The sequence below is a fragment of the Zosterops lateralis genome, assembly GCF_965231275.1.
Source record: "Zosterops lateralis genome assembly, chromosome: 3".
Lineage (NCBI taxonomy): Eukaryota > Metazoa > Chordata > Aves > Passeriformes > Zosteropidae > Zosterops > Zosterops lateralis.
Genome location: NC_139764.1, coordinates 59,138,524 through 59,282,702, shown reverse-complemented (window position 1 = coordinate 59,282,702; position 144,179 = coordinate 59,138,524). Strand labels below are relative to the sequence as shown.

General features: G+C 38.6%; 3 protein-coding genes across 8 annotated transcripts in view; 1 reads left to right on the top strand and 2 right to left on the bottom strand.

Annotated features, from left to right (window-relative positions):
- TMEM244 (transmembrane protein 244) overlaps positions 1 to 2,589 on the bottom strand; it is a gene marked incomplete at its 5' end in the record, with an annotated part of 7,976 nt that extends 5,387 nt beyond the window's left edge. Inside the window, 2 exons of the mRNA XM_083856111.1 lie at positions 323 to 408; positions 2,557 to 2,589. Of these exons, the coding sequence (XP_083712237.1) occupies positions 323 to 408; positions 2,557 to 2,589 (119 nt within the window). The remainder of the gene's footprint in view (positions 1 to 322; positions 409 to 2,556) is intronic.
- A 24,455-nt stretch (positions 2,590 to 27,044) lies between these two features.
- On the top strand, positions 27,045 to 106,137 carry L3MBTL3 (L3MBTL histone methyl-lysine binding protein 3). Of its 6 annotated transcripts, none has more exons than XM_083855997.1 (22): positions 27,045 to 27,195; positions 37,085 to 37,196; positions 49,848 to 49,959; positions 52,128 to 52,287; positions 53,279 to 53,417; positions 54,753 to 54,837; positions 57,001 to 57,092; positions 59,586 to 59,690; positions 61,030 to 61,165; positions 64,656 to 64,747; positions 65,283 to 65,434; positions 74,209 to 74,285; positions 75,704 to 75,789; positions 77,952 to 78,062; positions 79,717 to 79,831; positions 83,019 to 83,121; positions 90,793 to 90,939; positions 92,333 to 92,497; positions 96,127 to 96,218; positions 100,825 to 100,988; positions 101,725 to 101,787; positions 104,281 to 106,137. In XM_083855997.1, exons 2-22 carry the CDS (start codon positions 37,095 to 37,097, stop codon positions 104,422 to 104,424), a joined length of 2,442 nt encoding a protein of 813 aa, XP_083712123.1. In that variant the 5' UTR covers positions 27,045 to 27,195; positions 37,085 to 37,094; the 3' UTR covers positions 104,425 to 106,137. The 6 variants fall into 6 exon arrangements, with proteins under 6 accessions (XP_083712123.1, XP_083712121.1, XP_083712120.1 ...); XM_083855995.1 differs by lacking the exon at positions 27,045 to 27,195 and adding an exon at positions 27,197 to 27,286; XM_083855994.1 differs by lacking the exon at positions 27,045 to 27,195 and adding an exon at positions 27,522 to 27,534.
- Positions 106,138 to 108,081: 1,944 nt separating this feature from the next.
- On the bottom strand, positions 108,082 to 143,212 carry SAMD3 (sterile alpha motif domain containing 3; the record flags this gene model as incomplete). Its single annotated transcript, XM_083858075.1, has 10 exons — positions 108,082 to 108,360; positions 108,604 to 108,686; positions 110,327 to 110,498; positions 110,874 to 111,077; positions 123,309 to 123,476; positions 130,057 to 130,141; positions 130,449 to 130,634; positions 138,255 to 138,365; positions 142,209 to 142,398; positions 143,134 to 143,212. The coding sequence occupies 10 exons, from the start codon at positions 143,210 to 143,212 to the stop codon at positions 108,082 to 108,084; spliced, it is 1,557 nt and encodes a 518-aa protein (XP_083714201.1).
- Positions 143,213 to 144,179: the final 967 nt, after the last annotated feature.

The window sequence follows — 144,179 nt, the reverse complement described above, 5'->3', positions numbered from 1 at the left end:
TGTCTTTTTCATTGACTATAAAATCTTTATTTTCCTTTTTTTCATGCCATCTTTTCTCTTACATTCAATAATTTACATAGTACAACTGCAAGAGAGAATATTAGAACCAACATCTTATAGTGGTTTTGGGTCTCCAATTGCCAGTTTGTCCATTTGAAAGAAGGTTAAGGTGCAACAATTTAACTGAATTTGAAAAATTATGTTCACAGAATAACCAGGCCAGGATGCCTCCAGTTTGGAGGCTTCCTTTAAATAGGCATATCTCCTCCACCCATGAGTTCCAATGTGCCAGCACATCAGACTCAAGACAGGGAAATCTTACCTGAATACTGCAAAGCACACAGAGAGGACCACATAGTACACAGTGTAGAAAACTATTATGCATATCAACAGGTTCACCAGGACAACCTGCAAAAGGGCACAAAGCAGTAAAACCTAAAGCCATTTTAACATCAGGCATTCTCGGAAAATAATTCTAGGTTTCTATCAAACATAATGTGAAAAAAGTTCGTAAAAAATATTTAGGCAGAATTTTTGCTGTTGCTGATTACATAAATGTGCTAAAAGCACTTTGGCACATTTCAGCTCCTAATGTGAGGCTATAATGTAAGGCTTTGTTTCTATCATATATTGTTTTGTACCTACTATATAAACAATTTAAGTGTTCTTAAAAGGTGAAGGACATTTCTTGACAGTTATTAAGAAATCGAGACAGTACAGAGAAGAGACTCGAAAGGGAGCTGTAGCTAGAAAAGTTTGGGGTTTTTCTTCATTAGGGCTACAGTTCTAAAGAGGTCAATCTGTTTAGCTCCAAGGGATGATTTGATTATGATGGATAAGTACCTTCACAGAAAATACCAGGTACTTAAGGGGTCTTTAATCTATCAAAAAAGACACAATAAGTAAACACTACAAGTTCTAGCTAGGCAAATTCGAAAGAAGCAGGAAGGACATCTTGATTGTAAAGGTAATTACCCAGAAGAACAAACTCCCTTTGGAAATAAGAGATCCTACTAAGCAGCAGTAGATGCTTCTGAGGATAAAACTTCAACTCAAACATTCATTTCTGGCCTTAGTTCTTTGAGTGGTTGTGTGGTAAGTAATGTATTTACAGAAGCATCCAACATTGACAGAAGTGGGAACATTGTGAATATATCAAACCACCTATTTTTATATTGCTAAATGTTGTGAAGTGTTAAATATTGAATACTGCATCTATCACCCACAAGAAGAGAGACTAAAGAGCTTTAGTTTCTAATGCAACAGGAGATAAACCCATCATGCCTGTAGAAACTGATATTTGTCAACAAGAAAAAGTCCAGAACCGTCTTATTCTTTCTTTTTTCCTCTACATCAAAAAAAAAAAAAAAAAAAAAAAAGCCAAGCAAAAACTGAGAACTAATAATCTCTTCATCCACATTGATTTTGGGGCTAAATACAGCTCCTTTGTACTGTCCTTATTCTAAATGAAAATTGGCCAAATAACCAGTTTGATCCCTTCCTTTGCACAGTGTGCACCATCACCTAAAATGTCACGTGTAATCAACTACAATGTCACGTGTAAGTTTGGCAGCCATACTGACTCTAACTCCCCTGAACATAACTTCAAGCATTGGAAGTTTAATTTTTGGTACATTTTTGGTAGGAATCTTTTTTGTTTAATTGCTCTGGGCAGCTGAATCCTGTTATTATCCTTTATCCATTGCCCCTCCTCTTGCAACTATCTCTGTGAAGCATTATCTGCCCTAGATGGAGATTGGTACAGTAATAAAAGTGGTGAGAGAGGATTGAAGGGAGAGTCACACAGCTGAAGGATGGCTGTGAGACGATGACCTGTTGACCTGTAATTACAGTAGGCAAATTCCGAGCCTTGAAGCCAGTGACAAACTTTCATTGGCATCAAAGGCACAGTATCTTTCTCTTTGTACCTGGAATATTCTTAGTCCTTGCTTTAGGGATGAAGTGAGACATTAGGTATAGTATGCTTTGTTCACTTGAGTAAGCCAAGAAAATGCACACAACATGAAAACGAAAACACTGAAAATTTTCCAGTTTTATCACATTCTACCTCATTTTTTTTTTAATTTGACCTTGCCATAGAAATTTAAACATACTTATTTTTTTTTAATCTGAGAACACTGTTTAGTTTCAAACTATTTTTCCCTTCTGGCATTTCAAAGCAAAAAACCCACAAGTTAAAATCTACAGGATTGTTCATTATATGTCAAAACAACTCTAAGGATGAATCTTAGGAAATCACTGGTGACATCAAATGTAAAATTTTCTGACAAATCCAAGAATTTTATCTCATAAGTGGAACAACATCACTTACGAAAGTATTTTGAAGTACTTTATATAAGATGTACTTTGCAGTACTTGCTGCCAGCACTATAGGATAAAGTATCCTTTTAATTTTGGGGGCTTTTAAGAAGAGAACATTGAAGAACAGTCTGTAAGAATGAAAGCAACAGCTCATTCCAGCCCCGCAGCAGTTGTCTAATTCTCTAATACTATTTGGTGATATATATAACACTAAATAAACTCAATTCCCTTTACCTTGGTTTCAGCAGTTTTGACCTTGAGAGCCATGGACACATGGTAAGTGAAAGGAAGTGCTGTTGCTATATTCCGTATGCCAACTTTAGCAGGAGGAAGCAGCTGGTTTTCACCCCAAAAAGCATTCTAATGGGTAAGTACAGCACAGGGTGGGGTGAGGTGAGTTGATTGGATTAAACTGACTTGAGACAGAAGACATCTGTGAGCTAAATGTAAGCTGCTGAAGAGCAAAGAGAAAATCCTGCTTGCTCATGCAGTGTTTGTACTTTTGTAGCTGCAGTCAGCCAAAGCATATCTAAAATATAACTTGGCTATTTAGACACAACATTATTATTCTTTTCTACCTTTTAAATGCTTTTTTTCCCCAGCATTCATGTGATCACAGTTCCGTGGGATTATAATAACTTCCTACTTTTAATTATCTTTTACATTTTCTAGCATTAATTCTATTGACTATAGATATGGAGTGGTACATTCTTCACAATGTTCTTTGCTAACATTTCTCTTCTATCACTTTATTACATCAAGCATAATTCACTTTAAATTAGGTATAATTAAGTTAAGAAATTCCAGGCTTATGTTATGACTCTTTTTTTCCTGAACCAAATTTTGTTCCTTCAGTAGAATGAAATTTAGTGTGCTTTAGAGCACATCCAACTTCTAGTGAGCAATTCCTTAATGGATTCAAATTTGACTTTTTACAGACACATTATGATTCAGTATGCTGTGTTATTTGGAAAAAGAAGATGCTTCTGAAACTGAACCAAGAAAGAACTTTTTTTTTTTCTGCTGACACTAACATAATATGTGCAAATTTCATTAGGGTTTTTTATGCCTTTTTAGTCATACAAAATAAATGTTATCTGCTCTAAAATGCAGTCTGCACTCGGCAAACAAGAGCTTTCACTCATAGATTTGATAGCTCCAGATTGTGAATACTGTCAGGGAAATTACTGGTAATATTGTGTGAAATTCCTTCCTGTGCAAAAATACTAGCACAAAAATCTGTACATCAAGAAAGTCCTATTTTGAGGGCTGAAGTAATGACAAAGGAATATACTGAATCAAAGTTTAAAAACCTAAACTAAGTTGCTTAAACAGTTGCAATAATCAGAGATAGCAAATAAATGAAGAAATATTTGCTTTAATAATTAAACAAAATTTGAAAAGGACCAAAGGGATTCATTCAAAGAGCACACTATCTACCCTGAAGAATCAGCTGAAAACAGCCATGACCTAAAATTTATTTGCAGAAACTTTTTCAGTAGCTATAACTAGCAAGGTAATTGAAAAGTAGCAGGTTGCATTAATCTCAGATAACTATTAAACATAACAAGAGTTTACATTCACTGACATCTTCACAAAGGGTCAATCTGATCAAAGGCTGATAATAGAAATAAAGTCAAGTTTGACAGAAATTTAATTGAAGCTGTAGGCATGGATTTATTGGGCAGACTAAGACGTTCTTCCCATTCCTATGCCATAAGTGAAAACTTTGAATACTCTGAGAGAAATGATAATATTTCTTATTGCACCCTTGCCTCAAGATTGTAAACACTTAAATTGTGGTAACCCAGTGAACAGGAGCAAATCAAACTTGGAAGTGGCAGAAAGTGTGTATGACCCAAAATACTAACTAAGTCACTCAATAGTGAATGTTAATTATATTCACAATAGTGAATGTTAACTGTATAAAGATTATGCTGTCAGCTACGTTGAGATAATGGAATGATGACGTTTTGTATTTTTTTATTTTCTTAAAATTTACTGGAACAGCTGCTGGAAAAATGACAACTCCTATTCAGCAGAGAGACAAAACATAAATTTTAATGGAAGTTAAAATAAATTATCCAATCCGGTTTCAACAAGCCTTACTTTTAAATGCTTACCTTTTTTTTTTTTTTTTTTTTTTTTTTTTTTTTTTTTTTTTTTTTTTTTTTCTGGTAGTTCCACTACAGTATTTTATTAGGACTGTGAGGAAAAATAATCCTACATCAATTTGTGATGCTGTCAAATAATATTGCAAAAATAATTAACAACAATTTGAAGAAGTGTATAATATAGCAATATTAAAGGAATAGCTCATGGAAAAGAACAGGTAATTCGTGTTACTGTTAGGATGATTTTTTGCACTACATCTCTGTGCCTCAAAAAATAATGCTAGACCACGAGTCACATTTCTTAGGTAATTCCAAAAGCTGAAAAACGTTTTAAAATCAGAGGAATTGATGCCAAGTTTTAGATTAGTTTAGATTTATTGTCCTGAAATCTTTAAAAAAATAGAGAGCTCAACCAAATGGATGCAGACTGGATTGTGTGGTGAGAAATTTTTAGTTTACTGGAGGAGGACATCAAAACATGTGTACTCTGTCTCCATCTGCTGATAGGGAAGAACTACACTTACATTGTGCGTGAGGATAGAAGAGCTTGGAAAAATAAATGGTGGCCACTGTTTTTGTGGCTGGAAGTGATTGGCAGAATCTGTCAATGCAGTGAAGGAACCTAACACTTCCTCACTTGGAATGCGTCAGGGCTAAATACAGCTCAGTTGTGTCCTGTGAAATCAGCCCCTACAGTTTGGTGTTGGTCACATATGCATTGTACAGCCTCAATATGACAGCTTGACTCCCACATGGGAGGAGAGAATCGTGTGAGGTCTAGACTCTACCACCACGAGCACAAAAGCAATTAGATTCTTCCCTTCTTCAACCTTGGTTGTAGATGGATACATTTTAAGGGATGAGAACTCAGAATTAGGTGGAAGCAGGAATGTTCTTTGAATGTATCAGTCTATCATTACTTTCAAAATGTGTTGAATTGCTCTTAACAACTTCCTGGTAATAGTATCTGAAAGAACTTACAATATAATTGATTAAATAAGAGATGAATTTTAGGAACTTTCAGCTTCTGAAAAGTTGTCTCCTTGAATTTCTGTGTTAAAGTTTGCAAATTCTAAAATGTTCATAGCACCAAAGGAATTAAACTCAAAAATTGGTATAATTCTTTCTGACTAGCAAAATGAAAATCACTTGGATTCTTTTTAGAAATAATTAACCCCAATGAGCTACTTGTATCTAAGGAGTTGACTTAATTAATAGCAAAAATAGTAAACAACATCTTCTGTTTTGCTAACTGACACTGTTGTCTTTGTGAACAAGTTCAATATAAAGCTTGAAAGTACTGGCAAAGAAACCAATTTAGTAGGCTTTATTTATTCAAACTAGAAATTAATTTTATTGTTTGTGAATGGTGAGGGATAGATAGAACTGAAAATTAAGTCTTATGTTTATCCAGAGAGAAGCTATGACAAAATTGCAGCAATGTAAACTTTCCACTCTGGCCCCACTGTATGTCTAAGAAGAAAGTTTAATTGTCTGAATTTAAAAAATATATAAAAATCAATATTTGGCCTTCCTGCTGAGAAGCTAAATGTGCTGACAAGCCTATATTTTGAAGATATTCTGGCATTTCCACTGGTGTTAGCGGGAATTTTTGGTAAGTACAGCGAAGCACTGAAAAATCCCTTTAGGACAAAGCTCACAAAAACTGAGGAGCTGTGAAATTGCTACTACAGTTAGAGGAAAATACATCACAAGGGATCAAACACTTGGAGATAGAAAAAGCTGCTGCACCTCCATGTTCCCAAGACCAAAGTGAAGCCAGGCTGTATGCAAGAGCACACATACATAGCATGATGCAAATATATGCCCACACATCACATATATACATATGTGTACATGGATACCACATGGCTCACAGGCCACTTACACACACACAGACAACACCAGCAGTCTCATTCTGCTCCCGTCCTTGTCTGAGCAGGTTGGAAGACCGTTAGTGAGAAGAGACATTAATACACATAGAAAGGTAACTGTGACCCAGCTCCAGAGGCTGGATCAGCACACTGTCTCCCCAGTAGTTGGCATCTGGATCCCAGTTTGTCCAGTTGCTGAGACGAGGACATACTCATCCCTGTGACTGCAGCCACACACCAGTTTCTAGCCCAGACTCTCACACTCAAACATACTTTGCCACACTTGCTCCTTCACCAGTCACTTCACCCCTCTTTTTCTAGCCTTTGGTTCCACCCTTAAACATCTCATTATAAATACTGGACAGACCCAAAAAGCACTCCCCCCCTGCATCCCATACTGTGTTCCACCCCTTTAGCCTGAAAGGTGATTCAGAGAAAAGCTCCAAGTGACTCATCTTGATGGGTTTCACACCTGGGCTAAGGGGCTAAGGTTCTCCTGACAAAAACTTAGAAGGTGTTTGCTCCTCACAGGCTGTAATTTGTGTTCCTGCCTGCCACTGAATGTCGGAGTTCCCCTGGGCTTGCAGAGATGGATCAGTGGTTCTCCTCGGTGGGCCTGGGATTAGCCCACCATGGTACTGTTTGAACTTCCTCTCTAGCATTGTCTCTCACTGCTCTCTCTCATGGATAGGCCAACAGGCTGTTCCCACATCACCTAACAGATGCCAACCCTGGTTTTCCACCATTAAAAAAGCCAAAATCTAGCTGACAGGATATGACAGGTGATTTTGGAATGGTTGAGCAGTTAATGGGATTATCTGTCGTGCAACTGATTCAACTATGATTTGTCTCCTTCACCCAAAGTCTTAGCAAGCAACCACCCACTCTGTGTATACTGGTAAAATACCTGTGCCATGGATGCTCCTGGGCCATGGCATGGCATGAGTGGTGTGGCCCCACTACGTCAGACTGAATGGCTGCCCACAAGCCATATGGGAAGCATGACCAGTGCCTGTGCCATCCTCCCTGGCTGTGCTAGCCAGCATGGACAAGAACCTTTCCTGCTACCATTTGATTCTATATGCCATCCCATTTCTATGCCCAGGAAAGTTCCCAGTCACTGTTTTAATTTACTGGGATGGATATAACTGTCACAGATATCACTGTGTTAATTTACTGGGATATATGGAACTGTAGAGCCTCTACAACATGAACCGTCTCATTTTCATTTGTTGTAGGAAGGTGTCCCCAGCATAGCAATATGTGGCACTAAATAATGAACCCTTTTTGGTGCTCTTAGGAGACATACTGGGATTGATTTGGCATGGAAACTGAACTCCTTTCTCATTTGCAGAAGTGTACCTTCTGATTGAAGGGCTGGTTCCAGAAAGGTATGGGCAAGGTAGCAGAAAGAAATTTGCACTACCAATAGCTATCATAAACCTGTTAATATACAGCTGGGGGATTGCTGGGGAAAGACTATTAGGACACTCACATGTTCACAAGTTTCCCTTAAATACACCTGCCTCGGTGCTTTTGCACCGAGTTCTTAGGATTATGCAGTAAATTATTCTGCATGCACTTTGTCCTGTTCATGGAGTGTGCTTTTTCTGTTTATCAGTACCTGGGGAAAGGGATAGCTTTAGAAGGAGCAAGCTTGTGAGAAAGAGATATCTGTATAGTGGAGTCAAGATAAATGATGTATTTTCTTATTAGATTGAAAAGTGCCACAAATTCATGATTTCTGTTATTTGCCATCTTTAGTTTGAACTCATCCTTCTAAAATGAGAAAATAGAGGAATTCTGAAACTGATCTGATGTGGAATAAACCACATCCAGGGTGAATTTCCATCTGCAAATTTTTCTCATTTATCTTGATTTTTCTGCAGTCATATTTACACTGCATTTGCCTAGAAAATAAAAATGTGTGCTTTTGAAACAGTTGCATTACTCACATGCTTGAGTTCAGCAGGTTTGAAAATGAGAGTGGAGATGGTGCTGGGGCATTGTCTCATTTTAGAGAGAAATTTCTTCCATTTACAAGTAAAAAGATACTTTTCCCAACCTTTTACTCCAAAAGCAATTTTGAATCTTCAGGTCAAGCACTTTAATATATCAGACAGCTTCTGCTCTCAGTTACACCTGTTGCATTTCATTATCTTCTGTTCAGCCCTAATTACATATAGACAAACTCATTCACTTGACCTTGTTGACCCTGCCATTAGAACTTTAATTAACTCTTGTGACCATGATCCATGGCCCAGAACAGAAAGCAAGTCACTTTATCACAACTAGATTGGTAAATGGAGCTAAAGTATATTTTCAATGAATTGAGCATTTGTCTGTGATCACTGAATAGGAGATTGAGTACAGATGCATTCAGTAACCCAATGAAACATCCATGTATATTTATAGTTTTGACGACTACAGTGTAGGCAGACATATCATTAAGCTCTGAAACATGATAAATGTTGTCATCTAAAGAATTTTTACTCAATTTTAGTGCTCCTCCGACACTGAAATCCAGCTGATATTTGTCAGAAAACAAACAAAATTGTATTTATGGCATCTCCAAAATGCATGTCAACAGCTCTCTACTACAACTCCAGTTTAATAGAATTCATTATTAAATTATTTTCTGCATGATAATAGCTAATGACATCCTAATATAAATTTCAGCAGCCTAAAATCTCCCCTAAATCCAATTTTTTTACACCATATTGCTCAAGTTTCCAGCATTCAGGGGATTCCCCTGCCTATTCAGGATACTCTAAAACTGGAGGACCTGTGTTCATAGCTGACCTTTTGTCACTCTTTGGTCCCTGTCACTCAGTGAGGCTACGTCCTGCTAGCTATTGGCATGTCTTCTAGACAGACTGATTTCTGTTGGCTTTTAAGTATTAAATCTCCATCATTATGCAATATGGTCTCACTAGAATTCAGACATGCAGGACTCGTATCTTTTTACTGTCTTAAAATCAGGTCTAGGAACATTGTATTCTGACACCAGTTTTAATGTTTTTTTTAAAATTCCTTATTAAATTTATGGAAATCCTTGTGCAGAAGGAAGGGCAGAAGTCTTTGGCACTTTGAGTTTGAAGCAATTATAAAAGGATAACAGCATTTTTCTATGTCAGGTACATTTCCATGTCACAAAACATATGGTATTAATAGTCAAGGAATAGTAAAGTAACAAAGATCATTTAAGTACTACAAGCAGATAAATGTCCAGTCACTTTTAAGAACAACTGAATTAACATTAAAAGTAGGGAAAATAAACCCACTCAAATAAATTAATAAGTACTACCAGGCCACCCACCACCAAAAGGTACATCTTTTTTGCATTTCCTGAGCAGACGCTGGTAGCTACTTTGGGTAAGGAGGTATGGCATTTGATCTGTAGCTGTGACTAGTCTTTTTATTAGTAACTCATAACCTTAATACAAACAGTCTGACTTGGCCATGTCATTGCTTTTCCCACATAAGCAGCTGCAGTTGCAGTCATTGAGACTACTGAGGTAGGGCCAGTTTGACTGTGTGAAAATTTTCAGCAACAGCATTTTTTTAATTCCAGAGAAAGACTGACAGGAGAGGCAGATGGGTGAATTAGAAGGTGTCTGATCATCAGTATGTTCTTCCATCTTCTTTTATGTAAAATGCTACAGGTGATCTATATCCAGTCACACTGTGCAGAAAGTATTAGCACGATTGGAAATGTTTTTATTAGACAGCTTGAGTCAGGACATTTTTCCTGTCTGAATGCACAATGCTGGGTATACATACCCTTTGAGGCTGCAAAATAGCTTTACCTGAAAATGTGTGTTTTCATTCACCTCAGTTGATTTAACACATCCCGTTATTTAAAATAATCACATACCGGTTTAAATTGCTGTCTGTGTTCAAAATAGTTGCCACTAGATGGCAAACTGATTGTGTGCAGCCTTCCACACAAAGGGAACGTCTCTGCTGTGTGCTAGGTGACCAGGTGAACGTATTGCATCAAATTTATCCTGCCCTGATTCCGTTGAAACCAGTGGAATTACACCAGAGAAACAGATGGCTCTTTAACCTTAGGTACTGAAATCGCCTACAGTAAGTAAATATCATATTTGTTTCTGTTTGCTTGTTTAAATCAAGTCTGCTGTATTAAGCCTTTTAACTTCACATCACACAGGAAAAATGCCAGAGTTCAGGCCCATCATTCAGTTTTAGGTACTAGATATGTTCCACGGCACTGAAGAAATAGTGAGTGGCACATGCCAACAGAGACAAAAGAGACTTGAAAACCAAAATCCCTTTTCAAATGTGCCCCGCTATACAGGACCCTCGTGAATGCTCACATTTTGCAGTACCCAATCCATCATGTGCCACAAATCTCTGATTTGGAGAGTTTTGCATCCATCAGTTCACACAGAGCCTCAGCTAGGGGCAGGACCTCTTATGATGTTATCCTTTCCTTTTCCCTCGTAATTTTGCAGTAGTGGATGGCTTTTCTAAGCAGCTGCTGCACATTTCCATACACAAGTGCTATTTGTGGTCACTTATAAAAACTCATTAACACATTAACATACTCAAGATCTTGTTTTTATCCATTTCACACCAGCGACACTTCACTGTTGCTATCATAATGCAAGGAAACATTTTGTGATCTTACATTAGAGACAATTGGCATAGGCCTTGTGTCTGTTAGTATTCTTCTCTATTGTTCATTGGTCCGACATCAACTGTCAGAGACAGAGATCCCTTTTAAAAGCAGGAGTTAGACAAAAACTATCTTGCTTGCCTGTTTTACTTTCCTGTAATTCAGATGTGTATATATAAATGTACATCTAAATATTATCTTCTTGCAGTGCCATTAACTGATGTTGGTATGCCTCCTTGATAAGTTTTTATTTGAAATCTGAGTTTTCAGAGGTTATTTTGTAGATTAGCTTATTTGAGATTTAGTGGTTCTTAAGGACAAAGGATCAGCAGCAGTACTGTAATTTTCTTATGGAAATAGGCTTGCAATTGTGACCTGGGATATTTTTTAAATCCTAGTGAAGCTTCCTGGTGCCACAATATCACAAATAAAATTCGTGTTCTAATTTAATTTTTATTGGTGTGGCAAATTGGCGTTTTTTATAAATATGCAGAGGGGTTAGGACATGTCAGAACATCAAGCAAGATTCATTCTAAAAAGATTTGCTTTAATGAAGTTCCTGAGAAAAAGTGTAGGAGGTCCACTGGGCTGACTGAATAGGTGTTCAGTTCCCTCTGGCTTTGCTAAGTCTGTGTCCAGTGAAGTGATGTTTATCGCCACCCTCCACAGGCCTCAGGGATATTGTAGGCATTGCCCTCAGCGTGCCTGTTAAATTTCAACTGTGCTGTAAAGCAATCATTGCAATGGGATCTCTTGCACAGGGCCATTAGTTATTCACCAGAAAGAATCAGTATGGCATTTTTCTGCCTCATGAACAATTAGCAATGTGTAAGCAAGTTATCCCAAATTTCTTGACAGTCCTCTGAAATAGCAGAGGTCAACCACACCTGGAGATGGGGCCTTGGGCAGAACAAATTCATGCTTTGAGGCCTTGTGCAGGATCTCCACTTTTCTTGTCCTCCTTAATGTCTCCTCCTTATACATGCTGATCTTACCAGACTTGGAGGTGGAAAAGAATAACCACCAAAGTAAATTTGCCAAATACTGCAGAGGACTTTTTCTTCCTCTTTTGTGCAAAGTGTGGTTCATCTTCTGAGGTCACATCACCTATTGGGCTGTCAGCTCTTGCCACAGCCTTGGGCAGAAGTGTTACCTTCCGTGTCCTGTTTTCTGACTGGCCAACAAATCTCTTAATCTTTTGGGCACTGCAACTTTATTCATCTAACTTAAGAGCTTAATTTTGAAGGTAATGCAGTAACAGGTCTGGCTTAAACCTAATTGTATCCTACAGGAGCTAAAACTACAGGGTCTAATGGCTCCTTCTGGCTGTAGGCTGTGAAAACAAAAGATCATACCTGCTGGAACTTGCAACGTCACCTTATTGCAATGCCAAAAAAAATGTTTTCAGAGTTTTTAGCCAAAATGCCAGACCATTGACCTGAATATACAGTAATGAGTTTTTCCCTTGCAAAAGAACTACTCTTGAAAATTTAGCCCCTTCATAGGCTTTTCTTTCATGTAGAAGGTAAAGGAATCCAGTTCTTACATTAAATCATCCCTTTTATTGTTTGAAGGGGCTCTTTTAAATAAAATTTAATTAATGTTTTTGAATCTATTTAGTGTCCCAGATTTATTTTTTTTTAATTTCATGAACTTGTTTTCAGTACAAAACATTGTCTTGCTCAAAGGAAAATTGCTTAGAGTAAACTCCTGCAATATTTCAGATCTGTAATCCAAATGCAGTGGCATTCTCACATCCTAGACATCTGAAGTTATTTTTCTCTGACAGATTGTTAACTTTTCTGATGAAACAGAAATTTTATTTTTGAGATTGTAAGGATACATCCTCATACACTTCTAAAATAAAAAAGTTCCTTATTTTTGAGTGACCTTTGTAACAGGGGAAGGATTGTCTCTGTTATGATAACAGTTGTATTAAGAAACAGAGCAGAGTCTAAGGAGTTTTCATATTTCTCACTTAAACTTTCTCCAGGGAATTTAGGAGGCCTTAGATTTCCTATCATCTGCCATCAGTCTATAGTTATGCGAGAGAATAATATTTCCTGTAGTGTGAAGTTTTTGAGATGTTTGGGTCAGAGGAAGGTGATATGAGACCTGTTAATGCAAGGTATCACATTACATATGTTTACAATGGGGGAAAAAAAAGGAAAAAAAATTAGACAGACTTAGCAAATGACAGGTTCTAGGTTAAGTTTCCACCATTTAATACTCTGAGTGAGTATTAAATTTAAATTCTTCTTTGTTATCTGCAGTTCTGATGCGCTTAGTGAATTTCTTTTTTGTTTTTCTTTTTTTGTGTGTCTGTGTTTGTTTTTTTCTAATCGCAGCATCATGAGCTGTAAACATCCCTTTAGGATTTGAGTTTGATTTCAGCTGATCTGGGCACACTTATGATTTCCGTTATGTAACCCTTTGCCTTCAGTCCTCTAGCCTGAGAATTTGCGCTTCAAACAGTTGTGCTGTTAGGCACTCATCTGAGTGTGTAGTACCTGAGTCACTAAATGATACAAAAGGCTCTTCTGATTTTCATCTTCCCATACTACTAGAAAAAATATTCCTTTTCTAACCCACGTTTTTTGGCTCTATATCTTCCTACATTATGTGTCATTTAATGAACTCTGCTTGGGTATGAAAGAATCACAGTCTGTGTCTCTTGAGTTTGAAAATAAAATGAATACAATGCTTCAAACATTTGTTCCATTGAAATTAATTGGTCTACATGATATTCTACTGTAATTCCAAGCTGTACTCTGGTTTCTGTCCAAAAGTGGAGGTTCTGTTTTAGTTACAAAGCTTACATAGGTTTTTATTCAGTAAATCCAAGCTACTGTGATACTCTCATTCCAAAACTGTTTATTTTTTCTCCTTATGTATTTGATTCAAGAGCACAGTTGACCCTTTGCATGAGATGAATCACAAGCTAATCAAAAAAATCACAAACTAATCAAAAGCCCTGTAGAATTGGACTAGATGTTCAAGTTGAAGCAAGCAAATCCATGTAGTTTTGCATAAATAATATTTATGAGAGAGTTGTTTATTAAAATATTCAATTTGAAATATCTTGGAATACACAAATTAAATTGTGTTTCTCTATTTGGAGAAACTGAAGAATAGTTTGAGGTGAGAGGCATTAACTGTAGAATGGGAAAACCAAAACTTAAACTCAAAATTATTCTGTAATACCCAATGTCCAATGTGCTAAGGACACACCTTCTCAATCCATTATGTCTGAAGCATTATTCCAGTAGAATTCAGCTATGACTAACCAACACTATTTGAAACTAGATCTCAGATCTTTGGGTGGCTTTCTGAAAATGAGCAATTAGTGACCATCTGGAAATTACTTGTTTAGTACTATATGAAAAGTGTCAGAGGCAAAGAAAGAACCTAATTTTCAGCATCTCCATGCAGGTGGCTTTCCTTCTAGCAATCCACTGTTTAATGCATTTCACACCTTCTGACTGCCAGAGTCAATGAAGCAGGAGCTTTGTAACCTTCAGCATATAACCTTGTGGAAACCCAGAGGAGATTTCTTATAATGGGGTTCCCCAAGTAAGGCTGGGTTTCAGTAGAAGAAATAGTCCATCATCATGCCATAAGAGTGTATAATTTTGCTTGTGCCCAAGGGTTCAAATTAAAGTTTCAAAAGCAGTGTCAATGCCCACATTTCCTATGTGTTAAAAGTTTACATTTAACCTTGCACCGAAGCTTTAAAATGCTGTTTTGTTTGAATTTTATTCTTTATGCCATTTACAATCCCATCTTCTTACCTAACCAATAGTTCAGCTTGACCATTGACCAACTTCCAAACCACATGTTAGCCCTCTTGCACTATTTAATCCCTGGTAGAACTGGTGTTAATTTTTGACCTCTTCCCTTGAAACCTTCATCTAATTCCCTTCATATATTTGTCCTGGCCCTTTATTCAGCTAACCTCATTTCTCTTCCTTTGTGCACCATGGTTGTTTGTCATCCTCTAAACCTCATCTTCCACATAAACTCCTAGTCCCAGTCTCCTGCATATATACTTGGCAATTCATTGACCCACTCTCTCGCTCATCACACTCCTTCCATTTTTTTCTCCACATATATAGTCACTAAGTCCTAAATTTCACTTTTTTCTACACTGCATTCAAATTAATCTGTTTTCTCCTCTGTACCTTGTCAACAGAAAGGTCCCTGGGAGACACACATTTTGTGGAGTTTGGCTGTAATCATAGGAAGAATTAAGTCCCTGCAGTCTTGAGTGGGTCCATAACAGACAGACTTTTCAGAATTTTCAGCTAAAAATCTAGCTAGTATTTTCTGAACACTTGCATAATGAAATTTTTCAAACATGAATAGATTTAAAGAGGAGCAGCATGAATAATTCTCCAGCATAAAGTCCTCTATTCCTGTCAAATTTAATATTTTTATCTCAATAACTGGGTGGAGTAAAACTTTTAATGTAAAAACCCAGAACATTTTCACATGGGCAACATGACGCACTTTTTGTCTACCCCTTACCTTATAAAAGCTTACATTATTATATCTGTAAATTGATAAACAAACAAGAAAATAATAAAGCAAAAGAAAAGCAAATAGTAAGAAATTTTTCAGTCTAAAACTCATTTGACAAAGTAACTCTAAGAGCTGTTTTGAAGTGAAAAATGTTGGGACATCTTCACTACAGACTGTGCTATCTGATTCAGTAATGCTATATACAATTTGAAGCACAGTGTATTAATTGTCTCCAGTGGAATAACTTCCAAGGTACCAAACCTCAAAGCAATGTCAACGTTTTCTGTTTAAAAAGATGAATAATATTAAAACAAAAATGTATGCATAAAAAGTGCCTTCCAATTACCTTTTTACCATCCTCACAGAATTACTCAAGGCTAAGGCACACCTTTCCAGCAGTTCACAAAAATTACAGTGTTTATGCTATATAAGAAAACTGTTACCTTTTATGTAATACTTATATGCATAATAATGATGAGGTCATACTGAGGTCATACTCCTATCTGTTTTAATTTAGATTGCTTCTCACTCACCTAGATCCAGGTTTCTTGGTAGCTATTCCAGAAAGGTCAAAGTGGACTTTTTTTTTCATTATTTCATTCAATAATTTCTATTCATAGGAATGAACAATTATCTTATTAAAAAAGCGAAATGTTTTCTCACCTTGAAGATCAGAACTGCAGATTTTTAAGCTACTTGACAAGACTCAGTATGACTTCTATTTTTTTACCTCAAGATATCTGAATGATATAATCCAAATTTTCAAAGAATCTAATGACTTGCTATCCAGTGGATGTTACCACAAAATGCCCTGTGTGACTCCTTTGATGTATTTTCTTATCACAGCAGTGAAGGGCTGGCTGGAAGGGCTCACTGCTCAGACTCTGCTGAGTCCAAGAGCACCAATACTACTTCCTGCATTAGATCTGTGGGTATCAAGACTTCACTCTTCTTTTTTTGCTTGTAAAAGACGAGGTGGTTCATATTGTACCCTCACAGTCAAGGCAGAATGTGTTTGGACTGCCAGAGGGGTATGGGAGACGTTCAGTTTTGCCAGGAAGCAGTGATTCCCACCAACTGGGTTATCAAAAACTACTTTTGTCTTTGCTTGCTGGGAATAGTTACTAAGCAGATGAACTGCAGGCAAAAGCTGAGTTCAGAAGTCAAAAAGGGAAATCTTAGAAAAAGCTACTTATTTACCCATGCCCAGTGAGCTATCGGTGGCCCACAGTGGATGACAGAGACATTTTAGATTTGCCATCGGAGTCTACAGGATCTCTTCAGTTACATGTGATTGGAGTGGCTGGCGTGGATGAGTGGGGATGGGAGCATTACTGGAGCTGGGGAAATCTCCCAGCTGTGCATTCCAGACCTGAGTGATATTCAGCTGCTCTCTTACAAGCTCCACAGTTGTGCAATGTCTCTGTGAGTTGCCTGGGCTGACATGCTGCATCACACTGGGTGAGCTTTGAGGAATGACCAACAAAGGAACATTTGAGCTGACATGGAGCCCCAGAACATTTGGAAGTGAGAACAGAAAAAGTCAAGGAAATTAAATTTTTGTTATGTGATCTGCAGCTTAATACCTCTGCTGTTAAATGGCCATCCTTACATTAAAAAAAAAGTTGAACACCTATTGAGACTTTGATTCAGATTTGGGCAATTGATTTCTTCCTTTCTGGAATCTGAAAACTATGTTTTAAACTATATTTCCTATGTTTTCCAGTTGCCAGGTATGGGTTTAATTGCAGGTAAATTTTAAATCAGTGCAGTGAATGGCATGCCCTGGAAAGGTGAATCTGTCAATAGGATTCTTACTTTGCTTATGAGTCAGTTCTTGAAATGTTTCCTTTTAGGAAGTTGTTAAGGTTTCACAAGGCTATTGATAGATAGAAAGTCTAATAGGAAAGATCTGTGTAAGATCAGATGAATCTCTATTGCTTTCTGTGGAGAGGGCTACACTCAACAGTTTTGTATAAACACTACTTTGTTTAATTGCTTCAATTCCCATAGCTTATATTTGGTCTCAGAGATCAGTCTTTCCTGATGCCAAGCATATGTAAAACACAATGACTTTTACTTTTCTTAACATTCACAATGTCAGAGATATTTTCACATCTTGAAGTTCCAGGATGATCCACTAAGCACGTGACATTTTGGCTCCAGAAAAAAATCGATTTCTTTTAGACTTGGGCAAAATTTTCAAAATGATTTAAAGGTTTTTGAGCCCAGTTCCCATTGCAAATTACTGCCATATTGATCTCTGTAGGCTTTTGACTGACCAGTCACTGAGTGGCGTTAGAAGTCCATTTTATCTTACAAATCTTATTTTAATTGTAAATGCATATATAAACCCCACACTGTTGCAATCTTCTACAGATACAGAGAATATGGCAGTCATATTGTTTGATGGACCAGTGCCCTACTGACTGTAGTGTTGCACTTATTTTAAAACATCAGCATTGCTATCTAACCCACTAAGCACCTGCAATACTGGCATGGTTTCCAATATCTGATCGTATGTACTGGAAGGACTACTCACCAGTTGTTATGCAGAATTGATCTGCTAAATATCTTACTGATCTTGAACTACTGCAAACTTCTCATGAAAAATTCTTTTTTAATTTGGTCCACTTTGGAACAGAGGCAAAAAAAAATGTTTGGATGGCTCTTCAATAACCAGTGCAAGATTACCTTGTGCTCTTGGTTAGTTTTAAGACAACTGGGTTCTACATCATGAAAAATTCTTGGGTTTTGCTGATATTAACCATCAGCTGAAATAAGTTTGAATCAATGCGCACTGAAATGAAACTCCACTAAGCTCAGGTAGCAACTGGAGCCTAAGTTTGCCTCAAGTGGCTACTTTTACATCTGTGTTAATGCAGAGAAGCTAAGCAGTGTAAAAACCCCCCAGGTTTTACTCTTTCTATGCTGTACTTGGCTGGTTAGATTTATGTGTTATTGGTTAAGCAACCAGGTCTAGGCTGCAGACACATACACACACACCCCCTTCATGTTGTGAACTCTGTATTTGAGCTACAAGGAAGCAAATGCAACAAGGTTAGAAACTATTTTCATTCTAATTCCCTATTTTCAGTGACTCATTACCTAAAGAAGTATTTTAGGCTGGAATTTTCCACACTGATCTTCTACCAACATTTTTTTTTTTCACCTATTAGAATATTAGGGAGCAGCTATGAAAAAATAGTGGGGAAAAATTCTCTGTTGTGAAAGAATTCTTGTGACATTAAAAAATAAATAAATAAATGCTATAGACAATAAAACTAAGAATTTAAAATAGAAATTGGCATGGAAATATTCATTACTTTTGAGTACATCATGCTCTTACTGTGAAGAAAACTAATTCTGAGTTAACTACTGTTAAGGATTTGTAAGTTGGCTTTGAGCACCAGTAATGCCAGCTATAGTTAACAAAAAGTGTTCTTGTACACAGTCTATTGGTTTAGGAACAGATATTGCTTGATAAAACTAGTCTGTGAGAATTGTAAAGTATTAAATATTCACAATTACCATGTTATGCTTCCATCTTGTAGCTTTGAAGAGAACAACAACGTGAAATATTTGGAATATACCATGTCAGCTTGTGAATTTGCAAGCTGTGCAAGAGAGCACAGCAGTTGTAAATACACATTGGTTTGAATTCCAGCCGAGCACCTACCTTGTCTGCCATGCACATATGCATGTGTCTGTTTCTGTAAGCATGTCTTGACATATTAGCTACTACAACAGGAGAAGCAGCATGTGCAGTAAGTTTATATAATGTTTCTTATCCTATTTAAATCTGCAGCTGCTGATTCCCTGATGTGTGCAGAACTGTGCTCAGTAGAGCCTTATTCTGATGGGTCGTAGTAACCTAAACAAAACTGCACAGCACTATGGCCTGTTCCAGAAATTTAAAAAAAAAATTCTTTGCATAGTATTTTTCCATGCAGCTTCTTCTTCTTCTCAGACCAAGTCATCTTATATGAATCTTCTGATACTAATGCAAATCATAAACTCAGGCCTAAACACCCATATTCACTACAGAACAAACTTGTACCAAAAGAGAAACTGTTCATGTTTCAGCTCATGTGAATGTAAAGCAGCATATAGACCAAATATAATATGGCCTTCCTTATACAAGTCCATTTATATAGGTGCTTTCTGCCTTCAGGAAATTGTACAAGAAATAGCATTTTATTATAATATGATCCTGTTGTTATAGATGTGGGTCAGTCTATTTTTATGTGTGCTTATATAATCCAATTATTTGTTCCCAGCTGAAACTTGGCTTACATTCCATAGAAAAGAACAATCCTACTAGTTACCAAAAGATTAAGTTGTTTAATACAAATAAATAAATAAATAAATAAATAGAGTATATACTATTCTTGATCATTAAGATCTATTTAGGTGGTATCTCCTTTTCATTGGATTGATGAACTATCTCCTCCAAAACGGAAGAAGTCAGAAACGTTCTAATGGAAAGATATCATCATAATGTAGGAGACAGTTTTTGACAAAAATTTCTGAACTGAGAATTGCAATGCAGATATTCACATAGGCTGTAATGTAAGGTGCATATCTGAATTCATTATACATTTAATAAAAGCAATAAACCTTTCACGTACATGTTTGAATCCCACTCTAAAGGACATTCTTCACTCCACTGGCTTTCTATAAAGCCTTAGCCCCAAACTCAGCATGTAAGAGAGGTGCCATAAGTTAGCCATTGATAACAGCCCCAGGGGAGATTTGTGCCTAGCAGTACACTTACACAACACCGTCACTGTAATTATTTCTGTAAGGTGAGGAATATGCATGGTGCTTTCAGGATGAACAAATATATTTATGGAACTGCTGCTTACATCCATGACTCCCTGGATGAGTGGTGAGAGGGCAAGAGACTTACTTTCTCTTTGGAGACAGAAAGGTCCATCATCCATTTTTAGCCAATGATCCTAAAGTCCTTCTGTGTTTTCTTGGAACTTTTAAGTGTTCCCTGAGAATTCATCAACACCCCCAAATGCAGTATTTGTGCACTGCAAATCTAAAAGTCCTTCAGTTTTAACTTAATTTGTCCAGTTTAAATATTTGGAAGTTATTTAAAGAAGGGTATATATGCTTCCCAGTACAGCACTATAATGATATTAATGATTATACAGTTGATGTTCCCATGCTGCATCATTTTCTTCCTAAAATGAAAGGCACAGAGGATTTCAATTTGCAAGAATTCCCTGGGGGGTAAGAAGCTAGGAGGGCTTGATGTGAAGTGTCACGTGAAGCTTATCTTGGAACATGTGAAAATGAACTAGTTTCAGCAAAAGTATCTTTTCTGAAGTTCAGTTCCTCTTGAACGCTTTAGAGCATACATCAGTTCTGTTATCAGTGGATATTGAAATCAAATCATGTTGTGGGAAACTGCAAATGTAAACCAACATGAGTTGGTTCTTCCACAAATAGGCATCAGCCTGCACAGACTACTAACGTATACAGTTCTGTGCTCAAAGCACGGAGAATATCCTGCCTGCTTTGTTGTGGTAGCCAGGAGACTGAGTTTTCCATTGAAACGTGTTTGTCGAACCTTGAATTCTACAGCAAACAGGTACTCCCACCTCTTACTATTGTGTGTAATTATTTTACTAAGAATAGTGGTTTGCACTTGTCATTGTTTGCTGGATAATAAATGAGATTTTGGCAGATTGATTTCCTAGCACGAGGGGTTAGCATGTAGCTTAAAAGTCCAGAACAAAAACTCCCTTTTACTGACTGAAGCTACTATTTACATTTACATTTACATTTACATATTCACTTACATATATAGATCAATGAGAGCACAATGCCCACTATGCCAGAACAGGAAATGTATGAGTTGACTCCACAAAGCCTGATGACTCAGGATCATTGGCAATGGAATATAAATTTCTCAGATTCTGAATAATCCATTCGTTGTCAGTCGCAGAAACAGGCCCCATTAATATTCTCTGTTGCTCGTCAAAGAGGGGAATGCTATTGCTGTGTGTCCACATGACACAACATCACTGGAAAAATGTTATAAAGGACTCACTTCTTTTTGTCCTACACGGGTTGTTGGACCTAACAGCAAACAGGAGATGCTTTGTCTGTTGCTTTAATTGCAGTCATGTTTGGCAGGCCTAGTGGATACCTGTTCTGCTGCAATCCTAATTCTGAATTCTTAGGTAAGGAAAACCTCTTATCAATGTCCAAAAACACTTTGTTCAATGTTTGCTGCATTTCTGGATTCCTTCTACTGCCTTTAACTGTTGGTATCAGGTTTTTGCATTAGCCTATACAAGGAGAGATCTGTTTGCTCAGAGAAAACCTCTGCATTATCACACATATATCAAGCATGTATTGCCTGGTAAATGCAATCTGACACCACCAGTATTAAAAGATAAAGGAAAAAAGGGTGTTATTTACTTGTTTGAACACACTAATCGATAAAAAGATTTGAAAATAAAGAAAGAAGAGTCTGCATGCACACTTTAAGTCATTTACTCTTATGTCTAATACAAGCAATATTTGGGATTCTTTCCTCTTCATCTACTGCTGGACCAATTTATATTTTACTAGGAATGTCCACATGTGGCTGTGAGTCACTGGGTCTGACACATGTTGCTCTGAAAACTGTTCTATTGCTCTCCAGGGAGAGCAAGTTAGAGCAAGTTCTCACCCTGCCATTGTGTTTTAAGGACCTTGGATGGGACTTCCTCCTCTTTTCCCCATGCTGTCAGGCTTTGCCATCTGAGCAGATTCACAGGATAAGCTATTTATTCACTTCCAGATATTTTTCAGCAGCAGTTACGGATCTAAAAATTCTATAAGCAATTATTAAAATAACCCCTGCTTTTGTTGCCTATTTCAACAGAACTGTTTTCCACCTAAGAAGTGAAGACTGCAACCCTTTCTCATTCAGCTTCTGTTCCCGAGAGTGATGTTTATTCTGTGCTGCCTCATCAACTTGCCTTCTTTGTGCATATTAAAAACACAGCCTTAGCTCTCGGAGTGACTACTAGCTTTTGGATGACAGGTCTGGAGTATCCAGCCTGAACACAATGTCCAATGTAATGCTCTGCTGCAAGGCTGTTATAATCTCACAGAGTCAAAGCCGCCTACTATGGGAAATGATAATGGCCCTCATATGCAGAGTGTGCCCACATACCTTAGGAAAGAGCACGTATGAATACAGTTCTGTGCCAAAAAGAGCTGTGTGGTGGTTACCCTCTTACCCACTCATAACCACAATATTGCTCATTATTATCCCTTAAAACTACATCTAGGAAACTCCGTTTTAAAAGATGGAGTTAACAGCAAATCTCCTGTTACATCCAGGATTGCCTGACACAGGCTCCTTCCCTTCTTCCCCCTTTTCCTTCTTGACCCACTTATACTCTGTTTGCCCCTTTCCACACCAGCTGTCTTCCCCTGTGGTGTGTCTCTTTTCCTACTACCTGCTCCTTTCCTCTCCCTCAGGACCTTTATTCTTACCTGTTTCTTTTGGCCTATCATCCATTCCAGACCGCATAATCTCTGCTGTATCTTCATACCTCTTGTCTCTGGAGCCACATCCTGCTTCCTTCAACTCATCAAGATTTGCCAGTGCTCCAAGCCCTTCCCTAATGTCCAACTCACATGTCCAAGCTTCTAACTTTGGCCGCCTTCTGGTTCCAGAGTCCTCATCAATATTCCTAATTTGCATTTGACTCAGTCTTACAAATTACTTTTTCTGCTTTTACAACTCATTATTCTGGTCCAATGCTCCCCAAACTCTTTAGATGCAACATAGCTCTGTATTCACTCCTGATCTGACAATCCCATAACTTCCCTATCTGCCTTAGAATTTGTTTGGGATGAAGACCAACTCTGGAAAGCTCTGTAGTCTTGCCACTTTGTGAAAGCAGGAATTTTCAAAGGCTTCATCAATGTCTCCAGAAACAAGCTCTCTCAGTCTCCACCTACAGTGGATCCAGGGCACGTTAGGCCAAAACTTCTCTGGAAAACATTGCAGCTTCTTTTAACTACTCATGCTCAAGCCTCCTTCCCAGAAAAAAGGACTGTTCCCCACCCAAGTCTCACTCTGGTAGGGAGTTGGGATGCAGCCAGGCAGCCACACAGATCTGAAAGCTAGGAAGTATTACTGGCTCTCCATGACACTTGAATCAACTTTGATAATTATTCTGAGATTAGTTGATTCTTATGATAGTAAGTCAATCATTATTTCTTAACATCAGTGTGTACATCAAGATCTCTGGAGAGGGAGACAGTACTGTTGAGAGGAACTGGAATCACCATGGACTGCAATTTGCTTGCTTCAACTGGTAAATGAGCACACGCACCTTCTCTCTTCCTTCCCAACTTCTTAAGGCTTTCACATTTCAATTTTCCTGGCTTACATAACTTCTTCTTTTTTCTTTTTCTTTTTTTTTTTCCAGTTATTGCCCTCAAACTCTCCTCCCTGTTCTCCAGGTTGGGGAAGAATCACATGACAGACTGATGACTGTTGCTGGTGAGAAAGGTCATACAATGAGCTGCACAGGTTACTAGAAGTGTAATAAAAAGTCTCATGCAGGTTTTTTTTTTTTTTTTTTTTTTTTTTTTTTATTAACAAGGCCTTCTTTAAGGCATGTTCATCTGTAGCGTAGAAATCAAGATCCTGGAAATGTCAAATTATTTGGTAAAATATTCTGATTCCTTTTTTCTTGGTTTAGGTAGATACTTGCTGAGGAACCATTGGATCACACAAACCCAATATGCAAACTGAACGGATAATATACATTATTTTGCTCTCACCCCCCTAAATGGTACTCAAGATTTGGATTTTGGAAGCCATGTATATGGATGTTCATGCACACGCTCTTAGAAAAATAATCACTATTTGGCTACAGCACAAACACCTATTCAACGAGTTACAAGAATACTCAGAGAGAGACCAAATTTAGCTACTCCAAAATCTGTCATTAAACATACTGCCAAAATCATATTAAATGCCATACTTACATATAGAAAACAAGTGTTAGAAATTCTCTGCCTTTGGAATACAGATGGAATTCTAGTATTAAATAAAATGGCAACAGAACTAATGTTTAAAGAGCATATGTGAATAATGTTTAATCTATTTTTACTCAATGAATTTTTATTGACAAAATAATGGGTTTATTACACATCATGAGCTGACACACTGTGATTAGGGCAAGGATTGAAGAAGAGACAGAGAACAGAAGGTCCCTTTATTAATTTCGTAGGTCCTTTTATTTTAATCAAAGTTATCAATTTGATCCAATAAAGCAGCTATGTGCTGTTTCAAAACCTTGGTTTCAATTACTACTTCCAATATACATCCTTCAAGGAGCTTTTCCACCTGTGTCATCTTTCTCTGTAAAGGGCTACACTCCTATATCATTGTCACATATATTACTATTTTTCCTTTAAATTTTTCAGAGGAAAGAGACAAAGTCTTTCTAGCATAAATAAAATAATGGCAGATAACTAGTTCAGTTGTACTCTTAGAAATGTATTTTCTTAACAGGGTATGTTATACCATCCCCCAAAACGTCAATATCATCTGGAGAATAATCAGTACAGGTCAAGCATCCTAAAGAGTTTGAAATAACACCAAATTGCACCATTCTTTGAGTATCTTCTGCAGAGCCCAGCTAATTTAATGCTACAATAGAATAATCTAGTTCTTTGGCAACTGTCTGACTTAAAACATTTCAACAACATTGAACACTGAGAACATTGAGAAATAATTTTTTTAAAAGTGCCGAATTACTTCAGTTACAGTTTATTCTTTGTTTCTAACACATAAATTTCCTCAACTAAAAGTTCACTGGTAGAAAGTAGGAATTTTCTTTTTTGCATCTGTGTTTTAGAAGAGTTAAAATATATGTTATCACTAATTATTACAATTAGGTTAATACTGTTTTCTGTAATTAGTTTCTAATGAACATATGTTTATTGATGAAAACTGCAGCTTATATGCAATGCCATTTGAGCTGAAGGGGTGTGAGAAGCCTCATCATTGCTCATCATAAAACAACTACAATGTATTTTGCTTAGGCATCAATCCTGCAAATACTTATTTGTGAGCCCCATTTTACTGCTGTGAAAAAAAAAATCATTTAAATAGACAGAAACTGTCAAGATAGTATGGTAAAAGCCTGATTGAACTGTCTAAACATGGGCATAGTTTAAGGGAGCAGAGTTGTCAAGTTTGGTTCTTAAATATTTTAACACACATTCTGAAGTAAATACTCTAGTGAACAGAAGCTGAGGCTAGGAAGTCCTGTCAGAAATGGACCATCTCTATCCTGTGTCCAGTGCAATGCCATTCCCATCATGGGGATCCTACGGTAATAAAGGATGCCTCCATATCTAAAAGGTTGTACTTAGTCTTGTCATTTGTATTTATTTCTATTGATATTCAGCTGATACTTATTACTGGCTGCCTATTAGTATTTATTATTATTTCTGTTCTAGTAATTTGGGCCAAAGTTGGAAGTAGACTTGTAGAAGAGAGGGAGCATATATAAAAGCAAGACAAAGCTTGGTCATTGATCATTACTGGGATTAACAAAAAATGTATTGAGATTTTAGAGTTGTTTCAAGAGATAGATAATAATATGCCAAACTATCAAAAATTCAGAATTTACTTTGTCAGTCTTTACCTTTAGGACAGAATGACTTTAGAGAGATGCTGCGTGGTCTGAAAAAATTTAGGATTAGTATAATTAAGATTGTATTCTCTGTTGTTTTATACTTTGCCTCAAACTACATATATATATATGTATAGACAGTTTTTAAAGTATCATATTTGCATCTGATCACAATCCTCCATCCTCCCCTTTCCCAGTACCCTTAGGCCTCATACAGGTCTATGCTGTCTAATGTTCTTTTGCTGGCAGATGTCCTTGCAGGTGAAGTCCATCCTGGGCAAACCCATGGAATAACATGGAATAACAAGTTTTCAGTGTTTTCTGAACCAGGGACAGAAAATAAATGGCGATGACATTTGTCTTTGGGAATACAGGGCACCGATGGCGGGTATTCAAGCAGGTGGCACATCTGAGGCTACTTTTACTTTGTGAGCTGGCTGGGTTGTAACCGAGGTGAGGCCCACCGCAGGGATGTGTCCATAGCGAACGAGCCCGTGTTCCGGGAGCGCACAGGAGCCCTCGGCCCATCACCCGGGGGATGCCCGGCCGGTCCCGCAGGACCCGCACTTTCCCCACTGCTGCCCAGCCGTTCTGCCCCTGCCCCAGGTCTGCTCTGCGCGGAGATGGGGCCAGGAGCCGCAGCCGGGCTCTCCCCGGTCCCACCCCGCCACCTCAGCGGCACCTGGCGGGACCCCGCGGCCGGCCCTGCCCCTCCCCGAAAAGCGGCGGGGCGTTATTTTTGAAAGCGCCCAAAAATAGCGCGCGGCTGCCGCACAAGTCTCCTTATTATTCCTCCGGCGTCGGCAGTAAATCGGGGGAGGATGCGGCCCGGCGGAGCCCCCGGCGGCGGGCGCTCGGGGCAGGGCGATGCCCGGGGCTGCGGGCGGCGGGAGCGGGCCGGAGGAAGAGGAGCCGCGGCGGCGGCGGCGGCGGCAGTTTCCCCTTTCCCCAGCCCTGGCTCCGCGGGCGCATGCTCACTGTGCCCGCAGCCTGGACCATATTTGTCAGGACTACTCGAGAGACGGAGAAAGAGAGAATTTGGGGGGGTAAGGAGCGGCGGGTTCCGAGCTGATCCGCAAGCCTGGTTAGGGAGCCGCGATGGCAAAGGCCGGTGGCGGGTTTTAATTTCCCCCCTAGGTGAGGATGAAAGTTAGAGAGAGCGCGAGAGATAAAGGCAGAGACGCACCTCCTCTCCCTCCCTTACGAAACGTATCTGGGGAAGGGGAGGGGGCTTCTCCCCGACCACCTCGAGCAGAAAGGATGGAAGTTAATGCCGGGTAAAGTGGGCAAGTGACTCGCAAGTGGCTGGGGAGCGGCCGGGGCACCGGGGATCTCACTAAATCACAAGTGTACGAGTGTGAAAGAGGAACAAAAGAAAGAGAGAGGTGCCTGGTATTTCTTTTTCTCTTCCCAAACACATGAAGGGAGTACATGTATATATATATGCGCTGTGTATTTATATACATACACAGGCACGCACGCACGTATGTGTATGTACATATATATATACACGGGGGAGGCAGCCGGGGAAATGTCTTTGGGGGGGCCTTTTTTTTTGGGGGGGGGGGGGGGGGAGTGTGTTCCGACGGGAGGGGGAAGGGAAGGGGAGAGACATTTTGCAGACTTGCCCCACCAATGAGCTTGTCAGTTGGCTCCATTTAATGACACTTACGGGGCACCGCCGCGCTGTTGGAACAATGTGATGCGGGTGCCGCGGCCGGGCGATGGGGGGGCCGGGGGTGTGTGAGCGCCGGGCGGGAGCGAGCGGAGCCGGGAGGGGAGAGGAGGGAGAGAGGAGAGAGGGAGGGGGCTCGCTGCCACCCGAGCCCCCCCGCCGCAGCCCCGGCTCTTTGTTCGCACAGCCTGAAGGACGGGGAGAAGTGCGGGCTGCCGGGGGGCAATGCGCAGCCGAGAGGGGTGCGGAAAAGGGTTTTTCGGTGGGAAAGAAGCGGCGAGCGGCGGCGGCTGCCGGGATATACCGGTTGAATGTGCCGTGGGTGCCCGTGTGCGAAGGCCTCTGCCGGCGCGCAGCGGAGAGTTTGTATTTTCCGTCGCTCCTGCACTTTGTGTGATTGTGTGCGAGAGATATTTAAAATATAATCATCTCCCAATTTCCGCCATTTTGGGGAAAGTTTGCACACACACACACATACACATACAAAAAAAAAAAAAAAGGCAAGCTCGTAGCAAATTTTTTTTTTTTTTTAAGAGACGAAAAAAAAAAAAAAAAAAAGTCTTTTGCTCGAGTGCTCAGTTCCTGCCTCTGTGCGGTGCGTGCGCCGCGCTCGCTGCGGCAGCAGACATGTGAGGCGGCGGGGATCGGCCCCTGCCCGCTCCGGGCGGCGTGCGGCGGCGGGGCCGGCTCCTGTCACCGCCCGGGGGTGCCCGGGGGCTGCGAGCGCACACACACGTGAGTGCGCGTTCTGCGGGCGGGGGGGGCCGGCGGGGAATAGGACGCGGCTTTTCTGTGATAAGTTGCGCGCTCTCGCCTCAAGTGCGGCCGGGGTGGGGGAGCGGCCCCCGCGCACACGCCCGTCTCTCCCTCCCCGTCTCCGCGGCAGCCGGTGCATACAACAACAGGATATAGGCACACTTGTTCTCGCTAGCGCCTGTGGGGCGGTGTTTTTTTCGGGGGGGTGGGGGGGGGGCGGCGGAAAGCGATTTTTTTTTTTTTTCGGGGGGGTTGGGAGCGGCGGCCGACGGGAAGGCGCTCTCTCTCTCTCCCGCGGAGCGGCCGGGGCTGCCCAGGGGCTGCCGAGGGGCTGCGGGCCCGGGGCGGGCGGGGGGCGCCGTGTCGGGCCCGCTCCCCACCCCCGTGCTCTCCCCCCTCCCCGTCGGAGCGGGCGCACGCCAGAGCGTGAGAGAAAAAGTTGCAGCGCGGGGCCGGGCGGGGGCGAGCCCTCCGGGGAGGCGGCGTGTGCCGGCCCCTCCCGCGGCACGGCCAGGGGGGACCGCTCCGCTCCGCTCCGCCCAGGGATGCCCGGAGAGCCGCTGTGCCAGAGCCCGGCAGAGAGCCCCCGCAGACCCCAGGGAAAATAGAGAGCGAGCCCCCCTCCTCCCCCTCCGTCTCCTCCGCGCTGGGGGAGGGGAGGAGGGAGGAGAAGGTAACATTTTTTTAATTTTTTTTTTTTTCCTTTCCACTCCGAGGCAACCTCCTTTTCCCGGATCCCGGTCCCGGGGAGGGGAGGGGGGAGGCGAAAGAGGGGGGTGGGAAGAAAAAAAAAAAAAAAAAAGCGAGGGACCCGGTAAACAAGCAGAGTCCCTCTCTCGTTGTGCAACTTCCTCAGGAACACTTAACACCCAGTTCCTCTCCCAGCCCCGCTCGCACCGCGCTCGCCCCCGCGGCCGCCCCCTCGCCGGGCCAGGGGGGCACTCTTCCCCCGCTCGCTTTAATTGCCCGGGGCGGGGGCGAAGGGAAAAAAAGGCAAATTCGGGAGGGGAACGGCGAGACTCGAGAGCCGCTTTCCCCGAGCGCTCCTCCCGAGCAGCCGGGCGGCCGCTTTTGTCTCGGCGCCTCTGCCCGAGCCTGGGGAAGACGCGGACCTGAGCCCGGGTTTTCTCTCCAGAAAGTTTCAAGTGCAGCAAAAAACACGGCGCAAAAACTGGCCAAGGAGGGACCTCTGCTGGTAGGCCGCGGGCTGCCGGCGCCGGGGAGCGGCGGCCGCGCCCGCCGGGCCTCCCTCGCCCTCTCCCTCCCCGCAGCGTTCCGGCCGCGCCGCGCCGGGAACAGGGATGAGCGGGCGGGAGCGGTACGGGAGGGAACAGGGATGGAGCACGGGATGAGCGGGCGGGAGCGGCGGGGGGCGCGCCCTTGTCCCACGCCAGAGCGCGGCCGGAGCCCCCCGGGGTTTGGGGCTTGGGGAGCGCTGCCTGCCTTAGGGGGGCCTGGAGGAGATGCGGCGGCATCCCCCGGGGCGTGGGGCTCACGGCCTCTTTCATGTGTATTTTAATTACCTGCGCTTCAGCAGCGCGGTGTGAAAGCTTCACAGAGAAAGGCAGCGGGAGTTGCGTTTTTAGTTTTGTTCTATTTTCCGTATTTCTTCCCTGTAGTTGAGTGGCACCGGACCGATTTTTTTTTTTTTTTTTTTTTTTTTTTTTTTTTTTTTTTTTTGCTGTTTCTACTCATGAATGGATGCTCAGTCGTGGGTGCTAAAAATCAGGTGGTGAGCATAAATAAAGCTCATGATATATAAAAAGTTCGGCCTGTGTCGTTTTAGGAAATAGTCTGTGCTCAGAATTGTGACACAGTTTTCTTAGTGCGAATCTTAAAGCTCTTCAGGAACCGGTGTTTTTTACAAAGAAAGTTATCTCGTTCTCAGAAGTCTATACAATGAACATCTGTAAGAGAGAAACTCCCTGAAAGCAGTGGCTGAAGGCAGCAGAGCTTTCCCCTTTTATCTGGGTGGTGCTGGGTAGGTGTTATTTCCCAGTGAGACCTCAGCAGTTTCGGCTGGGCTCCAGTTGGTCCCATGAACTGGTGCTCACTATAGTGGAGGTGGCTGGAGCAATTGTCTTGGATGGTGCTTGTTGTTAGTTGGGCAATTGTAATAAACTCTGGTTTAGTTTGTGGTGTATGTTTCACCTTCAGTTTACTGACTTTTTTTTTAGATTATTATTTTAAAAGTTTCAATAACTTTTGTGGTGACTTCTTTTCCTCTAACTTGTTGAGTTTTATTTGGCATCACCTGTGAAGAGAGATGGTTGAGTTTTTTGTGGGCTGTTCAATTTGCTCTCATCTGTTTTTTAATACTAATGGTAAAGAGTGTGATGGATTGTGGGTGATGGGTGTGAGGAATCAGTGATGAGCTGGCGTGAGGCTTTCTGAAGAAAGTGATAGCATGTCTGTAGTCATAGCTTATTAATGCTCCAGTTGTAGGACTGCTCATCACAATGGGAGATGTAGCAGCTCTTTATGAATGGGGGAGGAAAGAAAGTCTATAAATGCAGTAACCTGCTGCGTGTGTTTAGGAGCTAGAAAAGGTGAACTAATGGTTCATGAACAGCAGAGCTTATGGGAGCTGGTAATAACTGGCAGATGAGGAAGAGGAGGGCATGAGTCACACAAAAGGGATGCTCAGATGTATACTGACTTAACTTTGGGTAGGAAATAACAATTTGAAAGAGGAGGTGTGAAGATTAGGTGCTGGTGGTGTCTGCATAGGGGAAGGAAGAAGGAACAAATAAACAGAGAAGTTTTTTGTAACTTGCTGTGATTGGTTTTTGCTTGAACCTGAGCAATTAAGGGAATTTAAATGACAGGATTTCAAAGTTGTTGTGTGCAACTCTTACTATCTGAGTAGGTTAAATCTTTCCTCAGGCCTCCACAGACAATAACAGAAATAAGAGGACCATAAAAGCTTTGCAGAGGAAGTACTTCTCTAGTGTGAGGTACAGGCTGTTATAAACAAGGAAAGGCTGTCGGTGGTAAGTTTCATTAGATGACAAAATAGCTTTGGCATTGGGTAACTATTGTTGCAGTGTTTTGTGGATATTTGAAAATGAGGCTGTAGATGAAGGCTGTGTGTAATTGTTACCCAGTCTCTAGCAATGGTACAGCAATAACTCTGTTACCTTGCTGGCAGAGACCAGATTCGGATCAGGAACAAACCTCCTTTAAGCACTGCTACAGACCCAGGCTCCATAGTATTTTAATGCTTTTGTGGCTAGATTCTTCTGTAGGGGGAAAAGGTAGAAAGCCAAAATATTGAGAAGCAGGAACAAACATACACAGTAGCCGTGGAGCATCTAGTAGTCAGAAGAATAGCAACAGATAAAAGTAAATAATGCTTAAGGGGACATCATCAATAGGAACTCTGGTCCTTTTTCTCTTGCAACCTTTGGATGGCAAAGAATTTTAAGCTGTGTCCCTTTTGTGAGTACATAAAAAAAAACTATGTATCTTATCATTAAAATACCTTGCTTGTAATAAACTTCATGAGCAACAGGCAAAGTAGTGAAATTTACTCGAACAACTTTTCAACGCAGAGAATAGAAACATGGCAGAGCTAGTAGTTTCCAAGGAATGAAAAATGAAATTTTTGAGGAAAATGTGTGCCTGAAAATACTTATTTTAATGAAATATTAAAATAATTTAACCTTTAAACAGGTACAAGGAAAAAACACATTAAAATGTGGTGGGTAGCATCAAAGAATTTTACCATTTCCTGCACTGTTCCTGTTGTGGTTGTTTTTCTGTAAGTGAAGAGTCTGGTGCAAAAATATGAAGGCTGAGTAAGAGTCAAGTGTGAGGTGTGCTCAACTCAAAGAGAGGACTGTGAAGAGAGAAGCAGGGCTCACCCCAGTGGGTTTACAGTCAATCCGCTTTGCTTTTGCTGTCATGAAGCTCAAACTTAGTACTGGTGTCAAATATCAGACAGATTACACTGCGAGGGGTAATTCTGCTTCATGTGGCTGTGGGAGTGTAACAAGTCAGTGCTGGTAATATTCACATTCTTACATGTTAAATGAAACTAAACTGAGTATCCACTTGTCCCTGCTGTCTAGAAGTTGGTGTATTTGCAGTTCTGGCACACTGAGTTCTTCCTTTCAGATCCACTTTATTTTCTGTATTTACTGGGAAACTGTGTCCTTTGAACTTGTGGATGCTGCACCAGGCAGCCTTGGAGATGTCCAAAGTAAAAGTATACAATATTAGGACAAAAACTCTAACCTGTTGCCTTTGCTTCTGAATGCCCATCAAATGCTGGTGTCACCCAGTCCAGTGGGGAAGAGGGACCATGGCTTGCCTGCAGAAGAATATTTTCTCTCTTGGGATTTCTTTTTCGCTTGGAACTATTCCTTAGTGTCACTTGCTGTGACCTCCCCTGGGTCTGTGTTCCCAGTTTTAGGTCTCCTCATAGGAGCTGTCAGCTGGAGAGTGGATCAGTATGGGGGCAAATCTGCTAGGCTGTCTTCTCATGGCAGCTACAGAAGTCCTCAAAAGTACACACAAAAATACACAGAGATGCGTAAGAAGAAATTACAAACTACTGCAGACATGTTGTGCCAGTCTGGCAATGATGACTGGTGGCTTTACTGCTGAACTCTGTCTCTGCTGCCCAGTACTGAGTTGACCCCCCTGGTTGGAAATCATACAGGCATTTCACAGACAGCATCTTAGATGTTAAAAATTTGGGTAGGGGTCGGGTGGTTTTTCAAAGCACTGACTGGAAGAAAGACACCTTTTACTACTTTCTGATGTATTCACTATGTAAGTGAATTTGAATTTGTAAGTCTATTTGGCATATTCTGTCGTGCTTCTTTGCTTTATATCTTTAGACAGTCTCTCACCAGATGAAACTATCTAATTTTTAGTGCTGTTATTCTCAGTAAGTATCTCCTCTGTGAGGTACTCATTTATTGTTGAACCTGTTGGTAAAAATGAAGGTTTTCCTAAAGGATGTCTCTTAATCTTATTTAATATGCTTGTTTATTTTAATGACTTTATTGCATTTGTCTGAAACAAAGATAATGTTGAAATATTAATATGCAGCACGCTTCTCTTATGACCATGAGGACTGAGACAGTACATCCCTAAAGGTAGATTTTGGAGATGCTTTTGGAAGATGACTGCTCCAAGTTCTTACTATTATGTACTTTCCTTCACATCAGATGGCATTCACTGACAGGCCCCTTATTCATCTAGTATTTTTACTACTTCTGTGGCAGTAGAGCAGCAGAAATGATACTAGATGAAATCATTATAGAAGGAGTTAAACTAGTTCAAAGAAGTACATCAGAGCTTTAGAGGAGTAGATAAGACATTCTTTAGTTTTCTTTGTTCTGAGATTTAGATGTAACCATTGCAATGAGTTCTTCCTTTTTTAGTACCTCAGTGCTATAACAATTTTATTTGTCTGTATCTTGTTTCTTACTGTCATTAGGAGAGGGATATAAGCCTATCTTTCATCTGTTCAAACTCAGCAAAGCTGGAAACAGATATTTTGTTAAAAGTGATTCCTTTTTGTAAGTTAATTTCTATCCTCATTGCCCTGTGACCTTTTCATTCCCAACAAGAACACTTCTGAAGGCTGCAGAATGTGAAAGGTATACGGATTGTGCCTTTGACTTTGAGTTAATTGCAAAAGAAAAGCAATAATGAACGTCTTTAGACATCTTCAGAGTGTATCATTATTGCTGTTTGTTACCTGAGGAAAGTTTTTTACTTGCAATTAAGTCAGAATTTGTATGTTTTCTTGAGACAAGTATGCCCTGAACATTTCTGTTACCAATTTTTCATCACCTTTCATGGTTTACTCCTTGCCCAAGTAGGCTAGACTCTTAGTGTCCCACCCTCCATATAATTTTTGTGTCTGTAATGAAAGTGGCACTATGGGAGATGACTGCATCTGATGGAGCAGCTGTGCTGTCCGATCCTCCTTGCTCTGTGGTACAGCAGCTGCTGAGAGGAAGAATTTCTCCACAGCCTTCCAGGTCTTTTGCTGACTTCTGTCATACCTTCTGCAGAAATCGTTGGAGCATGTTTCCTGTAATAAAGCACAGGGGGGCTGAGTGAAGTGTCCTCTAAATAGAATGATAATTTAAGATTACTTAGAGACTTCAGTTAATGCAGAACACAGCTTTGTGTTTGCTTAGCCAGGCTAATCCTGGGGAGCTTGTTCCACCAATGTGCTTGAACCAGCATGTTTTGTGTCCTTAAAACTTCACAGGTGCCTGGAGAGGTCCCATTTTTTTCTAAGCGACTTCTTAGAAGCTTGGGTCCTCTGTTTTTGAGGGAAGGCCTGTGCTTCTGCCGCTGTGCTGCAGTTCAGTTTGGTCAAGCCTGCTTGAACTGGTTTACAGTGGTACTTGGTACTCAGATCAAGCAGAGATCTCAAGTTGTGTTGCAGGAGCTTGCCCTGAGGTAGGATGGTGGATTTTGCTTGGGAGTGATTTTAAAAGATGAAATCTATGGCTCTGGGGAATTTCTCAGTCTGCAATGAATTTGTTTAGATTTATTGATGTTTTGTAAAATGAATTTTTGTACATTGTTTGTTATGGTTTTCAATACTTTCTCGCAGAGAGTTACCTAAAGATGAGGAAGACACATTGAATCATTTGGTTCTTCTTACTTAAAACTTGTCATGTGAAAAACATGAAGTTTTCTCAAAGAGCTCTCTGTGAACCCTGCATACCATATGAAATCAAGGGGAATGCAAAAGCTTTACTCTTACAAGTGGACACTGACTGAGGTCCAGCTCCTGTTATCTTTTTGATAACTGTGTAGTTGCTGTAGTGTAATGAAAGAGCTCATGGAGTAAGCTGTTGCTCAGGATTTTAAAGACTTCTGCAGAAATGAAGAGAAAACCAAGAAGAAATGAAAGGGACATTGTGTACCCCAAACCAGACTAGTATGTGTCTGTAGTGATGATATTACAGCGATTGAGACTATTTTTCTGATGAATGCAATGTAAATTCTATTGTTTTTCATGCATCTAAGTTAACTAAGTGTTTTTCTCCTGAACCTTTGAATAAAAAGCTTCTAGATGACCTGAGTTTACTTCTGCTTGGTTTGCATCTTTTTCTGTTATTGGAGTGAACAAATAACACCTTTTGGGTTGTTTGTTGTTTTTATTTTGTTTTGTTGGGGTGGGTTTTTTTGTGAAAAGTCAAGATCTCCAGAGATTATTTGCAGATTCAGAGTGGGACCTAAGTTAGAAATTAGATTTTAGAAAACAAGGTTAAACTTTGAGGAAATTCTTTGTCTATTTGAATTTCAAATACTGATAGTTTCAGCAAAAGTTTGCAGTCTCCAGATGGGGGTACGAGCCTTAGAAAGTGTTCATTTAAAAGTTCAGAGTTTACATTCCAAAAAGTTCAGAAAGTGCAAATTTCAAAAGTGGTGAGGTTTTGCTAATAGTTCACAAACAATGACAGCTAGTTTTTGCCACAGATTATTTCAGCTGCTAGAAATAGTGCAGCCGTTCTTCAGGAACAAAATTAATAAGTCAGATTCCACATTGAACAAATAGTAAGTTAGGTGCCAGGCCACAGATTTAAGGATTGCTGGGTTTGTGAGAAGTGGAAAGGAAAAAGTTGGTGGCCCTCACAACTGACTGCTAGAAACACTTGCAGTTCAGTGCCACTGATGGTGTGTTTGTGGCACTGACAAGTGGTGAGCTGAAGCCAGGGGTCAAGTGCAATGTACTGCTGTTGCTCGTTCAAATTTTTTATCACATAAAGGGATGTCCAGATGCACTATTTCTGAAGATAAATATTATCTGCTCTGCATTCACTGTTCTGAAACAGAGGAATCCAGTAAAGTCAAGTCTTGCAAAGCAGTCCGTTTCTCTGGTGTGTATATATATATATATATATATATATATATATATATATATATATATGTACATGGAAATAAGTTTTAACAAATGCAATTCAAAATTTACTGAAACTGTAGGGAAACAGATAAAGAATATTCAAGTGTCCCGAGTTGGACAGGAAACTGACAGTTTCAAATTAATTTTGAAATTTTAATTTGGACTTGGGTAAAGCATTCGCATCAGCATGCTATCCAATATTAAGGAAATGCAGTTCTGTTAATCAGTGCTTAATGTATTTATTAAAGGCATGCATTTATGCCTTGCCTTTCTTAAAACAGATGTTTTTAAGTGTACTTGACATGTTTTCCTCATGTCAATTTATTTGCAGTTTGAAATTTTTCTTTTCTCTCCTGTACAGCCCCATTGCCTCCTAGTGTGTGAAACAGGTATTATTTTCAAAGTTTTAGAAAGATTTTCCCCTACTTTTATTACATCACATATATTACGTACATCACGTATAGTATCCTTGTCATCAGTTGTCCACGTTGCCAGTGTGCAGAGGGAAGCATTTGATACAAATCTGTAAAATGCATTAGAAGAAGTATCTGGTGATATAAGCATTAATCCACTTACAGAATTTTCAGGTAACTTTTTTTTGATTTGTTTTTTTTTGTAGTACATGCATCATGAATGAATCTGCCTCTAGTGGAAATGGTCAGGAGTTTGATGTATTTAGTGCAATGGACTGGAAGGATGGCATAGGTACTTTGCCAGGAAGTGACCTAAAGGTAAGATATGTACTTTTTTCAATAACTGAAATAAAAATGTTAAATGACAAAAGAAAGCATTTGAAAAGCTGGTGTGTAGGTATCTGCTTTTATGAATAAAACATGAATCTGCAGTTCTGAGTTAAGAGACTGTAGCCTGTTAGGTTTTAGTTCTGGAGTTTCTTGATTCAGTTTATGGTGCTGGCTCAGACAGCCGTCATCCCCGTAGGAAGGCATAAATTAGCACTGCCTCACTATACAGACAGAATTAATCAAATGCACAAAATCCTGAAGAAATCTCAAAAGTGTGAAAATGCAGTCCACTTAGAGCATTATATTACTGTATCACTAAGAATTTTCATGCTGTCATTGACTCTCACGATCTTACATTCTTAGGTCTTTTTATTTCTAAAAGTAGTTTATTTTTGCTGTGCTTTTGTCATGTGGGTGCCTAGAAAGATGAAAAAAGTGTGTGCTTCTGAGCGGGTTGCAGTTTAGAAATTTGAATTATATTGGAGTAGTAATTTTGCTTACATTTTTCACACCGGTTTTGTTTTCTGAAGTAAATCATAACTCTTTTGTTTTCAGTTTCTTTTTATTTATCTCATACTTTTTACTGTCACCAGAAGGTATCCTTTGCTGTGCTTGCAATTTTGATATTAGACACTGTCTTGTACCTATTTCCTCTTGATTAAAGTCAGTATTTTCATATAATTCAAACTAATGTATTTTGTTCATGGTTTATTTTTTGAAAGGAATCTCACAAGAAAATGTGTGACATTTAAAGCAACTTTTTATCTTTTGGTGCCTAATAGGATTTCTGTTGTTGAGGTGGAAATTTAAAAAATGTTTGAAATTTGGGACATGCATGTTGTGAATGTGTTTTTGTGTTGGTGTTTAGGTTGTTTGCTTGTTTGTTTGTTTGAATTTTTGCTTTTAGTCACAGAACAGTAAAATAAATTTGCAGAATAATTTTCTTTGCCACCCAGACTGAGTACCCCAGACCTCAGGGCGGCTTAGATCAGGTTGCTCAGGATTTGGTTATCTGCAGGGCTGGAGATACCACAGTCTCTCTGGGCAGCTTGTTCCAGCTTTTGTCTACACTCATAGTATTTTTTTCCTTTTATGGCTACTTTGTGGGAATTTGTGCTTTTGTAGCTTATGCTTGCTGCCTCTTGTCCTTCTTCTGTGCACATCTGAGAAGAACCTGGCGCCATCCCCTCTATATCCTCCCATTAACTGCTGGAAGACAGCAGTAAAATCTTAAGACTGAGCAAATGGATTCACTCAGCTTATTTCATGTCATCTGCCACAGCCCTACCTGCTTTGGTGGACTTGCTGCAGTATGTGAGTAGTAGAAGAAAGGCTGGTTTCTACAGTGGCCTGCATATGGCCTCATCAGTATTCACTGGAGGAGAATGATGTCTTCCCCTGTGCTGCTGGCTGCGCTCTTGCTCAGGCAGCCTGGGGTGCTCCTGCCACCTTTGCTGCCGGGGCAGGTTGCTGCCTCATGTTCAGCTCACAGGTGTTCTGCTCTCAGTCAGTCAGCCCCTGGTGTGAACTAGTGTGTGTAGATACTCTGTGACAGGTGCAGGGCCTAGGACCTGCCTTGGTGGGCCTTCATAGCATCTTGTTAGCCCATCTTGTTCAGCTTATTAAGGTTTGTCTGAACAGCAAGCCTGCCCTTCAGTTCATCAGCCATTCCCTTCAGTTTCATAGTTTGCTTTTCCTGCCTGTACTCATAGAGAAGCCTTTCTTGTTGCCTTTGGTAGTTTATTCTCTGGCTGAGTTTTGGATTTCTTAATGCCATGGCTATACACTATAGCAATATCACTATATACCTTGTCTATGAAGTTTTCTTTTCTGCATTCTGCTTACCTCCTTTTCCTTTTTAAACTAAGTCAGGAGTCCCTGGTTAATTCATGTTGGCCTTCATCCACATTTGCTTAATTTCTTGCACATTGACATGCCTCATTCTCCTGATGTGAAGTCCTTGGAGAGAGAGACAGATTTCCTGGACCTGTTTACCCTTTAAAACAGTCTCCTGTATGATCCTGCCAAGCACATCTCTGAACAAGCCAACATGCCTCTTCTGAAGTCCAGTGCTTCATTATTTGTTTCTCTGGCTTCTTTCAGGACTTCAAACTTCATAATCTCATGTTAGTGATGAAAACCAAGGCTGTGATGAGCTTCTTCATTCCTGAGCAGTTCTGTGTTTTTAAGTCCAGGCTTTTAAAATTTCTTTCCATTTTAATATGGAACATTGTGTTGAAGGGAACCGTAATACTGCAATACTTGGGCAATACAAAAGGGAACAGTGCAGGAAAATATAATAATCTCATATAAATCGCTGGTTTGTGCTTTTTTTCAGTTATGGTTACCCTGTATTGAACAAAACTAAAGCAAAGTTTGAGTCACTAATGAGTAGAAGAATGGGAAAGTTTCCATGTAAAGTGAGGGAAAGGAACTGGGAGGTAGCTTAGGGTAACCTCCAAGAAATCATGTAGAAGACTCTTAGCTATGTCCTTTTCAGGAAAACATGAGCTTAATTTTAGGGCTGCACTTTGGATTTTTTAAAATTTATTTATTTTAATATGGAAACAAACATATTTGATTTTTTGGACAGAGATTCTTTCTTTGGTCCAAGCATTAGGGGAGGTGGATTCAGAGATGGAATAGTAGTCTACCCAGAATGGTGAAATATACAGAGTATTGGTCAGGCAGCTCCTTTTTGGGTTATTTGGTTATTATAACCTTTTTGGATTTTGGGTTATTATTTTAACCCCTCTTTGGTTATTATTTGTTTGCTTGTTTGCATTTTGTTAAATACAAAAGCAAGGGCTGAAAGGATGAAATTGAGCCATTTTAAATCTGGCTGAAGGAAGAATATTTTTTAACAATGCAAAATTAGCCCAAGAAGGTCACTGTACTGGGGGACATCAGGATTCAGTGAGAGACTAGGTGTTCACACAGATACAAAAACAATTTGAGCTGTTAAAATAGTAAGGACTTTTAAGCTTTTATAATAATTGTGACAACTCATTTCAGGACTGCTTCTAAACAGTGATTGTTAAAAGGGTGACTAATCATTTGAAATTGTAAATGTGATCATGGAAGATGTTTTATACTCTTTGTGGAATTCTCAGAATAGGTTAATGAGGATTATTTACCTGAACTCTCTTGATCAGAGTATTTTACTACTGTGTCCTGAACCTAAAGAAAATGACCTTACATAGCAGTTACTTATTGTAAGCCTGTGTGTGTCTTTTAAAAATTGTAATAGACTTGTTCCATTAAAGGTATGAAGCCATTGTCAGGTATTTACATTGAAATGCACTTGAAAAATCTGGTGAAAACACCGTAGTAGTAGGATACTTAAACACAAATGTTCTATTTTTACATCTTGATAATAGATTAGAATGTCTGAGGCATTTTATAACAAATAATAAGCAATAACTTAAATATCCATTGTAGACAATGTGTTGTTTAAATTCTCACATTTAGTTTTTTCTCTTGCTAAAATGATAGGGGAAATTGAACAGTCAGATTTGGTAAACTGTATTGTATCCGCATATTAACATTAAGTTAGGCCTATAACAAAATATTGTAATGCTGCTTTTTAATATAGACATTTTAGGGAGTTACCGAATTGAAGTCTTTATTTTTAGTTGTATAAATCATGTAACATTTGCTTGTCTTTACTTCTTGCATGATAAAGTGTCATGCTTATTTTAACGTATGCATGTTTTAAGAAATCTCTTTTCTTGTGTGCTTTATTAAAATCCAGCCTGGGGTTGTCAGGCAAATACATATGACCAACCATTCTTTTTAGAACCACTTCATTTTTGTCAGTATGAGTTCCTGAATAACAAAAAGTTGGTAAACACTATTGTAAGTAGAGCAAAATGTTTTTGAAACATTTAAAAATAACTTTTCTCAGTGTTTTCTTATAATTTCTTAAATCTAGCTTTTCTTATGGCACAGAAAGACATGTAAATCAGGAATAGATACTTGGATTAATTGTTTTTGTTAGGAAGTCTTGTAGGCAGTTTCATGCCTGCCAGACTTCAGTGAGATGGGCTGCACCAGGGGGCACTCACTTCCTGGTCTAATCAAAATAAGGGAGCCAAATCAGATACCAAGCTTCCATTCTCAGCCATGCCACAGTCTCTTATTCTGCATCTGTTTCTATACTAGTAAAATGCTGAAAATGTTCTTTTCCTATGACTTTGGGCACTGTTAATTGTTAGGGTTTTGTCAGTAGGAGAAGGCTGTGCAAATACTTTCTTACACAAATTTTGTTAAAAAAATCTTCGGCAAAAATAGTTAACACTCCTCAAACACTGCTTTGAGCATGCTGTATGACAGATAAGTAGTGAGTAGTTGTGGAAAATGCTAGAATTTCAAATTACACAGGGAACAGGGAGAATTAAAAATTGTACAGTATGATGCACTGAAGACTGTGAACAAAAATTTTAGCATTGTATATTAGTTCTTTCAAGATGTTTAAGTAAAACAGAAAACTTGAATTCCAGTAGAATTTAAAATAGTTTACAAATTACAGAATGCCTTCATGTGGCAGGCAAAGTAATGTATGCTCATCTGAAAAACATCAATGCTTACCAGTTACTCTGCATGGTGTGAATGTAAATGCGAAATGCTTCTCTTTTTTTCTCTTTTTTTTCTTTTTTTTTTTAAATCTCTGTGCTGAGTGCACACAGTAGCACCATGGCTTCAAGATTTAAATATACTCATTAAATTGGAAAAGCTGTAATAATTTACAGTCACTTCCTACTGCAAGTGACAGAAGTTTATGAAGTACTTCTTAATGCCTTTTCTAGCGCTGTGTTTGGAAAGTGAGCAGTTATAAACTGCGTGGACAGAATTTTGGTTATTTCCAGCTTGCAAATTGTACTTGAGCATAAAGAAAAAAAAAGTAAAATTTGATGATGAAGAAATTAACCTGTAAATAAAGTTGGGTAGCAAATATTGTAGGAAACCAAACAGAGTAGTGGCACTGAATGGTGGAATAATGGCCAGTGGTGTTTGGTATTTCCTGCAGTGCTGTAAAGAAGGTAAGAGTGATTTGAATTGCTGTGTTTCTGAAGGCAGGGGTGCAGCACCTCAAGGCAGTAAAGTACATCCTTCCACCTGCCTGTTCTGCAATTGTGTTCAAGCTTGCCTGAGATAATGAATCGATTTTAGAACAACTCATTTTCTCACATTGTTATGGAAACATCGGTAGTGTCTCAGGCAATAACTTCGCCCAGTGCTTTTTCAGTGCGAAGCTGTTTCTGTTCTCTCATGGTGGCGTGTGCTGCCCTTTGGATCTGGAGAGACAGGGAGAGTCCATGAGAGTGGTGTCCGTGGGAAACATCAATTACTGGTGCCTGGTTAAATCACTGCTGGCACTGGGAAGGTGCTGCTCCAGAGAGAAGACGGATTCCCTTCAGGGAAAGCATAAGGAGGAGAAAGCAAAATAGATGGGAACTTTCTCTGACCATGTGTGAGCCCCAGCAGATCTACCTAGTGGCCTGGTCCTTTGCACATGAAATTAGCTTCATTCCATTGCAATCTAATGTAATTAATTAGCTCTTGCTCTGCTTCATTGCCATAGATTTCTGGTTAAAACTTTGCAACGTCATAAAATGAGTGAATCTTATGGAAAGAAAAAAAAAAGACAAAAAAGGAAATTTCATTATTGAAATTATTAAAGCTGCAAAGGCAAGAAATTCTAGATTTAGGTTTACCTTTGGATCTTTATTTGGGTTCCCTTGTGTGTATTCATAGTAGTCCTCCCTTAAGTGATCACATGGTATTTTACCACCAAATCTCCTGTGCTATTTGCTGTAGATGCTGTTAAACTTGCAAGCAACTGGGCAGAGGGTTTCAGGAAGGAGAAGGAATAGTTTTGTGATAGCTGCAGGTAAATCCCACACAGGAACCCTTAGCACCTCACTTGTTTCTGCTGCAGCCTTTCTGTGCAGTGCTAAACAACTCACTGGGACCAAATTTTTAGCAGGTAGCCATTTATTATTTTTTTTTTTTTAATTTGTTTGCTAGCTTGGGCTTCCCATGAGATACTAGTATTTTGAATTTAGAAATATTCTGGCCGAAATAATTCGGAGCCAGGGTTGCCTTGTAGGTCAACTTCTGGATCAATAAGCGTCATCTTGGCAGGCCTTGACTTCTGGCTCTGTTGCTGATTTATGTGTCACCTTAAGAAAGTCTGTTTAGCTGCAATTTCCTACTCAAGTGGAGATAATAAGGCAGACTGAGTTTGCAGTGTAGAGAAATCAGTGGGAAGCCCTCTGGTACTGAGATAATTCTTGAGCACTTGAAGTGGGTTGGGGGGGTTTGGAAGAGCCTGAGGAGTGTCTAAGAATAAAGTAGATAAACATAACTGCAGACAAGACTGAGGTATTGGTATATACTGGGGAAATGTCAGTCTCTCTTGCTAAAGGGATATGTTTTCTGATGGTACCTTAGCTTTTTGTTCAGCAATGATGAGAGAATGCTGCTATTATTTTTATTTTTGGAAGGATATAATTTGATAGCAATTCCTTCCTGCTTGTGCCTGCCCAGATAGGAAAAAAACCCCTTTCTTTTTGGATGCAAATTGTTCTCTCTTCTTTGTTACTTCAGGATTAGTCTATTGCAGTGTCACTGAAGCATCTTAAAATCAATCCAAGATTGGTGGAAGTGCTTGACTTTCTTGCTGACAGCATCATTCTAGGGAGAGTGAGTCTGGCCTTACCCCTTGTTCGTGGTGAGGAATTTAATTTCTGCTGATTATGATTTAGGGAGCCCTAGATACCCTGTGATCCCACTTAAGTTTGTCTTTTGCCATACTTGCAGAGTAGCAGTGTGCAGGCAGGATCCTTTCTCATCATTGAAGAGGCAGAATTGGCAGGTGCAGGAACACATTTCCCCAATATTCTCTGTTCTTAAAAGAGTCAAAATTTTGTGACGAGGAAAGTGTAAGGGGCCACGTGCTTACTGAGTGCTTTAAAATAAGTTGGGAGCAGAGTACTCAGAAGGATGAAGAACGACTAAGGAGAGGCTTTATTTTTTTTTTTTTTTCCCTTTTATAAGAGGCTGAGAACAGAGATTTTGTTTCAGGAGTTACTTTACACTGCATTGTAACAGTAATTGCTGGAGTGCCTAAAGCTTTTTTAGATACGTGTTCTTTGTTGTACATTGGGGTTTTTTTAAAAAGAAAATAAACAATCATTCTGCTTTCAAACCATGTAGAGTAAATAAGACTGGCTTTAGTGCTTGAAGAAAGAGTATAAAAATACCAACAGCTGCCTCATTTTTCTGAATGCTATTCAGCCCTTGCCTGGGGCAGGGGTTCTGTGGAAAAAGTAGTATGTGATTGGGCATGTAAAGAGTGTATCACACACACAGGGAAGAGGGGTCTGGTTGAATGGACAAGCTCTGGCATTTAATAACTTATTCAACAAGTAATATGTAAAAATAGTTTGGCGTGTAGCAGGATGTGGTTGGACAATTCAATGGTGACAGATAATTCCTTCACTTTAAAAAGGCTGTAAAATGCCAGAAAACTCTGATTTATTTGAGAGTCCCGCTGAAACCACTGTGACTAAATGTTGATTAACATCAAGAATGATGATAACATTCTGCTAGTGAGAGATCAGAGCGTAGTTCTCGTATCACAAAAGTCCCAGGTGTCAGCCCTCTTGACAAACTGCTGAGGAATTCTGCAACTTTAAGCTTAGCTACTTCATAAGCATAAAGACTATTGAGCATTTACTCAATTTACTTTTGTTTTGGATAATAAAATTTTTGCAGATTTCTTCTGAGCATGTCCACAATCACTGTTGTGCTGTCAAGATTTGTTTTGTTGCTGAAGTTACTGTCAGAATGCAGCAACAATTGTCTTTATTGCAATGAACTTTTTGTCCTTGTCTTGCCCAGTAGATGGTGGTGTTGGCTGATTTTTCTAATTTATTTTAAAGCTGTGCATTAACATATGTGAGGGTTTCGTTCTTTTTTTTTCCTTTGCACTTCAGTTGTTTTTCCTTTTCTTTTTGTCCTCCCAAATAATAATTTTACCATCTATCAAACAACAGAAACTTTTATTCTGATTTGATACCTGTGAGAACAGAGGAGATCTTTTACATTCTTAAGAGGGCACAAGTAACAGCAAATATTTATAGTCTTATCTGTGTTGATCTGAATTGGACACATGGAACAGTGGGGACTTAATTTGAAACTAGATTGTCTGCATTTGTTCCCAACAGGTTTGAGTTTTTAAGAATTAATCTACAATATGATAGACATTTTGCATTGTTAGCAGTTTTTGTTCATCCCACATAAGAGACAAATGCTCAAGAGTACTTTTATGAAATGCGGAAAAGAGAACCAAAAGCCCTTTTAACATTCAGTTAGCCCTACATAAAACTACAGTGTCTTCCAGACAGCAGGATAAGGCAAAGAACTTCCATTAGAAATGGAAACTCTCTAAACCCACTGGAGTTATGTTTTCTCATGTTCCCTGGGATTTTCATGGTTCAGCAGAGCACATGGTGGGCAAAGAATGACAGGCTGAACAGGAAGGTGGAGAATATTTTCATAAGAACAGAAGGACCTTGTGCTTAGCACAATAAAATGGAGATTGAGGAGGTACATAATTCCTTGCTCTATCATATACCAAGAGAGTAAGTGTTAGGGTACTACAGCTACGTAATCCATAGGGTAATGTGGCTTAAGAAAAAATGGTTACAAACTGACCATGAATATGTGGAAGTTAAAATAAAAAAATTAAGCTTTTCAAGAAAGAAATTCAGGAATGGACTTTCAGTTCACTGGTAACAGAAAACCTCTTTGCTTCTGAAACATCTCTGAAATACTTTGTGTGATACTATTGCTTGCAATAGATAAAGGCTTTGTATCAGTGGCTCATGATACTTGTTTCAGTCCTGTGTAGATTTTCATACAATTTTGATTTTTTTGAAAATGTTTATTGAAAGTAATTTTAGTCCCTCTAAAAAAACTTAGCATGTGGACAGACAGAAATGGTTCAGAAAGTATTGATAATGCTTGATTATTATTTATTTAAGCCTTGGCTTCCCTCAGTATGTTCACTATCTGTTGAATGAATATTAAAGTTTTCCTGGGGATAAAATTAACGGTCATAAAAGATGAAGTTTTAGTATATTAGGGCATCATTTCCCAAGAATGTGAAAATGTATCTCAGCTCTTAGTGGAAGGAATTTCTAATGAGGTTTAAAGGGAAGCTGCTGTTCTTGATCCTTGTGGAAACTGCAGTCAAGGCAGCTGAGTAAGTTCTGTGTTGTATACTTACCTATTAGCAGCTGGACTCTTCCTGCCCACTCAGTTACAAAATGTTTGCATTAAAAGAATTTCAGTCACTTGAACACGTGTATTTTTGCCCTTGTTGCTTGCTTGTACATGAAACTTTGGAAGTTAAGTTTCCTATCCAGATGTTATATTTATTCCTGTTTATCTTCATGTGAATTTGTTCAGGAAAGCTGTTGAGGTTTCTTTCTCTTCCCTTTTGCTGTCTGATCTTTTAAGACAATTGGCTTCATAGTGTGGGACAGAGAATAACCTTAAGAGATTACTTAAAATTTGCCAACAGGCATTTGACAAAAATCAAGTGGATTGAATTTATACCCAAGAAGCCTTATAATTTATTCTCTTTAAAACATTGAAGTGACAAAAGTCAGTCTTTTTTTGTGAGTTTATTTATTAAGTACTTGGTTACAGCCTAACTTTGTTTCTGTCAAGAGGAGTTTCACTGTTTGATGCAATGAAGGCAGATCAAAGGTAAATCCCTTTATCCAATGTCATTTTCTGTATTTACTTAAGGAGTTTAGTGACTTGAAAACAAATTTTTACTTCTCAGAAAGCTATGGATCCGTCCTCAGAAGCTGGCTCAATGGCGCTGTTTCTGTCCCTCTATAGCACCTGCTGTGACATTTCAAAATGTCAGGACACCTAGGGAAGTGCCTGGGAGGACTGCTCTTACTGTATTTTGGCTTGGAGGAAATATTATGATGAAACCTTTACTTCTGGGTTTTCTGTTGCCTACATTCTAAATAGAAGAGACTTACAAATGTGTTGAATTTTTTCACAGGCACATAAACTACCATTACTCTAGATCCCTTTTTGTCATGCTTCCAGCAGTATACGCTACTTGGCATGTCGCTCTGGCAGCTCTTATCCTGTGATGACTTTGTTCACCATGCTGCTTTGTACATCGATTTATCCTGCTTTTAAGAAGTTAACCTTCGTCACAAGCTGTTCTTGTCTTGTCCTTCCCAGCTAAAACCAGAGTATGACTTCCCAGGTCTGAGATGGTGTTCTGGTTGGGCACAAAGAGCTTGGTGTGTACATTTAGTGCTGTCGCTGGGGAAATAGCGAGTGAGAGCAGACATGAATTCAAGTTTGCCTCCAAACAGGGGCTGGAAGCCTCTGACACCAGTAAAGGCAAGGCTGCAGGCAAAACCAGGAGTTACAGTGATCAGTGAGGCAGTGCCCAGTCGGACTGTTGTGCCCTCCTGCCTGCTAAGGCACTGGCAAGTTGTCACTCCCTGTCACTGGGACCATCTTAGATCTTAGCTAGCTGTTGAGGAGCTTTTTCTTAATGGTTCAGCTCTTGCTGCTGTTATCAGCCTCAAGGGAAAGAGTGGCTGGGAGTGGCCTTCTCTGCAGTTATCTGTCTTGCATTGTTTGGTGCCTGTCAGTCAGCAGTTAGCCCCCTGGAGCCAGAAGGGCTGGCAGGTCACTGCATTACCTGCAGTGATGTCCTTGCATTCCACAGGAGGCCCCGGTGGAGGAGGAACATGTGTGTGGTGCCAGGTTGGCCATTAATTGAATCATGCAGAAATATCCTAGGTATTTAGCCATCTCTGGACTGTTCAGAAATATCTTTGGTACATGGATGTTCCAGCTGATAGTGTATGAAGGGAGAGTGGGAGAGAGTTTTGAAGAGCTGCTCAGTAACCTCTCTGTGCCCAGTCTGCTGGTAGGCTGCAGTGACCTGCAGGTGTCTTGGCTCATGTTCACAGCTTGCCTGCTGTGAGACAGCTCTTGCAGAGTTGGAGCTCTTGAAAGCAAGGAAGGTTTTCTCTCTAACATCCACCTGTTGCAGAGGCAGCAAAGCACCAATTGCAAAAATGAGCTTAACAAAAATAGGAACAAGATTGAGTGCGTAAGTCAGCTGTAAGACTCTTCTGAATAGTAACTCTACTGCTTTTCTTTGGGTGGAACAGCATGAATGTCTCTCTGCAAACTGAAGTATCAGCAGGTGGTGTTTAGTGCGTTTGGTTGCCTTTCAAAGTTGAACTCATGGTGTTTCAGTCCAGATGGATTTATCAGCAGTTTGTCCATGCTTTCATATCTGTTGTGAGCACAGCTGATTGCAAGCAAAAATCTTAGCTCCAGCCATCATATGATTGTGTGATGGCCTCTTCTTCCTTTCCATCTCCCCAGCTTATTATTTCTTAGCTGTTCACATTCTTTAGGACCTGTTGGCTCTTGGCAAATGTTAAGGCTGGAAGGACTGTATTAGTGAAAGCACACTGCTCTGGTGTCACATTTGCTTGCAGCCAGAATGGCTTATTTTCAGTACTGTGCCATGGCAGGGTCCAAAGTGAGGGGGTGTGATGTGTTCAACAGCCTCTGGAAGCACAGAAAGGGTCAATGTAGTGCTGGGCAATTGTTCCTGTTCTCATTTTTCCAAAGTAAAGTTTCCTGACCAGAGAAACAGAAATAGGCTCCATGCTATGGCCTTGAAGGAATATCCTCTCTGGTGGATGCTGGGGAGCTTTGAGGGACTCTCTGGGATATAATTTTCCCTGTTGAAAGCTGTTGGTAAGAGCACCACACTGATAATGACCTGTTCTGTGTGGCAAAGGCACCCCTTCGCTGTTCAGAGCAGACGATTAGGAAAAGAACACTGCTTTGAGCTAAACCTATGTAACCAGCTGGGCCTGCAGACCATGCAGTGACTGAGAAGCAGAAGTTATTTTCATGTGGTAGTGCTGTAATCACCACAGCATTGGGAAGAAACTTTTCTTCTGGCAGCAGGATGGCCGTAACTCGCGGTGCTCCAGTGTAAGCACAGCAGGTGGGGCATTGTTGAGCCTTGCGTCTGGCTGACAGTAATATCACATTCAGTGTGTAATTAAACACCTCATAAACTGCCTTGAGATGTTTGTTTATGTGAGCTTTATAGTGGAGAAGTACTGTGTTTTCAGGGATGCTGAATTTTCTGTACTTTGTGAAGCATTTGGTATGTGATGTTCATTCAGCTCCCCTGTCTTCAGAAAGACTACTCGGAGTCTGGAGTGTGTATTTTGCTGGCAGTGAAAAACATATGGTATGGGGATGTTCCCATGAATTTCTGTTACTGGTTTTTTTATATGTGTGTGTAAGTTAGATATTGGAGGCATCTGTATCAGTATCTATTATAAATTAATATTTATAGATACCAAAATGAATTTGCAATTGGCTTGGTAGAAACAAGAATTGTTTTTAACTCCATGAAGATAAGCAGAAACACAGAGAAAATAGCGATGTGGTGAGGACACTATGTAATAACTATATTGAATAGAAGATTCTTCAGGAGACTTCTAGTAAATTTTTACTATGCTGTATGCCATTTGTTTTGTTTTACAGTTTAGAGTCAATGAATTTGGGGCCCTGGAAGTAATTACAGATGAAACTGAGATGGAAAGTGTTAAAAAGGCAACTGCTACCACAACCTGGATGGTACCAACTGCTCAAGAAGGTCAGTTAGAAGCAGTAAACATTTTCTGTGGTAGACTGTGGTTTCTTTAATGTATCAGCTTTCCTTAAAGCTTGCCTTCAAAATAAAAAACAGCTTACTTGGTTTAATGGACAGAGTATATCTGATGAAGTAACCTGTTTCTTGGGATGTAGATTAGCATGAAAATAAATCTGTTTCAAGTTCAAAGGAAATAATTCCACTGTTAAACATCTGAAGTTCAATTACAGCCACAGTTTTTTTTCCTTACAGTAATTTTCTCTAAATTTAGAATTGCTATTTTCCCTCCTTAACTTGCAAAATAATAAATTTCTTTTAATTATTGAGAAATTTTAATTTTAAATTATTGAAACTTTTGTTGAGCTGGTTCTCCAGGCTGCCCACAGATTTTGCTAACTGCCTGGAGTTCATCTGTGCACTGCAAACTGCCTTGGTATGGTCAGCACAACTGCCAGCACCAATGTCAGTATTAGATGTGCAGTGTGTACCCCCACAGATGCCTCACTCCTGCTGACTGTGCTTTTTTTTGCAGCATTAAAAGCAGTGTGTAGTAACAGTTAATGTTTATCTTGAATGGTAAAATTCTAAGAGTTATAGTATCTATCTACCAGATAAAGTGTTTCCTGGATTTAAAATACTGAAGTAAGAAACACCTGTTTTGTTCAAGGGAAGTTGGTTTACACGGTCATAAATTACTGCAATCTTTTTACACTGACTCCAGAAATGATGGAGTAGCATGAAAGAGAATATCACAACTGGTTTTGTGATTATTTACAACTGCCTAGTTTTTTTCCTTGTTGGTATTACATTTTATCAACTTTCTTTTAAAATATGCTTTCTGTAAGTCCTTTGAAAAGCTGACTTCACAATTTTTGTTTCATAATCATCCCTATAAGCACAAGGAAGAGAAGTCAGTGAGAGCTTTCCTTTGCTTCTTCCTTGCCATCATAATTGTCGTGTGGGACATTATCACTGAGATGTGGAGAGTGGTTTGGGCCCCCCCAGGTCTGAAGCTTCAGACCACAGTTAATTTATTCTGTAGTAAGGCATGATAGTTAATTCAAGTTTCAAATCTGTGATGACAGTGGCAACATTATGACAGTGCAGTAGCACAAGGGGTTCTGTGCTTAGACTGAGAGGTGAGTTAGGGACAGCAAAGTACACAACTGCATCCCCTCCAGTGTGGCAAACCTAAACAAAAAATTGTGTTGCTACTGAATTGAACTTTGTTTATGGACATATAAGCATATTGAGTAAGCATTCTGCTGCTACCTTACACTGTCCTTGATTATTTTATTGCTCTCTAAAAGTAAAAACACTGCTAAAATTTTCCATTGTGAGAATAAATAGTTGTTTTGAACTACTTATGATGCTGGTGTGTAAATATAACATACATTATATATTCTTCTGGGGGAGATAGCCTGCATGCAAGAGTTCATTTGACTCTGCTTTCAAAGACAGTACAGTGCTTAAACAACATAAATAGTCTGTGACTTGAAATTTGCCTTTTGGGGAGGTACAATGTCAACAACCTGCTCTAGAGGCTGGAGTACTTGACAGTGCTTCATACTTGCTTGTGAGGGAAAGTAACTGCATTTTCTCCCAGATACAGCCCTCCCAGGGTCTGTGCCTGTTGTGGGGAAATTGCAGCCTAGGATCAGTGAGTAACTTTGTATTTGAAGATCACTTTGTTACAAGTTGAGTGATGTTTTACTTCTGGTGGACCTCCGGCAGATTGAGCAATAGCTGCTGCTGGAGACTGCAGACTGTAGTCAGTGATTTGCTTCCAGAAATAATTTCACCTAATGAGGGATAACTCCCCCCCCAACCCTTTTCTCCCAAATTTAGGTCTAGGCATATCAACAAGAGATGAGGTCATGGATGATGACTCTGTGGGCAGTCAGTGCCTGTGACAAATTCAGTCCTCCCACAAGTAGCCACATCAAGCTGTGACAGAGCCATAGGATAGGAGGTTCCTCTCTCCTGTTGCCATGTGAAAACCCCGCTTGTTTGTCAGCAATATGGACCTTGTACAAACACTAACTCCTAGCTCTTCATTCTTACAAGAGTGGTGTGGCTGATGTTTTTCTCTTTGCTTGGCAAGGCCTGCTAAGGATGTTTGGGAATGTATCAATTCTGCTTAAGTGAAGTTAACCTTTGTCATTGTGCAGCCTTTTCAGAAAAGACAGGGATCCCCACAAGGTTGAAGGAAACTGCAAAAGTGGATGGACTTGTTTTCTGTGAAAACTGTTATCGTTATGGTACCATAGAAGAATTTGTTCCTGAAGGGAAATTTTGCAGCCAGAAATGTGCTCAGCAAGTAAAAAACAAGTAGGTGCTATAATAAAGCATAGAAACAAAGAATTTGGCATAAATGCAGCCCATGAGTGAAGTGGTGGGATAAAATGTTCGTGGTGGGGCAGAGGGAGGTATTAAACAGACAAGTTTCAGTGTCACCGTTGGTTTATTATGTTCTTTTACTGTTTTTTTGTGTAAATGCCTTAGCAACATTTGGTTTTGTCTAACACTGACATTGAAGGCAGTCTTTTTCACTCAGTGTGCTGTGTTCTGCTGTCAGATGCAAGCAGTAAAACAGTCTATGGGAAGCATGAATCAGTGTCAGACTCCCACCCTGTTTCAGTCATTGGAATTAAGATAATCAGTAATGAGATGGTTGGGGTGGTAAGTTAATTATAATTAAGTGCAAGAGCTGTTTTATAGCTGACAGTGAGGGAAAACATGAGCATACTGCAGTTTCTCAGTTCCTTTTTTTCAGCTAGTGCATTTCATCTCTTGAAAGCATGTTTGTGTTAGTGTGTCCATTCTGTATTGCATATTGCTAGATTATGGCAGCCTTAAACATTTATGATTTTGTACATTTTCCTTCATTTTTAGCTAATTGCTTCAAAGTTTTCTGTTCTGATTTCTTGTTTAGCAATTTGTACAGTCACATACCAGCTTTCTCCAATTGGATTTGTCAGACTTAACAATTACCTTTGCCTTCCTCTCTCTAAACTGCCCTGCAGTCCTAAACATTTCACAGTTTGCTTCTTTGGGAGACTTGATAGTACATGAGAAAAGACACACTGTTTAAAACATGTAAAACTTGTTCAGCATAAGTTGACAGCTTTCCTTTTACAGTTGCTATTGTGTGTCTCTCAGATTAATTCTTTTGACAGACTTTATTTTTCAGTAGTATTTCTAAGAATATATTCGGTATAATACTATGCGACCCACACATTTACTTGCTTTTTTGCTTGTTTTATGAATATGATAAGTGAAATCATATTGGCTTTGTGTCACTGTGTTACTCCCGTGATAGAGAACCAAAGGAGGAAAACCCCAGCATGGAATGCAATGGGGAAGATGATTCTAAAGGCATTCGGAAAAGAAAAGCAAAAGTACCTCTCAAAGAAGAGTCCCGGGATAATGGGGAGAAGAAGGAGAATCCTGATGAAATTGTTAGTATGCATCATAAACCCATTCCTACAAGTATTTGGGTGGGAGTTTTGCCTTGTATTGCACTGTCAGTAGCTCCATCCATCCACAAAGAGACTTCATCACTCTGTCAGAGCCAGTTGGCTCGTTTGCCAATTTAATTATGCCTCAGCAGTAAACTGTAATTATTGACAATGAATTGATAAAAGTTGTTTTTTGTCTCTTTTCCCTGTTTTTTAAGAACAGAACAAAAAGAATTTAAAGGAAAAATGATGCTAATGTAGACTTGCCATGTCTTCAGCATGGAAAACCAGGAATACATATTTCCCAACAACCCTGTTACTTTGTATTTCTGCACATGAATAAATAACTATAGACCAATAATTTATTTACAGAGAAAGCTACACTACAGTCAAGAAGCAAATACTTTGGATTTTCTTAGTATAATTTGTCTTTGAAAATCATAGCCAAAAATTTGTTTTGCTTTTGTGTTGCAGTGTAATTTGCTTTGGGACGCCTTTTTTTTTTTTTTTCTTTTGGATTTAGTCTTCATTTTAGAAAAAGCTTACCACAGTACCTTCCCATAATGTTTGCTTTCTAGTAGCATGTGTTTTTTTCCGAATAGCTGTGACACTGCTGGGGGTAGCACAGTTTTCAGGGAGAAGGGTAGAGTTCTGCAACCACCAAATTGTCAAAAGGTTGAAGACATAAGAGTTGTCAGGAGAGAATTTGCAGCTCTCTGTATAGCAGTATCTTAGGCAAAAGTTAGGGGACACCTTCTTTGTCTCCATGCATCTGCCCTCTCAGATGAGTACTTACTCTGCTCATTTGCTCAGGTGCTTGTAAAACTGTAAATACAAAAGCAGTGAAAAAAATCAAAAGGATCAGCGCTATTTTGTATTTAATAAAGCAATTGTACATTTGAAAAATAAAAAAACAACAGAGTAAAGCTGTGAGGGGTTTCCCTTAAATTATTTTGGAAGGAAGAGGTTTTTCTTTAAATTATTTTGGAAGCATGAACATACCAAAGATACTGTTATTTATCAGCGAGGTCTGCTCAAGGCATCATGATCTGTCCCCGGGTCAGGCAAGGCTGGCTGGCTGAATGCCAAGTGGGGGGAGTCCTTCTGCCTGCCATTTTTACTGTGTTTGCTGGGGTTTGTCACTGATGGCTCACTTTGCTTCTATTAGACATCTGCACGTTTGTTTGAGATAGGAGAGAGCCATTGGGTCAATAGCCATTTAAATGAAGTCACAGTTTGAACTTCAGTATCTCAACTTTTATCATACTAGACTTCAAACATAATGAGGTCACTTTGCTCTTCTTTTTTTTTTATTATTTTCTCTTTCTAATTTAGGAGGACAAACCTGAAGGAAGGATCTTGAGAGTCTCGCAGAGAGCCAGGAGAAAAAGAAAAGGGGAGATAACAGTTTTGAAACAAAGTAAGTTAGTTTATGAAACAAAAATCTCAACCATCAATTCTTCAGGTAATATCCATATCTTATTGTGCCTTGCCAGCATTGCTTCACAGAATTTGTATTCCCTATTGAATTTTTTTCAGCACTGTAAAAAGACAGTGGAAGTGTTATTTACAGCAATTAAATTTTAAGGGAGCATAGGGGAGGATATTGTGAATGTAAATGCAACTAATGTGCATTTTAGGTTTTTTCCTTTTCATCTCTCTAAATAGTGCCAGTATTAGAGGGAATCAACTCCATTGAGTTCCCAGATGTTGAAAGACATGTATCAAGCAGAAGTGAAAGTTTACTTTTGCTTCCTTGGGGATCAATTTTGCATCTTCATTATGTGCTGGAAATAGACACGTTTATGGAACTGTTTAGGAATAATTGCTATAATCAATCCAAAGGGACATATACTGCATCAAGCAACATCATAAAACATATTTTAAATGAGTGCTGTTCTTTCAAGCTATTTGTATGATAGATAGTTTTAGGAAGAATTGGAGAATCAGCTGCTATTACACCTCAGTGGTACACCAACCACAGACCTACATCTTGCTCTCCAGAGTGCTTCTTAGGCTAGATGGGGAGACATTAACAGAGGTTGCCAGGCCACTAATCAACACAGAACTCCAATTAGCTCTGATGTACACCAGGTAGATGAACTACTGGTTGAAGATGCAACAATAAAAGTTATGAAAGATCTCCTTTCCAAGACAGAATTACTCCGGAAATTTTCTATACAGTTGCTTCAAAAGCTGAAAAGATAAGAAGCTGTGAGACACAAGCACAAAGCTGGTGCTCTGTGCAAATCACTGCTGCCCACTGACAGAATGATTTACAAATTTCTTCAGTTGGGGTTTTTTATTTTTATTTGGGAAAACATCAGTATAAAAGTATAAACTGGTATAAAAGACCAATTTATATTCAGAATCAAGCACAATTAATTTCTTTAATGGAATAGATAAAAACTGTGTAAATCCCATATAAAATGAATGTTGTCTAATACTGTTGAGTGATCACTATCACTCTGAAATTTACTGTCTTTTGGTTACATTATCAGCTTTCTTCAGGAGAGTTTGGCATCACTATTGTTATGGTTCATGTTTTAATCATAAAAATGCTAAACCAGACTGTTACTTAAAGGATTTATTTTTCCTGTGAGTAGCCCACAGTCTGGATCAAGCCAGAATCACAGTGTGGACTGTGATGAATCCTTCTGACAGTGTGAGCTTATGGTCTGAAATGCTAAGCTGCTTGTGCAGAGGAGGCATTTTAGATGGAGATGAGTAGAGCAGAGTAGAGGTATATGGAAGTAGATATGTGGCCAGCCTCCAGGCCATCTGTTCTTGAAGTTCCTGGCTATTGCTAGTGCAGGTAGTGCCTTATTTTAAAGGCCTGAAAACTGTGTGACTGTAGCCATTATAAAGATAGACTATAAGCAATATTGCAGTTACTATGCAAGCGTTCATACGGTGTGAACAAACCTGAAACTGCAGGTTTCTGTCATATGCTAATGACATCCTGAAGGAAAAAAGCACTGGTGACAGTTCTGAAGGCTTGCAGAAAATACTGTTAAATCACTGCCTTTCTACCCAAAACCATCAAACTACAAAGTGATGGAGTAGGTGAGAAACATTCTGAATACTGTTAAAGAATAGGGTATTTCAGCCATGATTAAAAAAAAAACTTACTATAAGCAGTATCCAGTTGAAAATGCTTTCCACTAAAAGAAGGACATGAGGGAAAAAGAAACCCCTTAAAACACTGAGCTATTCTGTGATTTGAACTCATCTTTTTACACATATGCAAATTGTATATCTTAGTGCTTCTTAGGAGCAATAAGAAAAAAACACATTGGAGCAAGACTTTGTAAGTTGTTCTTGTCACTTGAAGGAGCTTTTTTCTGTTACTAACCAAGATTTGAACTGGAAATGTTTTTGGACAAACCAGGAACCTTCATGTTTCTGGTGCCTTTCAGCCCACAGAACTTTTTCTGAAATAAGTTCTTTCTGAAATAAGAGCACCATGAATGCATTTCATAAAATGTGAATTTAAGAATATTACAAACTTGTGTTGTGGATTTTTTTTTCTTGAAATGTTAACAGTTACAGAATTATTTCACTGTTTTATGCTTCTTTATAGCTGTACCCTCTAAAGGAAGGCAAGCATGGTGTTGGGCATCCTATCTGGAGGAAGAAAGGGCCACTGCAGTACCTACTAAGCTTTTTAAAGAGGTATAACCTTCAGAAATTTAAATCAGTCAACCACCTAAGATCATGAAGTTCCTAGGAAATCAATAAAAAAATAATTTGAAGATTTTATGCTTTTCTTGGGAAAACCTGCATGATGAACGTAATGCGCTGTGTGTCAGCAATTATGAAAGCAATTATCTCTGGTTTTTTTCTGAGAATTCTGTTGTTGTACATGAATGGTATCAAATCAGACTGCAGAAAGCAGATGTTCTTCCAAAATCTGCAGTTTTAGCCATTCTTTCTAGTCTCTGAAGCTAAAAAATATGATACGTACCCACACTTTTTCATGCCATATAATTTTCTTTAAATATATTTAGAAAGGTAGTACAAAGGTCATCTTTTGTCTTGTTGCTTTGATTATATTACCTGTCTTCAGCTTCTGCTGGCATTATATTTTGTTACTACATCAGATACTACTTTGTTTTGTGCTCCTTTTGCCTGTCATCTGATTGGATCATCATGTCCTGCTTGTCCTTTGCCTGCTATGGTAGTTCTTGTCATTTCAGTGCTTTCATTAGTGCCACCTCTCTTGCCTGGAAGAGAGGTCTGTATCCAAATCCTCAAGATTTCCCTGCTGTTATCTTCCCTTGCAAAACTGGTGGAACATGTGAACGTTTCTCAGCTGCTGTACCCCTGCTATGTGTTACTTTTTCTTCGATAATTCTGTTCTTACTTGTAGTCTGTTTCTTGCATCCATTTCTTTCTGTATGCTTCATACTTCAGCTATTAAATCTTCTCTAAAGCATGAATTAGCTTTTCAGCTTACACATGCATGTGATGCTGATCTTTAATTGGTGATTTAGTCGCTATTGAGGTAGAAAGTGGAGAACGGGGATTTAGGTGTGCAGAATCCATAGATTTGTAGGTCCAAGAATAACAGTCCCCTGACTATGTTCAGTTGTGTCCCCTTGGGCTATATACTGATTCAAAAATTAGCAAGAAAACAATCAGGATAGAGAGCGTCCTAGTGGGAAGGTAGATTCACAAAGCATTGCTCTGCCTTTCTGAAGGTCCATGAAATGCTATAGCAGTACAAAGGCTTTCCAGGGCACAGCACATGGTGCTAAAGTCTGGAGTTATGCAAAGTTTCCTCCACATTGTGCCTTTCTCATCAAGTGCATCATAATTTAGTATTTTCTTTCAAAGTCTTTAGCCCCTGGGTAAAGTTTGATTTGGTGCACAATGTTTAAAGCCTGTAGCAGAAAGAGAATTCTTATTAACCCCCAATTAAGAATTGGCCAGGTAATATTTCTCTATTTTACAGATGAACACGCAAGCCACATAAATAGATTTAAAAAAAGCCCAAACCAAACATCACCACCGATTATGAATCCTTGATTTCTGTTCACATTTTGAGATTTACCATTTCAGAAGCAGTACTTTTCACTGGGTTGTTTCATACTCTTAGTTAGGAATGGTCAGGATGATGGAGGGTCCTTTCCTGGTACTTAGACCTTAGAGTGGTTTCAAACCTGTGTCTCACAAGGTTTCCTTTCCTTCCAAGTAGGTGATACCTCTCTGAGTATCTCCCTTGGTACCTTTCTCTTCCCTTTGGCTGCAGAGGTATTGCACTTGACTCAGGAGCATTTGTCTCTTAGACAGAAACAGAAGGAAAAGGGAACATTTAAGATTCTTTTCCTGTGTTTTTTTCTGTAACCATTTGGGACATAAAAACTGTCTGGCTGCGAATTTGTTAACCTGTGGAAAACTGTCTTCAGTTTTGGTTACTTATTTTTCTGGTCTTTCCTCCAATTTAACTTTAATATCTGCTACCTTCCTTCCTCTTTAACGGAGGCATGATGATGCCTGCTGGTTGAAAAGATGGTTGGTCCATCCTGCTTAGCCTCGTTTTCACTTTCTGTATTTTGAAAGATATTCTTCTGGGTTCATTGTAATGCGATGTAAGGATAGTCATGTTCCTGTGATGTAGAAATTCTCCTGGAAGACTACATAGTCTGGATTCAGAATATAAAGGACAGCAAATAGGCCATCTCTACATACAAACAATGTTCAACATTTTTGCCTTCCAGTTCATCTTTCATGGCCTGAGATGTAGAACTGAAAAGGCAAAACAGAGTCATTGCTGTGATTATTATAGGAATTATGTCCACTAGAAGGTGTCAGTGTCATTGTACAGGCTGAAAACTAAATAAATTGCTAAGATGTTTTATTGACAATTAATGAAAAAAGTTCAAGATAAATTATGTAATCTTCTTTCCCTTGACTCTTTTGCTAATTTTTCCTAATTTTCTTACATACTCTCAAGTTTCAAGTCATTCTTATATCAATGTGTTTTTCAAACAATCATCAATTTCTCTTTTCCTCTCTACATTTTTGAAAATGTGAAACTTAAAATGATTTATTAGTTCCTTCAGAAACATGAATAATAAATAATCATTGTTCTATTCCTTATAAAGATGTTGTCTTTCTCTGGTATACTTTCAGAAGTGTTGAAACTGTTCTTTCCCATTGCAGTATCAGTCTTTTCCATACAACAAGAATGGATTCAAGGCAGGGATGAAGCTGGAGGGTGTGGATCCTGAGCACCAGTCCATCTACTGTGTTCTCACAGTGGCTGAGGTAAGCAGGCAGCCACAGTGTGGGGTTATAGCAGAGACTATGAATGAAACAGCAGCAGCTGAAAACCCTCACTCTTACCTAACAGGCAGACAGAAATTATATGTAGGAAGATGGTTTTTAAATTAATAATGCTGTATTATTTTTGCCTGATAGACATGTAAAGAGTATATCCAGTGTCAATGCAGCAATACATATATTTAACATACACAGCTACAGATAACGGTATTAGACTAGCTGGATGATGTGTGGTTTTATCTGTAATTCCATAGTTTATATTTAAAATAAAAAACAAATAGAAAAGAAACATGATAACTGATACAAAGCAGTTTTATAGAAGTTTGATAGTATTTGCAGTTGCTCCATTTACTGATACAAATACCTGAAAGTTTCTTGTGTCGCTGCTGTGCTACAATGTTTTCAGGCTGATGGTCACAGAAATTGCCTCTATTGGCAACCTGTGCAAGTTAACATAAAATATAAACACAGATTTTCTTTTTGTTGTGGTTCATGAGATAGTTTTTCTGATGAACAGCTGCTTTGCTTTCAATAGAGAACCTGCTTCTCAGACATATTTTGTATTTTTTTTAAATATAACTTACTTTAACTTTTGCGTAGTTTTAATAACATTTTGGATTTCATTTGTGAATTAAAATGAGGAAATTGGAAGTTATGTCAGAGTACAAATTAAATATAAAATAGAGTTGATGTTGAAATTTTCACTGATGGCTACAGTAAATTTATGGTATTTGGCACTCAACGAGATGTGGAAACTTTCTGTACAGAGAGAGTATTGTGTCCTGTTTTTCTCTTCCTCGCAGTGGCTGACTTATTACTTCATGGAATAATGAAGTTCTGGAGAATACCTCCACTGACTTCTCATCTTTACTTAAACAGTTTTCAATATCTCTCCGGAGAGCCTTTTGAACATTCTTATTGTTCACTGCTCCCTTGCATATCAGTTAATCAGGATAGCTTGAGAACCTCATTATCTGCACTTTGTCCTCAGTTTTTTCAGATGTATTCATGCTCTTCTGTAGGGCTTACATTTTACTCTGATGCTGGGTTGAACCATTTTCAGGGTTTTGAACACTGCTGGCAGTAGCCAGCTTTTAGTTAAATTCTTTTGACCAGAAGAGGAGGCACTCAGACTGTGAATAGCTTTGCCTTTTAATTCTCTCCTTTTTATCAAATGAATTTATTCATCCAATACTGGATTGGGCAGAAGTAAAAAGCTGCCTGAAAACATACAGTTATTATACATAATATTGAATGGAAGTGGTTATGTGTAGGGCAAAGATCTTAAAACATAGTGTTGTATGTTGTCAATTCTTGCTTTTAGGTTTGTGGCTACAGAATAAGACTACATTTTGATGGATACCCAGATTGTTATGATTTCTGGGTGAATGCTGATTCTTCAGACATTCATCCTGTTGGATGGTGTGAAAAAACAGGTCACAAGCTTCATCCACCTAAAGGTATTGTTTAGTTTAAATCTGTGTGTCTTACACAGTTCGGAAATTGAGAGTACCTGTGTAATGCTGTAATATTTTTTCTTGGCAGAAATGTTTTACTTCATTTAGTCAGGAGTATTTGAAAATGGCAAATTAAACACTATGCCTTGCCTAAAATTATAACTTTGAAAGCATGCCCCTTATATTCAGTGGAAATTCAGAGAAACCAAGAAAACAAAATGGGTCATAAGAGTAATTCATAAAGCATTAGGAAAAAAAAAAACACAAAAAACTGAGCAGCAAACCTAGACCCCAGCTTATTGCAAGAAAAATGGCAGCATACTGGTGACATATATGCTTAAACTGAGGTCTCACAGGCAGGTGAGGATCCTTTAGTGGGGAAGGTCTTAGGGCATTTTTGTTACTGCCTAGTGATCACTATGGATAATGGCCACAACATAGTGTACATATGTTGATATAGACTAGTAAAGACTGTGCTCTTTCCACAAAGATTAAGTCTGAAATAGAGACAAAAAGAGGAATGAACAGATCAATAGGGAGAAAAAAAGGTAAGATTGCAAGCCTGAAAGTGTAATTTGTACGTGGATTAGGTAAATGGTATACAGATATTGAAACGTGTGTAATTTACTTGCATAATTAATTTCATTTCACATTGTGTAACTTCTTTTGGCAATTGGAGGGCATCTGCACTGAACTTTACTATGAAAAATAGATAAATGTGGTCCTTTTGGAATATGGAGGGAGTATGTGAGGATGACAGGAGCAAGTCCTGAAGTCTGGAAAGTGAGAAATAAATGGATGTGCCATTTTGGCATACAGAGTGAGGGTAGTATAATGTGATTCAAAAGGGCTAGAAAATGAGGAGTGCACAGATTCAAGAGGATGTGCTTGCAGAGAATTATAAAACTGTGGATGTACGGGCTCAGCTGTGGAAGGTGAGGGTAAAGCCACGGGAAAGGAAGGGGCAGGGGGCCTGGCAGTGTGTGAGAGGATGGCATTTCTTTGGGTGAGCCTTGAGAAGTGTGAGCTGCTCTTCTGAGTGCTCTGCAAGCTCCACTCAGGTTTCAGGGCAGGAATGCTCTATGTTGCCACTCACCTTGGGACACAGTTCTGCTTAACTGGCTGTGTAGAAATAGCAATTTCTTGAACAGAAATAAGAATTTCTTAGAAGGTTGGCCTTCACTGATGTAATAACTTGTATGTAGCAAATGGGTAGTTCCCAGTTACAGCATTCCTGGTGTTATTACAGTGTGCTTGGTAAGTTTGGTATCTATGACGAGGATTTGTCGCCTTTTACATCTTACATGCCTGGTTTAGAAAGCTTTTGTTAACCATGAATGATTCCTTCTGAAAGAATGTTGGGTTCTTCTTTTCCAAGGAGAAGGATATTATGCCAGTTGTAGGTTGTTGGATTTCTATTTTAATTGGGTTTGACAGATTGGTTATATTTTGCTGTGGTGTGATATTTTAATGATGATTTCTATAGTGCCCATTGCAAATTTTACAATTGCTAAAGCCAATGAGAGTTATGACATAGGACACAATATTTAAATAAAATAATATATTTTTGAGATATTCAATATATTGAGTTCTTCAACCCAGAGAAGAACTCAAAGGTTTGCTTTAGTACCCTTTAATTTTCCAGGTAAAAAATGCAAATTTATCACCTTCATGGTATAAACTCTAAGCAATTTGGAACCTAGTGGTCTGACTTGAGGAGGGGGGTAGGGGGTGGGGAATGAAGGACATGAGATAGAAAGAAAGAATATTATTCTAGATGTTTCCTGAAAAATATTTCTATCCATATATATTAAAATGGAAAGGGTGGGTAACTCTTAGTGCTGCTGGGCAGGACAGGTCTTGTGGTGGGATGTCTCCCGCCCCCACAGCAGCAGAGGCAACAGGCAGCTGCTACTGGACTTCCAGCAGGCATAGGAGAGGCATAGAAGAGGCAAAATCAAGCTGGGCTTTACAGAAATGAAAAAAGATGGCTTTCAGGACACTATTCATTTTGTGTAGAGGAGGCCCTGTGTTTTATCTCACACAGGGAAAATCTGCAGCAAGAGAATGGATGTATATGCATCTAAAAATTGCATTGACTGATCTATATCTGCAGTGAAAAAATCAAATTGTTCTTTGGTCTTGTTATGAGAGATGAGTTAGGAGCTTAAGATCTCCCTTTCTCAGTTGACAGAAAGATCCACACTGCCCAGGAACTGTTTCACAGTCTACTGAAACCAATTTTTTCCCTGTGGGCTTTGTCCTAGTCCTAGTAACTGATCCCATCACTCATGCAGTAGGTGGGAGATTTTATTGTCTTCTGTGAGCTTTGACTTAAGTTTGAGTACTCTCTAGAATTACAAAGCAAAAATGAAAAGCCAAAATACTGTATTGCTTTAAACATAGTTTCAAATGATCTACAGCTGTAGTGTATGAAGAGAAGAGGCAATCAGAGTATAAGGAAAGTATTTTTGTTTGGACTTGTAGGTTAATTTATGTTGACTGCTATTTAAAATGAAAAGTGAGAAAGCTGTCTGCAGAGAAAGTGAAGGTAAAGGGTTTTAAACTTGCAGTCCCTGAGATAATATGAGAATCTCAAGTTAAACAAAGCAATTGTGTCTGGCATATTTGAGTAATACTTCAAGTAGTTAAGAGATGACACATTTCAGTAAAGGCAGTCACTCACTGAAATTTGTTGTGATTTTGGTCTTGCTTTGCTGGGTTTTAACACATTGACTAAAAGAGATCTTTCTACAATGGTTACAGAAGAATGGAGGAGGAAATCTATTTGCTTCCAACTCCTAGCCTTGTGTTTTAGATTAGAACTACAAATGTTTTCTTGTAGATTATTTTATGCAGTTCAATATATTATGAATTATTTGTATTTTTTCCCCCTAAGAAACTAAACATTAACAGAAATACAGATTTCTTTTCAAGTGTTGTATGCACATAATAAAAAATGTATAAAGTCCATGCAGGGGACAGTTTACACTGTGAATTGAGAAGGACTCCTGAGGCATTGACTGTGTAAGCAGCTGTTTTGATATAACCTAGAGGGATTGTTTTAGAGCTAGTAGTGATGATGCTGTATTAGTGATGGCCTGATGATGTGATAAGGTGAAGTCTGGAGGAGGAGGGATTTTTATTTTTTTTCTTGGACTGACTGGCATAGTGGGAAGAGCTTTGGGATCTTCAGGTCTGATTCTGAAGTAGAAGCAACAGACTGAAAAGCAGCTGGAGAATGCTTGTTGGCAGTGTGTGTGTGTCAGTGAGACCAACAAAGGGAAGTTAGGTGGTACCTGTGAGGCAGGTAGGTGGTGGTAAAGTGAGGTTTTATTGGGGAAAGGCAAAGAGGTGACTTGTAGCCTGTGCTGCCTGGAGATGTTCATTCAAAGGGAAGAAGATAGAAGTATAAAATTGGTCTCTTACTGATACGTGCACCTTGTGTCTCATACCTATAATTTCTTGCTGTTCTTTTACAACCCTCATTTAGGATATAAGGAAGAAGAATTCAGCTGGCCCTCCTACTTAAAGGCATGCAAGGCTCAAGCTGCTCCTAAATCACTGTTTGAAAACCAGAATGCAGTAAGTACTCACTTGTTACTCATGGTGTAGTTGTGATTATGTTCATGTGTGTGGTAGAGACTTAGAGGACATTTCAGTGATGGCAGACTTGAGTCTTGAATTTTAAAACAAAAGTGTTTACAGAAAAATTACTAGCATTCTAACATTCTCCACTGCAGTTCCAATTCATTACTTTTTACTTTCTACTTAACTGTTTAAACTTCCAATGCATTCTTAAATTAAAGATTTATTATTTGTACGGTGTCTTTCACCATACATAATCTTGTGGAACAAGGATGGTCTTTCAGGGAGAGTATCTAAGACAGCTAAAAGTAACACATTGAATGTTAGCAGCCTATTTAGGACTTCTTTTCTTTCATAAACTACAAGTCTCTGTGTTTGAGCATCTCTCATGTCAGCTAATTAGGCTGCTGCCATGATGTGGGGACAGTTAATTGGGAAACTTGGAAATGACATGAATGTATTGATTGTGGATGACGGGGAGATTTCTGGATTTATAGTATTTATCTTCAGTTAAATGTCTTCCTCTATTTAGACAGTGATTCCATCGGGATTTCGAGTGGGGATGAAGCTGGAAGCTGTAGACAAGAAGAACCCGACTTTCATTTGTGTTGCCACGGTAACAGACATGGTGGACAATCGTTTTCTGGTTCATTTTGACAACTGGGATGAGAGTTATGACTACTGGTATGATGTTTTTGTTTTGTATCCTAGTGAGATGTATCAGAAATGTGTTAGCTTTAAGCATTGTTTTCAGTGATACTTTCCAGACTGGTGATACAGTTACCATACCGACTTGTGCTAGATTTTTAAGTATGGCCACCAAAGTAGGTCTCAGAGGCAGACTGGAGGAATTAATTTTCCCATGTTAAGTTGCATGTAAAAAATGCTGAGGTTGTGCTAAATAAGTGTTCGTGTGTGCTGCTGCATCTGGAGTTGTGGATTGATTTCAATTACATATTAGCTCGGAGGCTGATCTCTTCAGTAGAGAATATATACACTATGATAATGAGACTAAGTGTACTTGGAATTAGTTTTACTTATAATTGTAAATTGAAGGAAAGTCTACACGCATTCATAAGGTTCTTGATCCACTTATGTTGAAACAAACTGTAGTCGTGTTCTATAAAAAATTAGGATAGTGGCAAAACCTGGTTTTAGTCCTCTGTGCTCTACGTTCCAGTGGAAACTGAGATCCTGCTATCCTGACCTGTGTTAGAGGTGACCTGTCTGCATGTTGTATGGTGGAGGGGCTGTGTGCATCTATATAGGAAAGTCAGTGGATGGAGCAGGATGGACTAGGAGCATAAAGATAGTGAAAGAGATTTAGGCTGTTACGGTGCAGGTTTGTATTTGCACTTGGCACTTCATTTGATAGATCATGTGGAGCAATATAGTTTACCTTACAGTCTTTGGAGAGTAAGTTACTACAGAACAGGCAAAGCATTGTTATGGATCCCCTTTATGGCCAAGGTTCAGCAGTGGCAACTTAATTGTATATCTGAGCCTATAAAAATAAATGAAGAAAATTTTCTTCATCTGTATTTGATGACTTTGCACTACATCAATGAGAATGTCACAAAACTATAAAAATAACTTCAAAACTTTGTGAGTCCATTTCTTGAAATAATAACTTTGTGACCAACATGGCAAATAAACTGAAGTAGGGCTGAATTATTGAAGCAGCAGTGAACAGTCAGTAAAGTGAAGTCAAGAAATGAATATCAAGATAATAGACCATAGGAGTCAAAGACCAGAAATATTAGCAATTATTTCCGTGAAGAAGTAACACAAACCATACATTTTCTTTACAAAGCATCAGGAAACTGGGGACTGAGAAAAGAAACTCTGAGTATCTTGGTATTTGAATGTTCATTTATGATAGCTATGACATTAATTAGTAATTAAAATGGCAGGCAAAGTCTCTAGTGAAAACACAGTACAATATAACCTGTAGTTTCTTCAGAGGTAGCACAGGCATCTTTCTAAAATACTGCACTCTATATAGCAGACATATACTGAATTTCAGACTTTTTAATACTCCAATGTCAAAGGAACTTCATCCACCAATCTTTTCAGAGGAGGGAGAAGCAGTTTTCAAGTACATAACCAAGCTTTACATTTATAGTATTAGTTGTAGTTATAGTATGCTGAAGTGGGTTTTCTGAATTTTATATGTAGAATATATGACATAAAACCCTCTTAAAGGATAAAGAAAATTTGAAGTGGAAAGTTTATAGGTTTTCCTATAGGTATTGAGAAATCATTGGAGCTGTGTTTACACTGAAATCAAGCTTAAGTTTTGTTCTTTGGGTGAAATTGTGAAATACCTTTCTGGGAGTAGCAAGAAGATGCTTCTGGAAGTACTGGACATAGAAATTAAATTCTGTGTAACATGGCCCACCTCTCAGCATTGCAATGAGAAAAGTGAATAAAGAAAGAGGAAAAGAAAATGGGAGAAAAGAGCAGCACATGGAAATAGCAGTGGAGTGTCCGACCAAAAGAGAGCTTGAAAATGTAACCTGAATGCATCCCACTTACATTTTTAATTTTAGATACCAGGTTTGTAAGGGCCTTAAAATAACTTAGGTGCATAAATTTCATGTCTACCAACTGCTGTCTCTAACTAAAAAGGTTTTTTGAGATTACCTAGAATTGAATCTCAGTTTCCTTGTGGCTGCATGTAAGTTTCAATCTCAGAATTATAATGAAGGTGAAATGACTTATTTTGTACATGTTGGTTATTTTCAAACAAGTATCTATTTTTTCTGTATACCTTTTGTGTTTTATTTGGAGTAGACCGAACTTTCTCATTGAGATTAAAATAACCTTTCCTATTTTTGGATACCTAAAAGAGAGTTGACTGATATTACTGACTTCAGGCAACAGAAATCCATTACCATCACCTAAGGGTTTTTAGGCTCCAGGCTTTCAGCCTGAAGATACTCTTCCTTACTTTCTTTCTGAGCATTAGAAAATACATTTTTTGTTGAAAGTAAGTACCCTGGCTAGAATTAGTCATTACAGCAGCTCTTTAATGCATGGTCATGCTACTGTCAGTGTATTATAAATCCTATTAAATTTTCCTTTGATAGTGGCTTTTAGATGGAACAAAAGGGAACAAAATTGTCAAATTCAAGATTTTACTTAATGAAGGAGAATTTTGACCTATACAACATAAGCCTTCAGGCCCTTTCCATCTGTTCCATCTCTTTTGATGAAACATAATACTGCTTTGAAAGCTGAAGGCATTCTCGTTCAGTGGAATTTCTCAATTTTCTTACCATTGTCTGAACCTGGAAATAGCATTGGGAATCTTTGGGTATGTCAGAAGTATGAATTAACCATAGGTCAATCCTGTATTCCTCTATTCCCTTACATGAGTTTTGCTTAAACACACAGATGGATGTTGCCTCATCTTCCTAAATTTTTTATGACCAAATGGAAACACAGCCAGAGCTCATAAAACAGTTGAAGCTGTGCCAGTTTGTTGCTGTTTGCCCACAGGAGAAGTGGTGCAATGCCTGTGCTGGACGTACTGCATCAGAGGGCTCTGGATGCCCTCACTTATCCTTGGCTCGGTCTGAAGTTCTCCTGCAGAGAAGGTTGTACAGGCAGCTTTTGGGATCAGCTTACCAGGAGTGTGTTAAAATACAATGGCCCATGCATCGCTCACTGCTCTGTTCCTGTCTGTCTTGCATAGAAAAATGATTTCTGAAGCCTCCTGTGAAAATAAAGTAGCTTTTGATTTTTGGAACCAATTTTTGATTTGTATGACTTTTGGAACAGACTGAAGTTTGTTGAGAGACTAAGTAAGAGGCCAGCCCTGTTCTCCATCTGTATTTACTGCTTTCCTAGCAGCCAAGTTCTTAAAAGTTGCGCTCTACTTGTTTCATTTTTGAGATAAGTAACTTTCCTCCACTCTCTCTTTGGAAGGAACCATCTTTTTAGAGGGGTTATATTACGTCAAAAAGAAGACCAAACAATCTTAAAGAACCATGAGTCACTGTGCATGCTTTTAACTATTTAAATGGATAATGAACTATTATCTGACCCTATATTTCATGTGAATCATCATGCAGCTTTCTTATCAGACTTTAAATAGAAAATATGGTAATGTTTTATGGTAATGCTATACCACCTCTAGATGCATGCCATAACCTCCTGGATTATGTTTTGTGAAGCCCTGACCTAAAATTATACCAGCTATATACTTGTCAGTGATGAAGTATTCTCAATTATGCACTAGATGGGGCTGCAGGATAGTTTTTATGGTTTTCTTTCTTTTTTTTTTGCTCTGTTGGATGACTGACATGTCACAATCAAGAACTTGTATAAGTAGCATTCTCGAGGGCACGTTATTATTTATGGGTGTATGGAGCATGAGTGTATGAGTGGTTTTTGATAGATAACATTTTGTTACAGACTGTATCTATACTTACTAAAGTGAATATCAAAATATCAAAAGGTTTATTTCCCAAAAGGGAAAATCAGAAATAATTTCAAAACAGAAAGTTGTTATAACACATGCATGTATTGTAAAGACAATACTGACTATTTAATTAAAAAATCTGTCCAGAACTTCATGTGGAGACCTATTTAAGAAAATATTTTCCTTAAATAATTGAGCATTAACTTTTTCAGCAGCAAGCATTATCATCCATCTCTCTTGAACAAGTTAGGATGAGCTCTGTGTGTGAAACAGATTTTTGAGAAGAATTAGCAGGACAGGTGAAAGTGATTAGTAGAAGAATATTAAGTTGTCTTCCATGTGTGAGTTTCCCACTGGGATGTGCCCTCCTGCCGTGAGTTAAGGACTGTTGAACCTTACACGTGTTCCTTTCACAGAAAGTGGTGCACACACCAGGAAATCATGTTGTCAGCTGCCCTTGGTTTTCCTTATTGCAGAACTATTTCCTGGCCATTTACATCATGTAGCTCTTCCCTGCTTTGATGGCTTTTTTCTGTAGTTAAGATGTCCATAACTCAGCAAGCTGTCACTTTTTCTGTCCCCCTGCGTGGCTCTCTTACAGGTTTAGCTGATGCACTCTGCTGCTTTTGGCTCCACTTCAGCTTTCTGGATTAGCTTTAGTTTCTAGTATGGATATTAGATTTCTTTTTCTATCTACATGTTCTCACACAGCAGAAAGAATGGTTCACAAGTGACATGAATTGTGTGGACGTTGTAATCTTGTTTTTATTAGTCGAGTGTGCATTTGTGACATCTCTACTGCTCGGCAGAAGGTGGTGTTGGTGCTCTGCTGTGGTCCAGGGGTAGGTAGATTTGGAGGCAAAATCCCTCAGCTCCTCCTAGTGTTGGTAACCTTTTTTGGCCTAGCAAGCATCCTCTCAATTCATGGATCATCGTGTTTTATGAAGCGTGTGAGCTGGGTGATCTGCCTTCTGTTTTGGAACAAAGGAGATAAAAAGCTGTGGGATGTGGCAAATTGATTGTGAAAGGTCAGCATAGCCTTTAACATTCCAGTTGACAACTCTTGGGCTTAGTCTAATAGACTATTGTTGTTCTTCCAAACTGGATGTATGTCCATTAAATAACACACATTAAAGCATAATAGTTTTACTTTAAATTGTGTGTGACTTTTACTTATCTCTACTTTCTTTTGTTAAATGAACTGTTAGAGGCTAAAAGTGGGTGAAGATGGACTGTGTGATCTGATTTTGCTGGAACAGGGATCTTTCTTTTTCCTGAGTCCGCTGTGGTTACAGAAGCTACTTATAGGCTTATCTGTAAGGACTGGGTTATTCTTTTAGAGCAAATCAAAGTTTGTAGATGTTTCATAGTGCTATTTTGTAGTGCTGCTGAATCACAGGTTGCTTTGTGTTCCATGCTCACTGTTATGTCAAAGCATCTTCCAGGAATCCATCTTTCATTGCAACATTCCTTGCTTCTTGAATCTTCAAGGCAAGTCATTTGCTTCTTGAATCTTCAAGGCAGGAAGTGGTGCAGTGGCATTCACTTTTCAGTTTTATTAAAATGTATGCTGAGACTGTGCTTGAGAAATCAAACCAAACCAAATGAATTTAGAAGGTTTGTCGTAAAAAGTGTTTTTACACATCTACTTGATTATTTTAAGGATAATACTGATAGTATGATAGTGATCCTGGGCCTGGGACTTGTTCCCAAATTTAACTTGGGAGAGTTCTGAAAATAATTTGTGAACTTCAAACCATTTTAAGAAGTAAGAGGATATGTCTTTTCAGAAATATACCTCACACATGTAAAGTCCCCAGTTGTGAGAGGGATCAAAGAGAGGAGTGCTGCCCCACATTCTTGTTAGCTTCACTTCAGAGTTACTGTAAAGACAAAAGAAGAGGCCAGAGGAAGCATGACAAACTTATCTTTTTTTCTTATTTTGAGAGGGAAAAACATTTCTAGGAGTCAGGTGCTAAGTTTTAACAGTGCTAAATTATCATGAAAGGTGTCTTGCTTCCTTTGCTTCCTTTTATTGATGGCAACTTCAGTGATTTAGAGAGTACCCGGTGTGATACTATAAATACTAAATGCGCACAGTATAGCTTTATATCTTGTGGAAGGATAAAATGTTGGTATTCATGAACTGAGTTAAATCCTTGGCTCTTGTCAGAGCCATTACATAGTCTAAGGTAGGTTTTATCTGCTGGGAATTATCTGATTGGCATCATTACAAAGAAATACTGGTAGAACTGTCTGATATATATAGCCACAAGATAATGATATTATGTTGGCCAGTATTTCTCATCATTAGTGCTTCACTCTGTTTAGGTAGAAAGCTTGAGGAGTGCTTGTTGTGAGACAATGTTCTGAGGCACCCAGCCTGTGTTTCTGTTGTTGAAGTTTATCCATACTGAGTTTTAGACATCATGTAAAATACTTCTCATATTTTATTTTTTAAAAAATTTATTACATGTATTTCAAGTATCGTGTGCTCCTTCATTTCTCTTTTATGTAGTGAAAGTTCAAAACTGCAATGTGGTACAGCCCAGGGTCCAGTCTCCAGTCTTTTCTGTGCTGTGTTTCCTTTTGCAGTCCCTAAAGTATGTTTGTGCTCCAGATCTACACACCTGGCATTTTGAATCTTAAGACTATGGAGTGCCTGCCTAATTTACCTTTAGCTTCTTCTCTCATGCACAGTTCATTGCACCCTTTTAGGTATTGCACATTATCAGCATGTGATATTTTAGAAGTATATAAATGAGTATTGCTAATTAAGGGGACTTAATTGATTTGAACTTCCAGCATGCTAATTCTTTCTGGGTAGATACAGATAACGATTATTTTATAACACTCAGAGAGAGCAGCCCCACACTGTTCAGTATTTTGCATTAGTAACTCGAGTTGAGAGAAAGTGGAGAGAATACCTATTATTCTTCAGCCTAATGATGGAGACACAGATTTCAGAGAGGGATTAAATATAAACAGGATCACGAGTGGTTTGGTATTTTGCTCAGTGATTATTATATGAAGTATGTGTCTTTGTGCATGGTTGCTCTCTGCTTGTCTTCTTTCCTCATTAAATATTTGAGAAGTGTTTGGAAAACACAGGAGGTGTTTGAATCTAGAGTATTACTTCTGCTTAAGGTTTCTTGATCTCTCCCTGGGGAACTGGGAATGAAGGCCTTAGGTACTTCAGCTTATTTGTGCTTCACATTTTGGCCTCACTGGGTCCTTGGAGTGAGTGGGACACTGAGTTCATAGCCACTGGAGAGATGGAAATGCTGGTGGGGCTCTCCAGAAGAGAGCAGGGTGTAGCTGGAAATATTTAATGTCAGCTACTGAAGCACCTTTAGAGATAGGAAATAGTGGAGGTGAGAGGTAGTGCATTGTAACACTGAATTTATCTAACTAAAGAAAACATTAGGTGAGGCAGGCTCCTACAAGAAGCAAGGCCCTTAAGGGCAGATCTGCATGGGTATTACATGGTTATAATATATGAGTTTTCAGCTAGAGGCAAACTGTGTTTGCACAGTGTAGTGCAGTGCCATGCAGAGTGATGCTGGCTTTTTGTGTCAGCAGCATGTTTTGTAATCATCCTGGCTAAATAAATACAATGTACTTCATTTAGAAAGCACTTTGTTTGGCCAACTGAAAACCCATCAGTAAGTATCAATGCACACACAGGGATGGTGCATGTTTCACGGCAGAGCCTGATAGCTTTTTACTTTTCCTGTAGATCAGTCTTCTTTTTGCCCTTACTAATAATATTGAGTACTAATATAATAATTATAGCATATACATTATATATTATATATACTGTGTTTTATTGTGCAAAATGTGTTATGTTATGAAATAATATCCTAATATGTATATATTAGGATATAGAGTGCTAAATATAATAATTTAATGTTACAGAAGGTTTAAACAGTTTTTTTCTTGTGTGCTTCTAGATCAGTTTTTTTACAGCATGTGTCTCTTTTGTTTGTTTTTGTAAGAGGGCTTGATAGCCAGCACTCACTGCTGCTTTCTCTGTGCACAATGAAACTGGCCCAGGGAGCACAGTGAGAGCACCTCTCGCTGCTGCAGACAGATGCCAGTACATGTAGCTCACCCTGTCTCTGTTAGTCTTCTGTGGTTCCTGTGGCATGCCACAGGCAACAGCAGTAGTGCAAAATAAGATGCACTTGACAGCAAATATAGGAAGTTGTTAACCCTTTGAGTAAGAGAGTTTGATCTGTTTTTTAAGAGCAGCTTGCAGTCTTGGATCACTAATTCTTTCCTGTAGTTTGGGGCCTAAAATGCTTGTTTTGTTGTTTTTTGGGGGGTTTTGGGTAGGTTGGGTTTTTTTTTTGGTTTGAGGTGGGTTTTTTTGTTGTTGGTGGTGGTGGTGGTGGTTTTTTTGTTTGTTTGTTTGTTTTGTTTTGTTTTTTTGGTTTTTTTGGTTTTGCTTTTGTTTTCCAGAGTTTCTCAGACTTACTTTGCTTATGTGCTGCTGGGTTACTGTAACATGTTTATAGCTCCATTTAAGCCATTCAGAATCTAGTTTTGAATTTTTGCTTGCTATTGGTAGTGCATTGCAGTTATATGTGATTTTCTCCTCTGCCTCTGAGTGCAACCTGGACCATTAATCAAAATCTTTAAGCTTTTGGTTTCAAATGTTGGTCTTGGCATTGCAAGACTCCAACTGTCTTTGGTGGGATTATGGTATTCTTGCAACTAGCCAACATGATTCTACCAAGACACTCTGCTTGTGAATTTTTCAGATCCAGCATCATAGCTTCTCTAAACTACTAATTTAAAGGACTTGATTTTCTTGATCTTCCAGCAAAATTGTAAATAAAGCCTTATGCTTGTATAGGTGGTAACAAGTCTGTGTTAGATGTGTTTGTGTCTTCAGGTTATGTTTACAGTTTAAGTTGAAGGTGTTGTGGGTTGTTTGGAATTTAAGGCCCTCTTGTAGGTCTTGGTTTGTAAGCACGTCTGAAGAGCTGCATTTTCAGACGTTTTTTTTCTCCCCTTCCTCCAGGTGTGAGGCAGCTAGCCCACATATTCATCCTGTTGGATGGTGTAAAGAACATAAAAGAACTCTCATCACCCCACCAGGTTTGTTTCTTGTTACATGTCTGAAAGATTTAAGATGGCTGTAGTCAGCTAGCATTGTTAAAATTTACAATAAGCTGTTACCTCTCCTGAATCTTTTTCTTTCTGTAATCAGGAATTGATATTTGCAGAGTTGTAAATTTTTTTACAGGACTTAATATATTGAAAATAGAAGTATAATAGACGTTAGGTATTAAGTATGCAAATATATGCTGATTTAGTAAAGAGACATCTACTCACAAAAGATATCCCTTGAAATCTGAACAAGCTTGTATTTTTGGATGAATGGCTTACAAGTACTCACATTCTGAAAATGCTGATACTGATAAAGCAAATTCCAGGTGTGTGAGATCCTTGCATAAGAGAAACATCTTCATGTGAACTGAGTGTGCAAGGTAATGGATTGATGAGAAAATTGCCTTACATGATCAAGGAATCAAACTTGTAAGGGATCTTTGAAATGAAGGAAAATGCCATGAGAGATGATAAAGAAGGAAGGAAGTGTATTCATTGGTGTGAAACTTGAGACTCTTTTTCAGAACTGTTGTATTTGGCTGGATGACCTAAATGCCCTGTTGTGGAAACTGGCATCTGGGGTCTGAGAACGTGGAAAGTTTTAATTGGTTAAAACCGACTTCAGCAAAAATTCTAATAGCCAGCAGTCTTGAAAAGTTGTAAGCAGTCTGTCTGTCAGGAGATTAATTGCAGCCTATTATTCAGTGAATCCCTTGTAAAACAAATTGGAATTGGCTTTGTTCTCTTCTAGCTTATGAATACTAATGTTTAAACTTTAAGTTAAACTTCTGGTGCAGAGTAAAGGTGAAGGACAGGCACTGTCTTTTCTTTAACAGCCAAGCTGTCTTTGTATTTCTTCCCTAGAGTGTTTATAAACATGACATTTTCTGAGAAAGGTAACATTTTCTTTGATCATGTCTGTAGATTATTCATAAATGTCCAGGGTATTTTGATAGAAATTTAGTTAAAAATTCCTCACTAAAAGAGTAACAAGTAGTCATGTGTGCTCCACTGTGGTACAAACTGTGGTACAAAGCTATCACTGATTAGATTGTTTACCAGTGAATGACTGTTTACTACTTGAGTTAATTTCCTCAGTTAAGAGGACAGATTTTTCCAGTCCACATTATTTATATTGAAGAGGGAATCACAGAATATTCTCATATCCAAAGCAATTGTGTACAATAGCTACTAAGTAGTGTGTATGAGAGGATTGTTGACTCTTTTAACCTGTACGGTGAATTTATCAGAGACAATTTAGAAGAGCCTTTCTTGCAGTTATTTCATAAGTCCAATGTATAAATCAAAACAGTATTATAAAAGTGCTAGACACTCTGTAAATTAGACATTAACTTCATTTTTTTGCACTGCTGTGTTTAATTTTGCTCATATTTCTTCTGTGCCAGATTATCCGCATGCAAAGCATTTTTCTTGGGAGAAGTATTTGGAAGAAACCAGTTCATTACCTGCACCTGCAAGGGCTTTTAAAGTGGTAAGAAAATGCTTAAATTTCTTTCATGCTTTTGATTTCATGTAATTAATTTGTTTAAGAAGATAATACATATGTGGTGTTCCTATGTTTCCAAATGTATCCAGTTAATTAGTTGCTTAAGTGGTGGTTTATTTTTATGCAAGTTTGCAGTTCACTGTTAGAAATCAGATTATTATAAATACCTATTAATGTATTATTTTAATTATTATAAATAGGATTAAATGCTACAAATATATTACTAATGAGTGTAATTTGCTCTGGAAAATTACTGCCTACTTATTACAAATAATGAGATAGCTACTGAGTCATGATAACATATTTTGAAGATTTCTATTTCTGTACATTTTATATGGAGCAATAGATACAGTGTAAAAATGAATGTAAGAGGTTAGTCTCCTTGTCCATCTAGTCCATTGTGTTGGGCTTATTTTCAATGCCCTTTAGCAGACTTTTTCTTCTGCAAGCTTGCAACTAGGGCATCTGGGCAGCATCCACAGTCAGCTCCCCAGCTTAACTATGGTGTTTATAGGCAACATCCTTTGCTTTTATCTTTGCACTTGCTAGTTTCTTTCAGTGATGCATCTTTTTGAGTTCTTAAGATTTCAGTGATGGTCACTACTGCAGAAAAGAATCACGCAATGGCTTGAGCTGGAAGGGACCTTAAATATAATGTGGTTCCAACCCCCCTGCCATGGACAGGGACACCTTACTCTAGACCAGGTTGCTCAGAGCTCCATCCAGCCTGGCCTGGAACTCTTCAAAAGGTTGGGCATACACAGTTCTAGGTAACCTGTTCAAGTGCCCCATCATCTTCACGGTACAATATTATTTCCTAATATCTAATCTAGACCTGCTCTCTTTTAGTTTGAAATAATTTCCCCTAGTCTTGTTACTACATAGCCTTGTAAAAAGGCCCCTCTCCATCTTTTTTGTAGGCTCCCTTCAGGTACTAGAAGGCTGCAATTAGATCACCCATAAGCCATCTCTTTTCCAGGCTGAACAAACTCAATTCTCTCTGGCTTTCCTCACAGGAGAGGTGTTCCATCCCTCTAATCATCTGGGATTTCTGAAATGTTTGGAACCAGCAGTGGGTGGCTGGTAGCTCCCAGTCCTTGTCTCACAGCACACTGAAGCCTGTTTGCCTCAGTTTTTCATATTAGGGACACTAATTATCAACTTTGCTAAGAGCTAGATTAGCAAAAGGCAAAATGTGGTGTTTATAGCAGTTCCTGAGGTCAGTAGATTATCAGAGGTTATTAATGACCTGCAGTTTACCACCTCAAGGTGTGTCTGTCTTAGTAATGTTTTTCAATCTTACATTTGCAGCACAATACCCTGAGCAAGGATTAGGAAATTATTTGGTTATATCTGAAACAGTAACAGTGTTTTGTGTTGTATTATGGGAGAAAATTGAGTTCTTAACCTGCAGCTGAAGGAAAAACACTAATACTCTGGAAAATCTTAGAGGGACAGATGCATTATTTTCCTAAAAAATTAGAATAAACCTCATAAATCAGAATAAACATCATTGTTGTGAATATGTTCCTTTAAAGTGGAAATAATTTTGCTTTAGTTTTCATAACTGCAGATGACAAACACAAAATCTGATACTCTTACCGAAGACACTAATTTTGTCAAAATAGCATTACAAACCCAGGCATTTGGTCCTGTTTGTTACTGTTACACTGTGAATTAGTTAAGTTTTCAGTAGGAGACTGAAAAAGAGTTTGATTCATGAAACAAAAACACATACCAGAAAGCACAAATATGTTTCTTTTAGACAATTCCATAGACATTTCAGGCAGCTGGTATGTAATGCTTTATTAAATACTGTGATGAAACTGTTGGCCAAAATTTCTAGGAAAGCTTTCCTAGAGAATTTAGGGGGAAAAAAATGATTCAAACTAAAGATACACATTTACGTCCTTGGATAGCTTGAATCCAGTCCACTCCAGGAGAACCTGGAATCCCAAAGTAGGTACTTTGTTTCACTATATTGATAACACTAGTTTGAATTATGTTTTTATGCTTAAATTTCTAGTAGAGGGAGGGCAGATTTGAAAAAATAAAGGCAGAAAGTTTTTGATGGATTATCTATATTTTACAGCTGCAACAGATTTTGAGGTTTTGTTGTTTCACATAGCATTGTTGTTCTTTTCCAGAAACCTTCTCATGGCTTTCAGAAAAACATGAAACTTGAAGTGGTTGACAAGAGAAATCCAGTGTTTATCAGAGTAGCAACTATTGTAGATACTGATGACTATAGAATAAAAGTAAGTGTCTCTGTCTTATTTTACTGCCCTGCTTAAGTAAATGATAAGGACTTTGTAAAACCAAAATCCTGTAGTTGTAAAATTAACCATGGAAAGAAGTGAGTGGTAGTGCTCTGTCCTGTTAAGCTTTTGCTCTTGCTTTTCACTAATTGATATACGCATAATTCCTTTGGAATGGGTTATTTTCTTGTCCTCTTAGATACTTGTGCTGAGGTGGGTGGTTAGAGAGCAGAGTTGAAAATATTGGAAAATTGCTTTGGGAATAGTTGTTAGGAAACAATTGTCTATTCTATCAAGAAATGTCATTATTTAATATCAAGTGTTAAAGGGCTGCTTTGATATTTGTATTAGGGACCATAAAATATTTGATCTAGGTTAATTGAATCTGTCTCTGTAAGTTTTCAAGGGGAAGAGAGAGATATATGTGAGATGTGAAAGAGCCCTAATCTTTTGTCCTTTGTCTGTGATTTCTGCAGTTCTGAGGTTTCTGTTAATTATGGGCTTTGGATTGGATTAAGCCAAGTTAGCATATTTTTAATGTATTTTGCAGAAATTGTGTACTTGAATTAATTTTCTTTCATTGTACAAAACCAGTTTTCACTCTGAAGGCCTTAAGTGTTAGAAGGGCTAACATATACCAGATATCCAATTAGAAATGAAGGCTGTGTGTGTACAGATTTACTAGGCATACCTGTTGTTACAGGTAGGAGATGCAGCTGACATTTCATTTTGAATCATCTGAATTAACTGCTGGTAGGAGGTCATCAGAACTAGTATCTTTACACCTACACATTTTCTACTTCAAGTTCGACCTGCAAAATAAAAAAAACAAAGAGAATTTAAGAAACTCCATCCCAAAATAAAGAAAAAATCCACTCTCCAGTCTAATGTATTAAATGACAGGATTTGTAACTTCTAGGGCAGTAATTTGACTCTGTAGCATATGTTGAGGGAGCTCTGTTTGTATGTGTCTGTGTGTATGTGCATTCACACGTGTGCTTGAGAGATCTGAGGAATTTACTGCTACAGAGATCATGTAAGATTTGCAGATATTTAGCTTTCATGTGAAAAAATATGTGCATAACCCATACTGGTGGTGTTCCTGCCAAGTCACATTGGTTCATTTTCTCTTCAATTTCAACTCTTTTGCCAGTATAGTCTGATTTTAGTAAAATTGTTGCTTGTATGATGGGGGAGATTGATTTTTTTTTTTTTTTTTTTTTTTTTTTTTTTTTTTTTTTTTTTTTTTATAAATTCCATTTTTTAGTCCTTTGCTTACTGCTCTGCTGTTCTTAAATCCAGTTCAAACAGGAGGTTTGAAAAACATTTGGGCTTTTCTGGGTTTTTTGAGAGATGATAAAGGTAGAAATTCCTGCTTAAATTTAACTATTAATGTGAGAACTGCATTATTCCTGGGATTTGAGCCTAATAACACAGTAAACAACCATATGACGTATGGTTGTTTACTCTTTACTTTAGTGAGAGTATGCCTGAGTCCAGAATGCAATGTACATGTTTTTTCTGTGTAACCTAAATAGTTCTCTGAAAGTGAATTCTCTAATGGACATGTCATTTCTAGAGATTACTCAGGTAAGCTGGATTTATGGAGAATTTTCCTGATCTAAAATGCACTGTTCTCCTTTTTGTATTTTAGGTTCATTTTGATGGCTGGGATAGTATTTATGATTATTGGACTGATGTTGACAGCCCTGATATCCATCCTGCAGGCTGGTGTACGAAAACTGGCCACCCTCTTCAGCCCCCACTTAGTAAGGGAAACCACACTATAATGTTATGAAGGTTAAAGACGTGTCTGCTATGCTATCTTTTTTTCCTGCCAGTGCCATTCAAAGAAGAGAAGCCACTAAGATATGCAAAATAATTGCAAATGTGACATTTAGTGCAAAATCAACAGTCAGTAATTAATCACTTTTTAGTAGGTGGCTTTATTGACCCTTACTGCAATGGAAATACAAGAACCACAGTCAAAGCCAGAAGTAATGTAAAAGATCTGTTGTGTAAAGTCCTGGCCCTCTCATAGCCAGCACTGAAACTGCTGTGGCGCTCCGTAGGGGTAGGGCATCACTCTTAAGATCCTTTGTTCACATCTCTCTTGATGGTTACTGTGCTTTTTGGCTCAAAGGAGTCCAGAGTGCACTGAGAAGGGCACTGCTTTCAGATGCTGTGGCAAATCCTCAAAAACAACTAACTTATTTTCTTCTTCAGCTGAGCAAAGAGGAATTAATGGTGCCCACTTTGAAAATAAATCTAACAGAAGCGTGGTACCAATAGTAACAATGGATTTAACAGCTTGCCCTCTCTGTTGTTTTTTTTTTTTGTTTTTTTTTTTTTTTCTTGTAGAAGAAGTGGAAGAGGTTGCAGGGAGAAGAGACTTTCTGGTAAATATATCTCTGCCTAGGCCACTGTGTTCCTGGGTAACAGCAGTGAAATCACTTTAGCCAAACTTTGAACAGATGGGTTTTTAAGTGAGTGCTGTTCTCTGAGATTAGTTTATATAGTGACTCTGAGGGATGGTTTGCCCAAGTGCTGAGTATTCCCAGCTGTAACAAGGTTAGAAACAACTGTGCTTGAAAAAAAATAAATGCTGAGCAATGCCAAGTATCAGAAAAGAAAAATGTAAAATAACTGAGATAAGTCACACACAGTGTGAATGTGTTACCTGAAAATCACAGTACCTCAATTCAATGTCTCTAAATGCCAGGAATAAATGACTCCTATCCAGGCTGTGATCAGAGTATATTCATTAGTTTTCTGAGTACTCCAGCAGTACAGTGATGACTGCCTGTTAGGAAGTTAATCATTCTGCCTTCAGAATCTGAATAGAGTGCCATAAGTGCCAAAGCATAAAGTGAATAATGAGAAGAAGACAGGATGCTGCATATCTGCTTCTTAATCTGACATGTGCTGTCCTCTGTGCTGAATGAGCAGCCCTGTGGGAAAAGCAGTCTGTGGCCACATAAATAAAAACTGTATCATATGGCAGAAGAGCTGAATAAGGTTGCATTTCTATTATGTAAGACTGATAAATAAATAAAAATCTTAGCCTAGGTGAGAGTATAAAATATGTAAATTCTTTTTTTTGGAGACATTAAAAGAAGCAAGATGCAGGTGCCCATCACATATAACGTCATCTCCTCTAGGTGGTGGCTTAGGAGGCACTGTAGGTCCCTTTTAGGATGTGACTGGTAGAAGTAACTTTATGTTAAGCCACAAAAATTAAGATGGATGACGTGACAAGAGAGGAAGTTAACCATCCATTAAATAGGAAAAAAGTAACAATTTACGCAAATATTTATAAAATAGAATGATTACTGGATAAAATACTAATCCAGCAATATGACTGTTTTATTACCATGTAGAATATTATAAAAATGTTAATTTTGTTTCCAGGTAAGTTAAAAGGCATTTCCAGACTTCTGCAAGGGTTTCTTGAGGAGGGAAGAAAATATTTCGCAAGACAGTTTCTGCCTCAGTCAGTATGATAGGACTTTCAACTATGAGGTCCATATCCCTGTCATTCACATTAGAAGCTTTGTGTGTGAGTGCTGTGCAATGTTAGCAATATTAGTCTAGAGCAGTTCCCAGTATTCATGTATTCATACTGTTTTCATATGTAATTTAGTCATCATGAAGGATTATGACCTTTTTTGCAGCAGTTAGGGAATTAAGAGCCGAATATTGGTGTTGTTTTTAACATTGTTTCACAGTGATTCAAACAGCACCTTCTCACATAAACACAGATAACCAGATGTAGCTCTTTTAAATTACATTTTTAAAGAGTTCTAATTTTTTAATGGAAGAGAGAACATTTGTATGGAGTTAATTTTTTTGAAATCAGAACATCAGTGAAGCAGGACTTCTCTTTGCAGAAACATCCCTATTCAGATAACTCTTCCTGTGGGCCCACTTACTTGCTGCATTATAAGCAGGATTTCTGCATAAAGGTAGAGAAGGTGAAATTCCCTGTTCTTTCACCCATTACAGTCATTAAAGGTTACAGAAGTCTTTGGACTTCAGTGTAGTGATAGCTTTGTAATATTTTCATAGCTGGAACATTTGGTTTTAAAAAGCTTTTAGACTCCTCTAATTATACATAATAATTCTCTGTCTTTCATCATCCATCTGCGAGCAAGAATCTTTCATCTGGAAAAATATTTGAATAGACCTTTTCATGTCTGTATTGTTATCTGTAGGGAGAGATACAAGTTTATGTGCTTTTCAAGAAGAACTGGTACTACAGGGGGACAGTGCACCCTTGCAGAGGTGCACCGGGTGTTCCAGTGTCATGTACTGGAACATGGCTGTCTCTCACTTGCTGTGAAATTGTGGGTTATATATTATGTTTGCTTGGGCCTCAAAGCTCCTTTTGGCATGCATCCTTTAATGTCTCTGCAGCGTCATTGTTACAGGTTGATGAAAATCAGACACACAAATTCAGAGAAGTGAAAATGTCAAAAATCTCGTGATGGCTTGTTCCTTTTAGTAGCATTTTCAGCCTTTGTTTTTACATTGTTTTTACTGGAAAACTTCAGCTAAAAAATGTGTAAGGACAGTACACATTACAAACATGTCCCTGTCCTCAGAATAGGGATAGGGTAGCTTACTTTTTCTGTGTTCTTGCAAAACAGCCAGGTTCCAACAAAATGTAGATAGTAGAAAAGAAAATTGATGTTGTGCAGCTCCTCCAAGATTTGGGTTCTTTATATAGGTGTAGTTCTGTTGTAGAGATTTACTCGCATGGAATAAAATTATTTCTCCAATGGATTAGATTGTTCAAATCCCCATCATGCTTTTACAGAATGTATTATTAAAGTATTTCTGTTTGCTTATTTCTTCATGCATGCTACAATGGACTTGTATTCATGCATATTTATATAGCTTTGAAATATTCGATCATTTTTTAAAATGTCATTTGTAATTTCACCTGGCATGCAGGTCCCTTGGAATTGGTGGAAGCTTTAGAGCATGGAGGGTGTCCCACAGCAGGATGTAAGGGAGTTGGACACATTAAAAGAGCAAGACATATTGGCCATCATAGGTATGTTCTGTGAAACTGATTTTATTCTTTCAATTGAGGGATGTGTGCAGATGGTTCTTTTAAATTGTTGTTCATAAGAAAACAGATCCAATCTGGGAAAAAATAGGCAATCTTGTAAACCTAAATATGCAGTTATTTCAGTTGCCATGGTGAGCATACTGAAATAAACATTAGCAATCTGTAACTTCATTTCACCAGGGTGTGCTGAGATAAGATTTGTTGTACATTACTTTTTGTCACAATTGCTAGATTCAGTTACTCTGTATTTTGTTCCTTTGAGGATTCCTTGGCTTGCTGTCCAGATTGCAAAATGTTACAGACAGATATGTATAAAGCAGTTACTTTTGAACCTTTTGAAATATGAGGCCACTGATTTTATTATGTCTTGGATGTTTTTGTTCTGCTTGGTTGGTAAGGGTAAGGATTTGCTTGTTGGCTTGGAACAATGCTAAAAAGGAAATTCCAGTTGACATATTCCCAAATGACAAGTTGCTGCTTCTATTTAGTGTTTCTAAAGGTGCCTTGTTGAACACCTTCTGAAGTATAATATCCAAAATATGGACATCCCATCCTAGAGAGTAGTTGATATTAGCATGGGAGAATGGAATGGAATGGAGGGGACAGAGAGACAATGACCGAGTAAATGGGAAATGTTTCCCAAGTTGAAATTTTATTATTTTAAAAATATTTACAGTGTGAGGTGAATCCAGACTGTTGCAGTAAGGGATGTACAAGTAATATAATATGTTAAATTGAGAATGTAGCACCATAAATATCATGTTACCTTTTTGCAAATTAGGGCTTCTAAAAGTTGTCATTTTTCCATTACACAGTCATAGATTTCTCAAATGTCATATCACTTTGTTCTTCCTGCTCTCTCATATGGTTAGAGGACTGCTCTTTGGTTATTTTTTAAAGTATCTTTTCAAACCACCTTGATCCAAGAGTGAGCCCTGCAATCTTTTTACATTTTTGAGGAGAGAATTGTGTCCTGTTGACTCAAATTATGCTACAAGATTTTGCTGGTGTGTTAAGGTCCTGACTAATCTCTGTCAAAGATACCTGGCCAGCAAAACTCACTGTATTGCTACATTTTGATATGCAAAAGGCATCTTCTGCTGCAAATTCTTCCCTGTCTGCAGCAGAAGCATTGTTTGTGCTGTTAGGAGCAGAAGAGCGCCTGATGCTAGGACAGTCTTGATCCCCAGGAAGGGACGTAGATAGGGATAGTTCCAGTGACAAAACTTGTTGGAGCATGAACTGTGATGGAGTTTTCATGACACAGTATGCCACACCACTGTCTTTCAGACTGTTCTCACCCTATTCCTGCTGGCTTTTTCTGTCTTTGTTATTTTTCTTTCATTTTTTTTTCTCCCAGTTCTACCTTTTCTTTTCTACTTTCCCTTTATTTCACTCAACAAGTAGGATAACTCTTTAAACAATCAAGTCAGTCCTTAAGAAGTTATTGTCTGTTACCATATTGTAACCTTCTGCATTCATAGTATTAGTCCACTGCAAATGTGAGCTAAACTAGATTTGCCTAAAAAGCTTCCTAACTGCTTATCTGAAATCCATTTAATTTCATATTCTTGTAGACTTGAGTCTTATTGATTTATTATTGCATCTAATCTGGGAGGCAATGAATTCCAATTCCTTACCAAGTGCTATCTCAATTACTTAGAATCAGATGGACATATCAGGTTTCAGCCCAAAGTTGAAATTTAAAACAAGAAAAAAGAATAAAGTGAATCTGTCTGAAAAGTTTTTCATTTATTATCTCTCTAAATAAACATTGGCAATAAAAGTTCTAATGTTTTAGATGGAAGAGATGAGTATGAGCTGTATGTCTTTTTTACTTTGTGCAGCCTTTTTTTTATAGCTACATTTTCCATGCTATTTAAAGGTTGTTATACTTACTCATTCTGAAAATTAAGAAAAGAAACAAACTCATGGCATTTCATTGTGCTTTTCTTTTACTGTAGTCTAAGCAATCCTATTATTTGCACATTAACTGATAGTTCTAGGGTATAAAAATATAACCAAGGAGATTTTTATTGAGCATAAGACAGATATTTGCTGCTTCATAGCAAATAGATTTTACCAGGAAGTGTCTTATTCACTAGCTATTGTTTTGCCCTCTGTGATGATATTCTAGTTTTGTTCTTGAGTATTTCTGTGGAAAATAATGAGATTTGTTCTGTTCTGGAGCCTACAGACTTGAGGCTTTTTATGTCTCCATAAAAATTCTAATGTTGTACCACCATTTCTTTTCTGAATTATCAAAGAGATTTTGAATTTTGTACAATTTTCCACATCAGGTAGCATTCCCATGGCTCTTTTATCTTGGCAACCTTGAAATGTAATTAACCATGCTTATCTTGTTTTTGTGATGAGGTGCAATGCATAAATGCCTGTGTGCAGAAAAGATGATAATTTAAAATGCTAAGTAGTTCTGAAATAATTTTGAGAGCTTGTTCCTTAGGAATCAGATGAAAGCCTCAGTGATTAATTATATAGCAGTGCTAAAGCATTTACTTTTTGGAAAAGTTGACGTTACTAAGGACTTGGTATCTATCAACAGTTGATCTAGGGTTATGTGTGGCACAGCTGAAACAGCCTGATGTACAGATTGTTAGCATTATGCAGATCACCTGCATATTTATAGTTGTGAATTGTATACCCTGATGTTTAATGCATGCAGTAATTCCCAAGTTCAAGCAGGAGCGAGAAGAGGTCAGTTGTAAGTAGTTCATTAGAGTTTACAGTCAATTCTTCATGAGTAAAGATTTTTGCCAGAAACTTCAAACTTCCATGCATTGTGTGTAAGTTGAAGTGAACTGAAGTGCTGTGGGAGAGGCTGTGTTGGAAGACAACACATGTTGTATAAACATGGAAACCTCAGCTCAGTGGGAGGTCACATCTTTTTGTTCAGTGTCTGCTGAAGTAATTGGCAGCTGGTTTTTGATAGCAGTCTCAGGTTTCATTTTTTATGTAAGGTCATTGGCACTAGCCAAATCCATTCTAAAGTACTCTTGATTCAGGTTTAGACTGTTGAAGCAGCTTTCTCCTAAAAAATGCATGCTTTGGTGATAAGCATTCACTGTAATTTGTGAGGGAGTATTTGTATTGCTTGTTTTGAAACTAGTTAAAAATGTTTTCCTAAGATCTGGAGTAAAGAGATCACTCAACAAAATCCACCAGCAGAAATATAAAAGAACACATCCCTCAGATACTGTCAGGATCTTTTCTCTGAAGGTTTCTTGCTAATGATATATTGCCACCAGCTGATGTGGTCACTTGGACACAAGCTACTCTAGACAGTCTAATCCATCCATTAGTCCAGTCTGGAGCTCTCATGCAGCCTCATCCTTTGGCAGTGCTCAGCAGTAACTTGCACTGAGGAGTAACTTGAAAGGCACTGAGGAGCTGCTGTTGATAACATTTCCAACCAGTACAGCTGAACCAGGAGGCCTGTCTGTGGTTTGATACAGGTTTGCAAAATATTCCAAGTGTTCATAAAGACTAATCATCTATATTTAAAAGTACTTAGTATGCAAGTTCTTAGACCTAACAGAGTGCTGCCTTGCTCTTCTTTAGTTTAAGAGAGAATCCTGGCCTATGTTCCCTTCTGATATTAGGTGTAGCTGAGAGTATTCCATCTGGACTCTGTGCTTCAGAAAATTTGCATGCTGTTACAAGATAGGAGCACCTTCAAATATCTGGAGAAGACTAAGGTCCATGCTATGAGCAGCCCAGTTTTATCCTCCTACCCTTGAACGTTACAGAAAAAAGATAGGTATGTAACTGCACCTAGAGATAGATCTTGAGTGTGATAGGAGAGCAGTTGCAAATAAACACAGGTGGGATATGCTCCTCAATGCTTCAGTTCCATCAGACAGTTCTGGAAAGGGCTGGTTATGTAAAAGCTCTGTTGGCTTGAAAATCCCAGGCTGGTGATCAGAGTGGTGCATTGCCTTTTTCCTCTCTTCATCTTTCATGATTCAGTAAAAACAGAAACTTATTTCAATGCTCAGTTTTTACTCAGCATATGCATGACTCTAGAAGCAGTGTCTCCCTCTCCTCGGAGAACTGTGTCATGGACACACATATTGCCAGCCAGTCTGCTGTCATTTCAGCAGTGCCCTGCAGACAGCTAATTGTTGTGCTGTGCTGATCCTTCAGCATTTGGAGATGGCTGATTACTCTGGTATGCGGGTGTGTGTGTGTGTCAGGTGGTATTAATGTGAATGTTTGTTTACTGAGGCAGCTCTGATGATAATTGAGATCTTTGTGTTGGGCTGGGTTCAAAGCTGTGGAGCAGTGCTGGGGGGTGTACAGCCCTGTCAGAAGAATAGCAGAGGTTTCGCATTGAGTACCTGCTGCTGCTTTTGCTTCCTGCCATTCTTCCTGAGCCTGTGGCAGACCTTGGTACCCTCAAGTCAAGGCTATCTGATCATTTTGGAAACTAACTTCTGAACTTCTGCTGTTTTCAAAATGGTGTGGTACAGCAAAATGTAAGTTGGAGCAGAAATCCAGGTTTAAGGTGACAGAAGAGTTAAAAATCCTTATTTAATATTAAATAACCTAAACACCAAGTTTTCTGAGCCCTTGAGATGAGTTGTATTAAAAACTTACAGTCCTACATAAATCAAATACTTCTATTATGTAGGAATAACAAGGTTAATTTTTTTCATTCTTTGTAGTAGACAAGTTAAACTGAACTGAAGGCTGGAGGCATTGACATTCAGGAGGATTTACTGATTGATCCAAAGCCATACACAGGTTCATTCATGCTGTGTTTTGTTGTAACAAAGCTAACTGTGGAAACCACAAGGGTTCTTTTTGTTGCCTCAAGTAACAATAACATCAAAGGACTATCAAGGAGTTTTTAAAAAATGATACAGCTACCTGAATGATTAATTGCAGAGAAAAAGTCATCTGAATCTAGTGTTCCAAAGCCTTGTTAATATTATAACTATTGTTGACTGAAACTGTTGTTCAACTTCAGGTTTTCCAGAAAATACTAAAGGTAAAGGCAGTATATAAGCAGGCAAGTTATAGTAAAGGACTGAATTTTTAGGCTTTTTCTTAGGTTTTTTTGTTTAGGTTTTTTTCTTAAATTTAAAACCTATTAATGGTGTTGGTAAACAGAAAACTGCTGGAGTCTGACAATCATATTGTCAGATTTCATTTTGATGTAAGGCTTGCTTAATAATACACAGCTGAAGTAAATACAACATTGGTAATGTTCAATGTTTCCTTGTGACAGCCCTTTAGCTGCTCAGAAGCATTGCTCAAAACACCTCTGTGAGCATAGGAAACCAAAAGAAAATTACATGGTTTGCCCTGTAGCAATGGCAGAACTGAGATTAACCAATATATTCGTGAACTTCTGAAAACTGTATTTCATCACAGTGGCATGTGTTTGTCGCAGCAAGAACTTAAATCACACTAGCATTGGTGCCTTAAAACCTTCTTCTGAGCAGAAGCCTGTATGTTTTATCTTGCATTTCTTTTGAAAGAGAAAAAATACTATTGTGATAGATGCAGCAGCATAAGACATCTGGCAGAGACTAGTCCTAAGACACACAAAACCAATAGGCTGAGAATAAATGTAAATAGACATATATAAATAGATTTAAAATAAAATGCCCCATTCTGCTTAAGAAAAAGTAGAAATAAAAGGTGAATGCTCCAAGTTTATTTTTATTGGTAAATTTTGTTCCATGTCTCTAAAAAAATTCATTATCACAAGCATACCATACTCCAAGATTAGTATTTTATAGCCAGTTGGGTGGCTGGACTCTATCTGATTTGGATGTGTAAAACAAAAAGTTCCTCAGAAGAAGGCAAAAAGATGATTGTTCTGTGCTTCATTGGATCACCTGGAGGATATGGCTGCATGTCCCTTTAAAGCACTGTACACACAGTTACGGAACCACATCTGCTTGGAGTAGCCTCAAACAGGGATCTCATCTTGACAAGAAAAACAGAGAGTATTCTATTTCTTTTTTTTCTCCATAATTCAAATTCAGCATAGCTACTCAAAGATTTTAAAATAATAATATAATATTAAAAAAAGAAAAAGTTGATAAGTTGATACTGTCTTGTTCTCAAATGAGCCAACTGAAGAAATCAAACATGTTGTCAATATCCTGTCTTGATAACCCCAGCAAGGGCTGACTGACTTGGCCTTAAGGAATTTTCTCCTTTTACGCAAGTGCTGATAGAAATGTAAATTTCCATCACCTTTTTTGTTTATCTTGGCAACATCAAAATTAGATCACCAATTTGTCCAAACCATTATAGGAGCTGTTATATACTCATTCTGAACCCGGGGCATTGTTGGTAAAGGAAGGGGAGAGTGTACAGCATAATTTGAATTAAAAGACCTTTTTTAATGCTGTGCTTTGTAGAAAGAAAACTAGAGTGAAAGCTGTTGTTTTCCTATTAATTTTTGAAATTTGGAGGTGGCAGGGCATATGGCTGTCAAAGTAGACTTGTTTATATTAGACAGTTCTCTTTGGAAATCCTGCACGTAACTATCAGTGAAACAAATAAAACATTGAAGTGATTTATGGAAAGATGGGTAGGTTATGGTAGCTTCTTTGTTGAAAAGAAAATAAGCAAAATTGCAGAACATGGGTTTTTTACCTTTTAAAATTATGGAAGTCATTGTAACAATACAGGTGAATAAGAAAGCATAATTTCAGAATAGAGTTAATGTCATAGCTCATGAGCCACAAATGGCACATCATATTTAGTCTGTCCTGTATCTTACAATAGTATTGAAAACTTGAGTGTGATGCTATTCACTGTTGTGACATGTAAATATTATTCAGAGTTTAGGATGTTTTCATTGATCTGTTAAGTATGTGGTCTGGCTGACTAATCAGTTGAACACTGCAGGGTATTCTACTAAAGAAAAATCCTAATTCAGCCCCATGTGTTTTAGTTTGTGTTCTTCTGTTCTTCTCTTTCCTGCTTCTTGTGCAAATTCAGGTTTTCTGACTTTGGTACAACTTTCACATTTCTTAGAGCAGAATTTACAAATCATTGTATCAATGTTCATTGTCAAATTATTTCCCTAGCAGAAGTGCAGGGAAATAGGGAGTGTTGAATGTTAAGAAAGACTGTAAAAATATCGCAGTCTCTTAATGAAGTCTCACAAAATGGCATTTGCAAAGATGGGGCACTCACTGCAGTAAGGGACTGTGCACCACTCCTCATGTTCTGCCCTTGAAATGCAGCTTTTGTGTAGACATTACATAATAGAAATAGCCTCCTTCACCTAAATAAATAGCCATGGTAATATGACTTTATTTGGAGAGACATGGATGTAGTCAAAGGCATCCTGTGTTGTATGTATAAAAACCATTAAAATCATGAGGGAGCAGGCTAAACATTTCTCAAGCAATTTTCCACAATGAATGTTGTAATAGAAATTAACAGAATTTGTGTTACACAAGTTGCTGTCAAAAGGAAATGCGAAGCTGAGTTTTTTATTCAGTGGATTTATTTACATTTGAAAGTACGACTACTTACTGCCTATTTTTTAAAATCTTCTCTATATTATTATATTGCATCTTCTTCTAGGAAATTCCAGTGTCATTTTGTTTGAAATCAGTAGTGTCTGAGAATAAGGAGTAATTTTTCTTCTTCCACTTCTAGCGCGGTCAGCTGTCCATATTCAGAGATGAACTTGAACAAAGAAAGCCTCTTACCTGACCGGCTGAGTGGGGAGATGCCTGCAGCCAGTCCTATCCCCCGAAACAGAAAAGTGGAAACAAATGAAAGATCCACCTCTCCTGTAATCAAGTAATTATGATTGAAACTATGTCCGTGACTAATGGCAGTATTTTACTTCTGTGTTCTCCAATGTGATTTATGACTGTGCAATGACTGAATGGTTTCAGAAAGGCCTGCCTATTTAGCATTTTCATTTACAGGGAAGAAAAGTGGTTTTTTTCAGTGTTTATCAAAAAGGTCATAGAGCTGTCAAAGACTGCTTACTGATTTTACCGTCTATGGTTTAACAAGACTTCAGTTTCATCTTTGGTGTAACTCTCTAGACTAGTAAGTGGTTAACTGGAATTTAAAATTGAATGTTGACCAGTTGGTTTCACTTTAGAAAATTATTTCTTTGTGTTTCTTTTGTTTGCTGCAGTGGCATTATTGATGTGACTGTAAATTGATGTAGCTCTTTGAAGAACAGCACTCTTCTGTCATTACAGTGGGAGTAGGGAATCAAATTACTGGGACTGAGTTTTGCAAGAATATTGCTGAAATCTGTGGCTGAAGCTTTTAAACAGAAGCACTGGGGAAAAAAAACAAAGGAGCGCAATACCAAGATTATTATTTTCAGATGATTATTTTATCTCAGAAATTGTGGATACTGATTCCTGTGCTTATTTTGTGCTACAGGGAAAAACAGAGAATTTAAGAAGGAAAGGAATAGAGGCTTCACTTTCTTTTCAGGGCTTACATTAATGTAAATGTGAAAGTGTGAATGATGTGAAATATGAAAATGTGAAGGTTTCCAGTTCCCACTGTAATGACCATGTATTTTCAATAGATGGTATTTTAAATTGCCTTCTCAGAGACAGTTTCAGCTTCATGCTTTAAAACCCAAAATGTTCCGCTGTCTAAGAGTTCTGCCTGATTTGATTGTTATAAATGTAGGGTTTTAGAAATCTGAAGTGACTTAATTACTCCCTGGCAGGTGGCCTGGATACCATTACAGTGAATCCAGTAGCAGTTTGAGCAAAGTCCTCAGTGGCAGAGACTGTGTCAAGTGCTGCTTTTTTCATTGTCCCAATTAAGAGGCTGCATAAAACATTTTAAAGGCTGCATAGTGATATGTTATGAGAGAAAAAGGATAGGAGGAAAGCAATACCTCAAAGTATTCTTGTGTTACAAATACTTAAAGTGGATAGCTTATTATCACAAATAATATTAGACAAATTCTGTTCCTGTTGAATTGCCTAATCATTTTACCACTGACTTAATAGAGTAAAGAGTTCTTTATTTTGATTTCTGAAAATGCAAAGTATACAATTTTGTTAGTAGCACAAAAAAACCTTCCCTGTATTTCTTAAACAAAAAAACACGTTGGATGTTTTCAGTTGACTTCTTGTGTGTAGAGAAAACAAATTAAACAACAGCTTAGCTGCTTCAAGTTTTAAATATTGTTTTAACTTTCTTTAAACAGTGACAGAAAATGCCCCAGCCCTGGTCATGTAGGCATGAAATCTTCACCTCACAATCGACCATCTGGGAAAACTGTACCAGAAACAACCAAGCTGGAAGATGCAGAAAATAAATCTCCTTGCAAGAAGCCCCTGTTATGTAATGTGAAAGAAAAGAAGACACCTGGGTAACTCAGTTTCTTTTAAAGTATTGGGTATTTGGAGTCAGTTTAAAATGCAATTTACCAGGCAAAGCAGCCAGTGATTGGTCTGTGGAATTCTTAGAAGCAGTGGGGAAGGAGATGGAAGCTCTTCAGCTCTCTTTATCTTAGAAACAGAGGAGGAGTATCACAAGGCATATAAGAAATAAGAAGTGCATGTCAGAGGAGAGGAAAAATACAATACAATTATTGGAAATTGAGATCTTTCTTCCTAGGTTTGTGTCCAAATTATTTTATATAAACAAATATGTACAAACATGGGAAAATTAAAGATAATTCTTTCCCTTTCAGCATCTAGCATGCATTTTTGACAAAAAATGACACGAGAACTTTTTTATACCATAAATACTATTCTCCAGTGCAAGTTTGGAAACTATCTTTGAAACTAAAAATATACAATACAATGTTTTCATGGGGAATATGTGAGGCAATAGGATTCCCTACATTTTTAATTAGTTACAGTATCACTACATTATCTTATTGACAATTTTCAAACAGAAATAGATGATATCCTGGAATAAGATGTGTCATTTGTTATATATTTACATGAGCGACATTACTTTGTGTTCATAATACATGAACTGTGTTAGCAATAATAGAGTCTTGAGATGCAGAGGCAGGAGAGTTGGTATTATATGATAAATAGCCCACAGTAAAGCTGATGATTGAAATGGAACTGTTTTGTTAAGAATTGGACTTCGATGTTCTTTATTGTGTCCCTTCCAACTCAGGATAATAAACAGCATTCACTACTCATACACTAGTGAATTTAAACAGCAAAAAAACCAGAAGTTGGCTTCAAGTGTAATTTTGAAATAGCCTGTGCTAAAAAATAGTTGTAATCATCATTTTAAACATACCTACAGTAAATTCACATTCTTTTTAGAAATGTTCTTTGGCTTTACAGACTATATCTTAAGATTAATTGAAGAAAAAAAATTTTGTCTTACTTTTTTTTGGAGGGTGTTGCCTTTAGAAGACTTAAGGTAACCAGTACTTGTGCTGTCTGTTCACTGTGTTGAGTTAATTTCATTAAGACAATAAGTCTTGTGCCAGCTTTGAACTACCCAGAGACTTTGCAGTTTGTATTTCAGCTGTTTGAATACACTGATGACTGGCTGCATTTTATCATCTAGCTTTCCTCATTCATTATGTATCCAGCAAAGTCATAGAGGACTTTCAGTTGAATAATCTCCCTTTGAAAAAGGCATGAAAAATAATGTTCACAACATTAGGTATATATGAACTGCTGGGGTTATAAAATATTGAGCATCTGCTTATTGCAATACCCAGTGGATCTTTTTAGATGTGTATTCAAAGTACACATGCATAATTGAAGACATAGATACACACACTTGTGTGCTCTTTACTTGCTGAGCTCATAGTGTGGATTTAATTATGTTTGACTTCAGTTCAATTGTGTATACCTTCTTATTCAAAGGTAATCTTAGGTTTCATAGAAGTCCTTCATTGAGCAACCAACCACAAACGATCCCAAACAGTTTTATTTTGTCATGTTAAATCTAAGTGGTACTCAGCAAATCTCTAGTTCCACTTACTCCTTTTCTTTTTTTCTCTCTCTCTCTCTTTTTTTTTTTTTTTTTTTTTTTTAGCTCTCTATGCATCAAGCAATTATATTAGAAAATTTTGGCTTGCAAAAATGTAATTATGTACATATATACTGCAATGTGTCCCTCTGGAATGTTCCTGAGATTAAAAATCATGATAAAAATACATGCTTATAGCATATGCAATTTTAGAGTATCTTTATAGTAGCAAAGGAATTTCATTGCAATAAAAATTCCATTCTGGAAATCTTTACAGTAAAGGAAGCTGAACACTCAGGCTTGGGAATCAAATTATACTGGCTCTAAAAAAAATGTGGTTTGTCTTCCAGCATCTTCCCCAAAACCTTTAATTCATGATACAGTCATATGTAACTAATGAGGTAAAATTTCTGTATGTGTGTTGCTATGAAAATTGCCCTCAAGAAAATAGGGAAGTACTTGTTTGGTCACAGGATTTGGTGATCTCTCTTCCTTGTATTGAATTATAGGTGTTGTTTTGCCTTTGGAATTAATTGCACTGGTTACTTTAGCATGTTACTTTAGAAAGTTTTCTGTGTTTGTGGAGTTTGGAAAATAGGTTTTAAGTGAATAAATCTTTCTGAGGAAGATACTGGGAAGAAGTCCTTTGTGGAACAATGAGTGATGCCTGCTCTATGCATTCCAGTGGTATTGGTTGTCATGCCATTATTATTTGTGTCCTGCCACCTGCCATACTAAAAAGGCTGGATTTCCTGATCTGCAGTGCTCATTTTGCAACATTAGTAGTGCAATAATTATATTAATAATTATATTTCTGTTAAAGTCAGTGAACTTGAAGCTCCTACTTGATATATAGTCACAGATGTTTTCTTGTATATAATATATAAATGGTATTTGGCAGTATAAATGAAACAGGGAATTAAAATGTCTGTTTTGTCTATGATTTGTGTTTTGAGGTTAGCTTATCTTGATACCCAACAAAGTGTTAGGTGTGCATCAGCTTTTTACCTGTGATTTTGACATTTGTTAAGGTGCTCTTGTTGACTCCTTCTGTGACAGGTAGTAAAGCATCAGTTCATATAGTAGTGGGATTTCTTGTAGTCTTCACTCTAAGAATCATTTTGTCTGGTGCCTATTTTTAGAAAATGCTCATTATGTACTTGGTATCTCTGAGTGCTCTGTATCTGTGATGGTTAGTAAGAATTGGCCAGTGTTCTGAAATTCTTAAAAAGTAAAAGTAAGTAGACACATAATGTCAGCAAATTCATATCATTCACATCTGTAAGAAACCAGGAAATACCAGAAAATACACCTGTAAATACCTTCTGAAGGCAGAGTTTGAAAAGGAACTTCCCAGGGGCTGATTTTGAGATGGAAATGTACACACCCACACACACCCCCCCCTTGAGAAATTCTCTTTTTTCCTCATCTCTTGCCCCATTTTTTCTCGATGGGGAAGACATTCCCTCTCTGCAAATTTTTGGGCTAGCAAAGCTTATGGAGGAGCTGGATACAAAGTAATTCAAGAGCAGATGCACAGGAATACAGATATTTTCGGTGGGATCATTAGCAGCTGCACAAGAGGGTGTCAGTAACTATCCTGACAAGGAGCTGATGCTGAGTGGAGATGAATGTTGGGCAGAGGAAAAGGAGTTGGTGTTATTTCAGACAACTCCTGAAAATGGCCTGCATAACCAGCCAGGATTTGTAGGACATGCAGCTATGTGTATGGGTTTCACCCTTCCCATCTTCTGATGTGGACACATCCAATACCTCCATTTGTGTATTTTTCAGTTATTAAGTCAAGTGTGTTGGTTTATGTAATGTTTTTACACTATTCTTGGGCCTTCTTTGTTAGATTTATGTCAGTAGCGATGCCATTCTGTGTAAGTCAGAGATAAGATCCTCTCTGTTTCTTTATTTTGTAATGATACACCATGATTTCTGTGGGAATCCTGATGTGCTAATAGTATTGCTACCAAGAGATGTCATCACGCTTAGTGATTTTTATGATGTATTAATAAAAATTGAACATTTTATTTTCCTCAGTGGAGTACTACAAACAAAGGACACCATAAAGCACAAAGAGTGTGAAGATGAGGAGACAGAAAATAAGCTGCTCATTTCAAATGAAATCAAAGGTAAATTGGCAGCATTTCATTTGTTTCAAACTAAGATCTGAAGAAGTGAACAAGTGTGATGTCCCTTGAAAGTCTTACAAAACTGTATTACAACTTATTTTCCACATTCACTGTTTGTGTCCAAAAATTTCTTCATACCAACACTTTTAGTACTGTGTCCTGGTTTGGGACAAATTTGGAAGGGAACTTCCAAAGGGATGTTCCCTAAAGGGCAAAATTCAGCCCTTACCCCTCCCTGTTCAGGAGATTATCTTGTCATCATCAAAGGCTTTTCCAAGAACTTCATTGCAGTTGTAAGGATGAGTGCAAAACGGCTAGTAATATTAAAAAAACTTATTTCAATTATGTTTTTCCACTCTTTTAAAAACAGTTTATTAAATCAGTCCAATTTGTAAAGTTATAACATTCACTTATTGCCTCAAAAGTGTATTGAAAGTTAAAGCATTTATACATTACAGATACAATGCAAAATTAAGGTTACTTACTTAACCCAGCCTCAGTCTTGTTGAGGGTGATGGCCAGATTTTGGCTCCTCATTGGTGAGAAAGGAAAATTCTCCTATGGTCTCCAAAGATTTCTTCCAATGTGGACTTTTCTTCTGTTCAGTGATTCTGTGTGGATGTATGTACTGCTGTAGCAAAACTCTTGGCTATTCACAGATCCAGTTGGATGGATTGAAGCAGCTGTTCATTAATAATTTTTATCCTCTTTGTTTAGAAAGAATACAGCACAAATCCAGAACATCAGAGTCTTATATTTGCTAATTTTTTCACATGTGAAGCTTAATATATCAAGCTTGTTATTAGAGTGAGCCAGTGCATTGTCTCAGTGCAGCTTTTGCTGCAATAATTTTATTAACTGATATAAGGTCCGTGGAAGTTAAGTGTCTGAATTTCCTAATCTTAATTCCTTGTATTTTTAGATTATTTTCTTCAATAAATTTTTTGTGCAACAAGCAATTTTTTGTGCAATCAGGCAATTTTTTGTGCAACAACAGTTTGTAAGGCTTTCATTGAAATTCATAGGAATTGAGTAACTCTGATTCTTTAAGAGCTACATGTCTTACCTTTTAAGTGAGCTCATATCTGTAAAACCCAGGAAATTTTTTGAGACTAGTAGAGCTGGCATAAAGATAAAATTAAAGTAGTTGTTTATTTTTAATAATTAACCTTTGATACATCTTTTTATCTTAAGACACAATTTATCTGCCAGTACTTTTCAGATAGATCTGAGGCACTCTGCTGAGTGTGTAAAATTTGAGATTCCATCTATAGTAGGAGCTGCGAAAAAGCTGTTAGTGTTTTGAAGTATGGTGTAGTTGAGAATTTTAGAGAAAATGAAGCATTAGAAGAAGCAAGTCTCTAAAGCAAATAGAAGAGACTTTTTCATAATTTTAACTATTTTGTTTCAGCAGGAAGGAAACATGCAGTTTTGATGCTAAGCTTTGCATTATTTGACACAAACAAAAAAATCAAGTAGTTGGGAGCATTTAAAATTGTCTGGGATTGTTTTTTTAATTCTAAGAAAATAGGCCTGAATTTGTGAAGCATTTTGAACTTTGCAGAACTGACTGTTGGATAAAGTTTCACCAACAAGCTCTGCTTACTAGGTTCTTGCATAGTTAGATTTAGGAAAATAGAACATTTTCTTACATTACTGTCTGGAAAAGTTGTCCTTTTTAAACACATAATGTTGTGTTATTATGTGTTTAAGTAGGATGGCACATTTAAGCTGTAAGATGAAAATGAATCATTAAGTTCCTGCTATCATAGTTGTGGAAATCTCAAGATCAAGTAATTGTGGATTTGTGGACTGTCACTGTTGGTACCTGTGCTGGTTGCCCTGGCTTTTTGGCATGTCATTTACCTTGTTATTCTTTAGCTTCTTTTGCCTTTCTCACTTGACAAGTTCCCTACTGATAACTTTATAAAATGTCTACTGCTGTCTTCCCTTTGTTTGGAGAAAGATTATAACTTCTTTTATGGGCATAAATCTTGTGCTTAAAAACCTTATATATGCTAAGAGCCAGACCCATGCAGAAGGCAATGAGCAGTGTTAATGGTCTCTCATTAATGCTAGAAAGTATTTGCCACTTGTCTTCTTTGAAGTGTAAGTTTATCTTTTAATCTGTGGTAACTCACCAAGCCGCTAGAGATGAACTATGAGAGAGAAGGATGGCATAAGTAAAACAAGTAACAAGGTGGCATAAAGTAAAAGAGCAATGTCAAGGCAGGTGGGCTGATGCTGAAGCGAAATTTCAGCAGAGAAGAACATGGATTAGGTTTAAAGTGTGAACTTTGTGCATCTGGCTGCTATCTTGTGGAGCTGGCAAGCAGATTTTGTTTCTTCACTTAAGTGGTTGAAGAAGCTGTTTGTGGTTCTGTGGTGAAACTGGCTAACCTCTGGTGCACCTCAAGTTACTCTTCTCCTAAATGCCCCAGTTGAGACATAACTTGGAATATATCTAATTTTTCCTATGGCCCAGATTACCTCTCTTTGGGAAGCAGGGCTTGCAAAGTGAGAAATACTCCAGAGATGAAGGTAGAGAAAACGTTTATCTGTCTCTTATTAGAGACATAGATTGTAGCCAAAGTGGTTCTGGACTTCTGCTACAAGGTTACCCACACTAAATCTAAATTTCCTTTTTTTTGGTGTTGTGATTGTATCTGCTGCAGGGCTAGGGACTTCTATTTTTTGTTTTCTCCATCTAGTTGAGCAAACAGGCACTTTACATGCTTCATTTGTGTTCTTTGCCTTACCTGTGAGGCAGATACAACACAGACTGAGAATGCTGCTCACTGTGCCTGTACCTATGTGCTGTTGAGTGTATACGTGTGTTTAAATGTGTGATTTGTGTGGTATTTTCTTCACACAGTATTACAGTCTGCCATTTATGTGGCAGTATCAATTGCATGTTTTGTGAATGAAAGGAAGTATATTGCAAGTTTTGTGAATGAAAAGAAAAAATAGCTGAACACTTACATTTTCAACTCTTAAGAGACTTTGTCTAGAAGGAAAAGATCAGAGGATAAGGATGGGGAGGGGATTCAAGGAAACAATTAGAAAGATACTGTTCAGTAAAATATGCTTTACATTCAGCATGGTTGCTACCTGGCAATACACATTCCTTTCTTACTGAGATTTTTATTAGTATTAGAGGCTCTAAGGAGCATTTGTAAAACAACAGTGAAGTATAAAAAGACATTTAGGGAACTCTCTTTGAAGAATGAGAGTATAATGGTAGTAAAATATTAAGGAGTCTATTTTAAAAAAAATTAATGAGTGGGCTGTCAGTGCTTATTAAATGGCTTGAGAGTCAACTTCAGAATAATAGACATTAATACGAAATGAGGAAAAACCTTGAAAGTAAAAAAAATTAGGCTAGAGGAGCAGAACAACACAAGCAAATGTAATAACATCTTGTGTTTGGTGTATTATAGACCAACCCCATTGTACTGGCAAAAATCCATTATGGGAATTTGTGCCCTAGTTATTGGGCACAAATATGTGAAAACCAGAACCAGTAAGGACTGAGAGTACTTGGGGTTAATAGCAACTTCTCAAAAATGAAAGTAGAATGAAACTGCAACAGAAATGAGCAATCCCAACAAAAATAGCATAGGGATTTGTGAGTAACTGCATAAACCATGTCATTAAGGAATATTAGACATTAAGAGTGTATTTTGCTGGCAGTTCATTTAGAAGTGAATTTCAGAGGTTTTCCACAATTTTACTTGGCAGTTGGGAAGCACTCGGGCCTGATTCAGATAGCAGGCATGTTGCCTCTGCACTGCCAGTGGATCTAAATGAACAGGGATGTCATGTGCAGTTTGACATTATTCAAGGCATGACTCTTCACTCTTTCCTGCTGCACATATCTGCAACTGCTGCTTTTCTCCAGACAACAGCAGCATGTGTCTGAAGACACCCTCCCACCAGTACATTACCTTTGGGGGCAGTGGGATGGGAGATCATTCCTTCCATTATGGATGAGTGAGATAAAAAGCAGCATGGAGGAGTTTAATGTTATTTTCCAAACAAAGCATTCAGTTAAAGTGGAAGCAGAGAATTTGCAGACATTTGCGCTTTTTCCTCAGAAGAACTGAAAAACATTTTGTTGTAGATGAGCCATAAATGTTGTGTGGGCTGTAACTGTATAATTGATTCACTTGGAATTTTGTAGCAGTGCAGTGCTGCTTTTGATTTTCTAACAGCTCAACTCCAAAATTAACTTAATTCTTGTATTGCTGTACTACTATTAAATGTGGGTGTGATCTATTGTACCAAAATATTTAAAATTGTTTGACCTATGGTGTGTTATGCTAACAGCTCTGATGGCGTGAAATTGTGTTGCGTTGAAAGGGACTTCTTCCATGTAAGAGTAGTTATATTTATAGAGAGCCAATATAATGATAGCCATACCAGCGGAAGAGCAGTCATGGCACTTCCAATTCTGGTATGGCATTCATGGCATTTCACTATTCAAGCAAAACTGTTCAGCTTGTGTAGGGAGGCCCTTGAATAGAAATGAATGTGCTTTTACTGTGACTGATCTCATCACTGACTGAGGGATTTAATTCTTTTTTCTTGCTTCCTGTTGCTGAAGATGTTGAGGAACCCAACACGCAGAGGCTTCTCTCTCAACCAGTTATCGTGTCTTCTAAGCTGCAAATCCCTGGCCTGCCCTTGCGCTGGGAACAGCAGAGCAAGCTCCTTCCAAGTGTAGCTGGGATCCCAGCCAGTAAAGTTTCTAAGTGGAGTACAGATGAGGTAGGTTCCTCCTTTGTCTTCTGTCTTATTACCACTGTCCTTGAAGGTTGATTCAGAGCCTTAGATTATCCCCATAGATTAAGATTAATAGATGAGTACTCAGAGGATTAGACTCAGCCAGACCTAATGTAACTGATCCCCAAAATGTTCATTCCACTGCCATCCAGCCCTAGAAGCAGAAATATTAATTCATATGTGTATTGATCCAGATAAATATCTGTATATATAAAAAAGCATATTCACTGGTGTTGTAAAGAGATGTGCTAAATGTATGGACCAGCATATCAAGTGCTCATGGTCTCCACCACCAACATCCAGTCCCCACACAAACATTCTGGAGGAATGGTGTAGGGGTAATGCAAGAAGCTATTTCTGGATGTAACAGACTGCTTTGGAGAGTGAGAATAGAGAGAAACTGTATGGATATGGTCAGGCCATAACACCTGATTTTAAGATTAGAGCCTCTGTTCAGGTATGTAACAATGCTTGGATAAACAGAATCTCATCATTGCTTTACTTTCACAAATACCTGTGACTGTTCTCTGCACCTGAGGCAGTTGGATCTCATTTAATCAGAAAAACAAAAGCATGACTCTATGCACTTACAGAAGCAGATGGAACACCTAATGTGAGACTGTAAAAACAATAGCTAAAAGACTAATGATTGTCAGCCTTAAAGACTATTTTGAGAAAACATGAGTCTTACTAAATCTTTTGTTGTATACTTTGGTGGCAGGTCTCTGAATTTATACGAAGTTTACCAGGATGTGAAGAACATGGCAAAGTGTTTAAAGATGAGGTGCGTGAATTTTATTTCCGTAAGACAGAGACAATGAAGTTTGGTAGAAATGCATATAAATTAATAGGATGAAGTGTATGGAATCATAGAATCATCAGGGTTAGAAAAGATTTTTAAAATATTAGGTCTAGCCCTCCAACCCAGCACTGTCCCTGTAACCTCTAAACCTTATCAACCAGCACCAGATCCAGATGGCTCTTAAACTCTTCCAGGGATGGTGACTCTACCACCTCCCTGGGCAACCTATTTCAGTGCCACATTGCTTTAAGTCAGATGCAAATGTGTGGAAGACTAGGTTGGTTTTCAGATCGTGAAGTAGGAAGAAAGTAAAGAGAAAACCAGCCAAGTGTCAGCCAGGTGTTTTTCCAACTTGTTCCTGCCAATTGAAATTCCTTACAAACTTTGTGATTTACTACTGTTCTCTCTTGATCTGGTTGGACAAAATTTATAAGCAAATAAGTTATTTTAGTTCTCTGGGATGTTAATAAATGAAACAAGGCAGAACAGTGGTTCAAGATAACAATCTCTTAAAACTCTATATTACAACTGATCACTTTTAGCTATTGACTCTCTTCCTCCTGATATAGCCAATTTATGAACGTGATTTAACTGAGCAGGAAGTGAGAAGATCTGAGGGTTCTGATGAGGTTCAAAGGAGCATGTACTCACCTTGTGAGCATGCCATGTGTGCATTTCTGTTATCTGAGAACATTGCTTTTCCAAAGCTGTCATTAGAAATGGATAGGGCTTTTAGATACATTAGGCCTTATAAACTAGGTTGGTTGTCTTATTTTTTTTTTCTACTCAAGAGGTTTGTTATTCCTGTAATGCTTAGCCTCAAGAAGGCAGTTCGATCACAGATGCCAGAGTGAATATTTCAGGTGCTTATCCCAGCCAGAGGACCTGAATAGGCAGAGTCAGCCAGCCTTTCAAGTGAAGAATAATTGTGGTACTTAGACTTGAGAAGGCACCTCCTGAGGAAAATGCATACAGATGGCCCTGCTAATCTCCTGCAACAGAAGTTTTCAGGCTATGCTGTAGACTGTAATGATTATTACAACTGCATATCAAAGGACTGATACCTCTGGGCATTTGGCACTTGCCCAGATGCTGAGCATTTTACTGTTCAAGACAGGATCTCCTCTATGTCACTTAGGGTGTCTCATCAATGAACTTTAGAAATAAAAGTTGGGGTATTGCTAATCAAGTCAGCAAACAGCAAGTGCCACGGAGATGCTGAATCCTTAACACTTTCATTCTCAGAGGTGTGAGAAAATATTTCCCTTCTCTAGGACTCAGCCTTTCAGGCTTTGTCTGTGACTAGTAAATTAAACCTCCCCCACTGAGGTCAGTGAGGTCATTGAAGCATGGACTGGCCAACATCAGTAGGTAGAAGATGCTGGTTCAAACTTCTGCTATGGAAATGAACCCTCACCCTGTTTCTGTTAAGATGCTTCAACTTTTTATTTGGGTAGCCCCAAGTTCACACACTTCAAGTTCTGACTCACCAAGTCTGGATTTGTGTACAAAAGAGTAGAAGTAATTGTGGGTTACCACATGATGCTGTTCTGACTGCAGTGTTCGTCAGCTTAGAATGCTGGCTGTCCTTTGCAGTGTATCTGATTCAGAAAACTTGTTTCCTAGCCCTACAGAAATTTTAGACTGTTTTTATCTCAGATTAGTATCTTTAAGGCCAAGCAGTGCTCCTGATTTAACCACAGTTGCATTTTATGTACAGCTGTCGATCTCAGGTTCCACTAAAATTTTACCTATGGATACCTAAGTGATCAAAAGGTTGCATAGGAAATGTTGGCCCCATTGAAGCCTCTGGAAGTGAGGACTCTGAGGGCTGTTTGTGTTGGGATTTAGCACTCCTCCTGAGAGAGTGATTTGCTTACAGGAGAACGTTCATTTTTAATGTTTAGGAAAATATCACCACTACAAAGAAAAGATATTCCGTGTTTTGAAATGTTCCACTTGTGTCAAAGAGGCAGTTTTATTAGCCTGGCCCTTGTTTTCATCCGGGATCAAATTCATTTCAATTTGCAGTTTAGTGAGCAGAGAAGTGATGGCCTGAAGGGGATTCCAGCTCTGTACCTGGGAGTGAAATCCAGAAGCTTTCCCTATGGATACTTGCATAAAAGGAGTAGTTGTTTAAAAGCATTGCTCTGCTTCAGTATAGTTGAATTATACTTAATTTACACACTTTACTTTTCAACAGGTTTTATATTGTCAGTATGAAAATAAGAACTGTTCAGCTAAAAATTAGCCAGACAGTTGTTTTCAAGCAGGAGGAAGATCAACCTGTTCTCTTGGACTAGCTGTCTAAAAGTTGAAATCAAAGCTCTCCTCAAAGCATTTGAAACTGCTTGTATTCAGCCAGTCCTTAACTTTGTCTGAAGTTTCTGGGGCTTTTCTTTTCATGTTTTCTGAAACGTTTGTACTGCTACACTATGAGACCTATTAATAGCTTTGTGTGTTTTTCTTTTCAAGCAAATTGATGGAGAAGCATTTCTGCTAATGACCCAATCAGACATAGTCAAAATAATGAGCATTAAACTGGGACCAGCCCTAAAAATCTTTAATTCCATTCTGATGTTCAAAGCTGCAGAGAAAAACTCACACAATGAACTTTGAAGATAATGGAAAATGTGCACGAACCAGCTTTCTCCACTGGAGCTCATGTTTTATTCAAAGCACAAAGACTCACTAGAAGTGTTGAGTAAGGACTCTCAGAAAGGAAGAAACTTAAGTTCAGCACTGGTGGACTATTTATATTCTCCTGGAGCCAGTAGACATCTGAATCCTTCTGGGAAGTGTTCAAGCTTTTGAGAAGGTACTGTGTAACAACCGAGTCAGCTGGTCTTATTTACCAAACTAATGGCGCTAATTCTCCATGGATGGTTAGGATCCCTAACCCTCTCTGGACATCAAGAAAACCTTCATTAATTATTTATGCTGTATTATATAAGGGAACGTTGATATTTTTTAAGGATTCTTGAATTGTACTTCGTGTACCCATTTTACTTTTCAGAAGCTTTTACTTCATTTTATCAAAATAAAAACTGATCAGCCAAAAATTAGGCTACAGGTAGCCAGATGAGACTGTTATGGCTAATGTGTATTTGTGCCATAGTTTAAAAATGAAACACTTAATGTTACATATGTGACACTTTATGCTACAGCATATTACTTTACAGATAAATAAAACTGTCTGTTTGCTTGTAACAAAACAAACCTTGTTGGGGTTGAAATTATAATGCTTTTTTGATAACTGAATGTTTTTACTTTTGCACGATTACAAAAATGTTACGTGAGTTTTGCCACCAGCATCTTTAATGTATTTTATCAAAAGATCAGTATAGAGAAGGCAACTGAAAAATAAAGTTTGACTTCATGGAAGACTTTTTGTCTATGCTGCACAGTAGAGTCCCAGCCATTTACATGGAGTTTGCTACAGTCATTCAGAATATGGAGGAAAATAGGAGTATTTTGAGGCAAGGAGATTAGCAGAAAAGAAATTACATTCAATTGTGTCTGCACTTCAGTCTTCAGCATAGTTACCACAACAATGGATAAAAAGCTGTGCTCAAGCTAGGACTGCTACCCTGGTTTCATAGTCAACAGAGGTTTGTTTTCCCAGTGATGGGAGAATTATTTTAGTTACCACTTTCTAGCTGAAAACTCTGATTTATAAATTAGTAAGGCATAGGGGGAAAGGCAAAGCATGAGGAAAAAGATACTTAAATGCTTGTGGTGCACTGGCACATCCTAGGTGTAAAATACATGCAATTCACTAGGTCATAAGCAGGCTGCAGATGTCACCAACAGGTACTGAGGTGAGGCAACTTCCTTTCTTGGAGGATTATTATAATGATTTGTCAGGGAAAGTCGTTGCACTTGGTATATATACATGCAAGATGTAAACCAGATGCACTTTATATGGGAGAAAGCCTGGCTACCTGGACGCTGAGGACTGCTCCAGAATGTTACTTTGCAAGAAGAGAGAGAAGAGTTGGATCAGGATTTTCGGCAGCCCTGTGTTTAGTGCTGCAGTGGGCAGTTGCTCAGCTGTAGAGCTGAGAACAAACAGCATTTCTGTTGCACAGAACTGGGAGAATTTTACATCTTCCCACAGATTTTGCTAGGCTTTTCTTTGGATGGAGTTCTTAATTTTTCACTCTCTGTGTCCCTTCCAGATTGTGTAGGTGACTGGTACCTGCCATAATATGAGGTGAAACAGGGTCAGTATTAAATAAGTTGCATTGCTCTGTTAATTTCCTTCCATAGCATTGCATAAATAATATTTTTACATTTTGTTCAGTATGTGTACATTCAAATTGCACTCTTATTGTACTACAATACAAATAAAACCTGAACTGGAGCCTCTGTTACCTTTGTGTGTGCCAGGATTCTCGGCTGAACCCAGCTGCTCCTCATGGGTGTGGTGTGCAGCAATTCCTCACCATAGCTCCGTGTGGCCAGTAGTTTTAAAACAGCAACTTGGTACTGCTGTGTGCCCTCTCCCTTAACACTTACTCCCAAAGCTCACATCCCCCTGGCCATTACAATCAGAATGCCATTTATAGCCCTGGACTTCCTCACCAGCAGCAGCTGAAGTTGCACAGGCACATCAGTAAAATCAAATTCTTCTGTTTTCTTTCATTCTCTCATTTTCTGTAGTTTATTTTCCTTTACCCTTTGTGTCTGTCCTGTGTGCCAGGTCTACACCCTGCAGTGATAACCAACGAAGAGATCTGCAGCTCAACAGAGATTACTTGGGGATGTTAGCACCTCCCTGAATTTTTATATACAACTACTTACAAAGTACTGTGGTTTAAGAAATGGATTTGAATTAATACTATTTACAGGATGTAGAATAAACCTCACTTGAGCCCAATTTTTTATTCACGCAGCTATCACATACAATAATGAGGACATACATAATCCTTACTTTTGTATCCCATGAGATGCCATAGCTGAGTGTAGCCACCTCTGTTAAAAAAACTACAGCCAACAAATTCACTTGGAAACTAAAACCACTCATCAGACCTACTGAATCTCTGAAAGGGTATTTGGCATTGGTTTTTGTTTTGCATCGGTGGTAGCCCATCCCTCACACTGGTAAAGGTAATACCTGCGTTCCATGTGAAAAATCCTGTTTAATGGTCATTAAATGCAGCCATCTCCTCTCATCCTGAAGGATCTCTGACTGTAATCACCCCTGCACAGCCAAGCTTTAACAAAGCTTGTGTGATCTTCTATGCTTGTGTTTGAGTTTACCACAAGTGCTGCTTTGCCTACACTGACATTTTTGGAACTAGTGGGAGATTGGTCTCTAACAGACAGCAGTGTTTTAATAAAAGGCCAGTTTTTATTTCTAATTAATGCAATGGATCCTGGCTCCTGTTCCTATCACCAGGCACTTGTCCAAAGTCGTGCACTGCCAGGCAGTATCCCCTGGGATTTTCAGACAGGAGTCAAGACTAGAGGGGTGTTGGAAGAATAGACAGGAGGTAAGAATGTTGGGGGAAAGAGAAGGGTCTGGAAGAAGAGAGGAGAGGGTTTCCACTGTGTGTGGGCAGACAGAGTCACCATGTGGAGAAAGCTGATTTGTTCTGGGAACAAATTTGGAAAGAAAATGAGGCGTTCCCTCTGCAGTACCAAAGCTGCAATTACCAATGCACATGGCTGCATCCCAGATAAGTCATTCTTGCTACTTTGAGAGCTTGTCTTAGAATCCCTATTTAGTAAATTCAGGATTAATGTTAAAACAAAATATTTCATACAAGAAGAAAACAGTAAAAATTCATCATCCTGCAAATTAAAAATCAGGCCCACCATTTTAAACAACAAAAATTATTATATTAGGCTCCCAGCAATCATAATATTATGACGTAATGGTAATAAGTAAATGCTTAGTTTGTGCCATTTCAAAACGTGTTTTTGTATTACCATCTAAAGCAGTGAAGTGCTCATGTTGGCTCACGATTTTTTTAATTCTCACAATCAAAATATCTGAATTTTTCAAATGCTCTGTATAGAAAAATAATACATAACACATGAAGTAATCTAGAAAATTTTATTATCTCTAGACTGCTCTAAAATCTACATTTTAAATAATGAAACTGCTTGAGTTTCAATTTTTTTTAAAGTAGCCAGTATAATACAAAAAGGAGGGTATTACTAAACATAACTTTTAAATATACATACACTTTCACTAGAAAGAATGGCACAAAGGGATTTATTTTGACAAAATATCAAATGCTACTGAGAGGAGTGCTGGATGCACCATCAGATAGTGGATGCTTGGGTGCCTCCAGGTCCTCCTGGTGTGGGCAGGGATGCTGGGCTCCTCACCTCAAAGACCAGGGACTCCAGGAAGTTCAGTGTCCTGTGGATTCTCTTTGGGCATGGGATATCAAACACATGGAATGCAGCCACCAGCGCCGCCAGAGCCATGGTGCAGTCATCGAGCTGGGCTAACTCCTCCCTTTCTATGTACAGGGCAAACTCGCATGAATTCACGTTGAAGGGATTCTTCACTTCCATCACTGGTGTCACTGCCTTTACCTAGATTTTAAAAAAGGGTATTTCAAAGGATGACGCAGCACTGCTATGATGAACAGGCCAGAGAACGAAGCCTGATAACACTGCTTTGAAGTTAGGTAGGATTTCTATGAGTATTTCTACTCAAAAGGCAGGCTAATGTCACCTCTTCCCAGAACTAAGCTGAGCCACCAAAAAGCCAGGTGATAGGCATATGCAGGTGATACAAGGAAGAGACACCAAGGCTGCTGGTGCTCTGTCTCCTACCTCCTCATTCACTGCAGCAAACAGACTGGAATCATCTCCAAAGACCTCTGGCAGGAGTAAACATGCAGCAGTCATTTTCATATCTGTCAAAGGCAAGGATTTCTACTAAATTACAAAGGAAAACTTTCTGGCTCTGCAGTATCATCCTGGAAAAACAGATTGCAGCCTATGTAATAGTTAACAGCTCAGTAGTGGAGCTATTGTACAGTCCACTTTCAGGAGCAGTTTGTACCACAGTCAATATTTAGGCAACTCAGCTGGTAATTGACATTAGTATCCAAATAATTCATGAGACTCTGCTACTCAGTATTATGATTCAATTTTCCTCACAATAAGTAAATTGGCCTTTGGGTTGCTATTAGCTGAGTTTGTCAGCTGAGTAGTCTTCCTGCCCCCATTGTCCTTCCCTGACTCCTCTCTTCCCAGTGAACTAGATGTCCAGAGTCCTGTTGCCAGGACTCCTCTTTGAAGGCTGTGGCACCAGCTGGTGCCACGGAACCTCCTGGCACCTGGTACCTGCTATCCCTCTGACTCAGCTGTTATTGACTATAACATCTTTTTTGCAGGTCAGCCTTCTGGTGTCATATGCTTCACTGAACTTACCTTGCTATGCATTTATTAACTAGATGCCAGGTCAAGCTGTTTGTGAGAGAAAAACAGAATAATAAAGCCTTGGGACTTTACTAAGGTATGAGTCAAAATCTCTGCGAACATGCTGTATAAGAAAAAGGGAAATTACTTACTATATCCATAGATCTCCCAGGCCAAAGCTATGAAAAGAAAGTCCATAAAGGCTTTCTGGATTAGAGTATTCCTTGAAGAGTTTTAATCTATCATGAGTACTTTTGGTTTTAATATTCACAAAGGAAACCCCCACAATTTTAACCTACACTGCTTGCTTCTTTCAAAGATGACCTGGAAATAAATGGAGGGAAACTGCTACAGGACACACATTGTGTGACCTTGGATGGACATCCTGGCACTATGCCTGTTTGACAGAAAGTGAGTCTAAGGAGGACTCAGAGAGCTAAGCTTGGGCATAGGCAGTGGCAGCTGGGGACAAATGGCAATTCTGAGTGACTGCTTGAAAAGTTTTGTCCCTGCAGCACCACACTCCCCAGACTTCTCAGACTGAAAGAAGCTGAGTGTCAGCAGGTGTTTGCTCCCCCACAGCCAGGGAGCCAAACACACCATTGTACATGGACCTCACCAATCTGTGCCCTTTCTCCTGGAGAGTGTCTCTGCAGAGATGAGCTGCCTGAAATGGTTAGTGGGAACTACTTCTTTAATTTTACTGGGATAAAGATTATAACCATAGAAACTTGCTTTGTAAAGGAAATTGTGTCTTTTTTTATGGGGCTATTTCTAAAGAAGAAAATTAGTTTTCTGTGGGTATTTTTAGAAAATAATAAGCACTCATGTATCTAGAAATACATACTTCTGCTCATCTAGCAATACTTATTTGAAAGTAATTACTTACTTTATCAAACCTGCAGACTTTTATTCAGTTAAAATAAAAGTTTAAATACTTGACTGACTTAATTTTCCTACTAATTTAGTAGCTTTTATTCACAATGCTTCACCATCACTATATATTTTCAAAGAAACCATTACATTTTTAAAATGTGTTTGCAGTACAATTGAAACTAGTTTAGTTACATAAGTAAGAACAATTAGCTACAACAAAACTCTGATATTCAGAGCACAGGAGATTTGTACTGACATTTCAGAACGTCTTCCTCTGTGTGCTGCTTCAGATTTTCTTGCAGCATAATGTTAATTGGATTATTCCTCACCACATACAAGGACAATATGTTTTCTGAATAAATCTCCAAAATCTCGACTGTTTTCTTATAAATGTCCATGTGTGTGAGAAGCTGGAACTCCCTAAAAAGCTAAAAGAAAAACAAGCATTTGATATTGCAAACCTCAAAACCAAAACTGTAAACAATGCATGCACTTTGAAGACAGGATAAAACTCAGTTAAATAAGATTATAAACCAAGAGGGTGATTTAATTTTTTTTCAAAGTGGGGAAGGAATACATCAAGTAACACCAAACAGTGACACTGGTGGTATGTGTGGCACCTTTAACTCAGAATTGAACTGATGAACCTTTCAAAATGGGATTAGCTGCAAAAATATGAGTTAGATTAAAGAGAACATTGCTGATGGATACTTTAGTGGAAATATCCTGTGAAATACATGCCTACAAATGTACCACATCTATAACACAGAATTCAATGTCATTATTAAAAATAGCTCTCTTACCTGATAAGGGCATCTTAAGAAAGGAAATAGTCTAAGAATATCTTTTAAAGGTGCCTTATCACTGATCATCTTTCTCCGTATTTCTATTGTCACATTCATCCTGTTATCCACTTCTTCCCAATTCCTCTGAGTTTTCTTGTATTCTCGATTAAGCCACTTAATATGTAAATCCATTGCACTGCCTTCAAGATGAGCAGGCTCTTCCTATGAAGAAATGAAGGACAGAATTGTAACAAATCAGCCTTTTTATCTGATTATTTAGCTTTTTTAGCTCATGTCACTTGATATGACCTCTGTGATTAGAGCATAGTTGAGCTCAGCAGAAGGGGTATTGGTGTTTCAGTTCCAGCTCCCTGAACTCACCCTCATATTCTAAGTTAGACTAAGGTCTGTTTTCATATAAAACTGTACCTCTCAGCCAAGTCCCCCAAGCTCAAATTGCATATTTGAGGCTATTCATGAAATTCCTGTTTCTGTGTCTGGTTTGTCTCATTGTGGTTTATTGGAAATGAGTAGTCAGTTCAAATGACAACTCACTATTTAGCAATATTAACTCTGTATTACCAAGAGAAACAGTATTTTCCTCTTACCCCTACAGGTCCTAAAAGCAGGACAACTAAATTTCACATTTATGCAGCTGGAATTTTTACCCCCAAGGAGACCAGCTGAACTAAAAGAACTTATTGAAAACCATTATTTGAGCAGTTTGATGGTTTGTGTTTTCAAAAAGTGTTTTTGCACTTGAGGATAGTTAACAACCTTCCTCAAAATTATCGTTATTGTTCCTGATGTAAGTAAGAGGAGGGGTGGCAATCCAAAGCAATACACCAACAGCAGTTGCTTGAGTTTTTGTAGCTTATACATCAGTGGACACAGTGAATTTGCTCACTGAAGCAAGCTGAGGGACATAGAGATGCACAGATACCATCTCAGGCTGCATTGCCGCTGGCTTTTCCTGTTTCTATTGTCACTGATGCAGCTGTGACTACACATAGGGGTGGTCTGTGGGTCAATGCCAGAGGGAGTTGAGACACTTCATCACGTTCCCCAGAACATTTCCAACACAGGGCTGTGAAACACAACATCCCAAACCACTTTGCAGTGCTCTGCATGTGCAATTAAACTTTCCATTTTAATTAACATCCTTTAAAATCATGCATGTAGTATTCCAAGAGTGGTTGCACAAAGTATGCAGTGAAAAACTTGTCTCTCCTAGTAAAAATCCATAGATCTCAACAGCCATTGGGATCACAGAAGAAAAGAAGATCTGCATGCAGGACAGATACCCTTGCATGATTCCCTGGCCCTTGCTAAGGTTCTGTATCAGCATGGTCTGCACTCTTTCTAATTGAGGATTTCAGTCTTCATTGTGTTACCACAGTAATGTTTGTTTGTGACCAGCTTGTGCAGGCATTCCTGCACTCTTCCTGACTGTGCAGGAACAGCGGAGGGGAGACAATACCATACCCTCCCCTACCTGCCTGGGAGGGGTGCTGGGAACAACTATAAATGATGAGTGTATGGTGCTACTTCCCATGAGTTCTGTCAAGACTTCACTACACTGGGGTTTGTGGACTTTCAAATTTTATATTTAATAGCCTTCAGTATTTATGGTTATATAGACTTCAGTAGATTTTTTTTTTGTCCTTCAATTACTTCTCCCAGTCACTTTTCCAATTTTCATAAAATTATACTTTCTACAAAATCCTGCCTTAAATTTGTCAGAGGAAATGCATTTATTTGTTTTTCTCCTGCTACTTCTGCCTTCTATTATCATACTGGATTCAAAACCTATTCATCATCTCCATGCCACTGTAATTTTATAGATATGTCATATTCTGTCCTCAGCCACCTCTTTTCCAGCTGAGACCATCCTAAGCTATTTAATCATTCCACATATGAAAGCTTGTCCATACTTTCAATTCTCCTTGTTACTGTCTTGGCATATTTTCTCATTTTACTGTAGCCTTTATGAAATAGGTACAGTGTAGCTTAAAGTAGTTGCTGATACATCGGGACACCACAGGGGCATAGAGTGGAGTAATGCATTGCCTTTTGTTCCTTTCTTAAATAATTCTGTGTAATCAACTTTTTTTTTTTTTTTTTTTTTTTTTTTTTTTTTTTTTTTTTTTTGACTGCTGCTTAGCATTGTGCCAGCTATTTTTTGGCCTAGGATAAAAATAGCATTTGTGAATGGTACTAATAAGCTCAGATTCCAACACTATAAGTGTTGTTAGGGACTGGGTTTTCTCCTTGTGACTTGTTTTCCATCCATCAGAACTGAATTTTATCTGCTGGATTTCTTTCCCCTGGAATGGAGTCCTTGTGCATTTCTTTGGTCTTTGTCTTTAGTATCCTTGGTAGCATCACAAAACGTAATCTGGCAACTAGTCTACTTTTCCTATGTAATTTAGAAATACATTGAACTGCTTTAACTAAGCATTCATAATCTTTTCCACTGTAAACCCCAACCATTTCTGCATAGCCTTGTTTGTTCTTTTAACTGCTTATCCATTCAAGGACCTTCCTGTTTATCCCCTCAGATTATATCCTCTAAGAGCCTTTGAAAGGCATGTGCTAAAATCTCTTCAAAATTTAAAGTAAACTGTCAGCTGGATTGCCTCTGTCCTCAGGGTTGTTGAATACTTCAAAGAACTAATGAATTTGTGAAGAATTATGTCTGTTTACCAAAACTTTGTTGATTCGTTCCTAATGTGTTCATCTCTTGGGTCTGCATTACAGTTCTTGCCAACTTGGCCAGTGAAAACAGAAGGTTTCTTGGTCTGTATGTTCTCTAGCTCTCTCCTGGAACTCTAGAAAACTGGCACCAAATTAGCTACTTCCAATTATCTAATATCCTGTTTCATGAGAAAAACTGTACATCACAATTTAAAAATTACCTGTTTTATCCTTGGACACCACTAAAATTTTTGCAAAAGTCCTTGATCCTGGAAATGTGTTACTACTGCTCATTGTAGTGAATCATTCTGTCCCCTTTACCGACATGCCAGTCTTGAGACAGATGCCCTGATGCTGCCCATGAAGAATGGTCCCAGTAATGAGATCATTTCAACTCACCTACTGAGAATCCTTGCAAAATCTATTTAGTTTTTCTGATATGGCTTTATATTCTGCCAGCCATCCTGTACCTAGGGAGTGCACCTTGAGCACTCCTGTCCCTTAGCAGCATCAGGCTTCTTGCTTCTCACCCTGGGTGAGAAAACCTTTATAATCAGTGCAGAAAAGGCAGAAAGCCACAAAAAGAATTCTGTGTAAATCTCCATCAGATCACTCAGAGTAATCAGAGGGGTTTTTTGTTGCTGGTGTGTCACCCCTGCAAACTTCCTGCATCAGCCTTTGACGGTTTCTGGTATGCCATTTATATTGGTTGCTACTATGAATACCATCCTAGTATTCACATATTCCCAGTTGGGCCATTCAGCTATTCCTTAACATGCTAATTTGCTCTAAGTTGAACAGCCTGTCCCTCGCTTCACTGTGACCAGTGCACAGAACCAAGGGATGACCCCTTCTTGTCAGTCTCAAGATACCCACACTTTCTCACACACACAAACCTGGGCAGCTGTTTGAGCTTTTTAAATTACATTTATGTTTTGTATGCTGTACAAGAGCTAGCTTGAAGTCTCTTGACTCCAAACAGCTCTATCACTACTGGTTCCTCCTGTGGGTCTGCTTTCAGGCCTCATGCCCATAAAGCAGGAGCTTCTTCAGCCAGCTGATGTGGAACATGGTGGCTCATTCCCTGAGGCACTGTCACCTTCAGTGTCCTACTTGCAGAGAAAAGAAAGCAAAACAGCTTGACCCAGTGTGCTGTAACCACAGACTGACTGACTGGGTTGCTTAGAAACAAACACCAAGAAGAAGTTGTGATCTTTAGGCTTCTAAAAGTTGTGATCTTTTAGCTTCTCTCCAGCCCTCTTGTCAAAGCAAACACTGCTTGATTTGATGGACTCTCCCCATGGTCAGACCTGTCCTTGAGAGCTAGTTTAGATGATGATATTATTAATTAGCTTAAGGAGACCATTTGACATGTTCATCAATGGCCATGGCAAGCTACCAATAGAAATATGGCAGTAGTATAAAGAAGAATTGCTGTCATAGCTATTTGTAAGGGGGAAAAAACAGCAATGGAAGGCCAAACTTTGTAGTGTAATTCATCTATTACCTGGGAGTAATACAAGCAGAAGTCAATGTTAGAACTGGTTTCCTTGCAGTGTTCATCCTGATTAAAGCAATCACTATCTGTAATCTTCCCAACTTTTTTGATTGTGAACAAGTTACCTTTTAAGGTAAGTGGAAAGGTGAGAGGTGGCTTTCTTTTGGTGGAAGTAAGATCTCAGTGGGACCCCTGTTTGATAGAAGAATGGTTCCAAGCATAATTTAAAATATTTTGTAGCTAACTTTAACATTGCAGGAGGAATCTGGGTTTGGGAAGTTGATTTCAGAACTGGTTTATCAACCCAACACTGGCTTATTTAGGGAGAACTCTAGATCCTCTCCATTTCAACCATCAAAGCAAGAAAGCCAGTTACAGCGCAGCAATATTCCAGTAAAATTTGACCATAAGGTTAAATCTCAGTTATTTTGATACTGTGCAAAACTAATCCTACCTAGACCAAAGCTGGGATCTCTTGTCTCAAGGTGTGAAGAAGCCACAGCTAACAGTTCAGCATGTCTGCCAGAACTAAAAAAATAGCCTCATTAAATGAGGAATCCTTATTTCTTTAGGTCACCCACTCCTCTAGCCAGATTTTCAGTTGTGTCACCAGTAACATCCATTTCAGTTGCAACAATAAGGATGTTAATTGGTGATATTTAATTATTTTTGCATACAGAACTTTGTCTTGTTTAGCAATGTAAATATTTAGTTTATAATGTAAAGGATTTCCTTTCTTTTTAAACAATAACATTTTGATTTAAAAAGAATATTTCTGTTACAAATGATAATTTATCCCAGTGTCTTTAAATAAGAAGCTGCCTTATAATCCCAAGCTCATGAGAAGTGCAGCAGAACAGAGAAAAAGGCAAAGGGATGTGGAAAGGAAGTTAAAGAGGTAAGCAGAGGATACCCAGTACCTGTCTGTCAGAGTAATCTAGCCCTAGGCTGCAGGATGGTCCTGCCAAGGCTCCTACTCATTCTGTTGGATTCACAGTCAAAGTGTGACAGCAGCCCATCCCTTGGTGCCCATGCCCACAAACACTCTTGACTTCTTAGCATCTCAAGTGTCTGTGACTGAAGACACCAAGTCTGGGAGCCACACAGGCTCCTTGCCTACACTCCAGATGCTTTTTGACTGTGACTCCCCACCTGATATTCACAGTTCTACTTGGAACCATATACAATTAGATTGTGTTAAGATGCTCATATTAAAGCAAGAAAACATACAAACAAAAAACTACTAGAATCCAAATTCCTAATTCCTCCCATCTCCTGAAGCAAGAGGATAGTCATTTGATTGGAGGCAGATTTCTAAATAAAGGCCCGATTCCTAAATGTCCTTTTCATAGATCTTGATTCTTCCCAAGATATGAGATTGTATTAGCACCTTCTTGTAAAAAAACACCAGTTAGCGGGGTGCTTTTATGAAACAGTGTCACAGCCAAGGCAGTGAAACTGCTACATCAGTTTGCCAGGAGGGAGGGAGCAATTTTTATGCATGATGTGATCTCCAAGGCCTAAACTTTCAGTTACTATTGAAAGCTAGCATCATAAATTGTAAAGGACATGAATGTCAACACCAAAGTAACATGTCTGCCTAATCAAAGAGTGATGAAAGTGCCTCTGGTGTGGGCAGTAGACATCTCTTGCTATTTCATGGGTTTTCACCAATTCCTGGATGGTAAATGCAGCCTAACTGTTGCTAAGGACTGAGATAGAGGTCTCTTTTTTGAAGAATGTCAGCAGAACCTACTGGCTCCTCAGTTTGAGACAGTGAATTCAGTGGAGTTAAAGAGGTATATATGAGGACACTACTGCATGCAGTCAGTCTGCTCACTGCCAACCAGTGATCCAGGTTCCTCACCTGGGATGCTCTGGGAATATTTCTTTGAGGCAGCTCCTTCGGATGGAGACTAATCTGGTTGCTGGAAAGCAATGTAAAAAACATGTGATGGTAACGTTCCATCTCCTGGAACAGCGGTGCTGTGCAGACGGGTTCAGTGGCATCAGCATTGAATGGGAAGTCTTTTAACACCATAAATTAGGACTGGGATGCTGATGGGTGGTAGTGATGGCATAGCCTCTGTCTTTCGTTATTATTGCTCTTGTCAGCTCCCAGCAGCTGCTAGTAATATTTCCTTTGAAAAACACATTTCAAATTTTCCTTGCTAGATGCCAATGCATATTCCAAGTCATGTTATTGCTAAGAGCATTGATGCTGCTAACACTTCTTGATTGCTGGGTCTACCTGCATTAGTTAGCATCAACACTCAAGGTACTTACACAAGAAAGCCTGACAGTAGTTAGGACTCTTATTTGGAATACTCTTTTCCATTAATTGGCTTTTATAACTTCTTCAGGGTGAGAAACAGCTTTCACAGTTACTTAAGCAAGCATAATCTCTGTGTCTTGGTTTTTGAATACTGAAAAGTAGGTCTTGCTATTTTGGAACACATACAGACACAAGGCATCATAAAAGCACAGTGTACAGAATAGTTTTTGCTACAACTATTGTAAGGGACAGCCCTTTTCTCTGTGGTGATAATCAGGGTCATTGGAAGGACATTTACTATGATGAACATTGGGGTTTATATCAGAAGGAGTGATCAAAACAGGCAATGAAAACTAGAAAGTGAAGATCTGCTCCAAAAAACCCCAAGCACTGGAACACAGATCTGGAACAAATATGACTCTAAAAAGGCAGGCTGTAAACTGGGCACTGCTCAAGGCCCATCTTCTCGTCCTGGATGGTGGCAGAGAACTGAGAAGACATTAAAACCATGCCCCACCTCTCACATCCAAACACTGAACACAAAGGCAGGTGAAACAGCATGGACAGGCTGTTTTCAATCAAAATGAGCATCTAACCATCAGCAGGATCCACACTGACTTGTACTCCAACGAGATGCTTAATTAAGACAGACTCTGCTTTAATGGCATATAATTGCCCTTTTGAGCTAGGCAGGCAACTTCAGAGCTAGATTTACATGCCAGTGCTAGCCAAAAACTTTCAAAATCACATAAGTCAATCTATTTCTGACCACAAAAACTGCTTTCCGATTTTGTAAGCTGCATAAGCAAAATGAGAGAAATCTGTTTTCCTGTGCCAAGGGACAACCTGTGCATGACACTTTAATTCACAGAACAATGAAGACACTGGCTGACACAAATAAGAAGGCAAAGTGCAATATGTATGCCAGGGATTTCTGTTTAAAGCTTTTGCTTTGACTTAAAAACATTTTAAAATATTAACTACACTAGTAGCAACACTACACACTCAAAGTTTGATGTATGCACATCAAAGTTTTAGTGGAAAAATCACATTACAACAGTTCGGTACAGCCATTGAATCATCATTTATATATGCATGCTCACATTCTGGCTGTGCAAACATTCAAACACTTAATTTGGACATCATTTATCTTGTAGGGAAAGGTGCTATCACCCTGTTTCATTTGTGCATGGCAGTATATAGATGGTACCTAATGTTGTACCTGCCAATAGTGCCATAAGATCGAGCCAAGAATTTCTCCATCTCATACACAAGCTGTTCATCCTCTGAGAATTTTACAGACATTTAGCTCTCTTTTCCCCTTGCTCTTGCCTTATTTCTCTCATTTCTCCTTTTTTCTTGAGCCATCATCTTCCAAATCCTATTCTTTCTAGAGTCCTTGAAATCTCGTTTCAAGTTTCTGACTCCTGCAGTGGTGTAAGACCATTGACAAATATGATGTTAGTTATCACCTCAAAGAAAAGCATATCCCTAGGAAATGTTTACCTTGCCCAATTTACCTAATCTGACATAAGAGAGAACTCATCTCACAGGGTAGACTTCACTCAGTCCAGATTCCTCCTTTCTTTAGAAAAGACAATTTCCAGATAAAACCAACTGGGCAAATTTCACCATTCTTGTATTGCATGATACCACCAAAGCAAGCACTAATGATGTTCCTCCTGGGCCAGGGGTCTTCTCTGCTTTTCATTTAGTCCTCTTGGCACAGAATTTGCACATTCGCCAATTTCAGAATTCCTGCTTATCTTCCTTGTACAGGAATATCAATAGATGTCCAACTCTGTGAGTTAAGGTTTCTGCAGAATCTTTCCACTTCTCCCAGTCAAAGTACTCATCAAAGCATTTCTTGTTTCTATCCCACTGACACAGAAAGAAGATGTTGTGCTGGTGCCTCCTTTATAAATTGGTTTCATTTTGTTATTTCCAGCTCTGCTGGGTGTGGCAAATTCTCCCATTTATCTGCAAACAACTACTACCACTATCTTAGCTGACATCTTGTCAGGGCCTATTTTCCTTTTCACACCTACCTCCAAATTTATTTGTGTGACAGCTTCAGAGAAACCCTGATGACCTCACAAACAGGCTGTCATAGGATGTAAGAAATCGGAAGCTTTAGAAGAGGGACTGTACTCTCTCTCCATTTTTATTTAAGATCAAGAACTACTAGCAGTCTTCTAGCCTGTTATACTCCCTTACAGTTCAGGTAGCTTAAGATACCCTTGGGTAGACCCTTTGCTGAGATATTTTCTTATTTAACGTCTGGGATGGATTGCAGGAGCTTAATCCAGCTGTATGGATATAGCTATTTAGTGGCATTTGAGATATCATAAGAGTATCCCAGAAACCTCTGCAAGTGGCAGAATATGATACAGGATGTATAGGAAACACATGCCTGTCCGAATTGGCAGGTGGCGCCATGCAGGATATCTGTGGGCTTTCTCATTTTTGTAATGAAAGCTAACTGAATTGATTGTGAAGTCACATGTTCCATGAACAGCACCACTTGAGACTGGCAAGACTTCCAAACTTAAAGGTCTGTAAGGGACAATTTGCTCTCTGGTCACTAAGGTATGCAAGGTATGCAAGCCAATCATCAGCTCGAACCCCATTTCCTTGTCCATCACCTTTTGCCTTCTGACAATCCTTTGACCAAGGACCAGGAAGAGCCTATATTTCTGTTTCCTCTGGCTCCCTCAAGTCTAGGACCCTTCCTATTACAACTGGCAGGAGGTGGTTTCTCTCACAGCCCGAAGGACCATAAACCAAACAAGTCTTTAGGGGAGAGGAAGGGGGCTTGATGCAAAAAAAAGAATAAGATGATCAGTCAGAACAAGCCACTGAATGGGTGCTTTAGCAGTAATCCCACCCTTGCTGCAGAGGGTGGCTCTAGCTGGCTATTCTTATGTATTTTCACGGTGTGACCACCCTTCTCATGGAAAGTACCCTCCGTTTGCAGCAGAGGAAGGTCATTATCATTACAAAGCACTCTCCTCTGGATTACTGCAGCTCAGAGATATTTGCCTGACTGTGGAAAATGACTGAGGAGGATTCTCACACCATAGCCATAAAATTTGTTGTTTATGGAGGTTTTCCTGATAAAATTCTGAATGTCCCTCAGACGCAGAGGCTCAAATTAATGTCTGCCAGGCACAGTCCAAGCTTCTTACCCTGCACCTGACAGATATTCGGAGGGAGCATAATTTAAATAAAAATCTCCTTTAGGGACAGACATCCCATGCATAGGTTTATGTGCTTACTTACCATCATCCTACCGCCCTGCACTTGCTCAAGACCTTTCATGTGATGACAGTCACTAGAAAAAGAGCAGCTACTCTTCAATCTTGTTTGAATATAATGCTCTGTAATGAGGAACACATCAGCAGATGTTTTAAAGAAACTGGAGGAGAAAGACAGATGCTGCACCTGGAAGCAATGCCCTGCATGGGAGAACAAGTATGCTCGAGCTGCTTTTGAAGGAAGAATGTCTGCTTGGAAGGTAATGGGGCTTGGGCAGACTAAGGGGCAGACATCATCTGGCTCAAAACATCACAGGAAGCTTGTTCTGACAAGCAGCTGGATTTTCACATGAACAAGTAAAAAGACTGGTTAAGGGTTTTATCAGTAGTAATAACTTTATTACTCTTCTCATATGAAAATAAATGCCAGGTATAACAGTGAGACATTTCCTATCAGTAAATAATCTTTTTTATCAGTTTCATGCCATTAACAATCCTAGACTATACTGGCACAAAGCACACACGACAGAGTGACAGCTTATGACTGCTCAGGAACTAAAGCTCGATATAAAATTCAGCTGTGTGACTGGTAAGTAGGTCATCTGTGGGGAACAGATGTGCTCTCTCATCTGCATAGCTCTGCCAGTCGGCTTTGACCTGTAATGCCCTAAATGTCCTACTCTGCCTATCTAAAGGAGAGTGTGGTGGCCCAAAGGGACTAGGAATCCTTCACTAACTATTCTCCAAAGGTCTCCTTAACCTGGAATTCATTTCTCCCCATTTTACCTCAATTAATTTTGACATGTTGGCTTCTAGTTCACACAAGGCTGATTCATTTTTCCAGTCTTGGAAAAGGGATGAAGGCAAGGGGATCTGGCTAATGGTAATTTGGATATAATTTGAGTTTTTCTCTGGTACTGGCTTCTAGATCAAATATTTATTTTTTGAGACTAGGATACTTTAACAGTTTATATTTTTCATAGAGTAATTAGTGCCAAGGATTGGCAGGAAAGTGCCTTTAAGTGTGTGTTCCTAAATATACAGAATGAAAACCCCCACTGCTTTTGTTAAAAATAATATTAAACATTTTGTTCAGTTTTGCACATATGTAGTGACATAATTTAGGATCTAAGAGTCAGACACCGCTGCTTTTAATGTCAAAATGCATTTTAAACTAAGGAAGCTATGATTCCCTCAAAGTTATGGAATATATTTTTAATCCTTAATAGAGCCCACAAATGTTGATTCTTGCATTTCTATTTATATTTTATTTATATATATATATATGTTCAGGATACAAGGAAAATGAAAGAAAGTTGTTTAAGGATACTCAGAATTCTCTCACCATCTTTAACTCTTAATTTGCTTTCAACATTCAGGCTAGCAAAAAAGGCCTAGCTCTTTAGAAGAGAAGTAATATTTGTTCTTAATTTCTAAAGCAAACAAAGCTGACCAGTGATGGCCTCGGGCAATGCAGTTAAAGAGAGTGGTGATTCCAGGTCTGCAGAAACACAGCACGGTGCAGTTACACCTGCAGTTATCTACAGATAAACGAAATTTAGCATGCAGTCCCTACAAGATCACTCCAAAGCCCTTCTCAACGAGCTCATAAGACAGAAAAGATCCACATGTGCCCTTTCCAAGATTTAGCAGGCAAAGGATGGCTAACTCTTGATGTGCACACAAAACCAGGAATTTATATTTTCTTCTTTACTGGGTGTGAGACTATTAATTGTTTTGCACCGAAGTCACAGGTTTCTTACTTCACACAAACTGCAAACCCTTCAACTAAGGCAAGCAAGAACAGAAGTGTTTATTCCTGAACATATTAAAGCAAAGGGAATAAACAAAAATCACTAAAATTTCTAAAAACCAACCCAAAGATATATTTGCATTTTGTACAGAAAACAAAAGCTACCTTCAATCACAAGGGCAATGTACGCAGAAATGCATCCAATACACCACTCTCACTCCTCTAAATATAAGGTCTGATAAACAGCAGGATGGACATGAATAAATTAAAGATAAATATCTACTTACATATCTTATTTATCACATTAATACAATTATTTAAATTTTACCATGTTTTAATTGCAGCAGGAAGAGGTGCGTGCAGTGTTGGCACAGTTGGAACCTGAATGTATTTATGAAAATGTGTAAATTAATTAGTACGCTTCAGACACTTACTGGACAGTGATAACTCTCCAAATTCTCCAACTAAAGGAATACACAGCAACTGCATGCATAGATTTGTAAACATCCCTATGTAGATCACACAGCAATACAAGCAGATTTTATATAACAAAGTGCAATGTGACAATAGGATTTCTGCTGCCAGCTCAAATACCTCTTTGCATTCTTATTTGTACAGAGGCTTCAGCTAGTAGACATAATTCTCTATTGTTTTTCACTCTAATTGGAGGTCTATAATCAAAAAGCAGAATAGAAATACTGCATTTAAAAAAAAAAACCAGACAGTATTTTCTGTCCAAGTTACAACTCTAATTGACAACAAATGTGCCAGGCATCCAGTATCAGGATTAGCTCTGCTGTTTGATATCTAGTTTTCCAGAAATGAAAAAATGTTAGGAGTCTGGCAATATGACAAGCTCTATACAAAATGGGTATAAATAGCATGAGATCAGTTCTCCCCTTTAGTGGCTGGTGGCCTTACTGTCAACAGAGGAGCTGAAAGACTGAACTCAGCTAAGCATCAAAAATCTTACCTCTACCTGCCCCTGGACATCATCATGTTTATTTTCAGCAAATGAAGATTTTCTGCTCTGTCCTCTCCTATGGCCAAACTTGCATTTGTTCCTCAGGACTTGCTCATCATCTTCAATGGGTCTCCGCACGTATTTAAAACGATCTTTAAGGGCCCGTTTCCACAGCAACTGCATGGAGGAAAATATAGCTGTCATTGCAAGTATCTGTCAAGAATTTGCCCCAGCCTAAAGCAGGACACTTTGTTTTACCTATCTCTACAAAAAAAGTGTTTGCCATCAAGCAGAAAAAGGCTCATAGGGCAGCACCACCTTGGTTTCAGGATGGAAGGAAACAAAAGCACCTATGGTAAATGGTTCTATGGCAGCCAGCAGCTGGGCTAATGGCACTGCTGTGGCTCACTGAGGATAACAGTGATTTAATCTAAGGGTTAAATCTATCCTAAGCCACCAGTGAAACTGCAGTGTTGTCCCTTCCTCAGCTCTTATTTTATGCTCCATTCATAACGTTGGGTTGTGAAGCTACATAGTGAAGCAGATCAGCTCACAGATGCCACAGAAACCGTGCTGTGGGGTTTTGGGGGGCTTTTTGGTGATTTGGTTTGGGCTTTTTTTAGTTAAGTGTATTATTTTTCCTTTGCCTCTAGCAGTAGCTGACTGGTTGCACGGTTGTCTGATTATTGTGTCTAAGAGAAGGGAGTGGGAAAGACAGTGTGCCACTACCTATTGCTCGGAGCCTATAGTTATACTGGATCAAGTATGTTTTTAAATTGAGCTCAAAACTGTTGAATTAAGAGAATCATTTAAGTAGGTCCTGGTGTTTGTAAGACACCTCAAGGTATGTAAACTGCAAGTTAAAGGCATTTCTGCACTGCAAGCAGATGCAGGTCCTGTTTAATGCAGCCATTCAACACTCCTTGGCAGTCAAAGCTTACTCATCCCCAGCGCTTCTGTCGCCTTGATGTGTATTTCTTTATTAGGTTATTGAAAAGTCAGTGCTGAAAGTTGCACGGACAGCAACTTCATGCATCCTTAAGGACCAATGGCCATTAGCATGTGGCCCAAAGCTGGATGTCCCATGGCAGGAACTAGCCATGCCATGCCAATGACACCCTGGGAAGCAATTTCTAAGCAAAGGCTGTTCAACACATCTGCAAACACAACCCGCAGTTTTGAACAGTTTTTGTCATTCCTCAAAATCACTTGCATATTTCAGTTATTGAGGAGTATTCAAGAGTCAGAGAGAAAAAAATCAGTCAGAAAAGTGACCGTAAATGAAAGGATGTGTAGAGATTCAAATATGTTACTTCATTTTCTAAAACTGACTCCAATATCATGCTCACTCAATACTACACTCAAGCCTGTACCCACTGATGTGCTAAAACACAATATAAACAGAAGAATTATTACCCTAAATTTCTTACCAAAATGGTGTCATTTATTAGTCAGGGTCACATGATTTGAAAGGTTAACTTTTGGTGTTAGCCAGAATTCAGTAGAAGTAGACTAGAATAGTACAGTATCTCTTTTTGCAGTGAGTCTGACTTGCCTGCCTTTCTCACTCACAGGATACAGATGAGAAGGTTTCTTAACAGATGGTGGTGAAGTCGGTGTGACCTTGCATTTTTCCCACTAAGCTTATTGTTCACACCTCCCTAGGTTCTAGCTGACCTACAGGCTCTCAATCCTAAAAGCAAGACCTCTATTAATGGTGAAAAAATTCAGTGGAAGAGTTATGAGACTACAATTCCTGTGGTCTCTACCTCAGCTCTTCTTGAGCAGCCCTGGGCCTACCAGGGCAGGAGTGCCCTGCCTAGTGGGACACTCCCTGCCACCCACCTACCTGCCCTTACCAAAGTATCTTTCACAGCCAGTCACAGCTCAGCATCCAAGAAGTGGAAAGAAAACAAGCCCATCTGCATTTCTAGTGTGCGAACTTCAGGCTTAGGGTTCTGCCAGAACAGAAGTCATATCACCACCAACTTAAAGATAATGACTAAAAATAGAGTACAACTGTTCACCCAGGCTTCTCACAAGGCACAGTCACAGCCTCAAGATGAGTATTACAGCTCAGCACCATTTTCAGAAGAAGTGACTACGTGCCTTGAAAATCCCACTTGTTGTTCACCTGAACCATTAAGGCTCCTAAGCACATTTATAGTTCTGGCCTTATGCATTTTGATGCAAATACCCCATCATTATATGACTAGCAAAACTTATGCCTAGCTTGCTATTTTAAGGCTGCTAAGAAAAGCAAACAAAACCCTTAGTTTAATGCTTCTCTGAAGTGTTTAACAGATGTTATAATATTTTGAAACATGATCATCCTAGAATATATTAGCAGCTAACAATTTAAGCATCCCTGTAGTTGAGCTTCAAACAGTTTCCTTATTTTGAAAAATCTTTATTTGGCTAGAAGATATTTTTGCTTATTCTTTCACATGAAAGAATATGCTGACACCTATCCAAGGCTTTAAATATCCCACAAAGTTCAAAACTTTCAGCTGTTTCATCCTCCAGTCCCTCCAATAAATTAAGAATTTTAATTAAATCTATTTCTGTAGTAGGATTGTCATAAACTTAGGCAAGTCTCCTCTCACATACCTATTTCCAGAATGAGACTGCAAGCACATATGTGGTTTCCTTTGTGGGTAATGCATCCTCTAAAAAGAATGCTTTTATTACCATTTTTGAACCAACAACTTTATTTTCTTATCATTTTCCTGCTCTCCCCAGCTGCCCCCAAACACCACCCCAGGAAGCTTTACCTGCTTGTTAAAGGAGTAGAAGGATTAGCCTTCTACTGCAGTAGAAGGATCAGCCTATTTGACATAGGAGGGAAAGGATTACACACAGATTAAAAGCAGTCATTTACTAGCAAATAATCACTTTGTGTGCAGCAGTTACATAAATCAGGCATGCCAGCACCGGCATCCTGGCTTTCACAGGCACCTCAGCAGCCACCAGCTCGAGGGAGCTGCTTATGCAAAATCACTGGCAAGTGGCGTGGAGGACAGAGCCCTCTCTCCTCCCTCCTCGTGTCCTGTTTTCTTGGAACCATACCATTTCCAAAAGGTTGGCTGAAATGAAATGGAATAAGGGAAATTATTCTTTCCAAATTGTTGGGTTTAAGCTTTGTAAAATGGACAAACACAGATAGAATATCTTGCAAGTCATCAAGAAACACTGTCATGCCAATTTGCTTTTGACTGCTGCGCTTATGACCTTTGCTTTTTCTACATAAGCTATTTGTCTGTAACTTACAAATGTTGTACTGGTTACAATATACATCACAAATCTAGTAAACTATTCCATTATTAAATGAAGACTTTTTTTAAATGTCACATGTTATTTTAGCATTGTTCTGTAAGTAGAAGGAAATACCATGGAAATTTCCTTACGTAGTCCCTTTAAAGCTATCTTACCAGAAGTTAATCTTGGAATTGATTTCATTCCAGGTACCCTGCACACTTATTTTTGAGTTTTGCCATTGAGTTTTAATGAGTTTTACTATTAATAGAATTTTTTTAAAATAATTATCTAGAACTTTAGATTATTCTTAATCTCTGCTTCTAGACTGACCTCATAAATAAATTCTTGTAAAATTCAAAGTACTTAAGTGTCTTATTCATGATTGTATTTGCAAATGAATTTATTTAGGGTCATAATCATTGTGGCCCTGACTATATTGAATTGGATATCCTTTGAAAAAGGACTGATGACACAGAAGCATTTTTTTTCCATACTGCATAATTAAATGGGAAAATTTTTAACTGAGAAAACAGAATAGTGAATGATCTACTAATAAACCATGAAACCACAAACTTGACCTCTCATTGCAACAGTATGAGATTGAAAATACTAGACTATAGTTCTACATAACACACATATTGTTTAAATTATTTGTTTAAATTAATTTGGAGTATAAATAAGTATTCTGGGAAACAAAGGTCCAGTATTTTGGAAACAAATCCCACAAGCAAACAAAAAAATATGGAATGTTCAAATAAGTTTTGCAAGTGATTTTTTTTTCCTGTCATGAAAATTCTGGTGGTAATTTAGGTGCTCTTATGTTTGGTTTTTGGTTTGCCAGAAGATCTTTCCCTTTTCCAGTTGTTCATTTCACTTCACTTCCACAAAAATGTTCAATAAAAGTACTGGCATTTACAGTTCAAAGTTTCTCCATCCACGTACATCAATAACATCAAGTTCTTTCTTTTCATTCTGATTTTCTGTGCTTGGCCAGAAGAAAATGTTAATTCTGGAATCCCAAGATCCTAGATGGGATGAGTTTTCTCTCTTCTCATCCAGGAGGATCAACTATTGCCCATGCCCTGTCACACAGGCATACACACTGGCCAGAGAGGAACCCAGAACAGTTTCTGCTCCACCCTTCCAGCAGCCAACACACACCCATTTCTGGTGAAGGGCTTTAAACTGCAAGACTTGGGAGTTAAAGTCACACCCACCACTGGCAGACCTTCTCAGGGCATCTCTTTGAGATCCACTGCTGCCTTATGCAGAGCCCAGCAAATGCTGTGGCTGCTCCTCCACCCCAAAGGATGAGAAGCTGCTTTCTTTTTAAGCATAACTTCAGAGTTAAAATGAATATAGGAACTGAGACATAGCACAGCACTAAATAACAAGCAGTAAATGAAAGTCATTAACAATACAGTGGTATAGAGCATTTTAAATGGCAGAAAGGATAACACTCAACAGCAGAGCTCCAACACACCAGAGGGAATGCAAGACTTTGTACTCCAAACTACACTCAGCTCTTTTGGTTTTTGAAATGCGTGCAACATTTTATTTTTCCTACAACTTTGAAAAGAAATTGAAAGTCCAATAATTGAAAACAGATTTGTTGGTAGTCTAAATAGACCCCAATAATTTTATTGTACTACCACTACTAGAAACCATTATTTCCAGAGGCCAGCCCAGCTGAATTGCCGTGTCTGGTGTGTCCCATTTTCCAGCCTTACAAGACACAAAAAGGAGAAAAAAAAAGCCTCCAAAAATTTTGCTTTTTTGATCTGCTGAAGATCCTTTTGAGGAAAAAAAAAAAAAAAAGAATGTTTTTGATAATTTTTTTTTGCTGTTCATTTACTTCTTAAAGGTATATGAATTCAATTTTACTGCAAGTCTTGTGATAAGTAGCTATGCATATATTGTAGGGTATGTTTTAAGCTGTTACGGTTGTAACACAAACTGCCTCTTATCAAGAAAAAAAAGTATTTATAGTGTTTATGGTCATGAAGGAAGAACAAAATATCTAACAGTAGAGCCAAAAAAAAAAAAAAATACTATTTCATTCCCCCACTCTCTTCCAAACTTAAAATGCAGGCATACACCTTTTGTGCACTGCAATGGAGAGGGGCTGGATCAGAAAGTGGTAGACTAGCAATATTGCAAACTGCTAATTCCAGCTTCCTTGTTTACTTATTGCAGTTATTGCTAGATATGCTTTCTAGTAAGAATGGGGGAAAGATCAAAAGATAAAGGAAAACCACTCTGAAATCTCTGCCCCATCACATAACTTCTGCCAGCAACAATTCTGCCATCCATCTGGCAAGTAATGACCATTTCCCAAAGAACAGTTATAAGTAGTTTCACTCAACCTATGGTCCTTCCACAGTTAAAGCCCTTTGAAAACCAAGCTTAAGAATCTCTGTTTAAAAACAGTTTTTAAAAGTTAAAGGCTGTAAAATTGTCTTTGGAACAAGCTGAATATCATTCCAGCTCCTCATCATATAGGGAGCCAGATGAAACCATAGCATTACTCAGGACCCTACCTAAGGGCCACTGTTGGGGTAATCAGAGAAGTATCCTGATTAAAAATGAGGATAGACTGTTTCTCTCTGGTCCTTTTGCTCTCCCTCTTCTCTTTGAGATGTGTTTATCTCTTTAGTCCCTTCCCTTCAACAATGCCTGGCCTCAGGGGAAAACAAGAATAATTATCCCTTAAGCCTCAATATTTTTTTTTTTATTCCCAGAGTTATTTTGCTTTACACAGTAATGGCATGTGAGATATATATTTATATATGTTTAAAGCTAACAGTCCCCACTGAGGCTCACAAGCTTTTACAAGATGCTATAAAAGTATCACATGGCAAAGCAATGACATGCAGTGAAAAGGTGACTGCTGTCCTCTGAGACCACAGGCAGATATTCTGGATCACAAGTGAAAAAAATGTAGTTCAAATTTAAATAATCTCCTTCCATTGCTTTCTGTTATTTCCCCCAATGATATTCCAAGTTTGTTTTTAAATGTTTTGTGGTTTTTTTTTTTTTTAATTAGACCTAGATTCCTTAAACCACTAGTATGACTGCATGTTGTAGTTTCATATCTAACACAATCATACTGCATTGCAAGAGCAAAGAGTCACACGTTAGTCCTCATACAGACAATTTTCTAAAGAGCTGGCTTCTTTGTTTTTAAAAGCAGGAAAAAAATATCACATTTAATTTTATCCCTGGGCAGAAATCAAATGACAGAAATAAAATATGTCCAATAAGCAACCAGGGATTTCATGTACAGTACAGGTCTGCATGATCTCATGGCAGCTTTGAGGTACAGCTATACCTGGATTTAATCTTTAATTAACATAATGAAATAAGAATGTGATTTGCCATACACAGCCAAGTGTGTGTGCTCTGAATAGAGCCAGCATATAAGAAATTGATATTGATTGCCTCTGAACTAAATTATTTTCTTGTGATTGATTGTGTGGGAAAAGCCCACAATACTTACAAAGCCATTCCCATCTTCATCAAGGAACGGGTATGCCTGGAGCAGAGCATTGACAACAATGTTATATTGCTGACTGTTCGGATACCTGTGCAAACAAGATAGAGATGGAAAAGAAATATTTGGTTTTCTAGACAGTATTAAACACTGGAGTCTATACTGATCTACATTAAACTATTTCTGACTATTTCTCAGGCAATCAATTGCCTTCCAAATAACAAAGAGCGCAGCTTAAAGTCTTGCGTGAAATCTTTCTATTGGTTTCAGTAGGTTTCAGGCCCTTAGCCTCCTTTATTTAAGCAAATATATTAGAGATTAGTTTTACATCCATTTGAAAATTTACATCTGCAGGCAACAGATAATGCCTCCAAATCAATTTAATGTTGTTTACTTACAGTGATCCTTCTAGGTATTTTGTCATGTCCGCTTGTAAAAATTCAATAATTCTTATTCTCATACTGTGATCGGGGCATTTTTTTTCTGCTAATATGCACTTGACATCATAAGGGAAGTCTGGCAAAGCATAAGAACTTGTCCACTGCAATGTCTTGTGTCTTGCATAAAATGATTTCAGGTTTTTTCTGTAAAAGAAAAGATTGTATCATCTCTATCACATTTTTCTTCTATGGAAACGCAGGCAGGAGGGAAAGAGAAATACATGGAAAAATGCAACACAAGGAAAAGTTATTGCTATAGAAATTCAAGGCCTGCTGTCTTTGCTTCTACATAAAGAATACCTACAAAAGCAACAATCAATACACACAGAGTAAAAAACTAGATGTCAAATGTGGAATGTTATAACCAGCAGACAGTAGGAAAACTGTCTAACTGAAAGCAGAGCAGAAGTCAGTGGGGACTTGCTACTATTGCAAAACACCTTTATCTGTCTTCATTTATAAATGCTTCCTCTCTAGTAAGACAAACATCTTAATTGAATAAAATACTATGTCTGACATTATTTAAGGCTATCCTCCCGCAGGGGAAGGCAAGGAAGGGATGAAGGCAGTTATCAGCTCATGTCCGGAAACAAAGCAGACACAGCCCAGCAGCTCCTGTCACAAGAACACCACGACCACTATTTACAGAAGTCACACCCCAGCTGGGGTGAGCTTGAGGCAGGTTATCACCACTGGCTGCCCAAACTCTAACTCTGAAAGAACACAGGGAAAAGTGGGTTCCATCAGCCAGTTATAGCCTCAATACCCCCTTGAGTAGGTTGGCCGATGATTTGCAATCTTTCTAACCTGATTATGCTGCCACACCATCTTGGCTTCTTCTAATGTGTCTTGTAGGTTATCAAAAACACTACAACCCTGATATAACTGCACCAACCCCGGCCCTACCACAAATGGCAATGGAGTGCTGAGGAAAAAAATTGTAGTTTCAGTACAGTATTCTGGTCCTAACATCAATAGATGTACTCACAGCACTACCATTACCCCACACAAAACAGGCACAAAATGGTCAGGGCTGCTGTCTTTCCAAGCTCACCAGATTTTGTGGGACACAGATGGTTACCAGTAGACACAAATTGTAGTGAAGTTCTGTTAGTACTTTGCAATCTCAAAAGAAGGCAAAGTTGTGGAGGAAGTGACAGCATATCCACATAGACACACATTCATGTCCTTTTCTGGTGATAAATTAATATACTAATAGGAAAATAAAACCCAACTGAGATTCTGAAATCACTTTGAAATCCCTCCTGTGCAAACAAAATGCAGGTGTTCAATATAGCACCAGTAAGCAGCTCTGTAGCCTTTAAGTTCACATCCCATACCTTCACCAGTTTTACTGATGGAAGTGAGGTAGCACACTAGCTGCAAGTTACTACATAGTGTTTTCAACATCCTATCATTTAAAATAGCTTAAAAGTGGACAGAAGTTTAAAATTTACTGTACTTTTCATCTGAGCAGCACTGAGATTCCTTTTGTTGGTAATACCACTGAAGCTGAAAAGCCATTTCAAAAAATGGCAGGGTTTATAGCAGGTTCCATTTGGGCACACTGGATTACATGCAGTCACCTGAGAAAATAAAATTTTCTTGCAGTTGGGATGGCTAATAATCAGGGAATCGTGGCAACTCTCCCAGAAGTCCTTTCACACTTGCCACAGCAACAAAAATACTCCAAATTTCATTTATCTTCATTTACCTTACCTAACACAAAATAACCTTCCTCTCCAAACAAGGTCTAAAAGTTTCTCTGGTCTCTACAGTGCATGAGATTAAATATTTCACTAGTTTTAGCTGGACTCCTCACTATTGGGAAGTCATGTTAAACATGTGCTGTAATATTTCACAATGAAATACAAGCTTGTTTGAAAAGACACAATTCCACATAAACTTTATCCCCAGAAATGCTCACATACAAACTTGTTTAACTAAGAGAACAGTTCAGTTCAGCTGTAACTCTCTCCTCCACCATCAAGGAAGGTCTTGGGTCTATACATAAATCCCAGTGCATGTACAGTTTTGAGATTTAGGTACAAATATACAAGGCTGTTTCTAGCCATACCTCTTCTAGCTAATCTGAGGCAGAAATGAGATCAAAATCTTGAAACTGGAAAAACAAACAAACAAAACAACAAAAAAAACCCACAACAACAACACCTCCTCAAGTTACATCTTTTCTTGACTCTCAGTTCTTGAGACTTGATTCTACAGCTAAATCAATCTAATGGCTAGCTAAGGCAAAATTTCAGTATCTCTCTTTCTCCACTGTCACGTCTGATTTACACCCCTTTCTTACTGATACTAGGAATCCTGCAGCAAGTTACAAGGAGCTACAGTGACAAGGTTCTTAATTATTCTTTTAATTTAATTTTCTCACCATTTAAGTCCTCCAAATGGCTTCTCATGAGGTGAAACAAATGCCAATTCATATGAAGCAAGCTGGTCTCTCTATGCTTAGCTGCAGTAAGGAACTGCATCCTAAGAAGCAGCCCCTCAGCAAGGAGACAATTACTCACAGAGCTTTTACCACTCAGCTTTTGTAGATTGCAACTTTAATGTTCTCAGTCACAGTCATGTCTCACACAGCTATTTCCTTCTTTGTCTCCATTGTAACCTCACTCTGCTCATGCACAGCATGTTTACTGAGACACCAAGCTATAAAATAGTGTTATTCTGGGAGAAGCCATTTGTCTACTTCAGATGGAAAAATACCTCACAACAAACCAACCAACTGAAAAAGCAAACACTAAAAAAAACCTCACAAAGAACTCCCAAAGACCCGTCTATTTGAAATATTTAACCTCTGGCATCCCTGATCCCAGGGAATACCTTTTTTTACTGCCAAAAAGACAAAGAGTTACACATTTGCAGTGTCACTCACACCATTCAGTGATGGTTTTAGATTACACTGGAGAGAAGAGTGGAGAGTAAACACAGCATCATCTCTCCAAGTTCAGTGTCTCATGCAACATCACACAGACACACAGAGCTACCTGAATTAGCTGTAACAAGTCAGTGAAAATAATCTTGGTATCAATACAGACAATTCAATCCAGGTAGCTGTGTAAAGTGCCACAGAGACCTAGAAATGAGATCAAATACTAGATCATAATAAGACTTTGTTGTTTTTAAGGTTCTTGAGCATACTGGTAAAAAGGATTAGTTTCCTGCATCTATTTAGTTCTTTTAAGGGGAAATGTGATTTAAAGGCCAGCTGAGCACACACATAATCAGTCTGTGTGCCACAAGCTTCTTATTGTCTGCTAAAGTCCATGAACCAGGCACCCATTACTGTATCTTGTATCAGCTCAGATCCCATTTAGTCAGTGGACGTGGTAGTTAAGAAGAAATTTGCTGACATTGACGGGTTATTCCCCTTTTTGGTATAGCCACATAAAATTCAGCACATGGGTGAAATCTCAACAGATTCCCATTATTCAAAAATGAGTGTCTAACCTTTCACATGTCTACATCACACATCAGCAAGAGACTCTGGTGCGAAGGTCTGTAGTCTGGAAGAAAGCCCATGTCAACAAATCCAAGGAAGAAACACAGGAGAAAACAAGGAATTTGCAGATGTGAAAGAAAGGAAAAGTCTTTGGCTGCAAAAAAAGTTCCATTTCCCTAACACATGTATAATATACTTTCAACTTTATGAAAACATTTAAGGTTGCAAAGGCTATTTCCATCAAAAGGAAAAAATCATGACAGAAGATGAAATATCAAATAAAACTTTTCTTCCTTTCAATAGTCTGATAAAAAAGGCCTCTGTTTTTCTATTCACAGTTCTGATATCTGTGCCTGAAAGACCCTCATGCCTTTCTCTTTTAGTGCTTCATTGTCATTTCCAGCTTTTGAGCACAAATACAAAGTTTCCCAGTTATTCCCTAAAGCCTGGGCTTTGCAGTCTACCTAGTGCTTGATAGTGTCTTGTATTTTTTAGTTCCCACTAAACGTAAGGGCAAGTATCCTTTAGACTGAAAAAGACATTACCCACAGCAGTGTTAACTTCAGCAAGGCTGGGATGTGGGAGCTGTGAGATGTGCCAAAGATGCCCATTTCCCAGAGCAGCTCCCACTTCAGTTTCCCCTGAAGAACCCTTTCTATAGAAAAAACCCTCACGCTCAGTATGAGCACCATGGAATCTCTCAAACCTAAATCACACTGTTACAGAGCATGAAGTTACAGACAAAATTAATCTGCTTCCAAAAAAGTTTGCAAGACGCAGCCACAACCTTCTTCTAGAAGAAGCCCAGATATTTTTTACAGTCTGAGGAGCTGCATCACATAAGGGAAGGCTTTGCACTTTCACCTCATGCGAGGGCAGCAGCTGCGGGTTACAGAGAGGGGGAGTAAAAATGCTCTTTAGGGAATCTGACTGACAAAATTGCCAGCTTAATCAGGCCCTTTAAAAGAAACAGGGTTCATCCATATTCAGCCTTGTAAGACATGTTATACTGTATCCAAAGAATATTAGGGGTTTTTGAAATTTTTGTCATGTTGCTGTTATGACTTTGCTAGACCTTAATAAGGAAATGCAATTAGTGTCTTCAAGTAATTTGTAAGACTTGCTCATTTCTGGTGTGGAAGAAAAAAGACATAGCAATTTATTTCCTTTTTTCTGCAAACTTCTGTGGAAGACTCACAGCACTATGTCAATAAATTCAGCTCTGATGACCTGAAGGGCTCCAAAACCATGAGTCTGGTTGGCTTGACTTTCAAAACATTGAGACAACAAGCTATTATTATGAGTCTTCAAGGTCTTTTAGGCTAGTATCCTTAAGTATCCTGCTGCAATGCCAGAGACATGAAATGCTGACTTAAAACAAAACAAAAAAAAAGTGGCAGAAATTCTTGTATCCACATAAATTAAAAACCTAAGTTTGAAGCATCTCCCCCAAGCCCGGAACAAGCCAAAACAAAACTTGCAGATAAAACAGGTTTCATGAAGATGCAATAACAATTGAAGTGAAATTATCAGAAATCATAAAAATGAAACTGTTTTTCTGGTAAGTTATACCAAAGATAAAATCAAACAAAGCATCTGAAATCTGTACTTCTGAACAAAATGGACAGGCAATACTTTTCTCCTACTATTGGCTACTGTCAAAGACTTCGCTTGGTTTTTCTGTTTGTCAGGTCCTTATGAGCTAACTGACAAAAACATAATCATATATATCGGAAATAATTCTGATGGGATGAAGAATAAGGTCTTTGTTTAGAAACTAAGAAACTGTTAAGCTGCACATCAAAAAGCACAATCCTGCTGAGTTTGCACTGTAGGATTATAGCTACATTTGTGTTTATATGTACATATAGAAAAGTAGTATTTGTGCTCTTGTGTAAACAGAGCAAAATCATTTGAAGTAATTGACTAGGCGACAATTTTTCAGGCTAGCTGCTCTTTTTCTCTTCTCTTTTTTTTTTTTTTTTTTTTTTAAAGCACAAACATAAGCGTGTTTCTGGTAAAAACACATCAAACAGACCAACAATACTGATGTATATGTTATAGAGGAGGCAAAGGAGGAAGGAGTACTCTAAAGATCATTATCAGAATGACATATCATAATTAGAGACACTTCAGATGCAGCTACCCAGCAGTCAGGGCAGTTGCTGTAGCCTGACCAAAATAGATGTGGGCCTAGTTAAAGACATTTCCTCCACTGAGGAAATGAATGACCCACACAGGCCATCATGGCCATCCTGGAGATGGTTGCCAAATTTGTAACGGTAAAGGTAAATGTAAGTGTTCCAGTTCATTGTCCTTGCTATGGGCTCAAATTTATGCAGGCACCAGCACCAATACTTTATCAATAGCTTTATTGGTATATAAACACTTAGGAGGCCCAGGTTTAGCTGAACACTGACCACATCTTCCAAACTCACAGCAAATAGGGAAGTTCAAACCTATTGAGGCTTGCTGGAAGATCTGTTATCCTGCTTGTGCTCTGAGCATATTAGTCTGAGGCATTCAGACAGTAAATCTGTTACACAGCAGTCAAGAGCTACAGAACATGTTTTTATAGAAAAAATAAATGTACAAATAAACATGTACCAGGACATCATCCTTGAGGGAAAACAGCTGGACCATCATAGTGGAAACAGTGGAAAAGGGCTACATTAGGGATGTCATTTTGCTAAGCAAACACGTTGAGGAAAAGGCAGACAGATCATATAAACCAACCAATAAAAGGCTGGTTTTCCACAGCAGTATCAGGTATTTACAAATAATAAAAGCTTCTGTCTTAGCAACAAGATAAACCCCAGGCTGTCAGGAGCCATAAAACTGTTAGTACTCCAGTACAGAAAAGCAGGAATGTGGGAAATGTATTTAATAAATTGTCCTCTGTGTCTATCTTATTGTCTTCACAGACAGGCATTACTTCAAGATTAATCTTGGGACATTAACAAAAAGATTGGCTGGTTTTCCTTCTGTCATTGCCAGCAAAGCATTATTCCATTGGAGTAGCCTGCAAACCTCATCTGGTTTTACATATGCCCAACCTCAACATAAGAAAAAGAAATACAACTGCTTCATCCGTTTATTCCTTATTTTTGTGTTTAAACAATCTTCTTGGACATTTTGGTAATATTTAGTAATATAGAAGAATGTATTTAACAGTTTTTAGGACTACCTACACAGGAAACAGAGAAACTTGGAGCTAATTCACCAGCATTAATAATCCATAAAAGCATCCACTAATTCACTTTCAGCAAAATCATACATTTATTGAAGCTGTGGCTCCATGAATCTTCTAGGAAAACAAAATCAAAGCCGAAAACAAACCACAAAACCCCAACACCACACACAGATTAAAACAAACACAAAAATGAACAGAAAAACCCAAAACCAAACAAAAAAAACCAACCCACATTAAAAATAAGAATCCTTTAGAAGCACAGGCTAAATATTGCAGGGTCATATTAGTAATTTATTCCATGGGTTCATGTGATTTGGGTTTGCTCTTCTGATAACAATGCTGACAGGATCTTTGGCATTTTTGGGATGTTCTTTTAAAAAGAGAAGTACCAGGAGTTTTAAAAGCATTTAATCATATCTACAAGGGAGAATGACAGGGGAAGAAGGTGTAGCAGGTGGAAATAAAGGGGGAAAATGATAAACAGACAAAGTTTTGCAAATAAGAAAATAATTGCCTTTCAAGAGGAACACGACTCTCTTTCAACACTGACTGCCCATTTCAAAGAAGAAAATCATGGGTAGGAGGAAAAAAAAAAAAAAAAAAAAAAAAAAGAAAAATCCCATCACATTGTCTTACCTCCAGTTTCTAGGCAGGCTTATTTTGATAACCAAGGAAAATGAGTGTGCAAATGGAATCAGCATGCCTACCTTCCCAAGTGCTATATTTAAAATGCCTCAAGCACACAATTTATTGAATAGCCATATTCCACTCTGTAATGACTAATTTGTCAGATTGCTGTTGAAAACACATTTGTAAAATACGATTTTTAAAAATCAGATAAATAAAGACAAACCTGAATACTGGCCTCTGCATGAGGTGATACAAAACAGTGAGCAAGGACTGAGGATGGAATCACACCATCAGGCTATTTTCGTTCAGTCAAATCATCATAAATTTCTGTTCTTATTGTTTTCTGAAAACACCTGGAAATATCTGAACCTGGCCTCCAGTAATTAAAATCACTTTTTTTGAAGTATAAATGAAGCAAGAAGTGTTCAGGTAATTTTCAAAAGGTAAGGAAAATTCAATGAATATATTAAAAACTCACTTTTGCTTTAGCACTCTATGATCGATTATTCCTTTTTCGTTTTCAGGTGAACACAGATATTTCTTCTGCTCCACAGGACCAGAAGAAATTAACATCTGTCTGTCAGTAGCCCTGAAAGAAAAAAAGAACAAAACTCACTCTCAGGTCCTGCGCAGCTTGTAGTAAAGATGAAGTTTAGGGTTCTAAGATACCAGTAGCAGAAACAGAAAATGAGAAAAATTAACATATTGAATATGTCATGATTTTATATGCTCATGCCTCTTAATCTCTCAGGTCAGCTGTCAAAGTCTGACAAATTAAAAGGAAAAATGTAGACAATTCTGCCTGCTTATATTGTAATTATTACACAGTTACAAATCCCAAGGAAATCAGCCTTCTCAGAGTTGCAGGGTAACTTTCATCTTCATAACCTGCCATCTTCTAGTTTCTGGGAAAAACTAACCATTACAACATGCAAACAGTGGACTGAAAGAGCTAATTACACAGCATTTCAATACATTTCTATTTAACTAGAATCTTGAAAAATTGTGTCAAAAACTTCAAGTCAGCTTTGCATTACTCCAGCCACTCAAGAGGATCTCTGAATGCTTCCTGGTCCTACAGTCTGCTGTTCCTGGCTATTTGCTTCAGCTCTAACTCATCACTAGGAACAAAAACTCTAGATACCCACTTTGCTCTGAGCCAGACCAAATCACTGCTTTACATTTAATCTTTGTGTCCACTTCTCTCCCTCTTCATATTCCTGTTATTTCTTGTTTTGGTTGATGTGTTGGTGGAAGCCAATATTTGCAGTTTTGCCCCATACTGGGGGAAAGGCAGAGCTAAGATAGGAGATACTGTTATGCTGCCAAGAATTCATGGCAATCATAAACCACTTTTTTCTTCCTAAACCTCATCTCTTCAGAACATCTGAACTGTAAAGGTGCTCCAGAAACTGTTGCAACCTCAGTTGCACTCAACACACAAAAGGTTTTTATTGGAAATGACAATAAACTTTGACATTTTTATAAGGGGAGTTCTCCTTTTCCATGAAACAATATATTTCAGCTATGCAGTTACATGAAGCAAACATAAAAACCCCTTTAGTATATTCTCTGTGTGGCTCTTAGAAAGAATTGGCTGTGAAAGTGGAAGGCATCTTAATATTTACCTTGCAATGTCTATGTGTGAGCTCCTCATACACACATGAGCACAGTTTCTACTGCTGCTGAACGAGTGACAGACACAGGATGCTATTTTGGTGTCCTAATCCAAACTGCTGGAGTTGTAAGCCACATTCAGTGACCTTTTACAAATCCATCACTTCTACACAAAGTGTTCACCTACTGGACTCTAAATTCCAAGGACTTTGTTTCACTTTCTGCCAGGGAGGAGAGGCCAGCACAATTCACACAGAGTCAGAGGAGGAGCAAAGGACACCAGGATAAAGAGGTGGCAGACAGGGGTGCACCAAAAAGCACTGGAGACAGCATTTATACAACAAATACAACAGGGAAATACTGCTGACAGCTCTTGGAAGCTCCAGTGACTTCAGCTGACCCAGAAAGAGGCTGTGATGATGATGCTTTCTTCCCTGCCCTGAGCAATGCCTTCTCCACCCTGTCACTGGTCCTGGCTGGGTGAGCAAGTTCTGGAAACTGGCCTGACTGAGAAATAATCCTGCAAAACTGAAAAGATGGTTAGTTTTCACCTGGTCTCAAGCACTGCATGCTAGAGGCTAGGAGCATGCAAACTCAGTTTTCACTGTTGTTCTCTAGCACCCCAGGGGGACCACACACCCAGCTGAGGATGCTACTCACTGCAAACCTTATCATGATTTCACTACTCATTGCAATTCAGCCTAACATCACTGAGCAATGGAGGAAATGTGAGTTCACATATATTGTGAACTATAAGAACTATGAATTTTACATTTGTTCAAACCAGTGTCTTGTACACTTTAGTCACGAGTCCTTGAACTAGATCAAAAGAAATTTACAGGATTTTGTTCAAGATGTACCAAACAGACAAAAATAATTTTGAACTACATCACTAAGAAAAGCACTGCATTGTTAGAAAAGAGTCACAGCTATCTGCACATAAGGATTCAACTTCATAACAAAATACTCTTTTCACTATAGGTGCTTTTCCATAGTTTTATACCCCAAAATGCGCAGAACATATTGACTTTTTACTCATCCTAAAATACATGACTGAATGCATCTTAAACTTGCTTGAATTTTATTCTGTTGCTCTTGCTGACAAAAAAATATTTCAGGAACAGCAGCTTATTTACTCAGCTTCCCTGTAAAGAGAAGGATATCAGCACCTTGTTTTCCAGGAAGGAGACAGGGAAAGATTTTAATGTAAATTATATTCATTAACATTTGATGCTTTAAGCATTTAAATTTTTTCTGGAGTCTGCAGAACTTCACAGCAAAACTGTTGCACTCATGCTACAGCAACTGCATGCTTTCTTTGTGGGACAGCATGGCTTGATCTGCAGGAGCTGAGAAACACATGGGAAACAATCAAATCTGGGAGACAGTCTATCCAAACACCCTTGACAAAGTCAGGGATGAAAGCTAAATATCCAAAGCCACATTCTAACTGCCCTAAGCATAAGGACATGTTTTCTTCTGAACTCCCTGCTGAAATCATGGTCTATCCACCACACTTTGGTCCAGCACAGGACCTATACACAGTAGTCTTCTTCACAGCAGAAACCTTTACTCCTAAAGAAGGAGCTCCCTATAAATCAAATAGGCAGACCCTTGGTGCAGAGAACTGAGACTGGCTGTGATTGCACTTCAGGCCTGTGGTAAACCTTACGTGCAGCAACCTGTTCTTCTTCCTGCAATCCCCTTCTCTCCAATGGTGCAGGAGCTTTTACCTAAGGAGTTTCACAATTACTTCCACAAGGACAAGAGGATGTATCTTCATGGGTAATTTTGTTCTGCTCATGAGCTCAAGTTGTTTGGAAGTAACTCAGTTCTCCCTGTTTATCACGGTTTTGTTCAGGCTGTTAATCATCTCAGAGTGCACAACCTGGACTCCTTTTGGGTGAAACTAAATGCCCTGCAGTTCTAATCCTCTGGGATTAATCCTACTATGACTAATGCAGCCTTAGTGCTAGAGTCCTTTTCTTTGAAAAAAATGCATTTTGCATCCATAGCAAGCCATTTGCTACAGCCAGGATTCTTGGGTTTAAAAAGGACCACTTAGAGGTCAGGATTTCTGTCCTCAGCTAAAACATTCAGAAAAATACAACCCTGCAAGACTTACAATAGATCAGAATGGAGGGAAAGGATGGGAGAATCAACAAACCCCTCACACAAATACCCGAAATGAAAACACCCCATAAACTCTGCCTCCTCCTCCCTCCCCTAAGAAACCCCAAACAAACAAAGAAAATGTGCTCAACCAAGAGTCAGAACACAATCATTGAGGACAATTTCCCTGGAATCTGTTTTCTAAAAATCAATCTAGTTTCACAATAAATTTGAGTAATCCCGCTGTGAGATTATTAAATGCTTACATCTGGACCAAATACAGAGTTTCCTTTGATAAACTGACTTTCAAAACACCTGTGAAACAAATACTATCTCTGGCTACATCATTATCTTACTCCAAGACTTGCAAGCATTTGAAAGTAAGTTCTTCAAAAGCTTAATATTGTAAACAGAGAAAATCGTAGCTATAATGAAAGTTTGACAGTCCATCCAAATGAAAACTAGGTTCTAGAACTGGATATGAAGGAAGTTTAAATTAATTAATGGTGTTCTTTAGGAATGTTGATGTTCTGTTTAAAACCTCAAGGTCAGAATCTAATTTTACATTACACACTTGTTACAGATACTCAAAATATAAAAAACCAGGTACAGCTGACGAGCTAGTAAATGCCAGTTTTAAAAAGCCATGAAAAGAACACAACTATGCTCAGACTAATATTTGCTGTGCCATGAACAAACTCACCCACTGACTACTTCTGGAAATTTTTGAGAAGTTGTTTCACAACAGTATGTAAGAGATTCCAGCCCACTCTTCTGCTGCTGGTATTTCTTAATCAGGTCCATCAGCACTGCCTGGTGCCCAATCTTCTTCACCAACTGCTGCACCATACGATCATTAAGAGCCAGAAGAGCTGCTCCACTTACTTCTTCTTCTGTAGATTGAAGGGGATAAAAGAACTACTGTAAAATAGCTTTATGGTTACAATTGCATTCTACATGTCTAAAAGCATGATGGTGGAAAATGGGTCAAAAGGAAGGATGCTTTGTACTGCTGACAGTCACCTTCAGCTGCCACCATTATTTCCCAAGCAGGGCCAGGTAATCACTGGCCAGATATCTTCCCCTGACAAAAAGCCAAGTGCAAAACACACAGAAACAGTGAGGTGACTATTTTAATGCTTTAAATCAGGCCTTCTTTGAACCACAGGAAACTGTTACTTGCTGATGAAGGAAATCAAGCTTTTTAACAGAGTACACAAGAAATAGGTTGTTCACAAAACAGATTCTTGTGCACTCTTCTGTAGAGTGTTTATATACTCAGACATAAAACATTTACACACTACACTTGCATTATTTCAAAAGATTCATACAACATAAAATAGGCCCTGTCAAGACTTTTAAACTGCCAGCTCTGATTTGAGCTGTCTCTATTTATACACAGGCTTAATCTTGTCTCCCAGGATTTCTCAGACTTTGTAACAAATCTGTACACTTATGTTGATTTATCAGATCTATGTCAGTTCTCACCCTAATAAATTTCTACAAAAGTCTGAAGTTAGCATATACACACATGCCCCAAACCAAAACAAGGTAGGCAGTGCCAATTAAATGCATAGCATGAAATACTAAACACCACTACCACCCCCTTAAACAACAAAAATGCTTACCACGGAACTTAGGAACTAGCTCTCCTAAATTTCTCTGTTTCAACCAGTTGCAGACTTGCTCAACCGACCAACTTTCCATCTTCAGTTGTTGTAATGCTAAATTTCCCTCTGAAATGAAGAGAGGGGATTATTTTTGTGCTGAAATCTAAGACAAACTCCAATATTTCATAGCAAAAAAAATGCACTTAGCAAATAATATATCTACATGCTCTGAATGAAAATAGTGCAAAATAATCCAGCTAATGTCTGTTGTAAGTGGCAGTTTCCTTAGATCCCTTTCCTCACCTCCTCTCTCCTCCCTGGTTTCCCTCTGTTCTGAGGCAGCCTCATTCCTTATAAAACACGACCTGCTCCAGTACCATTAACACCCAGGTTTCCACACAGAGAAGAAAAAAGGTGTGAAATTCACCACCACCATCAGGCTCATCAGGAAATGGCCGACATTTTACAGAAGGAAAAAAAAAAAACAAACCACCCCACCACCAGATAAGAGTCTGTCACATCCATGCTTACAGTCAATCAAGCACCTTAACCCTCTCTGCACCACGTCGTAGGGCAGGTACCCAGCAAATACTTAACCCTGAATTGCCAATAGCTAGGGACAATAGAGGTGAAAGGGAGGAAATTGTTCCTCCTGTTATGTGCTGCTTCCTTTCTCCAGGCTCCAGTGGTACCTGGGAGGATGCAGTGGGTGTACTGGGAAGGCAGAGTCTCTGAGGCAGACAGGACGGGTGCATCCACCCTCTGGATGAGCCCTGAACACACCGTGTGTCCCCTGCCTGAAGGACTCACTTAGATGATGAGGAGGTGCAGCACATCCCAAAACCAACAGTGACCTCCCCAGAGGAAGATTACTTATAAAGACACAGCTTGTTCCACACTGCAAACTTCTCAGCAGCAGCAAACCCTCTCTGAGAGGAATTTTCTTATTAATGTGTTTTAGCTCAACTACCTAAAGGAGCACCAAATGCTCCCTGACCATGCTTGCAATCAAAGCAAAACAATATTACTAGAGTCAGTTTTTCAGATAAGTATCCGAGTATCTG

Excerpts from the sequence above, each read along its gene's own strand:
- L3MBTL3 (XM_083855997.1), top strand. The coding sequence starts at position 37,095 with ATGAATGAATCTGCCTCTAGTGGAAATGGTCAGGAGTTTGATGTATTT. Across the intron at positions 53,418-54,752 it reads AGGAGAATCCTGATGAAATT|GAGGACAAACCTGAAGGAAG; the intron begins GTTAGTATGCAT and ends TTTCTAATTTAG. Across the intron at positions 79,832-83,018 it reads CCCTCTTCAGCCCCCACTTA|GTCCCTTGGAATTGGTGGAA; the intron begins GTAAGGGAAACC and ends CCTGGCATGCAG.